General features: G+C 38.0%; 2 protein-coding genes across 4 annotated transcripts; one reads left to right on the top strand and one right to left on the bottom strand.

Annotated features, from left to right (window-relative positions):
* Positions 1-38,262: 38,262 nt before the first annotated feature.
* OLFM3 (olfactomedin 3) lies at positions 38,263-92,779 on the bottom strand. 3 transcript variants are annotated; one of them, XM_030455131.1, is made up of 6 exons: positions 92,413-92,779; positions 56,405-56,551; positions 53,718-53,873; positions 49,692-49,911; positions 42,651-42,757; positions 38,263-39,601 (listed from the first exon to the last, which is right to left on the bottom strand). In XM_030455131.1, exons 1-6 carry the CDS (start codon positions 92,479-92,481, stop codon positions 38,924-38,926), a joined length of 1,377 nt encoding a protein of 458 aa, XP_030310991.1. In that variant the 5' UTR covers positions 92,482-92,779; the 3' UTR covers positions 38,263-38,923. The 3 variants fall into 3 exon arrangements, with proteins under 3 accessions (XP_030310991.1, XP_030310992.1, XP_030310993.1); XM_030455133.1 differs by lacking the exon at positions 92,413-92,779 and adding an exon at positions 66,786-66,873 and having other exon boundaries at positions 38,510-39,601; XM_030455132.1 differs by lacking the exon at positions 53,718-53,873 and having other exon boundaries at positions 92,413-92,671.
* Positions 92,780-136,447: 43,668 nt separating this feature from the next.
* LOC115598664 lies at positions 136,448-137,676 on the top strand. The gene is given in 2 exon segments (XM_030455306.1): positions 136,448-136,784; positions 136,787-137,676. Coding segments are annotated over 2 exon segments (1,227 nt in total).
* The last annotated feature ends 6,503 nt before the right edge of the window (positions 137,677-144,179 follow it).

Here is a 144,179-nt window from a genome sequence, read left to right as displayed (position 1 = left end):
AGTATGCCTTTTTGGAGGCTGAAAGTTGCTGTGGAGAGCGAGAGTTGCTCCTGGTACGGAGAGCACCCCCACTCCTGCCTCCGCAGCCGCTTCTCGCCCCCCCGTACACACTCCTGCTGCTCAGAAAATGAGCCCTGCTGCAGACACCACAGCAGAGAAAAAAAAAGTGTGTGTGTGTGTGCTTTTGCTGTGTATAGGCTTAAAATTTTGTCTCTAAACAATTTTATTTGGCTTTTTGGGCTTCAATTTGGCAACCATGGAGGAAACTAAGACTTCACCAAGCCGTGATCCTGGAGGGGTCTGGGGACGCTTTTGGGGCCCCCTGATAAATTTTTGTCGGGTAAGCCTCCTCTACCCCCTTGGTTCTACGTGCCAGTGGACATCTGAATTTCCTCATACTAAAAAGTTATTTAAGCCCTTCCACTGTAGTGTGAAATGTGCTTTTAGTATTATGTTGTATTGATAACAGGTTTTTGTTAATGTTGTAATTCATGTGATCATTTATATGTTGATTATGGGATCTATATCTATATGTTCATTGTTGATTGTGCTATTCGGTTGCACTGCTAAGCAGATGAACTTAACTTCTGATATTTTAACACAGATGCTAAAAGATATTGATAGTGTCAGACATGCAGTTTTACAACATCGTGCTGCCACTGACTTTTTATTGTTAGCTTTTAGGTTATGCTTGTGAAGACTTGGCTAGAGTGTATTTGCATAAATTTAGCTGATCATTCAGAATCAATTCACAACCAAAAATGAATGATTAAGATAACATGAAAAAATTAACTGTTGCATATACTGGGTTAAATGAATGGTTAAATCATTTAAGGATATGGGGATAGCTTAGAGATTTAATTAGACAAGGTTTATCAATTATATTTGTTATTATTGGTTTTGATTAAAAAAAAAAAAAAAAAAAAAAAAAAAAAGGGACAGAGCACGATGTCAAGACATCGCTGGAGTGGACCCGAGACAGACCATTTTGCCCCTTATGCAAGACTATTTGGTTTGGCTACTGCGAACTTCCACAGAACTGCAAATAGCCTTTGGACAGCTTAGCGGGGAAATAACGAATTCTTACCCCTCATATTGCTTGTTACCACCTTTATCTAACATGCAGTGGGAATCATGTAGTTTTTTGTCTGACAGTCCAGTGGACGGCATAATGGTCTTTACGGTTGCTGGAAAAAAATCCCGTAAAGCTGTTGTTACCCGGGAGGAGACACCTGGGCAATGGAAAGAACATTAGAACATTTAATTCCAGGGAAGTCATTCCACTGTTTGCAAACCCTTGAACTTATCGCAGTTACTTGGATTTTTGAAACGTGGAATAATACTGCTGTAAATATAGTCTCTGATTCACTTTATGTAGTAGGTATTGTTTTGAGAATGTATCATGCCATTTTGAAGGAAATTTTGAATAAGCATTTGTATTTCTTATTGCAGAAGTTATTAAGACTCTTAGCAGAAAGAGAACATCCTTATTTTATCACTCATATCTGGAGTCATCTTAGTGACCAAGATTTGGCTATCGGTAATAACCGAGCTGACTATTTAATTGCACCAGCGTGGACTGGTCCTTCTGTTGATGTTTTTTCACAAGCTCGACAATCTCATGCATTTTTCCATCAAACTGCTAAAGTGCTAGCGAAGCAATTTCATTTACTTCTGGGGGATGCCCAAAGAATTGTGAAATCTTGTCCTGATTGCCAAAAGGTTGATTTGGTATTGGGATGGAAGTCAATCCTAAAGGTTTAAAATCCTTTGAACTGTGGCAAATGGATGTCACTCATGTACAACAGTTTGGACGCTTAAAATATGTGCCTGTTGTTATAGATACTTTTTCTATGGCCGTTTGGGCCTCTGCTCAGACTGGTGAGGCAACGAAACATGTTATCAGACATCTATATGTATCCTTTGCTGTTCTTGGAGTACCTCAGTCTATTAAGACGGACAATGGCCCCCCTTCTACTTCTGCTCGTTTTCGACAGTTTTGTGGACAATGGGGTATTCCACATGTTACTGATATTCCTCATAACCCTACGGGTCAAGCAGTAGTGGAACGTTGCCATTCGGTACTAAAGACACTCCTTGAAAGACAAAAAGGGAGGAGGAAGGGAGTCCTCCTCAGGACTGGTTAAGTAAGGCTGTGTATGTCATGAACTATTTATGCCTTACAGGAGAACGTACAGAACCTCCGATACTGATTCACCAAAAAGCTTTAGCAGACTTTGCTTCGGAACCTTCCACAAAATTTTGGTGGAATTCAAGAATTCCATCACTGGACAATGGGAAGGGCCAGCAGGGGGGTAACTGACTGGTCGAGGTTATATGTGCTTACTTACAGGTACTGGAGTGAGTTGGGTACCGAGCAGATGGGTTCGACCATGGAAACAAACGCCTTTAAATGTGGATTCACAAGTGATAATATTTCTGATACAAGTATTTGGTTTGGGAGATTGTACTGATTTATTTTATTTTAGACTGATTCCACCAGATTTTAGTAGTAATAGTGTTTTGGTTTTTAAAGTTTTTGGTAGGTGTTGTTAAATTTTTCTCATATATTGGTAAGGAGTACGATAGATTCATGAGAATGTTTTTCAGAGGCCGAGAAATGCTGCGGAGAGAAAGAAATTCCCCCCCCCCTCGACTCTTTCCCCCGCGGCTGCTTTTCAACCCCCTTTCGTGTGGCTGGCGATTGCTGCCAGCAAGGCTGTTACAGCTGCAGGTGCTGCCTCTGCCCCCGCAGATACCGTAGCTGTGAGCCCTGCTGGGAGGGGGAGGAAAGGACACCACATAGCCTCATTAAAAGGACAAAAAAAGAAAAGTTTCTCTAATGCCTTCTGAAAGGTATGAAGCAGAAGTGGGAAATATTTTTACATTGTTCTGGGCATCAAATGTCCAGGCCTGAATCTTGGTAGGTAATAACTTGAGGGTTACCTGCTACTCATGAAAGATAGTGATATTTTCTTTTCCTTGAAAGAAGATTTTCACTATCCATGAAATAGAAATAATTTGGCTTCAATTAGGTTGCATCACTACTCTGCTTTTATGCAAACTCCAGATATTTTAAAACAACTTACTTTGATGGGCACATTGATTATAATTTGATCTATTATTTAAGAGAAGAGTTTAAAAGATGCTCCAAGCTGCACTGCAAAATACTGTGCAAGGGAGTGGTGTGATAGAAAGAAATTTCTTCAAGTTTAGTTTGAAAACATTAGAATACATGATTCAATAATAAAACCTTTTTCATTTCATACAATAGAAAAAAAAAAAAAAAAAAAAGAAGGAAAGAAAAGGGAAGAGCATATACCCTCATGAGAAGAAAAAAGAGCGTGACCTCATGAGAGCACTAATGAGTTATCAATAACATTTTGATCAAACTGGTCAATGCAACAATTAGGCCTAGAAAACAAGGGAAAGTTTGAAATTTGGGTTTCTTGCTGTTTCATTTGTATCACACATAGCAAGAGGAAAAGCCTTTGGTAAGAATTGATAAAAATCATAAAATATACCAGTTAGCTTGTTGGCTTACAGATTTAATTAGGCAAGGCTTATCAGTTATATATGTTATTATTGCTTTCATATTACTAGTATATTATTATTGCTTTTGCATCAGTATATATGTTATTATTGCTTTTGCATTTTTAGTATGCTGTTTATGACAATATATCATTAGCATGTTATCTTATGTAACAAAATAAGTCAGAATTGCTCAAAAAAACAAAAAGGGGAAACAGTTCAGAAATATACAGGTTGTGAGCAATCCTGACTTACTTCAGCTTAGGCCACATTGGGTTAATGGTTATTGAGGCCTAGTTAGAGGCTTTCTGAGAATGAGCTACTGGGAAAGAGATAACTTAATTGGCAACAGAAGAGGAAAATAATTATGTGAGAAGAATCTTTCCGTGAGAATGGAATGTGTAATTGGAATACAAAGGCACCTGCATGATAAGATGGTGTAAACAAGGCTTCTCTATATAAAGTGAGTGCAAGTTGCTAATAAACGATTTCATACAATCATATTGATGTGCACATGGAATCCTTAAGCCTCCGCAGACTGTTTTCCCACATCTCTATAAATAATTTTTTCCTAATATCTAACCTAAACCTCTCCTGGCAGATCTTAAGTCCATGCCCTCTTGTCTTACTGAGAGCTGCCTGGGAGAAGAGACCGACACCCCCCCCTGGCTACAACCTCCTTTCAGGGAGTTGTAGAGAGTGATGAGGTCTCCCCTGAGCCTCCTCTTCTTCAGACTGAACACCCCCAGCTCCCTCAGCCCTTCCTCATAGGACTTGTGCTGGATCCCTTCACAGCCTCCTTGCTCTTCCATGGATCTGCTCCAGCACCTCAATCTCCTTCCTGAACTGAGGGGCCCAGAACTGGACACAGTACTGTGTGGCCTCACCAGGGTTGAGTACAAGGGAAGAACACTTGGCCGTGTTGAACCTCATCCCACTGGAATCAGCCCAACTCTCCAGTCTGTCCAGGTCCCTCTGCAGAGCCCTCCTGCCTTCCAGCTGATTGACATTACCCACCCCCAACTTAGTGTTGTCTGCGAATTTGCTAATGGTGGACTCAATCCCCTCATCTAAATCATCAATGAAGATATTGAACAGAACTGGGCCCCAACACTGATCCCCAGGGGACACCACTTGTGACCAGCCACCAACTGGATGTAGCACCATTCAGCACCACACTCTGGTGGCCTCCAGCCAGTTCCTAACCCAGCGCAGAGTGCTCCTGTCTAAGCCATGGGTTGACACCTTTTTCAGGAGACTGCTATGGGAGATGGTTTCAAAGGCTTTGCTGAAGTCCAGGTAGACTCCATCCACAGCCTTCCCCTCATTCACCAGGTGGGCCACCTGATCATAAAAGGAGATCAGGTCAGACAGGACCTGCCCTTCCTTAACCATGCTGGTTGGGTCTAATCCCTTGCTATGTGATTGCACCGAGGATAATCTGCTCCATAACCCTGGCAGGCACTGAGGTCAGGCTGACAGGCCCGGAGTTTTCTGTGTCCTCCTTCTGGCCCTTTTTGTGGATTGGCATGACATTCACCAACTTCCAATCATCTGGGACTTCCCCAGTGAGCCAGGACTGTTGGTAAATGATGGAGAGCAGCCTGGCAAGCTCTTTCGCCAGCTCCCTCATCACCCTGGGGTGGATCCCACCTGGCCCCATAGACTTGTGAGGATCCAAGTGGCTCAGCACGTCACAAACTGTTCCCTCCAGGATTAGAGGAGGGCTATTCAGCTTCTTATTTCTCTCCACAAGCTCCAGAAGCCAGCTGTCCTCAGGACAACCTGTCTTACTGTTGAAATCTGAGGTGAAGAAACTGTTAAATACCTCAACCTTTTCCTCCTCTTTGGTAACTATGTTTCGCACTATGTCCAACAAAGAATGGGGGTTTTCCTTGCCCCTGGTTTTGCTGTTGATGTTTCTGTAGAAAGACTTTTTGTTATCCTTAACAGAAGTGGCAACATTGAGTTCAAATCAAGCCTTCCTCTCTCTGATTTTCTTTCTACATGACCTATGTTCCTAAACTCTTCCTGGATAGCCAGCCCATTTTTTCATAGTCTGTAAGCTCTCTTTTTAACCTGAATTTCTTTCAATATCTCCCTGTTCAGCCAGACCTGTCATCTTCCCTTCCAGTTTACCTTTTGGCACACAGGAACAGTCTGCTCCTGTGCATTCAAGACTTGGTTCTTGAAGTACCTCCTGGACCCCTTTGTTTTAGGGGCTGTTTGCCAGGGTACACTCTGCCCTTCGGAAGTCCAATGTGGAGGTTTTATTGATGGTCCTCCTTGCATCCCTGAGTACTGGAAACTCTTACTTCATGGTCATTGTGCTCCAGATGGCCGCCCATCACTACATCTCCCACCAGCCCCTCTCTGTTTGTGAACAGAAGTTCTAGTGGGGCCCCAAACCTCGTAGGCTCATTTACAAACTGGAGCAGGAAATTATCCTCTATGCACTCTAGGAATCTCCTAGACTGCCTCTTCTCTGCTGTGTGGAGTTCCCAGCAGATGTTTGGCAGCTTAAAGTCACCCACAAGAACAAGGCCTGGAGATTTTGAGACATCTGCCAGCTCCTTGTAGAATAATTCATCACTCTCATCATCCTGGTTGAGTGGTCTGTAACAGACTCTCACCGGGATATCAGATTTATTGGCCTTCCCCCTGATTTTGACCCACAGACATTCAGCCTCCTGACCTCAAGTTTTACAAAGCCAAGAGACCCTCTAACAGCTAGAGCCATCCCTCCACCTCTCCTACTTTGTCTGCCCCTTCTGAAGAGCCTGTAGCCATCCATGGCAGCACTCCAGTCATGCAAGTCATCCCACCATATTTCCATGATGGTGACTACATCACAGCTTTCCTGCTGCATGCTGGCTTCCAGCTCCTCTTGTTTGTTCCCCTACTGTGGCATTGTCGCACATGCACTTCAGCTGGGCTGCTGATTTCACTCTTAAGAAAGGAACAGAGGATGAAAGAGGTGAAAATAAATGCTGCCTTTGCTTCAGTTTGATTCCCAGTCATACTAGAATCTGAAGGCTACAAAAGACAAAACAAATCAGATAATTTAAAATGAAGAATAGCTATCCATATACAGGTGCCGTGTCTTCTCCCAGAAACACTGCCTCTTGCTCCTCCTGTCCCGTTAAGGCAGTGGACAATAAACAGTTTTGCATCATTATCTCTTCACTCATATTTCAGTAGATCAGTAAAGACTAAAAGACTCTGCTCCCTACTTCTCAACAGCAAAACATTGATTTACAGTAATTAGAGCAGGTCTATCTATCTAGAGCATATGTCTGGTTCTATGTAGAGATATTTTTTGTAGATGAAGAAAGATTTTGTTATGTCTCATCAAATTGCATGAAAATTTTGGAAGTCTCTGTGAGAAAGCACATCATTAAGCATGGATTAAAAGTAAATATGTCTACTTTTTTCTGGGAACTGGAATTATATTTGCATTTTATAGTTGTGGCTCTAAAGCGTGAATATACTTACTGACTTTTGGGATATACTACACAGATCATTTTTCATTTACAGAAACAGGCCTGTGGAAATAGATAAACTTTGTTTTAACTGTATACTTCTTATAAACATTTTCTTGCAGGAGATGAGAATTACTAAAGTTAAATCCCACAATAAGTCAATGGAAATTCTTCCCGAGTGGACTGTGGGAAAAACAGTCTGTCAGTTTCCTAAGAAAATAAATAACTGAACATCTGATCTTATGATTCCCTAATTGAAAATGGAAAATAGACTTAATTTTTACTAGCAATTTACCTGTTGCATTTCATAGGCTTGTATTTCAAATTCACTTACTAAATGATGACATCTCAAACTTAAATTGCAAATCTGTGTTTTTTGGTTTGTACATGTGCTTATTAAGATATAGATTAAAATTAATACCCAGGTTTTCCAAACAAAGTGATTTAGTATTTGGGAAGCTCAATAGCAATTTGGTTCAGGTTTCAAAGACAGCAAAAAACCAATTCATGCAGATTTATCAAAAGTTTCAATTCTGTTCCCTCCCCACCAACATTTAGAAGAAAAGGGAAAAATATATTATTTGGACAGAATGTCCAATGCATCTGAAGTGTTTTGAAAATTCAAAGCCTTTAAGACTAATACTAGCAAGTCTGTTGACAGACTTGAAAATGAGATCTTTAGTAAAGGATCCTTCTCTGCATGGTTGTATCACCTCAGGTCCTTGAGGACTTCCACATTTTCCTTTCTGGCAGCACTGCACATTATTTGTTGCAGCGTTTGAATATTAACTAAAGCATAATTTCAAGAGAATCATATCTTCTGTTATGCAACAGCAGTAGACAATAAGGTTTTTTTCAATTAGACCACAAACTTTATGCTCGGATGTATGCTCAAGTTACAGAATTATGAGAGTGGTTTGAGATACACTGGAAAAAGAACCCTACAGCACACAGAAGAGCAGACATGCTTGGAGAGAAGCACTCCGTATGAAAGCTCTTAAATCTCTCACCTTGTTTGCACTGGAATCAGAGGGATTTTTTCAGATGGCAAACCTTTTATTTCTGGATCTCAAATACTGTACACCAGAATTTTTTTCCCACAAATAAAAAAGTTATAGTTACATATATCTTCATGAAATAATTTTCAGATACATAAACAAGGAACTGATTTCTTAGGCTGGCATTGTGTCATGGTTTAACACTGGCCCGGCAATTAAACCTAATGACAGATGCTCTCTATTAATCCCCCTCTCCTCCCTGATAAAGAAAGGAGAGAAATAAGGGAGAGAGACTTACGGGCTAAACTACACAAATTTAATGAAACAGTAATGATAAAAAGTTAAAAATTACTAAATATATACAAATATACATGAAAATTGATGCCACGTTCCCAAGTAACGCTCACATAACCACCAAGGCTGTAAGGCAGCCCTGGGAAAGTCCAGGCTGGAGTCCTGGAGTCAGCAGCAGTCGGGAGCTGGAGGCAGGAACACACAGATTCAGGCTGGCACGGATCAGGACCACAGGCATACAAACAGATGGAGTCCTCCCAGGATACTGAAGCAAACAGGGACAGGAGAAGAAGAGGAAGCAGGAAGAAGGTTTGACCCTCGTGATCCCTCAAATTTATACTGAGTATGACATATATGGGATGGAATACTCTGTTTGGTCAATTTTGGCCATTTATCTTGTCCTTTCCTCCCCAAGGGAGGGCTGCAGGTGTGACCTCTTTACTCCTTTTCTCCTTCCAGAGAGCAAAATGTTCCTCAGAACTGAGCAGTGTCCTTGGTTCTGCATAGCAGTCCCTAGCTGTAACTATAAACATCAAGTGTTATCAGTCCCAGAAGAAGACACTGACTGCTGTTAATTTCAGCAAGTGCAGCTACTTACAAGAGACTTAGCTGAAAGCAAATTAACAAGACAGAAAATTACCTTTATCCTGGCCCAAACCAGGACACATCGTTATTCTGCAAAGGAACTATATACATAATAAACAGCTACATAGAAAGCACTGCCTTGGTGCCTCAGGAAAAGCACCTCTGTGCACATATCTGTGCATAATCATGCTCTTCTAATTGTTCAAATATAAGAGCAAGCAAAACCATTAATACTCTTACAACAGATGTACAAGTTTTTGTAGAGAAAAAGCACCATATGTAAATATTTGCTTTTGAATGACACTGAGAAGAAACACAGTAACAATTCTGGAAGGAGTCTGAATGTTCTCTGGCTGTTCTCTCATGGCTGAACATATTTATCTTAATGGTTGTCTAGGAGGTATTGACTTCCTTACAGGTTAAAGAATAAATTGCACTTCATCAGGAGCTAAATCTCAACTAGCACATCAAACAAAGCTTTCAGATGTTGAAATTTTCAAATCTGACTTCTGGAAACTGCATCCAGTGTTACATCTAATTTTTTGTGATAGTTCATGGAACAAAAAACAAACAAAAAAACAAACAAAAAACCAAACCAAACCAAACAAAAAAACCCACCAAAACACACAAAAAAGGTTTCTAGATATATGCTTCCAAAATAGAAATCCTAACAAAAAATACTACCCCCATAAGACAAAAACATTTACATTTCTATAATAATCTTTTCAATTTAATTCCTCTGTAGATTAAAAGATCACATTCTAGTATTCAGCTGGTTCACCAATTACCCAAGAGTTCAGTCTGTGAGGGATAACTACCAAGGATTCCAGTTCAGTCAATTTAACCAGGCCAGAGGAGCTTACAAATCTTCAAAAATATCTAACAAATAGCAATTTGGCAGAGAGAACAAAGGCATCTGAGGAAAGCGTTGTTATTTTATAAGAATAACATATAAAGAATAACGCAGAAACAAAACAGCCTGATGGTGTCATCAACTTAAACAGTTTTTAGCTTTTCCATGGAAAAAAAATCCATTAGCATTAAGAACGTAAAAACATTTCTAAAGGGTGAGGGTGAGAGTGAGAGAGACATCTGCAGCCACAGTCAGCAAACAGCAGAAATCTCTAAGTTTAAGCTTTCTCAATTTCTCCCATTTTTGCCATAAATATGCATATATACCAACATTAATTATTTTAGCAACAGTGTTTCCTCTGTGCCTGACAGATCACAAAATTCTCATCTTAGTCAATGTTTATTCATTTCCTCTCAGATTGCATAGCCAAATGAAATGTTAGATCCAAACATAACAACAATTGTTCCAAATCTCCAAATATGCTGTGTTAAGTTAAAGGAGAATCTTTTACAAGGCATTTCATAAACACCTCACCTCCACTGTATTGTCCATGGAATTATTATTCTTCTTAAATCTGCTCTTTGACCGCATATGCATATTGACACATATGTATATTTCATTGTTCATATTCTTTACTCATCAAACAGGTATCAAACATTAAGAAGCCAAAACTGTGGATGTTGTCTATCCTGACTTTAGTAAGCCATTTGACAAAATTTCCCACAACCTTGTCCTAGAGACAGTGGCTGCCTTTGACTTGGATGTGAATTTGATTTGCTGTGTTAAAAGCTGATTGGATGGCTGGGCCCAGAAGGTCAATTAAGTTAAATGAAGTTGGTGGCCAGACACAAGTGGTGTTGCCCAGGTCTGGGCACTGGGACCACTCCTGTTTAACATCTTTATCAATGATCTATCTGGACAAGTAAAGCTGTGTGACATTTACCCTTCATAAATTTGCAAACTGCAAGTGAAGCCAGAAAAGGGCCAAAAAACTGTTTAGAGACAAAGTTTTGTGCCTTTAAACAGCAAAGGTATTTATTGTCGGATCTGGGGAACCCCCAGCTCACGCTGGACAAAGAGTTCCTAGGGTTAAGGGAAAGGGCTAGGGTATTTATACATTAAAAGGGGAGGTTACACCATCCTGACATACATATTCATAATAGGCGGAGTCTGGGCGGAGTCGTCTTTCGGGGATATGTCTCAGGGTCTTTCGGGGGTCTTCAGACTCCTGATGACTTCATCCTCTTGTTATCGAGGATAGTTGGACCCTTGGACCCTTGCAATTGTCTTCCCCTTATCTGCTGATTATGGCAGCCTCAGCCTCATCCTGCCTTCCGTGCAGGTGTTTGCACTCCCCCCAGTGTCTCCTACTTATCTCGAGACAGAAGTTAATCATTGTCTCAGCTGTTTTGTTCATTTCTTTACACAAACTGCTTGGCTTGATCTACTCTCCTTACAGGGGTTAATCCTGTCAGGATATTTTCTCTTTTTCACAAGCATACCAGTGTAAGATTTCAAAAATAAAGAAAGCTTTCTTTTGTTCTCCATTTTGAAGACTTCCATTTGTCTGGCAGATTTTCTATGCAGTTAAAAAGAACAGTTCAATGTGAATAAATGGTATTCTCTCAATGCCTAGCCAATATTTATTTGCCTACAGAAAGCTAGGTAAAAAAACCCTAAAGATTTGTTAAATTTTTTACTATTGTTTATAGCACTGCCAATCTAAAAATGGCTGGCATACTATTGGTACGTGTAAGGCTTTCTTCTAGTGAAACTACTTCTGATGAACGAGAATACTTGGGAAAAAAAATTCTGAAGTATAGGCAGTAGGTGTGCAGTAGGTATGAGTATAAAGTGCTATTTTCAATCTACTATGAAAATACAAGGCAACAATTACAGTTATACTGGATTATTCTTGACCTCCAGCTGAAACCAAAATTGAATCTTTCCTGCTACAAAATAAAAAAAAAATCAACTGTACTACTATGCATGTTGGTACATCTCACATACAAGTGGAGGCACTGGACATAAATACATTAAATAAATCTTACAGGCTCCAGATATGTCACATAGGCTACAGGCATAGGTTGATCTACAACATCCAGTTCAAGAAAAATGAGAAACAATTGCACAAAGCCCAGAAAAGATCATAAAATCATCTGAAATGTAGAAAACATGACTTCTGCTTAAAAGAGTTAGGTGTCTTCACAATATGAAAGAACAAAAATGAGGAATATGAAGAAAAAATGTGAAGAAAACAGAACTGAATTATACTCTATGTTCACTGTGGGAAGGACAAGTAACAAACTTAAATTGCAGAAACATATTTAAGTTAGATGTTAGATAAAATATTCTAAATAAATAGATATGCATCTCAAACTACTGCCTCAATTTATTTTTCTGACAATTGAATGTATTTAATTTGTAGTCAACCTTTATATATTGTGAAGTGTGTGAAGCACACTTAATTAAATAAATTATATTAATATTATTAATAATATATATTAATATCACCATATATTAATATATATTAATTATAATTAAATAAATTAATTATAAATTAAATAAAAAGAAAAAATATCAGGCATGAAAACAGTTCCTAGTTCATTCAAGACAGCTGCAAAAAATCCCATCAACTTTTTTAGGGTCAGGATTTTTTCCCATGAGGAGATGCAATGCTGATATGGCTTCATATGCAATTTCTTTCCTAGCTAGGTATGTATAAAAAGAGATGGAGTAATAAATATTTTACTGAGTGCATATCTCCACAGCAGAAACTATTGTTACTAGAGGTAGTAATTTTTTACCCGTGGTGCATCAAGAGGGATTCTGTCAGTGGAAGTAGTGGGATTAATTTTATCCTAAAATTATAACCACAGCTGTATTTTTGAACAGGTAAAAGGCAATTGCAATGCTGCTTAATAGATTTCCTGTTTATAGTGCTAACCTTTTTAGTTTCCTGATAAAGTTAAAAAAAAAATTATTGGAACATCAAGTGTTAAATTGACAATTTAATTTTAAATTTCATTTGATTTGACAATGACCATGTGCAGGTGGTGTGTTTTTTTTTCCTTTACAGTTCATCTTGCATAAAACCTAATCTTATTCAGTTCTCTTAACTCTCTGTCAAACAATATCTTGGGAAGAACATTGTTGAAAGCAGTAAGTGAGTGAATCAGCCATGATTCACAAACCCTGTGCTTGTCTAGCAAATACATGGCATTACAGAATAATTGCCTTCACTTTGAAGTTAAACCAAGACCAATATTTTACAGAGAGAGGCAAAAAAGCATTGTGGAAAAAACCTCCACTATTTTTCAGCATTTCTTGGACAAGACCTCAAACCACGCTCTGTGAGCCTTTAATGATTTAGCCACCAATTTCGTACACTTACTACCAGGCAATTTCAATCCTATCTGGATGAAAGTTTGTACCTGAGCAATCAGTTCAAAACTAATGAGATTGTTGTTACAAAAGGCTTTCAAGTATTTGTCTTACTAAATTTATAAGGAGAGAAAAAAATGCAGTCAATCTAGATGCAATTGCCAAGAATGGTACAGTGTACTGATATTGAAAAACCTTAGAGTGAGAGCATCTAAAAAATAATAACAAAGGGTACTTAGATATTAAGATTAGTTATTTAGGATAGAATAATTCACAGCTAAACATCTGATCAAGCACTGGAAAAAGTTAGCAACATGCTGAAACCTTGTGACTGCATAATGAACCTTGATTAGCAAAGCAATGGTTGCCATTTTATACTTATTTCATTGTATAAGTTTGAATTGAAATTGTATGGATCCACTCCACAATGTCGTGGTGAATGCTGAAACAGCAACCTCTTCTGAAGGGTGAGCTGCATGGTGATGGACTCCAAGATTCACTTGAGGGAAGGGATGCCATCCAGAGGGACTTTAACAGGCCTGAAAAATGGGCCAGTGCAAGGTTTAAAAAGTCCAAGGGCAAGATGACAAAATGCTTTCACACAACATCAGCAGAAACATGCAAATAACTAGAGTTTCTAATGTGACATTGAGCACCCTTATACTGGTATAGATTACAGAAAATTTCAAAACCTGCTGAAGAAAGTGTGGTCCTGGCAGACATGGGAACCACTCAGTATGAAATTCTGCAAGATATTTATAGCAATAATATTTTAAAAACAAAATAGGGATTGCAGATATATATATATATATCCTGTCTGATGGGGTTTTCCCCTTTCACCTCTTCTCTTGCTGGAACAAAGAATCACACAGCTGTCCACATGCTATATCGTACAGTCCATCCAAAATTTAATAAATTAATGACTACAATAATGACTCAGCCACCCCTCTCTATTACTAAATCTTCTCTTATTCAAGTGTACTGAAAATCAGAAAGTCTTGAGGATACAAACAAAACCAGAAAATATAAATTCATTGTCATTTGCATAACAAAGTACAATAGTTCAGGGAACAGTTTAATCGCTTTTCTGAGGCTTGTAATCACATAACACAATTTGATCAATCCAAGCTATAATTTCATTCCCTCTCTGATGCTTATAAAAACACATACCAGAATCACAACTGTAAAACCAAAAACTGGGCTGGTACCAGTAAGATTGAACATGGTAATATATTGGTTTCCCTGCTGCTCTTCAAACTACACCATTCCTGCAGAAACTTTGCAGTATTTTGTTTTGAAGAATGGAAGTCAAAGAATGTGACTTTTATTTTTGTAAGGAATTTTACGTTTCTGGGGCAGATTCATTTTGACCAAGCCAAAAGGATTCAAATTATGGTATTTTTAAAAGAGTTTTCCCCAAGGGCAGAAAAAATGGATTATTTTGACCCACTAACAAAAAGCCTTTCAGACACACGCTAAACATACTTATTCTCTGACGTAAATTAAAGCAGCTTCAAAGCCACTCTAAATTCCACTTTGACTGCAAAAGTCAGGGAAATTATGCCTGCCAGAGGCTGCTGCAATACAGTTAGTCTGAAAATGAAAAATAGAGCAGACAGCTAACCTGCTGCTTTTTTTTTCTGCACAGGGATTTAGTTTATCAGTAAGCAAAACCTTAGCTGCCTAATAAGAATAACTTTTATAATCTTGTTTTTAATATATTTATTATATGTAATTTAGTAGCTCTGTACATGCAAATTTGTTTTTGAAAACAGCTTACTGAAAGGCTGCATGATGAGTGTTTTCTTATACTGATCTGTAGAACCCAGGTTGTTTAAAAGATGCCAGATCAGTGAGAAAAGGAATCACTTCTCCTCAGTCTCAACTGCACAGATTTTTTTATAAAATCCTGGCTTAGCATTTGTGGCTAGGATTCAGTGGTCCATAGTTCATTTCAGATTCATGAAGAGAGACTGCAGTAAGTGAGAAGAAATGTTTCAAAAATATTCCTGGGTGGAAAAGCACCTGTTCAGCAATTGTCACATACATTTTGTTACACAGGTTTGGACTTCTTCTTCAGTGTTTCAAAACAATGCCAGAAGTAAAAATTTATCTTGATAATCGTTTGCAGAGGATTAGGTTATCTTTTGAGAAGACTGCAGTCTACACTTCCAGTTTATCCTGGAGTAAAGGGTATGTTGCACCTGCTACTACTGGGTATCACTGTCTATACGTATTTCCTGCTGGGAAATTAAATCCTTCAAAGTTGTCAAAGGACAGAAGTTATTGCCAATGTTTTGACAGTTTTCTGAATTTATAATCACTAGATGTCACATAGCCCTTGCTGCTTGTTTTCAAACTACAATCAGTGGCAAAACACAGACTACTATCCATACTTAACACAGATTTTTCACTAGAAAGGGAGGGGACAAGCCTAGTATTTGTCTTTGCCTTCAGAACAATGGCATAAGTTAAATTCAGTGGACTGCTGGTACACAGTATGAAATATGTGCTGTTGCAGTCTTACCACTCCCCAGGATCACATTTTCTCCTACACACTGTTTGACTTTTATTTCTCCACCTTCAGCTCCTGGTGGTTATTTCCTGGTATTTTTAATTTTTTTTTCAATAATAATGAAGAAATAACGCGGTAGCCTTGGAGAAGAATCCAGAGTGGCAATCAGAGAAAGCAAGATGCTTAACCACTACTTGCTCATTTTTATCTACATTGTCCTATGTGTTATGTGTGGCTTCCCATGATGCACAGTAACACGAAAAGCATTCACACAATTACCTTTAAAGGACTGTATACACATGAGTTATCTCTAAAATAATAAATTATGAAAGCTTTTATGAAGGTCACCTGATATGGCAGTAACACAGAATTTGACAGTACCAGCTGCCACCTTTTACTAAAGTAGAGTGGAACTGAAACTAATGAAATTTATAATTCTTGGATAAGCTCTCACCCAGCAGATGTATTTCTATGCACATCATGTTTTCACTACTAAATGGACTCACACCTGACCATATATCAACACAAACCTCTAAGGACTACCTTTGAGGGAAAGAACAGAAATCACAAAAGAGAATCTTCAAACGGCTTGTTTTAAAAAACTGCCTGCAAAAACAGGCAGCAATGGGAAATCCCATGTGCTGACATTTCATCTTTCATATGATAACCATTGTAAAGTAACCATGAAAGTATCAGGTCTGGTTTGGAAAAATTGGCCCAAGCTGGGAATAAGCAGAAACTAAAATAGAATTTAAGAATCTTCTTTAAGAATCTGAACTTGAAATATTAATTAAAATTTCAGAAATCAAAAGCTTTTAAAAACGTGTCATTGCTTTTAGGAATCAGCACTTGGAAAAATTTTCTCTGAATTGTTTTGAAATATATTTCTCATTTGATTTTATTTGTGGAAAAGAGTCGATTTTGTCTGAAATCGTCAAATAAAATAAAATTTTAAAAAACAAAAACAAAAAAAGCATTCATGGGCTCAGTGGAATCTTCTGTTTTTAAATGGATTATCTGACAATTCATACGGCAATAAAGACTACATCACAGGAGACCATTTTATGTTTAGTGATGTCTACTGCAGTCTTAACATTTTCAGGGAAAAAAATTTGAGATGTTATTCAGAATACTGTAATAATGTGATGTTAAGACAGAAATTTTAATCCACACAGCTCAGGGAACTTCCTAACCTAAGGCAGGTTCCCATAGTAACTACAATTACACTACCTTCACATATGCATTATTGCCTTTTCCTACAATGGAAATTTAGGAAAATTTTCCTACAATGTAACTGAAAAGACAGTCTGGCATTCTAAAACTCTACTGGAACACTGGTTTTGCTACATTTTTTACTCTCATCTACAGTATGCTACTATACTTTGAACTTTTGAAGTTATTTTTGTACTCAGTTACAGTTCATCTTGAAAATCAATAAGCCTGATTCTCACTAATTCCAGTACAAATAAAGACTGAAATAGTAAAACCATGGCAGTTCAAATCTCAGTGTAACACGTAACACAGAGTAACACATAAAGCTTGCTACATACAGCTTTTTGTGAGACTAAGCTGTTGCAGCCTGGTGATAAACAAAATACTTCTCTTTTAATACCTATTATTTCAAGAGTTACTGTTCTGGAAACGTTAAAGACAGAAGAAAAAAGTATATTTATATCTCTAGATGTCTTTTGGTAAAGAAAATTCTTAATAATGGAGTGAGCTGAACACAAGAGAAAATATTTTACTTTAAACCCTTAAATAAATGCAAAACACTCTGTGTATTACAGATTACTACAGAAACCTTCACTAAATCCCCTTTGGTCATTTTTTCAAATTTATTCTGAAATAACACACTTTCTTCTGATTTCAAAAATGAGTGGAATAAGTCTGCACACAATTCTACTGTGTCTCCTTTAAATTTAGTAAGACAATGTAATCCTGAACTAGTAGTTTGGCTAAGAAAATATGTTAGGATAGACTAAACATCAAAAAAAATGTTTTTAAGCAATTTAAGCATATCTATTATAGTAAAGTTTATATTCTGCCTTACTAAAAAAAAATAAAACCCACACTGAAACATATTAGGGGTAGGAGCTTTGAAGATACATAAAGGTAAGCAGCTCCCACTGAAACAAGCATGTATTAGAAATCTGAACATCTTTGATAAATTCGGTTTACTGACTGTAAGCAAGGTCATTGGTGCTCATATACTACCAAAAGTCAGTATAAGAAGAATACTTGATACAACAAAACAGAAGTTTTTTTCTTATTATGCAGACACTTATCTGAAAAAAGCTCAAGTATTTTGGACAGCAGCAAGCTAGGAGAACTTTGACTAGTATACCTGGAAACTGAAAACTGGCTAAGAGAAACTGAAAGGCTGGGCATTCCTAGAGTAAATGGAGCAAATTGTTTCCACATTCATGTCAGAGATGCAGAGGCTATCCTCCAAATCCAAAGACGATATTTACAATGAAAACTATGTTATGAACCATGTTTCCGATGACACAATTAAACTCTAAACAGGTCATGATGATGACTATGGTACAAAAAACTTTATTATTGCATGGAAGTCACATTTTACCCAAAAAGAGAAACATCAAATTCAAGTTGACTTATGTACTTCAGATCCCCTAACTGTAAATGAAAAAAAAAAATTACTGAATTACCTTGCTAGGGTACTGTGCATGTGAGCTCACCAGTGTCTACAGCTTTCAGAGGGGCTGGCTCAGAGCACTCTTCTGCAGACTGCTCTGTATGCCAGCACAACTCTCACATGTAATGCAGTGCAGTTCTGACAACCTTGCCTTTCTGTATCAAGCACTCAGATAACATCCTCAGGGTATCAGTCTTTGCTCTGCAGAGGTCTTTTCTAAACCTCAGCTCACCTCCATCATGATAAAACACTCCCTAAACAAAGCAGGTAGGGTACAGTTTCAGGTGGATTTTGCATTTAATTTTGTTTTGGTTTAGTTTTAGTTGATTGTTGGGTTGATTTCTTTGATTGTTTGGTTGGTTTTTTTATTAGTATGAAAAAAAATATTTGAGATCTAATCAGTTGTCTGTCATTTTAAGGAATATAATGGAAAAATATCAGGCTATCACTAAGCTATATGACATAGTCTACTGTCTTGTACTTTCCAAGATATTTGCTGATTACAGAAATATCCACTCTCCCTTTCTCAGTTCTTCTCTTTGTGCATATGCCAAATGCTGGCACGCAGACCTGCCCAAAGGGAATAATATATCATCTCTGGAAAGCTGTTAACATAAGGCTGAGCATGTACCATGCCATTATTATGACAGCCTGCTCTAAAACAGAGGAGACAAGCAAAGGGGGGGAAGGGGGGGAGTGCACAGCTCTTGTTTCTACTACATATGTCTACTGTTCATTCCTAAATATTAAACTATGATCCAGAATGCAGACAAATTATAAGGTACAGAGTACTTGAACAATTTACTTTGCCTATTATCACTGACAACTAGCAACAATTTTCTGCACAGGCTTCTGAACTATTAACTTCAGTAAAAATACACATCACAGTAACATTCTGCATGACACAAGACTCTCTCTGCTCTTCCCCTCCACTGTACTGTGGGATCATTTGAATACATCTTGCAGAAAAATTCTGTATTGTAAGGAGAAATAACCTACAGCAAGTATCCATTCATTTTATGCTGCTTAAAGTGGCCAGTCTAGGTCAAACACAATCGGGAAACTTTGCCATCTCATTTAGATACACTCTTTCTCTCTTATTCCTCTGGTTCATTATATTCTCACTTCACAGAATTAGACTGGAAAGATTCTAAAACACATGACTTTCCTAAATATTTTAAATAAAATATTAATGAATTATTGTTTCTACTTTTCCCCCAGTGTGCCAACTGCAGTCTTGGAATACTTAATCACTCTTTTCACTCTCCTGTTACTCAGTGATTCAGTGAAACCAACAATGACAAAAGTACAATGTTTCTTTCCTGTCAATACTCACATTTTTCTTCTATCTTTTGGTATTGATAGCTTTTTAAACTGGGTTGATACATACATTTAGTATGAGATTGATCTCTCATTTCTCTACCATTTGCCAAAAAACAAAATTTGATTAAAACTCTTATAAAACATCTCAAAGCAAGGAGAGCCTTGTCAAAAGAGTAGAGCAAGTCAAAGGTAGGGCAGCCAAATGCCCTTTGTGCTCTCCTTAAGACACCTGTCTGTAGTGAGAGAGATTGCCAGGTTCTATTACTTAGTAATTAACTTCCCCTGACTTGACAGGTAAACAAAGTGAACTGAAAAATCTTGTAACAGATCAGTATTTTTTGCAGCAGAAATGTCATGGAGAATGCCCACAATACAAAATCCTATAGGAAGGCATTGGTACCAATGTGCTGATAGACTCATGCCCCCTAACATGAAACCATAAACTTGATTAGCTCATGCTAAATTTCAGTTTTTCGTTTGGTTTGAGCCATTCCTAAGTGAAATATTGTATGCAAGTAAAACCAAGTACTTCTTATCCTTATTTTGACCTTGTGATTACCTTGAACTTCTCAGAAGACAATTTGTGCTCTAACAGAAAATTATCTGAAAGACTACTGAAGGATTCTCTACCATCCTGAGTAGAAAAAACAGGCAATTTTGTAACTTTGATATTAGCTAAATTGAAAAACAAAAAGCAAAAAAAAAAAAGTAAAAAAAGAGAAAACACAGTTTTGCACTCGAAAAGAACGGCAATGTTTTGTAAAAAAAACAATATTTAAAAATTGGACAAATTAGGCATACATTTGTTTCTTCTTCCCTTGGAGATTATAAATACCCTGAGGCATTTGCACAGTTTGCTGCCAAGCAATGAAGTGCAAATAAGAGCCAACTGAACTTAGGAATTTTTTTACCCAGGAAGGCACAGCTGGAAAAAAGTGCAGCATTTTAATAACTAGCCAGCTACACTAGATAAGGAACAAACTGGTATATGACCTAGCATTATAACAAGGAGACTTCCTTTAGGGCATTATAGAGAAACAGTAATTATCTTTCTTGAAGATCAAGAAATTTACTTCACCATATCTGAGGGTGTTAGAAGCTATTAACAGCCCAAGATATCACTCCTGGTCTCTTTTTTCCCAAACTTACAAGCAGCACAAACTTCAGGTTTTTATGTCAAAGTTCAGATACTATTTTGGTGCATCCACTAGACTCTATTTTCCCCAGAAGCTAAGCTTCAAAAAACAAAAATTGTTTCATGGTTAGTTATTATGTAAAAATTAAAATTAACATTATCAAGTATGTATTGCTTTGACACCTTCTAAATTATCACTTGGGAATTCTTAAGTTCAAATAAATCCTTACTAATAGGCAACAAGTAATTTACCCAAATAGAAATAGCAATGAATTGCAACAGCTCTGGTTTTTGCTACTTTGTGGTACATACAAAGGACAGAAAAAATTTATTTCTTCATATAAAAATCCAATACAATGTGCTTAATCTAAAACCTGCTACAGCAAATAGAAAGCTTCCTGGAGCCGTCACTGGCTTTCTAATCAGACTCTGTTGTGCAGAACAACAACTTGAATTCCTCTCATAAGCAGCTCAGTAAGTTTTTATGTTCAGTGAGTCCAACTGAAATTGGTTCTACAACATGTTGTACTTTTGACTGAAGTGACAAATTTTCTTGATATGCAATGAGAAAAAAAAAAAAATCAGAACTAAAGGCACAGACCTGAAAAGCATAGGAGAGAGGACTGTAGAAGTTACTAGAGAAAAAACATTCTGAAGAAAATAATTGTTTCTTATCCATACATAACAACATTCTTTCTACTGATTTATCTGAATAACAGTGACTTACCATTTTGGGACAAATCAGAAAATGACCATCAGTTTTATTTGGGGTCTATCCTTTATTCTTCAAATTTCTAGCCACTGGATTTCTGTACAATTTCCTATTTTTTCAGGGTTATAGAAGAGAAATAGACCTAATAATACACTGCAGTGCATTAGGACAACGTCACTGCTATGAAAATTTGGATAGCATCGAAATCAGTGTTTTCTCAGCTGTTCCATCTCCCCAGCTGTCAGAGTGTTCTCCAGTTCCAAGGAAACCCCACAAAAATTAGCTGAAAATCACAATAGAAAGAGCAGCAAAAATTACTGTTTCCAAGCTTGGAAACTCCCATCTAGTCACATCTTTGTTGAACTAACAAGTGCCAGTCCATTCTGCTTTCTTCTAATACACAGTTACAGTGTTCCTTAATATTACTGTTGTTGCATCTTCAAAAGGAACACAGTTACCAACACTGGTTTTTATGTGAAGATCCAGTCCTAAGTGTCTGACAAACGGTAGAGACACATGAGGCATCTCTGAGCAAAATTGCCTATTTTGCCAGCACTGCAGTTGTCTATCTGGGGGCTAAAACTTAAGCAATTTTGTGTTTATAGAAAAGAAGCCAAAGAAATTACATGACTGCCGTATTTGGGAAGAAGTTGACAAGTGCATAATAACAAATTATTGCATAATTGACAAATGCATAAAATCTTGTATTACATAGTAGAAGCTGTAGTTAATAGTTACCTGTTAAACCACAGTCTCTACAGTTTCATTTATACAGCACATGGACAACAAGGCCTTATGACATTTACAGTTAAACAAATTACAGCATTTTTTCAAGAAATATGCCTCTGATTTATATGTTTCATGACACAATAAAATCATAATTTTCTCCATGTTTTTCATAGCCAGTTTTTAAAAATACGTCTTACAAAAAACAATGCAACCTTTTACTGCTGGTAAATCAGTTTCATACTTAAAACTAAGTCATATTTTTATAAAAAAGCCAATCAAAGACCAACATCTAACCTGAAGTCTACATCAAAAAGCTTCCTGCACAGCCTGGAATTCTCACCAACTATGTTCTTTTTGTGACTATTTTCTCTGAGTAAATTGAAAAAAGGCACAGGAGCAACTTCAACAATGAATTGTAAATAAACAAATGCAGTATGCTTTTAAAAGTTTATTTTCAATGTGCTATTAAACAATTTGTACTAAAATTCCGCTTTCATGAAGTGACCTCTGATTCCATAAATGTTACTAATATCAGATATGCTATTAGAAATGTAAAAACACTGAATCCTCATCTTGCTGCAGATTAAGAATTGTTTATTAAATAATAAATATACCTATGAAATAATTAAAAATACAAATAAACTAACCTGTTCATGGTAATGTGTAAGCTAAAAAGTGGAAAAATGCCTTAAATACATTGTATTGACCATAAAACATCCCCATCTTTAGATATAAGCCTATATTTCATGACCAGAAAAAAATAATAACTTCAACATCAAATGTTAAAGCCAAATATAGCCTCCTGTCCTAAAAAAAAAAAATCTGCGACAAAGTGTTTCTAGTAAAGAAAACAGGAAAAAAAAATCAAAAGGCATCAAACTAAGTTTAACAAGACCTCTATTCCAGAATTTCTAGAATTTAACATATTCAGAGATTCATTCTGCAGATGTGTAAATACCATTTTTCACCTCATTAGGACCAATTAAACTATGCTTTCATACTGACAAAAGCACTGAGCCAACTTCAAAGAAAAACAACTGTGTGAAAGACTTTTTTCTTTTAAGTTTGTGTAATTGAGAAGTCCTTAAATGCAAGAAAAATTCTACATAGAAATACTATTTATGGTGACTGTTTCTCCAGCTACATAACAGCTGGATTGAAAGGCATATATGGAAAATAAAAGTAAAACACAACAACAAATAAAACACAACAACATTTCAAGTTTGACCAAGATCTTGCAGCAACCTGTGCATTAAGAGAATGTTACAATTTGTCTGCATTTTGAAGCAGCAGCAAGTGGATGTAGTCAACATGTTGCTTTAACTCTTTAAATATAGGTAATCTTTCTAATAACATATATCCCTATTTGAAAACCTTGGTCACAAGCTCAAAAAAAACAGGGACAATGTCAAACTAGCTTAATAAACTTCTAAGTCAGAAGTACAGCTTTGGCCTTATATCATGGCTTTCAATAATAAAGCTCATAAGCAGACATTTAAATTTTCCAGAAAATACTGGCAAGTTTTAATTTCGTTTTGCTTTGACTTAGAGTTTTTAAAACAGATTTCAATACAAATTGGCTTTTACTTCATATTGGCATATTCAATTAGCATATTACTTCAAAAGCATTGAAAAAATATTGAACTTCCTATATAGGTTGTATAGGACAAATATGCATAAGGTGAAATGGGTGCTATATTAATTTTTAAAATGTTAGAAAAAAAATAATCAAAAAGGATGTCACAGTTTAGGTGCAGCTGGTACCAACCAAGCCTCTGGCTCACTCATCCCCTGCCCCCACTGTGGAAAAGGGAGGAGAAAATCCACCTAAAGTCTCCTTAATACAGACAAGGACAGGAAGGTTTGCATTTCCCAATTGCAGTTAACAGGCAAAAACCAGACAGGTTCAACTTTGGGAAAGAAAGGACAACCTAACGTAATTTACCAAGAGAAAGAGAAAGCGTGGTGAGATCTTAGTGCCTTCCTCCCCACACACTTCTTCCCAGACCCACGTTGCTTCACTGCTGCCTCCCCCTCAGGGCAAAGGAGAATAGGGGCTTAGGGTCAGTTCACCACACGGTGTTTCTGCCGCTCCTTCCTCCTCAGGGAGAGGACTCCTCACATTCTTCCCCTGCTCCAATGCGGGGTCTCTCTCACAGAAGAGAGTCCTTCGGGAACCCCTCCGACATGAATCCCTCCCACAGATGCAGTCGCTCAGGAACTGCTCCAGCCTGGGCTGCACACAGAGTCATGGCTGCTGCAGGAATAGTCACCTCTTCTGGTCCTTCACAGGATCCACATCTGCACACTTGTGACATTCCCAAGTAACAGCTCCATGCCTGCCCACTATGATTCCTCCAGGGGCTACCACCACTCTGCTTCTTCAGTGCTCCTTCCTCACTAATGGTGTTTTTACTTTGGCATTATTCTCACCTCCTCCTCTCCACTGCAGATAGATTGGTTTTGTTTTGGGTTGGTGTTGTTTTGCAGTTTCATTTTCCTTTTCTTGAATATGCTACTCGCAGACGTGCATCCAGATTCCCATAGCCGCTCAGCCTTGGGAGGGACCTGGAATTAGACAAGAGGTAGCTTCCAGCAGCTTCCTCTGCTTCCTAAACACCTCTGCACTAACCCAAGAAAGAGGTCAAGATGGAAAAATATTTAAATATTTCAACGTTATCAAAATTTTTAAAGTTTGCAACATCTACCTGTGACTGTAACTAGTAACTAGTAACTGTAACTGTAACTAGTTCTAATTTAATAAAAGTATAATATCTGAAGATTCTGCTTAAGCCAATCCAGCACAGAAAGCAAACTTTGGCATTAAACATCTTTGAGAACTACATGGTGGCTTCTGTCAGACACTGTGTAAGGAAGTGTGGTCCCAATATACATGCTGTGGACCCAGTGACAGTTGGAGAATATCAGTATTCCAGAAGAATCATAAAAAAGGAATATTTGGAACCGAATTCCAGGAATATATGCAAGCCAAATCAATTGCTGTATTAAAATATAGCCATTGACAAGGCTCTCTACAAATAGTTCAGAGAAGTAGTACATAGAAGTCATACTCAAAGTCAGAGATTATTAAAATGTTCCCTGCAAGCAACCTGCAAGCAAGTACTCATTTCATAAAATTTCTACTGACACTGACTTTCTAAAAAAAATTACTGTCACATATTAAATTACTATTTAGAGAATCAAAATAATTTGGAATCAATATTTATTGGAAACCAGTAAGACATCGACATAGGAGTGCTTGTGATCATTAAAAGAATTCCTGTGTAACAGCCAAACAAAGCTCAAAAAAATATCTGCTAGGGCAACATGACGTAGCTGCAATTTTGTGAAAGACATCAGTAGTATTTAATAGCAAGAAAGAAGAAAATCTCACTTTTTTACTGTATTCTGAAGCTGAGTCAAGATACCTGCACAACTGAAAAAAATTGTTCATATGCAAGTCAAAGAATAAAAATTAAAATAACTGTCAAATGACAGTGAAATGAAGAACACAGGGAAGATAGGAGAAGGATGCAGAAGAAAATAGAAGTGAACATTGTAGAATGCTACAACTAAATGACAAAAGCCTCAAACAAGCCACTGCAAAGAAAAATGAAAGTTCTCCAGTGTGATGAAGAATCATTAAAAGACAAAATTTTACACCAGAAAAAAATCACACACTACATACTGAAAGTGCTAATTCGAGTAATGAATGTAAATCCAAATAGGTCTGCAATATATGACATTGGATCAGCAATTTCTTTTGCTACTAGAACATGCCTTTTCATGTTGAAAGCTGTACCCCATCCAAATGGAAGGGGATGGTTTTCCTTCTATTTATAATTAACTAACTGCAGTTCCTAGAGTTAGACAAATCACACACAAATATCAATGATAGATGGATATGGATAGATACAAGTTGATAGTATGACTCATACTGCATGCATAATGTTTTATTCTTTCCCTGAAGAGTTTAATCTCAGGATCTTTCAAATATGAAGGAAAAAAAAATATCATTGTGCAGTGTTTTTATTGATGTCCTCATTTACTTCCTCACTGGCATTTATCACCAGTCCCTGTAAATATAAAGGAACTAATAAAAATTATACAAAATTGTTGAAGAAATAAGGATGTTATTAAATACAACACAATTGATTTTCTGTGCTATTAATTCTTCTTTTTTTTTTCATGTTTATAGGGTCCTGTAATCAGCATCATTAAAGAAAGAAGGGCTTTTAAATACACAGCAGTAGAAGAAACGTAGAGAAGGATAGCTAAGCTTGCCTATCAGCTTAACTTTTAACCACTGTAGAGTAATGCTGGAACTGGAAAGAAGCTCTAGTGCTTAGGTCATTCAGAGCCTATTAACTTCTCAGAAAAAGTGAATGACGCTTTCCCTAGTTCTGCTTTGCATCAGTGTACAGCTAAATGTACCACATATCATAAATTACTGTTTTTTCTGTAAGCTACTATAGTCAACCACATATATACATTTGTTTATTCCTAAACATTTGCTTACGATTATCAGCTTTTTCCTTTCAGTATATTTTACTGCGCTTATCACAGTAGACCATGCCATCTCTGAATAGTGTCAGGACAAAAAACATCTATTACTCATTTTCTTATGCTCTCAGACACCTTGATTATTTCTGTCTAGACTGATAATTAAATAATGATAATATTTATTTGTAAAGAAATTAATGTCTTTAGAAGAAAATAATTGCAATTAATACCATTTCTAAACATTATCCCCAATCTACAGTACTAATTGTTTACCAATAGCAATTCGATTCTGTGTATTATTGCAGATCTTTAACATTCTGACTTGACTACAAATAAATTGTTTATAATTAAAAACTAGGATTGCAGATCAAACAAAAGAGTGTTAACACTTTTGAAAGGGAATTTTCCTGGGGTGAAGAGAAGGTAATTAGCCTCAGCCCACCCAGGGTATTCACCCTTACAGCACCATGAGAAAGCTCCAGATGATTACTCATGATTAGATACCTAATTTATATACTAAGTGGGACAAACCCTACTATTCCTGCACATAAAAGCAGTATCTTCCATTTGTGGCCATGTCCTGGTTTGGGCCAGGATAAAGGTGGTTTTCTGTTTCTGTACTTTTGCTTTTAGCTAAGTCCCTTGTAAGTAGTTGCATTTGCTGAAATTAACAGCAAGTTTCTCATGCAGTGTGTGTGCTTTTAGGACTGATAACACTTGATGTTTATAGTTACTGCTAGAGACTGGTATGCAGAGCCAAGGACACAGAGGCCCCACCTGAACCCTCCTTTAGGGAGGAACGGACAAGATAGATGCCAGAATTGACCAAACAGAGTATTCCATCCCATATACGTCACACTCAGTATAAATTTGAGGCATCACGTGGGCCGAGCCAGATCTTTTCCTGCTTCCCTTCCTTCACCCGGCATCCTGGAAGGATCCTGTCTGTTCATCTGCCTGTGGTCCTGATCCGTGCCAGCCCATATCTGTGTGTTCCTGCCTCCAGTTCCCGACTGCTGCCGACTCCAGGAGTCCAGCCTGGACTTTCCCAGGGCTGCCCTACAGCCTCGGTGGTGACGTGAGAGTTATTGGGGGAAAGGGGGGAGGAATGTGGTTTCCATTTTCCTGTATATTTGTATATATTCAGTAATTTTACCTATTTATCACTACTGTTTCATTAAAGTTGTGTAGTTTAGTTTCCAACCCATAAGTCTCTCTCCCTTATTCTCTCTCCTTTCTTTATCAGGGAGGAGAGAGAGATTAATAGAGAGCGTCTGTTACTCGGTTTAATTGCCGGGCCAGTGTTAAACCGTGACAGATTTATTGGCGCCCAACGTGGGGCCCGAGCTAATTGGCTCGAGTCCAGTTTAAAATTTGACTAAATTGCCTGAACAGTTTGAATTCCAACTACAGTGAAAGAATGGCTTTCCTGAGCTGGAATCAGACCTTGTTCTTTGGAATTTTCAGAGGGTTGGAGATTAAACCAATCGTGCCGTACCTTTGGTATTTAGGGTATGTGATGTGTATTTTTGCAGCTGGAATTGCTGTTACTTTGTGGTTTGTCTTTCGTAAGAGCTGCTTAAGAACCATCGTTGCAATATGGTCCTCAATATTGGTGTATATCATGGTGCATGGTGCAGTAGTGTTTCATACAGAGATAAAAAACTTGGTTGGTAATTACACTCTCAGTTTTAATTTGGGAATTTATACCATGCCTTATTATTTCGGGCTGACTCCACCAGATTTTAGTAACAATAGCATTTCATTTCTCAATCTTCTGGTGGGTGTTGTTAATTTCTCTCATATATTGGTGAGGAGTAACACAAAAACCCCAGTATTGAGATTGAGTATGCCTTTTCGGAGGCCGAGAGTTGCTGTTCGGAGAGTGAGAGCTGCTCCTCGTACAGAGAGCACCCCCACTCCTGCCTCCCCAGCCGCTTCTCGCCCCCCCTCACGCAAGGGCACAACTCAGATAAGGCCGGCCAGCATCGCCAGTGTTTCTGCTTCAGCTCCAGTTGCTGTGTCTACTCCCACAGACACTGCTGCTGCTCAGAAAACAAGCCCTGCTGCTGCCACTGCTGCAGATGCCTCAGCCTCTCCCCCTCAGCCCACACAGTTACTTGTTAACCCTGTAACTAGGAGAAAAGGAAAACAAGGGAAATCAGAAACGAGCCGTAACCCTTCCAAGTCTGAACAAGATGACCAGGTGATAGAGGAAATAGAGGATAATGGCTCTCCTCCCAGACCAGGTAGAGCAGCTAGTGCAGAGTCAGATGAGGACTCAGACTCAGAATCTGCTCAGCTCTATTCCATGAGAGACTTGCGTACTCTGAGAAAAGATTTCAGCCGTTTTCCAGGTGAACCACTTCTCTCTTGGTTACTCCGATGCTGGAATGAGGGGGCTGCTACCATAACATTAACTCAGAAGGAAGCCAGGCAGTTGGGATCCCTGGCCAAAGATGCAGGTATTGATCGGGCATTTGGGGAAAAGGCTGGAACTACCAGCCTGTGGAAACGACTCTTGTCAGCTGTAAAGGAGAGATATCCCTATAAAGAGGAAATAGACTGCCCACAGATCAAAGCACGCAACCTTGGAAAAGCTATCAGGTATCTCGAAGAATTGGCTGTGCGAGACGTGATCTATAATAATGATGACATTGAAGATCCCTATCATGTACCATGCCCTAAACCTATGATGCAAAGGTTTGTGCATGCTGCACCACCACCTTTTAATCATACACTATCAGTAATGCTATGGGTTCCTGCAGAGATAGATACAACTGTGGGTGATGTGATTAAAACTGTACGAGAGTGTGAAGATGCTGTCATAGCCCCTTGTCGGGCCTGGGTCTCAGCTATTAAGAGAGCATCTGAGGAATGGCATTCACCCCCTTCTCCTCAGACAGACGGAGGACGCCGCATTGCAGCCATTAAGAGGAGACGCCCTCCTATGAGACAGAATCGAGAGAAACAGAAATCAGCAAGAGGGACCCTATGGGTAATCCTGTGTGAGTGTGGGGAGGACATGAAAAAGTGGGACAAAAAACCTACTGCTGCCCTACAGGACCGAGTGATTGAGTTGATAAGTAAGCCAAAGGCAAAAGGAGGTCCTTCTAAAAAGATGGCTGCTCAAGTCTCCAGTGTAGAGTTACCCAATCCAAAAATGCTGGAGACTCCAGATCACTGCACATCAGGTGTGAGTACTGGAGATAGAAACCCCAGTAATGCACATACTGACAATGCTGTATGTGCTCAAGCTTAGAGGTGCCCTGCCTCCAGCCAGGTGGAGGAGAGGGACAACCGAATCTATTGGATTGTGTGGATTCGATGGCCTGGCACATTAGAGCCACAAAAGTATAAAGCCTTGGTGGACACTGGTGCACAGTGCACCCTAATGCCATCGAATCAGAAAGGCACAGACTCCGTCACTATTTCTGGAGTGACGGGGGGATCTAAAGAACTGACTATTGTGAAGGCTGATGTGAGCCTCACTGGAATAAAGTGGCATAAACACCCAATAGTGACTGGTCCAGATGCTCCGTGCATCCTTGGCATAGACTACCTCAAGGGAGGTGATTTTGAGGACCCGAAAGGGTACCGCTGGTCCTTTGGTACTGCAGCTATTAAGACTGAGAATGCAGAATGGCTGCATACTTTGTTTGGCCTTTCAGATAAATCCTTTGTAGTGGGATTGCTGAGGACTACAAACCAGCGTCTGCCAACTGCTACTTCAGTAGTGCATCGTAGACAATATCATGTCAACAGAGATGCTGTGGTCCCCATTCACAAGCTGATCCGGCAATTAGAGAGCCAAGGAGTGATCAGCAAGACTCATTCACCCTTCAACAGTCCTGTATGGCCAGTGAAAAAGCCAAATGGAGAGTGGAGGCTGACAGTGGACTATCGTGCCCTGAATGAGGTTACACCACCACTAAGTGCTGCTGTGCCGGACATACTAGAACTTCAGTACGAGCTGGAGTCAAAGGCAGCCAGGTGGTATGCTACTATTGATATTGCTAATGCATTTTTTGCTATTCCTATAGCACCAGAATGCAGAGCACAGTTTGCCTTCACCTGGAGAGGTGTCCAGTACACTTGGAATCGACTGCCCCAGGGGTGGAAACACAGTCCTACCATCTGCCATGGACTGATCCATGATACCTTGGAAAAGGGTGGAGCTCCAGAACATCTACAGTACATCGATGACATCATTGTATGGGGTGACTCAGCAAAGGAAGTCTACGAGAAAGGTAAGAAGATAATTGAAATCCTCCTAGAGGCTGGTTTTGCTATTAAAAGGAGCAAGGTCAAGGGACCTGCACAAGAGATACAGTTTCTGGGAGTTAAGTGGCAAGATGGACGTCGCCACATCCCAATGGACGTGATTAACAAAATAACTGCTATGGCCCCACCAACTACCAAAAAGGAAACTCAGTCCTTTTTAGGAACTGTTGGTTTCTGGAGAATGCATATTCCTCTTTATAATCAGATTGTGAAACCTCTCTATGAGGTTACCCGGAAGAAGAAAGACTTTAAATGGGGCTCAGAACAACAAGCTGCTTTTGAGAATATTAAACAGGAGATTGTGCAGGCAATGGCCCTTGGACCAATTCGAACAGGGCCAGACATCAAAAATATTCTTTACACCGGAGATGGAGGTGATGGTCCTTCATGGAGCCTCTGGCAGAAAGCTCCAGGAGACTCGAGGCCGACCTCTAGGATTTTGGGGTCGAAACTACAAAGGCTCCGAAGCCAACTACACAGCTGCTGAAAAAGAGATACTGGCCGCATACGAAGGAGTTAGAGCTGCTTCAGAAGTGATTGGTACTGAAGCACAGCTCCTCCTAGTGCCACGATTACCTGTACTAGGTTTTATGTACACAGGTAGAGAATCTTCCCATCATGCTACCGATGCTACCTGGAGTAAATGGATTGCTTTACTCTCACAGAGAGCTAGGATAGGAAGACTTAATCGTCCAGGAATTGTAGAAGCAATAACACATTGGCCAGAGGGCAAACACTTTGGAATGCCACCAGGAAAAGTGGTAAAACGGGCTGAAGAAGCCCCACCATACGACCAGCTACCAGAGAATGAAAAACAATATGCTCTTTTCACTGATGGATCCTGTCGTCTGGTAGGAGGCCATCGAAGGTGGAAAGCTGCTGTATGGAATCCTACACGACTAGTTGCAAAAACAGATGAAGGAGATGGTGAATCAAGTCAATTTGCAGAGGTAAAAGCCATCCAATTGGCTTTGGACATTGCTGAACAAGAAAAGTGGCCGAGACTTTATCTCTATATTGACTCATAGATGATAGCAAATGCCTTATGGGGTTGGTTAAAGCAGTGGAAGCAAAACAACTGGCAACGTAGAGATAAACCTATCTGGGTGGTCAGGTGGCAAACATGGAAAAAATGCTTGCTTCATGAATCTGTGCCACTAGGTAGACTTGCTAAGCAGTGCAGTGAAACATTGGCAGACAAGTTATTCAGTGAGACCAAAGCTCTTTACAATGATTTTTTCCTTTCAAGGCTTGTTACACTGTACACTGCTTGACTTTATTAGAAAGGTTCCTTTGACTATTCTGGTGAGCAAATGAGGAGCATTATGACTTCTTTCAGGTGCAACTGCAGGGTTTTACAGTTTCCATAGGATGAAGATATTGCTGTTTGCACTTCACAATGATAACTTCCTGGGCACTGGATTCCACAGCTGTCTCACACATTTTGGCAGGCTGCATCCCCTGTGTGGTATGACAAACTTTGTTGCAGGTAGGAGTATCTCAGTTTAAGGGAGTCTGACTAACAAAGGGCAATTTTTTTAAGTGGTGTGTTGTTGGATTATTTTTCTGATTGTTCTTGCTTCAGTCAGTGTGTACGTGATTGCCCAGAAATGCTATATTTGCTCCAGGCATGGTCATAAATAACATCCACTTCAGTTACAGTCATGCATCTCCATTTATATCTGCATCAATGTCTATATTATCTATAAGATCAAGCCTGTGCATGAACTGAATTTAATGAAGCTCTTTCATCTAGATGTATGTGATGCACTACATGTAATGATTTCTTATTTATATATTTAATATAAGTACCATTGTATGCTGTGGTATAAAATATTTCTATTACCATATGTTTTCTTACTCTGTTTTAATATGGCAAATAAGCAGTGTTCCACGCACATAATTATAGGCTTTTCTGTGAGCCAGGCTAATGACATAAATACCCATATTCATATGGTACATAAATATCCAGTTCCATAATTATCTAGTCATGTCATGTTTATTGACATTCAGTAAATGCTAACAAAATCAACTGAGTTGGTATGTATTTAATATAGTCTATTGAATATTATAACTATAACTCTTAAGCTAGAGGATGCACTGTGTAACAGTCTAATGGGATAATTTTTTTACTGTCTTTCAAATTAGGGACGCTGCTGTATATGGCGCCATTTTTCTGGTCTGTGTCATGATCATGCCATAATATTAGAATTGCAGCATGTTAACATGAGTTAACCATCCACCTCTGCAATAAATACCCCTGAGACTGAAACTCTTGAGTTAAAAATAACGTTGTACCAATGAGGAAAAGCCTTCTTACTAGGCTGGAAACACAACAGGAAACACCATTAAAAAATTGATGTAGGAGTGCGGGAACAAAACTTCTGGGCACAGATATTTGTTTTAGTAAAAGACCTGATGAACGAAACACTGACTTGAGATTATGGAAATCTAACATCAGCTCCTATGAGCCAAGGGAACTGTGTTAGGCTGAAGCTAAACTCTTCTCTGTCCAAACTGCTCAGCCTGAATATATCTGTAAAAATGTCCTTTCTCTCCTGGTGGAGTGTGAAACTGTATTAATTAGTGTCTGTATATTGCCTTGCATTCCTGAGGAGGTGGCTGCTGCAGAAATGTCATGTAGTGCGTGCTCTTTCTCCACGAATGAGCTGTTAGAGCTGTAGTAATGAGTTAAAGGACTTCTGTGTACTCAAAAGGCACTTGTCTCTTGAAGTGCTGCACTGACAGTGATGGCTCAGAGTAATTATTAATCTGTAATGTCCTTCAAAGTGACAGTTAACCCAGTTTACCCAGATGAGGGAAACATAAATAAATGGCTTGTCTGCATGGTGCAACACAGACTTGGAGCTTAACTCAAAAAGCGTAAACACCTTTGACAGAATGTGCATTCAATTACTGTGATGCCTGATTTCTTGCAGATAGAAATGTTGCTGACCATCTTGAGGGAGTGATCCAGAAAGGGAAAATGGATGTCTAAACCTGCTCTGGTGAAATATGGTGCTAATTTAATTTCTTACCTTTGCAGATATGAAACAAAATTTTTCCTTAGAAATGAATAAATAAAAGGGAAGAAAGTTGGAAGGCTAGAGGTTGACTTGAAATGCTCACTAGATGCACTGACAGACAGCAACTGAAAGTACACAAATTTTAAGAGTGGTAATTAATTATGATCAATACTCTAATACTAGAGTAAGCAGATAAATGATTTGGAGAAAACCCTGCACATCTCAGTTTTGTGAATTTGTAGTCATGGCTATCACATTGATGTAGTATGTCTGTTTTCTAGAGCCCAGCAAAAGCCATACAGAATAATTTTTGTGTAGTCTTCCCGACTAGGTGCTGGTTAACTCTGTGTCTCCTCAGTTTCCCAGCAAATAAATCTAGGAACCCCAGTAAAAATGGACTTTGCTTAATCTAAGGGGTCTGCTTTCTGACAGAGAAACAACTTTGTCTATACTTACAGGATTGTTTTATAGCTATTTTTTTTGCTTGCGTATTGATATGCATGTATATGGTCATACGTGGGAGAATTACTGAGGAAAACAGTTTAGAAAATATTTGTTTTTTTGTTTTGGGGTTTTTTTGGGTGGTTTTTTTATTTGTTTCATTTGTTTGGTTTTTTGTTTTGTTTTGTTTTTTGTTTTTCCCCCAGTAAGATGATCTGTACTCTTGATGAGGAAGTGAGATCCAGGACTTGTCTCTAAGACCTGTGAAATTTAGTCTTTGCATGCTTGAATCCTTGGTCTCCTCAGAATTAGTGCATTTGGAACCTTGTCAGCATGATGGGCTGAGCTGCAGCTTTCTCAAAGATCTGCAGCTTCACCCCTTTTCAGCTTCTTGTGGAAAAAACGTCTAAATGCTCAGCATTGCTGAGCGTGTGTAAAATAAGAATTGTGGCAGGGAATGCAATGGTGTTTCATTGGAAAATACATACCTAACCAATTGCCAAAAATATTTTGCTAGTATAAAAAATCAGTATGAATCAAGACTGTTCCCTGGCAATTCATGAACTGGAAATGGATAAAATTTACTGGATGAATTATTAGGTGTAAATGGTTTGTTGATCTCTACTGTCTTCTAAGCAATTGTTTATTATGACAAGTTGCCAGGTAACTGTTTCTTCGGCCTGTGCTTTGATACAAAGAACCTGTCTTACTTTGCTGAGGCTCCAGCCTGCTGAGCTGAATGACAGCTGGAGCCCCTAAGCTTGTCTGGAAATGAATATTCTAAGATACAAACAACCTGTGATTAAAACACTGTATCACTCTGTCTCCTTCAACTGTTCTCTTTGCATTTTTTCAAACTGAATACAATTAGCAGTGGTTACAGTGCCTAGCAGGCTCTACAGAGACAACCTGCCAGTGGTTTACTTAGCACCTCGTGACAGACAGGGCAGACTGAACAGCCTGGGTGCATAATGGTAGACTTAGTAGTTACTGGAAAAAACTGCCAGAGGGAAATACAGGAGATGGTTAGTGATCAGGAAGTTTTCTCTAAGGAGGTTTGTTCTGCCTCTTTTGTTATGCGGAGTGGCTAGCCTGTTTGAAGGAGAGAGCTGTGGAATTTGCAATTCACATTCCTTTCTCTCTGGAGAGAGACATCCCTGGTGGATTGGCAGGCTTGTGTTCCTAGATTTGTGGTTGTGTGCATCCCTCTCTGCTGGCAGTACAGCTTTGTGAAATTTAAGAACTCTGTTTTAGTCCTGGGATGACATGGTCGTCTTACATGTGTTTATCTCTTGAAGCAAGTAGTCACTAAGATATTAAAATAGGCTTTTTGATTAATTTCCTCGTGATTAAGAAGAGATGGACCTTTTGCCCTATAGTATGGGAACCTCCTTATAACAGCCTATGCTGCAAGTATAACAATAAAACTTTACTTGCTGATAGATAGATAGGTTGCTGCTATATTATGAAGATTTACTGCTTGTACTGCTCAATTATGAAGGCTAAACTTGTGATGCAAATTTGCCTACATTGAGGCATGGATTTTTCAGCCTCTCGGGAATATGACTTTTGAATGTCCAATTTCGAAAAGACAGATGATCAACTCTGACTCTCAGGAAAATGAGAGTCTCCTCATTTGTGGGAAGTTTTATAGTTTTAAACTTCTCCTTTGTGGGAAGCAGTGCCACTTGATAATGTCTCACCAGGTTATTCGTGCTGTGCAAGCTGTAATATCATGTATAAAGTCATGTATAATATTAATAAGTCATAAATATCATGTATACAACCCATTGTTACCAATTTAGAAGGTCAGGATTTATCTAGGTATGACTTGTGTGACATCAGTAAGACAAATTACCCTTCAAAAGTACCTTTCCTCCTCCTTTTATCCACCTACCTCTAGCACTTTGTAGTAGTGTCTCTGTTTCTTTAACTACTGGGATTTTGTACTCTTTGAATGGCTAACTAAATGACATTGAAATTAGGTGAGATTAATCTTACTGTAAGAACTGTTATCAATTTGTACTAATGTATGAATACAAATTACACATCATGACATTCTTATAAAGAAACATGGTAGCAACCATTTTTCCAGATAAAGCGATCCTCATGTCATAACTATTAGTCTAGTTTATGATGATAAAGTAGAAAGAAATTAAATTTCTCAGTCCAATTATTGAGACTTTTTTATTTAAGATTGCTGGATTTTTGAAAAAGTTCTTTTCTGCTGAATTTACTCTGTGTGGAGGAAAGGTGAGGGTTTTTTTTAGGGCTTTTGATAAAAATTTGAACAGACTTGATTGTCATAAAACATTTTTATATGACACAAATTATCTTTAAACTCAGTAGTTGTACACACTTTCTTGTGTCACAGGGAAGGTTTGATTGTCAGTACAGAAAGCTGGTTACAGGACTAGTTTAAACCTGGTGTCTAAATCCTCTCTAGCTGATTGAAAGGGATAAGAGACATGTTTTCAGCTAGGCAGGAGGGATGAAATGGAGGCAGGAGAGTAATTTTTCTCTGGTCATACTGTAATGTAATTTTTTTTTCCTCTTTATCAGTTCTTGAAACCTAGCAAGTAGTTTTATGTTTTGCAACTAGTACGAAAAATAAGGCAAGTTGTACATCTCTGTGGGCATATATTGTAAACCAGACTTGTAAATGTATAAAGACATGTGTATTTGTAATAATGAAAAATTTCATGAGACTTAAGGTATTCTCAGCTGGTAAGTTGGAAGAATCAGCAAATCAAATGTCTTTAAAACATATCTTGCAAAATTAGTGCGTTTAATTTTTTTTTTGTATTCTTAAAGGGAAACAGTTTCATAAATGCTCTTACTTTTCTATAAGCCCAGTTTCAAAGGGTATAAAGAGAAGAATCTCGTATTTTGCAAGGAAAGCAGCTTTAACACAATTTTTCAGATGTCATAGTTGTGTTGAGCTTTATATAAAGTCTTATGTTCATTCTTAATGTTTTTTTATTTCTGTTTATGTTCAAACAAATAAATAGCACCTCATTCCTTTTTCTCAACAGTATATACTCCCCTCCCCATTTGTAATGAGGATAGTGCAGCAAACCACATAGCTTTCAGAAATATTCGTTTCCTAAAGGCAACAGTTTTAACCATAAGTAATGATGCTACTGTTAGCAAAACCCAGAGCTCTTTGCAAGAGGCTGGCTTTAGTGTTGTCACTAGGATGACACGAGGATCTGAGGAGTCTCGAGCCGGGGGCCTCGGCATTGCGGTACTGCCTGCTAGCTGGCTGCTCCACTCACGCCTCACCCCCCTGGCAAGGAGCTCTAGTGGAGCAATAAAGGTATGCACTGCTGAAAGCAGCAGTAAAGCCAAGCATGCCCAAGTGTGAGCTGCCCTGCGAGTTTGAGCATGAGCAAGAACAGGGGGCCAATAAAAGGTGAGGCTCACACCCACAGACTAGCTCACTCTTGGGCTAGTCAAGAGAGAGGCCGGTAGCTCTTCGAGCAACAGACCGATCTAGACTAGTTCCACTTCATGAGTGATAGACTTAGAGCACAGCTCACAAGTCTCTATTGCGACACCTAGTTAGACCTTGAGGCGCCGATCCCTAAAGAAAGGTTCGTCTCGCAACAGCAAACAGTTATAAAGCTGGGACTGGTATGAGGCTTAAAAGTTGCAAATTTGCCAGCAAGCACCAATGGTGAATAAGAAGGGGTCTATCAAGCAAAGCTGAGAATAGGGATTACATCTCAGAACCAACTGATCTTTCTCAGAAGTAAGTCTTGTTTCAGGTTTTTACCACTTTCAATTGACCCATAGCCAGAAGTGCAATTAAGCTTCAATATATTTTATAAAAAATAGTACTTAGTTTACTTTCACATGTGAAGAGATACAATTGCACAATGGTGGTTACAATGGTAGGAATACAGACTGTCGATAAAATGCTTGCAAGAGATTTAAAAACATACTGTACAGCACCACATCTGAAATTGGATGATGGTAAACTGAATTGTACTCCTTCTCCAGGGAAATTAAATTCCTAAATCTTTCTTTTGGAATAAATAAAAAAATACAATGTGCAATATGATCTGACACAACCAAAATATTTCCTGAAGTTGAGCAATAGATTAGAAACAAAAATGAGGTAAAAAAAGACATTCATGCATTTAAGCCATTAGTCTCTGACTCTAAAATAAGGCAGATCATAACCTTTTAAAAACTGTCTTTAGCCAGTTAAATACTCTTTAGTGCTTTTCAAGACAAGGTCTTCACAGACCTTATAAAATCGTGACTCAAGATGCTTTTATTTCCAACAGGTCATTTTTGACAGGCTGAGCCATATTTAAAATACATAATATAGTAGAAAATGTTGCTTTTCCTTAATGAAAAAAGAAACATGAATTAAAAGGAACTGAGAGAGATGGATGCTTTTAGAGCTGATCAATGACACTGCTTTGAGGGAGGGAGTTGAGGGAAAGGGAAGGGAAATAAAATTATGTGTCATCTTCAGTTTTAATGACATGGAAAAGGGTGACATTAAACAGGACTTGATGACCATTATTCCAGGCATAGAGAGCTCTATCTCTTGCATTGTAGTCAAGCATGGAGATATGAAAATACTGATTATGGAAAGGAATGTCTGTATACTCATAAGTGGAGGTTTTTGTGGAATAAGAGTAGTAGACCTTGGCTCCTGTTAAGTGAGAGTTAGTAACATACAAGGTGCCACAGATCATGAAAGACTCTCCAGCACTTCTCTTTGGGTAGCCTGTGCTCCAGCTCTTCAGCACCTCCAGTGTATCCTGGTTTAGCTGGCTGATGACAATGTTGCCTGCATTCTGGTTGGTGGCATACACAGCCCATAGCCCAATTTCATCTGCCATCAGGTCAATATCAGAAAAGCCACCCCATGTGTAAGGGTAGACATTGTGAAAGCCAGCATACTCAAGGCTACGCTGTGCAAGAACCCGCCCAGTGTCAAAGCTGTATTTGATGATGATGTTGCTCTGATACTTGTTGAAATAGAGTGACCCATTGTAGACAACATGGTTGGTTCCTGCCCATTTGAATGGCAGGTTGTATGTCCTTGATTCAGCTCCACTGACAAAGTCTGCGATTGATTTGTATTCACGGACAATTTTGTTGTTTGTGTAACTATCCATGTACCAGACCTGGAAAGAAAACAAAGATTGGGAGTAAACACCTGGAACACATTTTGTGGTACATAAGCATGATATGGCATGATGGATACATTGCATATAAAGAAGGAAAAATGCTCTAGGAGTGCAGAAGCCTAAGTACAATATAGTCCATATTGCTGTTACAAAAGCATGATTTCTGAATCAAAACTTACTTATACATATGAATTCTCAGTAAGACTGTTACTAACTATAGTGTATGCATTTTCAAACACATTTTTTATTATTATTATTCAGTGTTTGGGTCTCTGCTATATGAGGCTTGCTTTTAAAGATATTCCCAGAGACTCAAAATCAAAAACAGAGATACAGCTGATTGAAGCTTGGATTAAAGTTTAGGAATAAATTCCTTTAAATTTTCTTTGGCTGAACTTGTAATTGGTGAAAAACAGTGTATCCTTTGTAAAGAAAGCAAATAAAATAGCAATAATCCAGTAAGTTTTAGGAACCATTTTTCCCCATTACAACAAAAGGTGGACACCTGAGACTTAGCGATCGTGAAACAATAAAGTTTTCAATATTCAGGGATACAAGGAGGGTTGTCAATAAAACCTCTACATTGGACTTCTGGAGGGCAGATTTTGGCCTATTCAGAAGACTTGTTCAGAGTATACCCTGGGAAAGAGCCCTTGAAAACAGAGGGGTTCAGGAGGGATGGTCGTACTTCAAGGAGCAAGTTTTGAAAGCACAGGAGCAGGCTGTCCCTGTGTGCCGAAAGGCGAGCCAGCGGGGAAGACTACCGGCCTGGCTGAATTGGGAGACTCTGAAAGAGATTAGGGTTAAGAAGAGGGCCTACCAATTATGGAAAAAAGGGCTAACTACTCAGGAGGAATTTAGGAATATAGTTAAGTCATGTAGAAAGAAAATCAGAGAGACAAAGGCACAATGAGAACAGAATCTCGCCACCTCTGTGAAGGATAACAAAAAGTCCTTCTACAGATACATCAGCAGCAAAAGAAGGGGCAAGGAAAACATCCATTTTTTACTGGACACGGGTGGGAATATAGTTGTCAAAGATGAAGAAAAGGCTGAGATATTTAACACCTTCTTTACCTCAGTTTTCAACATAAAGACAGGTTACCCTGAAGACAGATGGCTTCTGGAGCTTATAGAATGGGACAAGAATCTAAACAGCCCCCCTGTAATCCTGAAGGACACAGTCAGTGACCTACTGAGATGCTTGGATCCCCACAAGTCTATGGGACCGAATGTAATCCATCCAAGAGTGATGAGGGAGCTGGCAGAAGAGCTCGCTAAGCCTCTCTCTATCATCTACCAACAGTCCTGGCTCACTGGGGACATCCCAGATGATTGGAAGTTGGTGAATGTCACACCAATCCACAAAAAGGGCCAGAAAGAGGACCCAGGAAACTACAGGCCCGTCAGCCTGACCTCAGTGCCTGGCAGGGTCATGGAACAGATCATCCTCAGTGCAATCACACATCACCTGCAGGATGGGCAAGGGATTAGACCCAGCCAGCAGGGGTTTAGGAAGGGCAGGTCATGCCTGACCAACCTGATCTCCTTTTATGATCAGGAGACCTGACTGGTGGATGAGGGGAAGGCTGTGGATGTGGTCTACCTGGACTTCAGCAAAGCGTTTGACACTGTCTCCCACAGCATCCTCCTGAAAAAGCTGGCAGCCTGCAGCTTCGACAGGAGCACCCTGTGCTGGGTTAGGAACTGGCGGGAGGGTCGGGCCCAGAGAGTGGTGCTGAACGGGGCTGTATCCAGTTGGCAGCCGGTCACTAGTGGTATCCCCCAGGGATCAGTGTTGGGCCCAGTTCTGTTCAATATCTTCATAGATGATTTAGATGAGGGGATTGAGTCCATCATCAGCAAATTCGCAGACGACACTAAGCTGGGGGGAAGTGTCAATCAGCTGGAAGGCAGGAGGGCTCTGCAGAGGGACCTGGACAGACTGGATAGTTGGGCTGATTCCAACGGGATGAGGTTCAACACGGCCAAGTGCTGGGTCCTGCACTTTGGCCACAACAATCCCATGCAGCGCTACAGGCTGGGGACAGAGTGGCTAGAGAGCAGCCAGGCAGAAAGGGACCTGGGAGCCTGGATTGACAGGAAGCTGAACATGAGCCAGCAGTGTGCCCAGGTGGCCAAGAAGGCCAATGGCATCCTGGCCTGTATCAGGAACAGCGCCGCCAGCAGGTCCTAGGAAGTGATTCTGCCCCTCTACTCAGCGCTGGTGAGGCCACACCTCTAGTACTGTGTCCAGTTCTGGGCCCCTCAGTTCAGGAAGGATATTGAGGTCCTGGAGCAGGTCCAAAGGAGGGCAACTAGGCTGGTGAAGGGACTCGAGCACAGACCCTATGAGGAGAGGCTGAGGGAGCTGGGGCTGTTCAGCCTAAAGAAGAGGTGGCTCAGGGGACTTTGCCAGACGACTTTCAACAAGACAAAAGGGCATGGTCTTAAGTTGTGCCAGGGGAAGTTTAGGCTAGATATTAGAAAGAATTTCTTTACAGAGAGGGTGATCAAGCATTGGAATGGGCTGCCCACTGAAGTAGTGGATTCTACGTCCCTGGAGATATTTAAAAAGAGACTGGATGTGGCACTCAGTGCCATAGTCTAGCAACTGCAACGGTGGTTCAAGGGTTGGACTCGATGATCTCTGAGGTCCCTTCCAACCCAGCCAATTCTATGATTCTATGATTCTATGAAAATCAATTATTATTTTTTTAATGTTCTGTATGCCAGCTTCCATTCCCTCAGTTCCTTCCTTCATGCGTTTTGCCTTTTCTCCTTTCAATTTGTTGGGGAACAAATCAAATCCAGCCTAACAAAAGAACATAGTCATTTCTGAAGATTTTTTTTTGGGGGGGGGTCAAATCTGACATTTACGAAGTATTTTTATAAATAAATAAAATAAATTTTATAAATAAATAAATAAATGCCAGTTAAGCTTTACATCTTCCTTTAAGATGAGATACTGTGAAGGGTCTGGTTTATTCTGATTTGCAAGCACATGAGTAGTCTTTGTGTTGTTTTTTAAGTAGTCTTAACGTACTCTATTATTTTTCTCTGATGCTAATGGATCTGTCATCCAGGCTCCAAATCGGGTTCCAGATATCTTGACTGTAATGGGGCCTGTAATTTTCATCAATTTGCCACATGCTGAAATTAGAAAAACAAATTCATTAATGCAAATAATTACACAGCCGTCCTTGATGCCAGTCAAAGCACAAGACTAAGTGCTCTAAACTACATAGTGGCTCCAGGGGATTCAGGGTTGTGTTGAAGATAGATTGTCGTCTTCACTGTATGAATTTTCCATATCAAGTAGTAATATTAACATGTAAAAATATACAAATGAAAGTTTATTTTTGTAAATGTTTGGGTTTATATTTTATAAATCAAAGTCACATTTTCTAGGCATAAACAAAACTATAACCTAGTAAAATATCTTCTGAGCTGAAGTGGATAGCACTTAAAAATAAATGAAAAGATGACGTAAACTCCCCTCAACTCTTGTCTTCAGAAAGTTCAGTGCAAGGCTAGGATTGTTTGATGTTTCAGTTTCCCATTGACCAGAATACCAAAGAGGTATATAACATATATACCTATAATATATACATAATATATATACCTATAAAACCACAGACAGGGAAAAATAAGCTTGGAGAAAAAAAGTATAGCAGCACACAAATTCTTGTGTCAGTTGTCCCTCCCATTCCACACACACATAGCTGTTTCAGTATGAGGAGCCTGTCTGTAGTTAATGAAGTGAGTATGAGAATTATTCAGCAACCTTGGCTGTAACCATTAGGCTGTTACCTATTAGATTGTCTGGGAGGAAATGAGAGTTGATATGGTCTTGAATGCTGGCTTTCCTAAAGAATCCATAAATATATATTTTAGGAGACTTCAGTAACATGCCTATTAGAAACAAGCCCCTGGTGGTTTCATGTTTACCAAGAGGCCTAATATCACACAGTGCTGTAGAGGTGACTAGATGAAATAACATGTTTTTGAAAAACAAGACGTTCCATAGGAATGTAAAAAATGACACATTTAATTTATTTCTTTAAATTAAAGATAAGTGCCTTTCCATGATACTTGGTTATGGTATATTGTATAAACCCATCTATCTTGGACATGTGGAAAGCAAACTATATGTGGTGTTGTGAGTGAATTTATTTAGGTCAAAAGAGAAGGTCACATCAAGCCTGGATTTTCTGCTTTGTGTAACTGGCAAGGAATGTATTGTGTAAGTCTGTTCCCATCCATTAGAAGGGCATAATGCTGTGCTGACGACTCAGGGGAAGCTCATGGGGATTTTGTCAACAGCCAGGGAAGCTGAGTGTAATAGAAATGAAGATAATCAAATACATGCTGAGACTTCAATGAGCAGGGTAGGCTGTGTCTGCTTTCCGTGTCAGTTAAAAAGGCATTATTATTCACGTATCTAAATCTATATGACTTACAATCTTCTGAAGATATTTTGGGAATTTCCATTTTAAATAATCTTACAGGTTTTCTGCAGTGGGTTAACTCATCAGCAGTTTGAGTAAGGATATATTTATATGATCAGATTTTTATTCCCAGGTAGCATGTAGTAATATGAAGAAAGGAAGACTGTTAGGAGGCTTGTGCTATAGCTGATTAGCAGCTGACTGAAAAAGTGACAAAGCTTTTCTTGTCAGCATAACAAAACAGAGAATGGTGTAAGAAGCATGAGGAATTTTTTTCCCCTTGCCCTATCGTATATCACATCTTTTCTTTTTCTTTGTTCATTAAACAGAAACGCATAAATATGCCTATTTGTGATATAACTTGATGGAACTGGTGTTTAAGATTAACAAGTAATAAATACCACAAGTATTTTTGCCACACATAGTAAACTCTTCCGATTGTAGTGATAATCATATCTCATCAGCAGGTTTCTGCTCTAAACCTCAGCAGTGCTTAAGGTCTGTTGTCCTACATGCTAACAATGTAGACTTTAAGAAGGAAGCATCAGAACTGTCAGTGCCCACCTGTCTTATTAACATAACCTCCTTATAGCTGGGAGGTTCTTAAGCACAGAAACTTAATATATGAAGTGTCTGCCAAAAAATTGTAGTCATGTAAGTCTAATGCCCTCCTATTGAAGACTGCCATTTTATACAATTAACACGATTTTAAAATGAGGAAATATTATTTGCATTTGACTACCCTTACTCCAGTTGAAGACTTTCAGGACCTCACTCTTCTGTTAATTTGAAAAATTAACAGGGCCAAGTACATGGGTGTCATCTACGTTGTCTTTTGTGTAGTCAGAACTCAAAATCATTCTTTCCAGAGACATGTAGACAGGAACATGTAAGACCATTCTCTGAACTCAGAAAGAACTGCTTGAAAGAAGAGAACAAGGCCTCAAAGCATGTATTGGTTACATGGTCAAATTGAAAAATCGATTCATGCTGTTTTAAATTGTTTATGGTTACATATCAACTGACTTGCTAAATACTGGTCTTGTGAATACAGAGAGCCTATTGCTGACTTATGATGCAGGCAAATGTGAGACTAGGAAAGAGTAATAAGGCCTCACCTTCTCATTGAAATCCCCCTGAAATTCAGTTCACACTTTACTCTGTTAAACAGTAAGTCCTCTAATGCAGTGTTGCTTTTAATATTTAACAGGAATTTAAGAGAATCCAGTGAATACAATTAAGAAACAAGTAAAACTATTTTCTCAGTCTTCAAGAGAAAGGCATCATTGTCTTCTCCCGTTCTGTCTCTTGGAGACCTATCTTCAAATGTGTTTACCTACTAACTACAGCAGACCTATAAAACCTAGCAGAATCAGGACCATTTATGGATTTTTTTGTTATCAAGTAGCAAGTGTACAATCTGGGCTGAAGTATTACTGACCTACTAATAAAATCAAATAATTTATTCCAGGTGAATGTCACAGTATTTTGATGACATTGTACTACAGTTCATCAGTCTGTTTAACACTCAAATCATTAGCAATACTGAGTTTATAGAGTTAATTGCCTTGTAGCTTGCCCACAACTGATCTTGCATTTGTTACAGAATTTAAATGAATGACAGCCTTTTCAAGGGTAAAGCTCAATGAAATGTTCACTAGTTCACTGCCAAAGCAATGTGAATTTTCTGTGTAGTTCTAAGTACTTCTAATTTTGCAGTCAGAGCAAGAAATTTTCCTTACTCTTGCATCGGGATTGGATTTACCTTTTTGTTCTCTATTTAGGTGCAAATGATATTGATCTAAGCCCAGCCTATATTCTTGGCTGCAGAACGAATCTTAAAACTGTTCATGTGGCTCTGGTAAAATTGATCTTGAATGCTGACGTTTCTTCCAAGAAAAAATTTTGTGGTTGAAAAGTTTTGTTTTGGAGCAATCCTCTGTTCTTTTTCACCTTACAGGAGAAGGGCAAGATGCTAGTGAGAAGGTAAGTAAACGTATTTATCTCTACTAGCAAATGTAAGAAGTTCAACGAAACACTACGATAAAAGAAAAATATATATATTTCTTGGCATCTTTTTCTACCACCAAGATGGTCAGAAAAAGAGTGGGATTTCTAGAAACACTCAGTATTAGTCTCCTTCTCTTTGAAAAGAAGGTCTGCCTATATTAGAAAGTCCCACCAAAACTGATTGTAATAACTGGAAAATCAAACCTCTGAGTGTTTATCCATCCGAAATTGAACTGTGGTAGAAACATCATATTATGCACCATCTGGTTGTTTATGGCTTGATTCATGTCTTGTAACAGTTCTGTACCACCCACTCTGGTAAATCCATTTGTGATTTCCTGTATTATTTATTGTAAGGAAGAAGTCTAGCATGAAGTACAGGCAAGGTAGGTTTTTGGGGCAGAATGCATTACAATGCTACTCAAAGTGAGCAAATACTGAGAGAAGGTTGTGATAGACCAATTGGACAGGAGCTGTTTTGAAGATACCTAGGAATAGGTAGTTGATAATCCCAGTCCTGTGGTACAAATATATATACTGGTAGCTGCTAAACAAACAAAATGAGTGTATGGCTTATAGGAAGACTTGCAAGGGAAATAAAATAAAAACACTCCGATGGAGTGATCATAAGCATTATTTTTCTATTTATTGTAGGTAATAAATAGGGGAAAAAGAAGTGAGTATTTTTTTAACTGGTTACAAATTACTTCCAAGTTTTTACTACTTACACTCTTCTGCTTGTGATCAAATTTATTATGACATTACTTTGTAATGTGCAGTAATGAAGAATTAGTTCTTAATGCGTGTACATCAGTTGTCCTACACAATGGAAATCCAGGAACACTGTAGCATAGTTATGAAGTTTGCGGAGAGGAAGACTCTGGATTCTTCTGCATATATGCAATGAGTTGCTGTGTAAACTTTGGGAAAGTCATTTACCCTCCTGGTCTACTTGTTCCTTTATCTACAAAATTGGGATAACCATATATATCTTTATTTCATGGTTTTGTACTAAGTGATGTTTATAATGCTCTTCAAATCCCAAAAGGAAGGTTGCCCTGGATGTATAAGTACCACTGCAATCAATAAAGTAATCTCATGCCTGGAATAAAACCCTCTTCTGCTGCTGATTTAACAGGATTTCTTTGGATACATACAATATTCTACTTTTGAATTTTTAACAAAAAATTTTACTATAAAATATTGTTTAGATCTTTCATTATAATAATGTGTAGTTATAGATTAATCCAGTGTGCAACCTCCATTCTCTTATAAATGCACATGCCTTACATGACTGCTAGCAAAGGACCATATTTGTATGTGAATTTGTGGTTTGTGCAGCCATATGCACTTTATTGCTACATGTTTAATTGCTTGCTGTCTTTAAAAGTTTTATAGACAAATTTCTCAGAAGTAACAGCCTGAATTTTCTCTTATTCCAAAGAGAAGGAGCAAGTTTCAGTCATTGCATCTGCTAGAGTAATCATTAAATCTCAGTGGAAGTAAGACAGCTGCTTACTGTATGCTAACGAGTGTTGAAAGTGTCACCAGTGCAAATGGAAGATGCCTTTCAAAGTGGACAGGGCAGTATAAATAATGCATTATATTGCTGAAACAAACCCGCTAGGGAGAATAATGGAAAATAGCTATTATACATGCTGGTTAGGTAGTTATATTGTGAAATGCAGCTAAATCTGTAAAGATTCAAGCCAGATCCCATGGCATATAGGGGCCAGTCTGGCTTATGCTGCTACAGGCTTCTGGCCATCAGATTGGCACAGACAGTGACAGCTGGATCATCTCCAGCTGGGGAGAAGGTGTAGGCATGAAAGCTGTTTTTCTTTTCTGCTTGCTGATCTGAACACACAGTACCAGCTTTGAGGAGTTGCTCACAGTAAGCCTAACTGAAGCTGTTTTTACTTTAAAAGGCACACAGGGATAGGGCAGAAATACAGACAGTGTGTTAGTATATGAGCATAAACGTAATTTAAGCATCTAAGACTAGGGAATAATATCAATAAGGATGAACAAGTCTGTATTAGAGCTTGAGGGGGCCAAACTCCTTTTGATAATGAATGTGCTTAATCAGTCTATTTCATACTTTTTTTTTCTCTGTTAACATACATAATTTTAATAGGTTTGGGAGGGGTTGGTGGTTTTTTTTGGTTTTGGTTTTTTTACATTAGCACATCAAGAGAAATAGAATGTGTTGCAGGAATTCAGGCTAGATAGGGAGAGATAGGAGGAGAATTGTGTATGAAAAATAAAGGAAATAATAAATAACTTCTGAGAAGAGAGCCCCATGTAAATATACCTAGTCATTCCAATGTATAAAATGTATTACACAGTAGTCAAACCACCAATCAATGTTACAAGAAGACGCTGTAAAAACAAATAAAACCCAAGCTACTCAGTAGCTTGGAGTCTAATAAACTTACTGGAACAGTCGATATTTATGTAAGTTTTCTTGCTTGCTGCAGTATTGCAATGCAGTCCTTTCTCCTGACTGCTTACTGTCAGTGATATGCTAGTATGTCTTTGTACTAAGAAGAAAATAGGATCATAAGGAAATTTTTTTGAAGAAGTCTTTCATGTATTCTATCATCACAGCGTTATTTCTTGTATAAAAAGCAAAAAAATACCAACCACAGGACAGGACTGAACGTTACAATTTCTAGATTATTCATGTTCAGTGTTAATTTACAAAGAGTTTATTTCTTACAGCAGGGCTGGACTGTTTGCTGCAGCAATCCACATTGCAATAGTGATGTATTCAGGAGTCTCAGCATGCACGTAGAGGAAGTGGGGACAGGGAAGACTTTGTACTGTGATTGTAAAACAGGTAGGTACTAATTATTCCTCTTGGGTAATGGCAGTTAAGGTTGACACTTGATAATGATGTGTCAGACTTTTAGTTTTGGTAGCTGAAACTTACCTAGCAGTAATGCCCAAATGCCCAAACATTTGACTTTTTGTCCCTGAAGCCCGCATGTGGGCAAACAAAATGGAGGCTGCCTGATGTAAATCTACTGCAGTGCTTCAAACAAAAATTCATGACTTTCACTTAAATTAGGTATAATGCTTAATTGTGTTGTGTTGTGAACTGGAGAATGGCACATCTGTCCTAATGCTAATATTACAGGTGTAAAGACAGTACAGTCAGATTGGCCTCTTGGGTGTCACAGCAAGATGATAAGGTTATGATGTTGTCCTCTCAAAATTAATTCCAGTCTAAATAACACTAATTTATTTTTAACACTGACCTTCCTAAGACTACCTAACTAGTAGTGCCTGTCTGACTTTTTTTTTTAATGAATACTTGTAGCTCTCCGACCATTGTAAGTTTCTTAGATTTTAAAGTTGCTGTCTCTTACGATTTTGCATCTTAATTCCTTCTGTATACAGTAGGGCAGATCATTGTACATTGGTTACACCAAGTTACACTGGTGAAAACTCAGAATGATTTGTCTGATCTTCGGTTGAGTTACTCGTCTTTTATTAGGGTAGCACAGATCAGAATACAATGCACTCTTTCATCAAACAAGAAAAAAACCTTCATCTTTCTAGAGAGACAACTAAAAATATGCAACTGAGGAATCAAATCTGCCACAGAATTGTTTACTTACTGAGCTTTTTCATGCAGTCTCGAAGCCTGTTTTCTAAACTGAGGACACGCTGGTGTAGTTCATCATAGTCATATGCACCAATTTCTTCCTGAATCCCAGTGAGGACCGTAGACAGATTCCTAATTTCTTCCTTGAACTGGATGATTAATTTGGCATCAGTTTTGTATTGTTCCAGAACTGGGATCAGTGGCAGAAGCTCATCCATCTTTTCTTTCAACTCCTGTTAAAGGCAATAAAATTTGCATTAGAGTAGTTTGAAAGATTTCAATCCTCTAATTCCCTTTAATGCAATATTTATGTCTGATTATTGAAATAACTTGAAAATTAGTATTTACTTGAGTTATGGATCTGTTATTAGAGTTCTGTGAAAGTATTTGAAACCTCAGAATTAATGGTAGCAAGTAGTAGAAAAAATGCAAGAGAGAACAGTACTACTGAAAGTAAATACCTTCAAGCAATCTAAACCAAACCTGCTGAAGGTCTGAATTTCCAACCAGAGCATATAAATCCCCACTAAGTGTATCTTTCTTGAAAGAAAGTAATAAGACCTGCACACACAGTGGCATTCAAGGAGGTCATACCTGTTTTACAGTGCTGTCATAGTTGGTGAGTTGGTATTTATTTCTGTTTCACTCCTTGGAAATACTGAATTATTTTTTTTCCAAATGGCCGTTGAACATTTTTTAGTTGTGTTACAGCCACAGTGCTATACACCTCTGTCTTCTGAAGTAAAAAATACATGCTGCTTAACTACAGTTTGTATTTGTCATCCTGCTACATCACTGCCTGCCTTTGAACATGCATTTGATCTCTCTTCTGGACTATCATGGATCATTTATGTGCCTGTGCAGCTGTTGTGTTGTCTGTCCTCTTCTTAAACATAGATTAAATAATTTAAGGCTCCACTTGGGATATTGGGTTGCCCCTTTCTCACACATTTGCTGAGTCATATACTTTGAGAATTTGTTTCAGTTTGTAACTGAGTTTGTATATACTAACTAGCTGCTCATCTTTCAATTCCGGATTGCTCTTTTACATGTAGTCATCATAAGGACCTTACTAAGTTTAAACTACTTGTTTCAGGCTTTTTTTTTTTTTTTTTTTTTTTTGGTTGGTTTTTATTCTGTAGATAAACTCAGTGCTCACAGTCAAAAGGTTTTGCTTTATTGAAAGTGGACAGCTTTGTCCCTGATGTATCGTCTATGTATAGAGATTTGCATATCTTTTCATAATTTGAGGAAACAGTAGGACTTCCATGAGTAAATGCCAGAGAGACATGAGAAAATGCAAGCCTGGACAAAACAAGGCAAAGGATGGAAATGAAGTTTTGATAGGTACTAGCATTAGGTGGTGACAGCAGCTGAGAACAGATGAGGACACACAGGGGGAGACTATTGAAGGCATTAAAAAATCAAGCTGTGAAGAATAGCTGAAGTAGTTAAAAGGGAAAGCAGAAGAGAACTAAATGGAAGCCCGAGCACAAGAAAAAGGTTGCAGGAGCAAGTGTGGTTAGAAGTTAGGGTAGTCACTGAGGTGTGCCAACACATGCATGTAGTTTGTTAATCACTTGTATTAAAGGATGCAATAAACAGCATAGCATATTTCCAAAATAAATAACTTGATGATGCCAAATGCATTTTTGCTAAGGAGATGTGAAAGAAACTGATAGACAGGGTCAACATTTGAGCTACCCGAAGATCTACTTCTAAATTTTTTGCCTTTCAAACGTGTTCTAAGACAGCTTAAGAGTTCTGCAGTATCTGTTTCTCACTTAATACACTAACATTGTTTTAACAATTGCTTTCATATTGGAATTATTTTTTAGTCAAAATAAAGACTTATGTGTTGTTAGGAAGCATATTTTGCACACAGGTCGTAGCTAGAAAAATGCATTTTAAATCTTAAGTAGATACATCATAAGCAGATTTGAGAATATTAAGAGTTCTGTTGGTTCTCTTCTCAAGGGATCTTCCAGTAACATTGTAGTAACAGAATGACTGAAGTGGACAGTCTTTTTGTCTACAGTTTAAAACCTTTTATCTGACTGTTTTTATTAAAACGTAACTTGAGCCTACTTTGTGCCTGTTGAACAGTTACTTTTTTCTTGATGACAAGGAGAGCAGGCTTTGTGAAATATAAAGATGAGCTCCAGAAGCCATTTTGAAATTATGAGCTTAGATTCTGCAGGACATGAAAATACCAAATATCCTGAATAATATCCTGCAGGGGGATGGGGGGGAGGGGGGGGAATGAAAAAAGGAAAGATTGCAAAAACTTGGGGAAGGTAAAATGACTCAAGGAAAATTAGTGAAGGTAACTTGTTCCTGATAGGATTTATGCCAGATGAAGTATCCTTTGAGCAAACTGTTGTAACCGTTTTGTGGCACTCAGGTATCTCCTATCTACCATAAATGCTGATTTGACTGAAGTATGACTGTCTGGCAAAAAGTGATCTGGATCAAGATTGTGCTCTTTTGTTCTTGTCAGTTCCAGTAAAAGATGTCAAGATAGGCTTAGTATTTTCATGATGAAGAAAATATTTTTTCCCTGACACTCCTAGCTTGCTGCTACCATGAGTAGCAAAAGAATTACCACAGATATGTGGTAGACATTTTCTGGTATTTTGGGCCTACTGATATGAGGTGTTATGCTATATCCAGAATAAGTTTTTTCTTAGCAAAGATAAACCACAGGAATTTTAGTAGATCAAATTTCAGAGACCCAGCAGCATATTGCATTATGTTGACCTTTTAAATTACATTATAATTTGATTGGCTGGAAATCTGTTTTACATTCCTGGTAAAGTGTCAAACTCAAGTTAAATGACTGGCCAGTACAAATATTGAATATTTTAAAGGTTAGAGTACTGCAGAAGTCTGCTGCTTTTGACATTGTGTATCAGACATTAAAAATTTTAATCTTTTGTTCTGAAGGTAAACCATGTGAGAATACAGAAAATCACGGATTATACAAACTTGTTGTTATTGTAGCAATGATTGATGAAGAGGAAAAAAAGTGGAGACTTTTCTTACTACCTGAAAGTAATTGGAAGTACATGCTCAAACTCTAAATCTAAAGTAAGAATGATGACACAAAGAATAAATTTTGGTAATCAGATCATTACTGTACTCAATTCCTGATATTATTAAAACTCATTGGATATTCAGGGCCTCTTAAAAATAAATTAACTATGTAATTGCTTAGGTATCTAGCTTTACTATCCATTAGAAAATTATGTGAACTTTCATAAACACTTGAAAATACACAGAATTGGTTAACATAAATCTCATAATGCATTTTCTAAATTCTATCTTGCTGTCTTGAAATATCAATTAATCTGATGATATGTAAAGAACTTAAATATGTTCCTGTAGCACAGGTTCCTTAAAAGCACTTCAGATAGCATTTTTGGAATACATGATGCTGTTTTGTAATCTCTGCAACTCTCCTTCCTCACAAAAAGTTTGTCTTGTGATTATTGTTGCCATAAAAATTCCCTGTAAATCCTTTTTTAATCACACAAATGTGACCGAGTATGATTGCACTCATCCCCTATTCCAAATTCAAAATAGCAAACCTTCTGACATGAAATTAGGTCTTAATTGTACTGGATAAAAACTATAATAACCTGATTTATTATAGACTTTTTTTCTCCTTCAACTGCAGTAAATGTTGGGCAACAGTAGAAGACAGAACACTCTATCTGTTTGCTATTAATTCCATTGGATCTCCCCATTTATCACTGAAGGTTGAATGAATATAAATTTATCCTTATGACATGCACATTGATACAGAAAAAAGAACCTGTTTATAGTGGCATTGCTCTAATGCCTTAATGATTACTCCCTGTTACAATTAATTGAATAGAGCAAAAGATTATCATCATAAAGGAAGATTTATTACACTTTTCTTTTTAATGCTGCTCTTTTATGAGCACTTCAAGCTGAGATTTTAGCAGTCCATGCATTGCTGCTTAGTACATTGCTTCCAGAGGGCTTTCAAAGTGAGTGTTAAAATAAAACCTACTTGAAAATGCTTTGTCATTAATGTCTTCCGATCATCTTCAATTTGCCGAAACTTGGCCTTCAGCCCTTTCATTTGTGTTTCCATTTTTAATACATACTGGAAATCCCTCTGAGTCCGTAGATTTAAAACTTCAATAGACTGGGACATATTCTGAACCTGTTAAAGAAGAACACTCTCTAAATGCACTTTTTGTTGCTTCACCTTTTTTCCTGGTTAGGTAGTTAAATGTCAAGCAATAAAATGTTCTTAAGTCAATGCTTTACTTGTGAGTCATTTATACCACAGTATAGATTTTAATTCCATAACTGCTGACAGTACAGAAATTATGGTACAGGACTAACAAAGGACCATCAGGAACAAGACCTTAAAGCCATAAATTATTTGGACAAGTTTTTTTGAGTGAGAGATCCCTTCAAAAAGGATCAAAAAAAGTTGTTAGGCAGTGGAGACTTTGTCACTTGTAGAAGGTGCTGACTGGTCTTCAGGATGTGCTGTACAGCACATTTCCTTCCAAGCACTTTTTGAGGACTGAGATTTGGAGATTTTGGGTAGTATGAAACTTAACCAGAGATAAGATGAGGTGTGCCCATTATAAAATAGGATCTTGCTCATGTATTTGTAAGTAGATAAAAAATTAGAAATTTTATGCAATTGTCTCATTGGTAGAAGCCCCCTTTTTTTTTACAGATGAGAAGTTGTGGATGTTCAGGTAACATTTGCAGAGCAAGTAACTTTGTAGCTATAGGGGGCATTTTTATCACAATGAGATAAGAGTAACTCTCATATATATTTTTAACTCTATGTATTATAAAGTATTGCTTGTGCCAGTCATAAAAAATGAGATATTTTGCAAGCACAGTTCAATAATTCTCATTTTCCCTAAACATGAAAAAGTAGATTTCTGTAAATATACTGAAGTTTTGGCTCAAGAAAAAAACCCAATCAACAACTCAACCTTTCTAAAAACAGACAAAGCCCATAGTGTTCCAGTTGGCAAGAGTGGAACTGAGTTTGCAATTTTGGAATTGGTATTCATGTTTGCAACTCAGATATTGTGACCCACATAATGTATGGAGTCAGGAAATACTCTTAAATACTCGTCAAAATAGTATACGTTCATTATTGTGCATCTCTTTACAGAGAGAGTGATCAAGCATTGGAATGGGCTGCCCACTGAAGTAGTGGATTCTCCATCCCTGGAGATATTTAAAAAGAGACTGGATGTGGCACTCAGTGCCATAGTCTAGCAACCGCAACGGTGGTTCAAGGGTTGGACTCGATGATCTCTGAGGTCCCTTCCAACCCAGCCAATTCTATGATTCTATGATTGTAGGTGCCATTAGCAGTTCTTAGAGAGTATTTTTCATGAAAAAAAGTAATGTTTCTTTTTTCTTTGCTATCTAATTGTTCAAAGCAGGAAAATAAAGTCCTTCAGGTCCTGGAAGAACTTCATGTGTTTCCACTTGGCAGAAGATCCATTCACATAGAGGCTCTAATTAAATTATCCTGTGTGTGTTTAGTGAACCGATAATATGACTTTACATACCAGCAATTACTACAGTTCTAATAATAAGAAATGAGATTTTTGAGACCAATGATTTTCATTCTTTCCTGTGGCAGCTCAAAATCTTGTTGAGATCCCTACTATTCCCACCCCAAAAGAAAGTAACATATTTTACATTAGTATTTTAGTGTTTGGGAAATACGCTAGAGAAAGAAGTCTTCCTTTGCTAAGTAAAAAAGACAGCATGAGGGGAGGTAGCTCCTCCTCTGTGTTCTGGTTCATCCGTGTCTTGTGCTGAGCTCTATCGTAACCTCAGACTAAGTCCCTGCTGAAGTTCATGAAGGTTTAGGGAAGGGGAATCTGTGAGGATCTGGTTTATATAAGCACTGGAGTGATTTTTCTTTAGCTAGAAAAAACCTTATCATTGTATGCTAAAAAATGTATTTTTAAGTCTATGTTTTATGTTGGTTTCTGCTGCCACTGAAATACGCTCTTAGGCCTCAGGTTCTGTACTACTACCTGTGATACAACTACAACTTTGGTTATTCATACAGGGAGTGCAGAACAATAGTTTGTGTTTTCAAGGTTACAGAATTTTTTCAGATATGCAGTAGTGACTGATACTGGAAATAAGAATCAGGTTGTTTAGGCAAAATTTATACCACTAGAGAATGAATAAATAATATTATTTGAGGAAGGAAAAAATGAGAAGAAATTAGAACTGCTTCTCCTCTATACAGTTTTCTTTGCAGGTGCTGTCACATCTGTATCTTATTTGTTGATAAGTGCCAAGGAATGACCTTCAACAGCCTCTTATAATTGAAGCAGAAGATGCTGTTTAAATCCCACAGTAACTAGCTAGTTTGAAGTGGGATTTGTAATGGTTTTTACACAGAAAAATTAGTCCTATCTGTGTGTAAGGAACAAATCTGGTAGGAGTCAGTAAGAGAGAAGATGCAAATTCAGTTTGCTAGGTGAGTGGACTGGGTTGGAGAGGGTGGGATATAAGGAAAACAGACAAATAATAATCAGGGGTGAGAAAACAGGTAGGGTATAGACACTGCAGAAATATTTTTATTAGATAACTGTTCAGCACTCCATTGTGGGTGGTGCTTAAAAGAAAAGGAGTAGATTTCCATGGGAAGTTTAGTGATCAAAAAGACTAATTTGTTGTGAAACTTACCTTCTCTAGGAGTTGTCTGAGTTGTCTGCTTTTGGCATCTCTTGAGCATAGGTTTTGTTCAGGTGCAACAACAGTACAAATGCAACGGCCATCAGGATCTTGGGCTGAACTATAAACTTGCCACCCTTCCTTGGGGCTAATCTGAGTCTGCAACAACAGAATAATAAAAATGAGAGAAACTGAGATTTTTTTTTTTTTCTTTGAATAACCACTACCTGAGAATATGTTTATTTTTGCAGAATATGTTTGCATTGACGTTGCTCCTATTCTACACTTATTACTTTAAAGGTTTTGCAAACCTTTGTCATATCTCATTCCTTTGGAATAGTTCTCTACAAGTGCCTAGCACACACTGTTTCCGGGGTAGATGAGAACAGTTTACTGCCTGGGATTCAGCACAAGCCCATTGATTTATTTCCTTGCAAAGGGATATTACAGTTTTTCATCAGCAGAGAATGAACATGTCCTTTCAGCTTGAATGACTTTTACTTTAGACTAATGGAAACAATAAAGACTGAAAAGAACAAATATAAAACCCCAAAGAGAGAGCACAGTCTATGTGACTCATGTATTGGGAACTGTCTTGGTTGTGGGTTAGCAGGTTTGCTCTTAAAGATGCAGCACACAGAAAACTGTTTTAGATTGACTTTTACTGCATCCACACAAAAGGGAAGAGAAGCTTGCTGCATGGTAGTATTGGAAAATGTCTAGTTAGTTTAAGTAAATGGTGGTAATGGCAATCATGGCACAGTGCAGTTAATACGCTGCACATCCTTCACTGGGGCAGAAGAGTTCTGGAAATTTCTAACCTGTTCCTTTTTTGCAGCAACCACCACCGCTACTGAGAAAGAAAGGCAAAAATTCTTGCACAGCATTTGAAGTTTGTGTGATACCATGTGAGACTCGTTCTCTCTCCATTTCACGGGATGTATAGAAATACTCAGCATGAGAGAAAACAGTATCATTAGATGAGTGAAAATACTCAGGTGATGGAATTAAAACTAATAAGCACAAGAAAGAGTATTTTTTACTTTTTAAATCTTTAAATTAAAGTTATTATACATTATTCTTTCCTAATATTATAGTACTGAGTACTGAATTTCAAAGTACAGATACTAATGGATGCCACTGAAGTAATTTTGGTCTGGACACAATTGGAATCAAATACTAGTTATAATATAAAATTGTACTCAGTGTCAGCACAGTGAGTGATTATTTAAAACTGGCAAACTTTGATATTGATTTTTTACTGGCATCTTGGTGCAGGGCAAGTTGCAGAGCTCCTCACCTCAGAAGAGGTGCAATATCTCTGTAGACTGAGATTCTGATACATTTTGACTGGTAGCAACTGATTTTAATGCATTCTAGTAAGTTTTCTACAGTGCATAAATAAGTTCTCACCAAGTACTCCTACAATTTAGATTACAGTTCTTTGTGGTATTCTGTTGTTCCCTGTATTTGGGCCATTAGGGTACTCACATGAGTAATGTGAATGATCTGGAGAAAAACAAGCACATGGGTAGAGGTGCACTTTGCTTTCCCTCCTCTGCCCCTTCCCGCCCCCTCCCCCACCCCATTATTTTTTAGTTAGACATTTTATCACTACCTCAAGCAGAAACTGCTGTGCTGTGCAGGGAAGAAGCCAGAAGGCATCAAAACCAAATGCAGACTTACTCCTGACAGGCCATAGTAAACAAACATGAAAAGAAATAAAGAGTGGAGAACAGCAAAGATAATGAATTATGCTAGTTCGTGAAAATCTGGGGAAAAAAAGAGGAGTCCCTATAAAGACCAGTATTAATCATTGCCTTGGCAGGCTGTTGTGCTACAGACTCCCTTCACTTACCTCCAAAACATTTTTTTTTTACTTGAACTTTTATATATTCTGATAAAACAGTTACCTCCATTGTTACTAGTGACAAGGTAAATTACAGTACATAAATATATGCTTAAATAGCAACAGTATTTTTCAGTTTGTCTTGTGATTTCAGTTCTGGGACTGAACTAAAAAGAGGTAGCCCCTACCCCAGCCACACCTCCTTGTACAATCCTTCCAGCGGAAGAGAGCAAACTGGGAGGATTTGTCCTTTTTTTTTTTTGGTACAACATACAAAATTTATGATTTCTGTATGTGCCAGGAGAGAACTTTTGGAGAAGTACCTGTGCTGTGCTGTTCACTGGACAAGCTGCTAGTGGGTAACTCTTGATGGCTGTTAAAAACCAGTCAGTGATGACCTCAGTATTACTGAACACCTGGGGCATCAAGTCTTTGAGCCAACATCTAAAGTTTAGGAAAAGGTAGCAGATTTGGGGTGCTTGGGTTTATGCAAAAAAGTTTGGGTTTGTTTTTTTTTTTTTCTTTGAGGGGGCGGACGTGACCGAACTGGGTGGCATTTGGGGTTTCTTTGTTTAGTTTTAGATACCTCAGATCATGAGGTATGATAGGAAACTTTATTGTTTGTTATATATTGCCACATGAACTAGAATATATACTGTAGTTCAATGAGCACAAGTTACATCTAAGGAAAATAAAAAGAGCTTTTTCTTGTCTTTTCACCTTATTGCTGATCAAAACCACAACATAATTCTTTCTTAAATAATTTCATTAATTTCAAAGTAGTAATATTTAAACTTAATGCAGTGGTTTCCTGCTGTAATTTTTCCTGCATGCATGTACTCAATTAATTAGAAGCTGATTAATAAATGTATTCTTTTTATTTACAACTAAAAACCTAAGTTCTGAGCATAGTGAACTGCTATACAAACAAATTCACATTTTACATAACATACTATTATGTAAACATCGGTTTGCTGTTACACAGAAAGATAGTGTTTTACTAAACTTTTAGGAAAATTGTGTTCTAGTTTAATTTATGAATACAAGTACAGTGTTTTATTTTATTAAATTCAAGTACTATTTCATTATTTAGTTAATAATGACATTATTAATGTAATGAGTAATCACAGCTTTTCTGTAGGTCTTCATTAACATACTGCTGTACAAGATCATCAACCATTCAAAATGATTCTTGTGTCATTTGTATTATTCTCATGTCAGTCTTATTAAAATTCTCTTATTTAACCTCCAATTTTTTAATTTCAATTTTTTTAACAGCTAATTGTTCTCTTAAGTGTACTCCAATAAAGAAATAAAGAAAAATAGAAAATAACCAGATGCCTTGCATATTGTAGAGAATAGCTAATGTATAACACTATTCAGACAAGAAGAGACCTACTGCCAGATACTTTCTGTCTTAATAATGTATATTTGCTGCAGCAGTAAACACAGGAAAAAAGGTCTAGACAAATGAAATGACACTGCTGTACTATTTTTAGTATTTCATGCTCATGATGAAGGCATTTATTCTTAAATATTTAAGGATGCTGTTTTAACATATTTCCTTTTATAGTACGACCACAACATGCTCACCAATGTGCAGTTTTATGATGCCCAAAGAGAAGCATGCATTAAGTGACGATAGGAAGATCAGTAGCTTAAAAAGAGATTCACGAAGAGGCAACAAACTAAAGCTTTTGCTGGCATTTAAATACTACTTCAGCATTAAGAAGGCTTGCAACACATCACAGCTACTTACTAGAGTATCTGAAGTGGTTATTCTGGTGGTATTTAGTCCTACCAGAGATGGGAGAGTTTGGGACATCCAGTTAGAGATCATTGCCATGGTACCAAGCACAGCACCAAGCTTCAGCAGTGCAGGACTCATTGCTGTGGAGCTAATGAGTTCTCCTAGTGACTGATTATCATCTCAGTGCAGGCTGGCAGTGAGAGGTGTGACTGCAGCACACAACACCCACAGAGTGAAAGGAGATCAAGATACCCAGATTTAATCATCTGTTAGAAACACTCATATCCTTATTTACCCTCTGTCTTTCTGCTCTTACTAACAAATACTCCAGACTATCTTATGCTGAGCACTAAAGAAGCAGTCCTTTCTACACTAATAGTCATTGCATTGTCCAAGGGGAGCTGGTGTGGCTGAATTACCTCTTTGTAGGTGCTAGAGAGTCAATTAGCACTTATTTAGTGCCATCATTGCAAAGCGGTCTGTGTTTCTGTCTGAAATGCAAAAGCCCAATTACAAACTCAACACAAGTAACCCCTCACTCGCATCACTGCTTTGGTAGAAATATGCTCAGGTCTGTCTCTAAACATGACGTTTATTTTGTTGGACATTTGTTCAAGTGGATGGGGGAAAGGGGAACAAATGGAGCCTGCTCAGGAAAGCACCAGAAACTTCTTTGAATCTTCCTTGGTCTCATATAAATTAAAAACATCACTGACTTTATAATTGGCACAGCTTGTTATTAAGACATTTGTTGTTTATAAAAGAACATTAAAGCAGAAAAGATTCACATTTCTCAGTGCTATTTTTGTTTTACAAGTTTTTTATTCTGAGAGTTATTGCACTACATCTGGGTCTGGCAGGCTCAGTACACCTTCATTGTGGTTTGTAGGGGAGGAGAAGACAAGTTGTTAGTTGTTCATATAGCATTTAGAGGCTTCTGTTGACTCTAATCTGCTGTTAAATCTACTGTTCTCTAGTGCTGTAAAATGCCAGGTTCAGTAACAATTTATCCTTCTAAAAGTAAGAAATACTGAGCATGGATATCTAACAGCAACTATTTTAGAGAGAACTTAGGAGTTTGCAGACATAGACTACTATATTTTTCCTGGAGTCAGTTACAGCCTTCCAATTTGATTCCAAGAGACTATATTTTTCTTAAGGAATTTTGGTAGTTTCTCTGAAGGAAACCTTTGGGGAAAATGAAGGAATGTATTTTGTAAGATGGTGATCATGTGTGTATTTATTAAAGTTACTAAAACCCTGAAAACAGATTTTCAGAGCTTGTACACCAAATTCAGATTAGAATTTCCCCAAATGCATTGAGAATTATTTCAATAAATCTTTGTAGTTTAATGAAGACACATGGAAAATTATTTTTAAAATAGAAATTGGAAAACACATTGAGATCTATTATATAATATTATAAGGAGAGTGCCAGCAAGACAATGCAGAGCGAAATTCTGCGCAATAGAATGTTAAATGTTTTCTTGATGTTGCACAGGAAGGTGAGCTGTAAGATGTTTCAGATACTGGACAAACATAATCCACCAAAGAGATGTATTTCAAAACAGCATTGTTCTATTGACTCCAAAGGACTCAGTAGCAGGATTAGGTTTCATTAATCAACTTCTATAGTGGTGTTTGGGCTTAGCCTCAGCCTCTGTGTGTTGTGGGGCCTTGGGCCTTCTGCTTCTCTGCTGCAATACACTGTCCCTAGGCATCCAGGTTTCCTTACTGTGAAAGGTGCCTGGTGTGTGCCATGTTTCAGGGCACCATGGGCGAGGGATGCAGTGCTGGATCTGGAGCTTTGGAAGCATTGCTGTGTTTTCCAATTCTGTGAAGGCAGCTGTTTTATTATGTATGCTTTTTCTATTTCAGAAGGAAAATTAGGTAAATTTCATAATAGCTTGGACTCTGTGATGGTGAACATTGTTTATTTCTCTGAAGACAAGAGAGGCTGTGCAAGACACCCTTAACAAGGTACCTTGAGGCTGAGAGGTCAGTCAAGCATTACCTCAGCATAGCCCGTGGATATTGCTTGAGTCTTTGAAAGAGAATTGGTATTTTTGTGGAGATAGGCTCAAAGTTGTTAATTGAACAGATGTGCATCCAAAATGGCATCACAAGTCAGGTTTTTTGCTGAAGTGTTGCATTTCATTGTCAATTTATCCATTTTTCAAGTAACTCCATTGATTACTTCTAATATGGATTAGGTAACATTTGGCAATGTTGCACAGTTCTCTAGTTTTATTGAGTTCTTCTGAAGTACCTAAGCATCCTCTCTGGACTTAACAAAAAAAAGATTATAATTTGCCAGTTTTATTGCCTTTTTTATTCCTATCTTCTTTCAGAACTTTAATAGGCACATTTATTCCTTCAGTTTTACACATTTCCTTGAAGACAGGTTTGTTTTGTTTTTGAACAAATTGAACTCTTAACAGTTTTTGTTTTCTGCTCTTAAACATTTACTGTTCCAGAAAAGAACATAATATGTCTTCTTCTGATTGTTTTAAGCTTAGACAAAGTACATTCTGAAGGCAGTAAAAAGCTATTCTGACGTCTGGATGAATAATTACTTTTGATTATCCTTAATCCATTGTACTGTCAAGTTTTAAAAAAAAACAAACCTATTTTATTATTACGATTACTCATAACAGATTACATCCTGCTTTGTTCTTGTGACAGAGTATTCATTAACATAGTTTAAAATAAACCTGCTGATGTGTGAATTATGGTACTGCTGCTGCTCTTTAAAGTCCATGGCAGGAGATGATACTCTGATACTCCTGGCTGGTTACATAATTTAAAATGATCATATACTTGGCATCTGATTCCCCAAAGTGCTGAAGTTAGATCCTCTATAAATGCAGATGGGCTTTAAAGCACATTTGCACTGCAGTGCAGGGATGATGCCAGACTCTAGAGGTATATGCAAGTCTGCTAATGCAGACTTTGACTTTTTTCAGACCGTTCACTTTACTTTCACTTGTTGCAATAATTAAATAAAATCTAACATAAATAAGAGTATAGCCCAATGTATGGTATGATAACCTATGTACTATAAAGAAAAATGAGTATTGAGAATATCAATAAGGAAAATGTTATGAGAGACAGTAATACGTGGATACACACATAAATGCATGAAAAATGAGTAATTACCTCCTGACTGGAGGAAAAGCAACAGTAATTGTAAGAAAGGAAATGGTGACGTTCAGCAGCAGTCACTTAGCCCTGATGTCAGCTTATTTATTATATGTAACAAAAAAGTTCTCTCATTTCCAAATATTTCTCAAAATTCAGAATCCTATTCATGGATAAACGCTATAAAGGCTTTGCCTAAAACCTTACATTTTATGCAGGCAGAGATCAAAGAGATTGCATACTCATGGTTTAGAGGTCTTAAATATCTTCCTTTGAAGTACAGCAAAGTCAGAAAGCTTAAATCTCAGTAAATTTGTGCTTTGACAGATTAGGTTTAGAAAGTAAGCACATGCTTAAAGTCAAAGCTTCCCTTGTTATAATGTTATTCTATAGTGTATAGAGTTCTTTTTCTTCATATGATATATTCCATTGGTCACCCAACAGTACATAGATTTTTCATAAAACATATGCCAGTACATTAGTCATGTTTCTGAACATTCCTGTTTAATCACATGAGGTTAATGAATGTATAAAGCAAAGTTCTCAGAATTTATATAGCAATTAAAGTTCATAGAGCTTAGGTGGACCAAGCAAGTACATCTTTGCCCTTTCAGTTAAATTCCAATTCTCTGAATTTAGAAACACTGAGAAAAGATTAGCTTCTCTATCTAACTCTGGTTTTGTTTGGTAAAACTCTGGCTTTGCAATGTTACTTGTGAGTAGTAATATCCAGATTCTTCATAAGAACTATCGAGAGGTTCGGGCTCTTTCTAGAGAATATCCTTTCACCAACTCATCTGTGCATACAGTGACATTTTTCAGTCAGGCATCTTCAATGATAGTAAAAATACTGAGCAAGGGACTTTAGAAATCTGTTGTCCATTACCTGCTTCCACCAATGAGGTGACATTGTTTCTGAAGTGTTTTTAGCTATCTGTGTGTTCATTTTTCAGGCTTCAGGGAGCTTTGAGTGAAGTAAAACATTGTTCTTAGTATTTTCATGTTTGGATTTTTTTCCCCCACCTATTCTCCTGTGTTGTGCTGTTAGCCATTCCCAAGTGTACAGTGGAACAAAGTAGAGTGTCTACAATGGGCTTAGTCCATGAAGAGAATTGCCTGAAAGTAGGAGCAGGCAGGGCTTAAGGAAAGTTTGCAGTGAAATGAAACTGGTGGGAAAAAAATTAAAAAATAGGCAGGAAAGGATTAACTGAAAATGAAAACTTCAGTTATTTCTTGACAATTTAATTTTCAATAACATTGAAATCAAATAGTAAAATTTCATAAGCTTTTCCTTTCAAATGTTTCATAAGGCAATGGGTCTAACGGTAGAAAAAGAGTTTAGTGAAATCACCCTTTTCTGTTCTGTTCTCTTTATGTATCTCCAAGGTCATTCACAATTTCTCAGAAAGCTAATTTTCTGAAATACAAAGACATATCTCTTTAGCAGCGAATGACTAAAGGACAGAGAGTCCTTTTTCCTTCAGCAGAGTCTGGGAATCTATGTTTTTGGAGGATCCCGGGATCTGTCCTCTAGCTCTGAACATCCACAGAATGGCAAGGTGCAATGTTGTGTAGTTCTGTGGTGCAGTTTCAGTGCTCTTATGAAAGCTGTAGGAATTGGATATAAGGACTTATTCCTCCTCGAATAATCCTCAGTCTTAAGTTTTTTGTCTTTTTTCCATCTTCAAATATGTATTATTCTGCTGAGGGTGAGTGTGGCAGGTGAGCCGAGTACAAATTTTAAAATAAACTTGGTTCTCCTAAGAAGCTGAAATTCATCAAGTTCGATCATATATTTTCCTGGAGTAGACTTTAAGCCATGAAAATCAGTTAATTTTAATATAATTTAATAAAATATGTGTTTTCAGCTGGCTCTGACTGCAACTAGATATCAGAAAACAGAGACAAAAGATATTTAGAACAGTTGCCCCTTTAGAGCCTGTGAGTGGACCTTGTTCTGGTTAATATATGTTTACAGCTTTTGGCAGTCATAGGTTACAGATCCCTAAAGTGGAGGTGAATTGTCATATTTAATAGCCCCAGGTAAACTTGTTCAGTCCCTCTTTAAAATCCCCTTGAACCTTTGTGAGTGTGATGAAGACAGAACTGAACAGTAAGTAGAAAAGGTTTGTAGAATGAAATTCCCCATAAAAGGAGAATTTTGACTTTGGAAAGAGACTTATGGGCTGTGTCTGTACTTATAAATACAACAGGCCTGGGACATGCGGTACAGCAAACAATACTGTTAACAAACTCCTTGCTTACATTTTCCTTTTAAGCCTGGGCAAGACTCAGGGCTGAATGGTTTGGATGTGGATGCAGCATTTCAGGAGAGGAAGAGTAGTTTTGCTGTGTGAAAAGGAACCGTGCTTTATGGTCAAGAGAACAGCTCATCTTTTTATTTAGTAGGATTTGGCTAAGCACTGTCTTTGGAACTGAGAGCAAAGAAACCATCTACTGTTGATTTCTACTGTGTTTTGGCAGGTCCTGTTCTTTGTAAAATAACAGCTTTGCATCACAGACGCACTTGGTTTTATCCTTTTATTTCTCAATGTGGTTTGTTGTCAAGACTATATAAACTGACTAATGAATATGTGAAATGGGGAGGGGGTTATCCTGTTGCTTTGCTCTTCACCATACCATATGTCATGTCACACAGATTTTCTCTGCTAACATACCTGTCATATCCTCTCTAAGGATGAAATAAGGAAAATTCCTCAGAAATATAAACTAGTACATACTTGCACCCCAAAGGTGCATACATCTGGCACCCCAAAGGTTGAAGTACACTTAGATACTAGCCAAAAATTCATAGGTTTAGCCAGCATGGCACTGATAATGGTGTTTAAAGTCCATAGCTTACTGCTGTTAGATTTTCTAGCATTCAATTTGTAGTAACAATGGCCATAGCAACATTTCCCTTCTGAGACATAAAGCTCTTTTTTAGTAGGCAGAAAGACGAAGAATAAAAAAATGTGGATGTTCAGAAAGCAACAAAATCCTCAAAACCAAGATTTTGTGAATGTCTCATAGAAAGTGATCCCATTTTTAATGTGTTTCTTAGTGCCATTTTGGGAGGACTAGTTTACTTTTCCACAGAATGAAAGCATACATGAGTATAAGTGAATACTGAGAAAATTCCATGTCTGAGATTTCCTACAAGACAGAATGCTACATCCAAATTCCAGTAGTTAGCTATGTTCTGTCCAGCTAAATGATTCCTGCAGTTTTGTTTGGATACTATAATATGTTCTAAATGCTGTCTAGTGCTTTGAATACAATTAAACAGGTGTTCTGTTTCAGCTCTGAACTGGCTGCACTTCAGTGGTGGGTAAATTAATCTATGTATAAGCCAAAAAGCATGCTCTGAGATCAAAGATACTATAAAATAAATTTATGTTTAAATAAGGCTGCACAATCTATATAGTTTCTTATTTGAATAATACTGAGAAGAAAAAAAAAATTATCTGCAGATGTATGAAAATGATGTTACTTGTAGAAAAATAATACCATGTATCTTACTGACCTCATTAAAATTATGACATCATCCCTCTAACCATATTTTTTATTTTCTATTTTACAAAACAGAATTTTTACAAGATATTTCACTTTGAAGGATTCAATAACTCCTTTTTACATAGCATGCCCTTTACCCTGTTTATGTCTATTTCGGTCTTTTTTTTTCCCCCCTCACTGAAATTATCCTCTGAGGCATGGGTGCTGCCATCTGCAGGGCTTCTGGGGACCGAATGCTAATAGGAACCGAAGCTTTTCATGGATGAGGAATTTGGGTGTCACTTTTGAAGGTTCAGTGCTCTGCTCCCAGCCCCTAATGAATGAAAAGAGAAATTTTTTGAATTGGTGCTGTTGTCTGAAGCAACTGTGCACTGTGAGCAATGCACTTCTTTAATGCACAGCAGCAAACAAACCCAGAGGTAAATATGAAAAACCACAGATGCGTCCCAGATACTGTGAAGTTCAGTGCTCTTCCTGAAGTATTAAAATGCCAGTTCTGTAAGTTTTACATGCATGATTGAAATTTCTGCATATATGTGAGAAATAAGATTAGGAAAGCTAGTTTGAACATGAGAAGTTTATCATAGTTTTGTAAAACTAGTCAGAGAAAGGAAAAGAAAGCTTCAGGGAGGGAGAGAGGGGGGAAAATGGATTTATAAGCACTGATACATACTTAGTAGTGAGATATTAGAGATTGTTGCCTCTTTGCTCCTCTCTTGTCACTTAAATATAACAAAAAAACCCAACCAACCAACCAACCAACCAAAAAAAAAAACCAAACCCAAAACCAAACACCTAGAAGACTGACAATCCAGAGCACCTTTTTATAAATTTATGATTTATGCATGGGACAGTGGCAGTCACACTTGTGTGCCCATCCTCAGCATGTGAATTCTGCCACCTTGGGAATACTGCTTATTGTGTGAGAGCTGATATCCTTGAGAATTAACAAAATCCTAAACTGGTAATATTTTTAGTACTGGAAGCTGCCTCTTTTGGGGGACAAATAAGGCTACCGTATTGAGACATCTTATGATTTTCCAGAATCCTAGGCTCAGCAATTGTGTTGAACCACCACAGATATTCACATTGTTTTGAAGGAAGTATTTTGTGTTCAGACTTTTATTTTTCCACTTCTACCAGGAATTTGACTTATTTATGATTGATATACCACTTGGCAGAGTCTTAGTATTAGCAAAATGCTTAGACAAATCCATAAATGCCAATAGTTAGCAGTTCAGGAGAGGCCATGTTCCTTTTTGATGAGAAAAAGAGTCGTGTACGTTGAAAGTCCTCATAGAAATTGGTGCAGAAAATTGTGACCCAATGTAAACACTGAGATAAATGTAGAATATTTCTTGAAATTTGTAGAAAATAAAAGCTGGAGAGTCTAAATTTGTTCATATTCTAGCTGTGTGGCTTGCATGATACTTCAGGGTTGATTTCAATGCTTATGATTTTTCACCCTGGAATCAGTTATTCTTTACTCAGGTTTTCCTGTTTCTCTAAAATAGGCATTGAATTCTGTCCTCTGAGTTAGAAAGCTACCGTCTTGGACTAATACCAACTGATTTTTCAATTATTCTAGAATGTGATTGCAGCAGTTTGTGTTGCTTTGCAGTCATTTGACGGAATGTCTGATACTACAGATTATGGCAGTGAAAGAGAACAAAGCTTTTTACAGCACAGTAAGTTCTGACATCAAACTGATCAATGACTTATCCCTGCAAAGGCTCACATTTCAGCATTTTCAAATGCAAAGAGTTCTAAAAATATAATGGAACACATCATGTAGCATTCCACTCATTCTTTTATAGCTGCATTTTATGACCAAAGGAGGCAAGGTCATTCCCAATTTATCAGATGAATGAAATTTTGTAGTTTTATGGGGTTTGGTGAGATGACAAGAGAAGTATAAATGATGAAGACTCAGGCGATATCACATCAGAAGCCTTCTGTTTACGGAATCTCTCCATACAGTTTGTAACCTATATTTTAAAAATTACTTTTCACCAGTTTAAAGTTATTTTTTGTCATCTCCAGCACTTAATCCTTGTGTTCAGTCATAATACTCTGTATAAAATATTGATATTAAAAATGTAGAGATTCCTATTATCTCACTGGAGAAGAATATGAAATGTGAGAATTGGGCATCAACGAATAGCTTAGAAGTGAATATTTCCTTTCCAGAGTACAAAGTTTCTGTTCACAAGAAGTTCAGTGCAGGGATTTTCCTTTCTAGCTTGAATTAGAAGAAAATCACCAATTAAGACTCACAAAGTCAGTGAGTCTGTAAAGGACTGCTTAGCAATGTGATTGTGAAGAATAAAAAACACAGGCAAAGCTGGTGAAGTTTTAGATAATCTTTTTATCTAATTGATAAAAAAGAACCAAGTTTTTGGTTAATGAAAGCATTTACATAGCTTTGAGGATTTGATACTAATTTTACGGAATGATGTAACTAACTCTTGTTAGCATTTGACAGCATAACTTAGTAAAAAATTTCTACTAAATCATGTAATTCATTTCTGTAGCTAGCAGTGATGCAAGAAGTGACACAACTATTTCCATCAGGCCAAATAATATCTTCAGACACACAACTTGTGCTGGAGCTCCAGAAAAGTGTTTTCAGTCCCAAAAGATCATTTAAAAAAATATGCATGAGCTCATCTCAAAGGATCACAAAACAAGAAAAGGCAATTTCAATCCAGACTATTGTAAAGCATGAGAGTAAGACCTCCACCTCATATTGAATAGTACATAGCATTATCAGTATATTCCTCAGTCCTGTTGAGAGCTGAATATCTGCAGAGGAAAAGTTTTAATTAATTTCTTTGATATCACCGTATCTTTAAACTGAAATGACCGAACTACAGCCAGTTACATAGTTCATCTAAGATGCTTATTTGTATTTAATGAAAGCTTAAGTTCCAGGCTGTCTGGTGTGCCCTCTTCTGTAATTTAAAAGGAGAAAAAAAATAATAAAAATCAGTCATGTAGCATAGTATTAAATGCAGTATTCAAGAGCCAGGTACATAAATATAGTCCTCTTGCACACAAACTATTCATATATCATATAAAAGTGTTGAAATCACATTGTCAGTATTACTGGAGCTAAAAGTGAACTTCTTTAATCATGGGGAAATACTTTACTGTATGATTTCTATGAATCATCATTCAGCATAATGAATCATATGAATGTCTTTCATAAACAAACAAAGACATCATAACTTTGGTCTTCATAGTGGCCAGAAACACTTAAATTTTTACCTGGAAACCCAGTATGCCTTTGTTAATAAAAACATTAGGGATGCAGTGTGTGTTTAAAGGAACGAAACGGTCTTTTTCTGCATCTTGAGAGCAAGAAAGAGGTAAAAAATGCTTTAAATAAGCAGAGATTCCATTTTAAAATGTAGCTTGGGATGAGAAAATTAGGGATTATTTAATATTACTAGGAAAATCCTTGTGTAAAAAATCTGGCTCTCCTCTGAAAATTTTAATCCATGTTGAGAACATTGGAGATAGTGCCTTAGAACAGAACCGTCTTTTGCAAAGACCTGACCTATCCATATCTGGAATTTTATTTCCTACCTTTTGTCCTGATCTGGGTAAAGAACATTAGGATTATATTTATTAAATACTGTTTGAATCACTCAGTACTTTAAGAATAGAGAAGTTATTCAAGAACTCTATCAAATGCAGATTCTATTCAGGCACTTCTAAATATAAGGAGGTTGGTGATTGCTAGTGTATTTAAAAATATGTAGTATTTGAAATATAAAAAAAGTTAGCATAGCTTTTCTTTCATTATTTGAAAAAAATTACCTACAAGTTGTGAGCAAGGTGCTTGTCCCATTAAGGGATGTGGTTTTCTGTTGTGCTGCTTAAGTGTAATGCAGAAAAAATTAGAACTATACAGTTCTTTTTTGTATTTTACAGCTGTCTGTCCCAACCAAGTGAAAATTCTGTTCTAAATTTTTTTAGGTTCAGATCTCTGGTGCTGAACATACCTGAATTTTTAAAAGCAACAAGAGAGTAAAAACTATTAACATGAAACAGCAAAAAATGGATATATCTTAGCTAATTTATTAAAGCACTGGTGGTTTTAAGGCAATTGAATAACAATAAGAAATGACTAAGATCCACCACTCTTAGCCTTGGAAATTAGTTTAAATTTGTAACTAGAATTAAATGATATAATATTATTTAAAGATCTGTGGTTTGGCAGAAATAGGATACTGAAGAAAATATCACTGAGGTCAAAAATGGGTAGCTAAAGAACCTGCATTCCACATATACTACTTTTTAATTGATTTTTCACTTTCGATGGAATAGGAAATTATAATTTATTTGTTCACTTACGAATATAACACCTAGACAACCTGTCACAAATAAGGCGGAAAGTGATTCCAGATGTAACCCACCTCAGGCAGTGCTTAGGGAAAATATTTGCCTATTCTTTTTCTTTGGCAGAAGAGGTGCCATAGGGCTATTCTCATGAACTAGGTGTTTTTTTATTTAATGTAGCATATAATGTGGGAAAAAAAAAAAAAGAAAATAAATTCTCTAGCTTGAACATGTGGTCACTGTAGTTAGATTCTTGCTGCTTGTGTTCTTATGTCTCATAAGCTTTCTTCCAGTCAAAGGGAAAGGAAAGATTCAAAGGAGTAAGGAAATTAAAACAGTTAGTGCACTACTTCAGCAGCGTGCAGTCACTTATAACAAGAAAGCTTGTTTAGTGGATAGACAGTAACAAATAATTTTGTTGATAAAAGCAAAACCTAATAAACTCATAATTAGCTTGTTGCACCTTCTCTCCTATTTTAGACTGTTTAGCAGAGCTCTGCAAGTGTTAAATCTGGTGCATGGGATGACTACTTGAGGCTGAAGACAACTAAAAATACTTTTCTATATTATCACCATTGGAAGCTCTTTTTCTTTTACTATCCCATGAATGTTTAAAGCTAATACAAATAATTTCCTGGAGGGCACTTCAGCAAAGCCCAATGTGAATTTATACCAATTTTTCAGGAAGAATTTGAGTGAAGTATTAAAAAAAATTGCTAAATACTTAATTAATAATGAAATAATAATAAACAGCTAAGTAACTTAATTAAATGACAGCCACTTTGCAAATAGTTTTTTTTTTTGCTCATTATAGTAAAAAAATCAAAATCAGTTTATAAGCAAAGTGTGACTTGCATGATTTCCACAAGAATATCACAATTCTTTTGTTTTGAATAGATTACCTTTGCTCACATTATTAATTTAAAATCTTCTCAGGACTGTGGGATTTTTGATTTATTTTTCAGTGTAGTAATGATGTAGATGAGTTATTTAATGAGTTAAAGGGAAGGTTAGTAGAGAAAGTTAGGGCCACACATGTTTTATCATTTCAAGTAAAATGAGTTAAAAATATTCCAGTGAAATAAAATTAAACTTACCATGGGAGATTCTGTTAAATGACTTGGACACAAAATCAAATATTAATGTGTTAAAGGGACTATTTCCTAGGCTGCAAACAACTTCTTGATCCACAGAAAGCTCATCAGTTTAGTCACTTTACATAAATTCGGTGGTTTATTAGTAATATGAATGGATTAATTTGAGTTGAATAATGAATTCTCATCTCAAAGGGCTTAGAATAAATACCAGCTTAGACACTTTAATTCTTTTGAAAAACTAATACATTTGAAAAATACTTTGTTGTTTAACATCATGCTGAATATAGCCATACTCTAAAAGCAAAACACCCTACAGGAATGATCCAGAGCCTTAACTGGAGACATTCAACACACAACTAGAGACATTCAAGAACTCTTCTTTTATCCTGAAATCTAACTAAATGTTTTGCTGTTGGCAGTCTTTCATGTTTGTTCATTGTCAATATTCAAGTCTGAGCTGCACAGAGGCTGACTGCAGTTCTTCTATGGTTTTGATTCTTCAGAAATCATGGTTATGGTTTCTTAAGCGGTATAAATTGCCAAATTTTTCCCTTAGCAAATGGCTTTTTCTGACACTATCAGCTTGATGCCGAATTTTGCCCCAAAAGGCGAGAATAAACTGCCTCAAAGACTTGGTTTGAGTCAAATAGGCAGGAGGCATTTTATTAACGACGCGCGCCGGAGAAATCGCAAGGGGATTTCTGGATTCCCGTGACAAATGCAAGCCTTTTTATACATTTTGATTACAGAATTACATCATAGTACATACATAATCATGCATATGTATATAGAGGCGTGGTATAGGCGGGGTGTAGGGTGGAGCCTTTCTTTTGAGGAGCATCTTGGTGGTCGTTCCGGTTGCCTTCATCATTGGCAGGGGGCGTCCCGTGAGTCTTCCTCCTTTAAACTTTTGAACTTCTTCCTAATTTGGGCAATCTCCGATGTACTTGGCTTGGCCCCCATGGCTTGGCAGAGGCCTTTGGGTCAAGCCGACCTCGTTGGTTCTGGAATGCGCTGAGCTCTATCACTACCTGTTCCTATCTCTCTTCCCTGCCACTGTGTTCCATTCCTTAACTAATTTATTGCTCTATGTGGTTTTCCTAAATGCTGAGTTTTCTCCAGATGCTCTATATCCTATGCTTTAACCCATTATCTCTTGAAAGTAACTGTTTTAGGGGCTTCAAGCTGGTAGCATGGGGTAACCTGTACTGAGATACCTGTCTGTAGACAGATTTGCTGAAGTCTAAGCCTTCCTAGTCAGCACTCTCCTAGTGATTCCTTAATAGTATGATTATAAAGAAATTTTGGACTGTGTAGTGTGTTTAAAACAGATATCAAAACATAAAGCAGTTTCCCAAGCAGTGTTCCTTGATGACTTTAATTTCTGCTATGAATTCCCAGACGTATGGGAAGTGTCATGGCTATAAATTCCTTGAGCTAATTAGTAGCCCCAGAGACAAAAAGAATATCTTATTTGTAAATAAGTCTTTCCAAATGTAACATGGTATAATATATATATATATATATATATATATAAATGAGCTTATCTGTGTGATGCTATCCTTTCTCAATGTATTTTATAAACTTGAAACATACAGGAAGTTAAATGGAGGTAAAGAAAAGGCCAAGAACAATTGCTTTGGCTGGTTTAAAATAACAATGGCTTGATCATGAGTACAGAGTATGGTATGTCTGACTTCTGAAGCCTTTACTGGAGTGCTTCCAGTAAGCCTGAAAGGTGGAATCATAGTCCTACCCTAAACACAGCAGAGCAAGGAGGCAGAGTGGAGGAGAGAGAAAAAGACTGGTTTACACAGAAGACCAGCTTTTACTTCAGCTGCACTGTGCTTTAGAGATACAGATGGAAAGATTAAGGTTGAATGTATAAAGGTTACAAATGCTATTTAGATATAAATGCTATTTATTATTTTTACTCTTCCCATTTGTACTTTGGGTCTTGGAAGAATTAGTGTTTAACTCAGAAGATGTTCCTCTGTTGCTGTACGTTTACATTTTCCTGATTTGGCAGGGGTGTTAGGAGTATGGGAGTGAGGGTTAGGAATCAGGAGGTGTGAGAGATTCCCAACAGGAATGGTAGAATCTCTTGCTTTGACTTAAAATTGAGGTAAATCAGATGCATTAAGGAGGGAACAAATGGACTCTGTAGTTTAACTTGCTTGGCAGTCAAACGAATGTATTTATAATAGCTTTTTAGTGGCATGAAAATATCAAAGACCAGTTTGGCTTAGCAATGCAGACAGACTTTTTGACTTCATATTCTAATGCTTACTTCATGAGATGCTTCATTTCTCTTTAGGTAATGAATTGGAAACAACATTGGCTCAGACCACAAAATACAAGTACTGTTCCATTAGACAGAACAATTCTCCAGGAACCTACCAACTAGAAAAGGAGATAACAGGCCCTACAGCCTGTGAAAAAATTAAAAAAATTTGAATATTAGAGATCTGTAGAGAAAATAAATGCATGACCATTACCGAGACTCTTTAAAAATGAAACAGAAACTGAAAAGGTTTACAATTGGAAAGAAAAGCACCACTAAAGCACAATGTGGCTTATTACATATTGAAGGACAGACAATAAATTCCGTGTTATTTAAACTCATTACTTGTGCCAAAGGCACATGAACTGCTGTGTAGCTATAACATAGCCCACTGTTCTGTGCATTATGAATGTAACCACTGGGGCTAAAAGCCTTCCAGCATTCTATACAGATGGTTATGTTACTGCATGAAGTCAGGCCTTCGTAATTATGAAGAATTTAAGGCTGTTCTCAAACTATAATTACACTGTAGTTTAAGCCTTCTGAGTTGGGCTTACTGCAGTTTGGAACATTATTGTGGAAAGCTGAATCAGTTAATATTCTTTATTCCTTATTCTATGATGGCCCTTTCAATAAAATTTTCCCTCATTCTAGCATGGTGTTCCTACTAGATAATATGCTAACAATGTACCAGACCTGTAGTTGTAAACTGAGCTTTTTCACAGGGAGAGTAAGAAAAGAAGATCAAGAACTGAGGCTGACATAATTCAAGTAACAGAGACTTTCTATTAGTATGCTCTGGAACTCTCTAGTTGTCCTGTGCTGGCTGAGAAAGGGTGTCTCAGCATAAAGAGATCTCTGGGTTATACGACTGTCTTGCTCACTGTCTTCCTGGACCTCTGAGACAATCCCTTTTTGGCATCCCAGGCATCAGTCAGCTCTGATTTACATTATAGTGAGCAGGTTCTCCTAGCAACTCCAAGACTGCAATGCTGCAACTGATGATCATGTTAGCTCCTCTTCTCTGGTCTTTGGCTGGCTACGTGTCAGCTGTTCCTGAAAGGCGAACCTGTAGTCTGTAGGAAACTGCAGTAGAAATGCAATGCGTTAGCACCAAGATACAGTTTTAAAGGAAAAGGACTGGTGTGTTACTTTTTCTCCTGAGTTCCTTATCAATAGTAAAAGAGTGTGCACGTATCACTAAAAAATCTTTTACACACTGATACTTTTTTTATGATTTAGATCCATGCATGAATTAATCATGCTACCTAAGTCATATTTAGTTATACCAGAACACAAAGGCATGCATGTGAACAAAAATTCCTATGATTAGCACCCAGTGAAATGTCTTTCATTTCAATCAACCACTAGGGAGAATTTCCAGCTACAAGTTGATGATTTAATCACTGAAATTAGAAAATATTTCACTTTATGGAAACACTAATTGTTATTTCAGCACTGATTTTTTCCTGCTGTTGATACAGATCTGTAAGTACAGGAATATGCACAAGAAAGTGAAGATGCGTTCTGTCACTGCTCTTGAAGTAAGTTACTGGTTACTCACAGGAATTGAAAAGAACACTTAAAATTGAGGAAACTATACTACAACTTTTTTAGGGAGCACAAGATTTGTTTCTGGGTCAAGGGAGTGAACTGTAAAGAATTTCAGAAGTACCTGAGAGTATTCTTTTCATATGAGACAAATGAGAGAAGAAAACCCCTCAAAAGACTGTTAAACTGAGCTATGTTCTTAGAGTGCAGCAGAGTGACAGAAAGCAATCTCTTCTGACCCAGCTGACAAGAAACCAAGACACAAAATTAAGTCAGAAACTATAGACTAGGCTCTGGAATACTAGAACCAGTCAAATAGAACAACTGTGCTGTCTTAGTACAGCTAAGCTAGCTGTCCCTCTAAGCCTCTCTTTAAATCAGTAGTTTGATAAATTTTTCACCTGTTCATAGAATCATAGAAGGGTCTGGGTTGGAGGGGACCTTAAAAAACATCTAGTTCCAACCCCCCTGCATGGACAGGAACACTTCCCACTAGATACGGTTGCTTAAAGCTCCATCCAGCCTGGCCCTGAACACTTCCAGGGAAAGGGGCCTCCACAGTTTATCCATTCCAGTCTCTCACCACTCTCATAGTAAAGAGTTTTCTCCTAATGTCTAATCTCAGTTGGCTTTCTGGGCTGCAAGAGCACACTGCTAGCTCATGTTGAGCTTCTCATCAATCATGAACCCTGAGTCCTTTTCCTCAGAACAGTTTTCAGTCCTTTATCCTCCCAACCTGTATTTGTATTTCAGATTGCCTAGGCCCTGGTGAAGAACCTTGCACTTGGCCTTGTTGCACTTCAAGCAATTTGCACAAGCCCAGCTCTCAAGCCTATCAAGGTCCCTCTGGATGGCACCCCTTGCCTCCAGCATGTCAACCTCACCATACAGTTTGGTATCATCAGCAAACTTACTGAGGGTGCACTCATTTCTACTGTCTGTGTTGCTGACAAAGATGTTAAACAGTGTCTTTAAGACAATGTTTCTCAGTTGTCTTCTCTCTGTGTTTGGATGTGAACTCAAACTATGAACTGCAGATGGCATAAGGAAGGTTAATGTAGCTTTCAAGTTCATGTTACTCATATGGATTAGAAATAACTTAGCAAAACAAAGGAGTCTTAACAATAAAACCTAAACCAAAATCATAGTTCATAACAGACTAATGTACAGCTGCAGTGTACTTCTGCCAAACTGAAATTATATAAATGCCAAGCAAGTGTCAGAGGAAACAAAGGAAGGGTCCCTCCCGTGTCCCTTTACAAATATTTTTTCTACATTATTTCTTTAGTAAACAGGGGTGGAATAAGAATGGAATACTTATCCAGTTGATACAAAGGCATATGTTTCTGAAATCTAATAATTTGAAGTCAGACATACAAACAGCATTCTCTTACCTATTTTGGTAAATGCTGGAAGCACTATCAACTTAGCATTATATTGTGAAATCAGCTGTGTGACTGCTGAGGAAACTAAGGAAGAATGAGTCATGTTCTTTTGTTCTTCCCCCATAGTTACACAGAATTTCTGGGCAGAGAGTAGTATAAAAATGGATGGAGGCTTGCCTTCTCTCTTCCCACAGTATCTGCCACTGCAAACGAGGCACTGTGACAAGAATAGTAAATACTTTCTTGTATTAATAGCAATAGTTAACATCTTTGGGAGGAAAGAGGGAAAAAATTCTTTGGATGTGCTGTTCATGTAACAGTAAAATAATCTAAAGCTCATTAAGAAATGCATCCTCAGGGCATAATTTGGAGGTAGACAACCTATATAGTTTCCAAAGGCTTAATCATATTAAGAGAGGAAAAATGGTCTTAAATCATCTGGAAATGAATTGTAGTTTACACAGTAGAAAAGCTGGGTTTGGAAGATAATTTGAATTAAGGACAGGGGATCAATTTGTGTCACTTCATAAGTAATTCTACTGCACTTTCATCTTTTCAGGTTTGGTCAGTAAAGAGCAGACTAATTTTACAGTGAGGGTTTCTTGTGGTTGAAACTCCATGGAGGTGGAGGCTGTTCCAGCAGTGCATTTGGTCAGCCATCTGCCAAGTGCAACTGGAGTTTCTCAGGGTGACTCCAAAAAACTTTATATGTGTTAATTGCAGGCTATCCAAGCTTAGGTCCTTCATTCAACCAAATTTTACTTCACAGAAATACATTAAGTGTTTAAGTCCAAAACAAATCTGACCGAACTGTTTTTTTCAAATCTCACTGAACTGACAACATTTTGTCGTCATTCAACATGCTCCTTAATTTTATTTTGGTAATAATAACAATTTTTAATTCAGACAGACTTCAATCTACAGTTGCCATGGGATTTTAAGATAGCTGGTCCAGTCAAGAAAAAAAAATTTCTAAAATCCTTATACCTCCCGTACCATATAAATAGTGTGTATTCTTGTCATGGATACAAAACAACTCCTGCAATGAAAGTAAGCCCCTAAGACATAGGTTTGGTATAAAAAAGATATACTGTATATGTAAGTATACCTTCTGTATGACTCTCAGTAACATATCTATGCACTACTTCACAAGGCAAGGATAACACGAGCATGTGTGAGGCAACACCTCATAAATGCACTTCTGGGTTATGAGAAGAAATATTGAACACTAGGTAACAACATACCATCTCACCATTAAACATGGTAAAGATGATCACAGATATGAAACAATCAATATGTAGAGCTAAATCCCTAAATTCTTACTCAGGGTAAAGATTAAGGATTTTGCTCCATATTGTCTGCTCAGCAAATGTAATTACTTGGTTGCAAGTGCACATGGTAGAAGAAATTGTGTGTCACTGTGTAAAAGAATCATAGAATCATAGAATTAGCCGGGTTGGAAGGGACCTCAGAGATCATCTAGTCCAACCCTTGACCCACCGGAGCAGTTGCTAGACCATGGCACTGAGTGCCACATCCAGTCTTTTTTTAAATGTCTCCAGGGACGGAGAATCTACCACCTCACCGGGCAGTCCATTCCATAGCCTAATCACCCTCTCCGTGAAGAAATTCTTTCTAATATCTAACCTAAACCTCCCCTGGCACAACTTAAGACTGTGTCCTCTTGTCTTGTTGAAGGTCGTCTGTGAAAAGAGTCCAGTTCCCACCTCGCTACAGCCTCCTTTCAGGTAGTTGTAGACAGCAATGAGGTCTCCCCTGAGCCTCCTCTTCTTCAGGCTGAACAGCCCCAGCTCTCTCAGCCTCTCCTCATAGGGCCTGTGCTCAAGTCCCTTCACCAGACTGGTTGCCCTCCTTTGGACCTGTTCCAGGACCTCTACATCCTTCTTAAACTGAGGGGCCCAGAACTGGACACAGTAAAAAATAGAAATAATAGTACCACTCTGTTTTTCACACTCTGATACTACACTGTTCTCAAAATAGTCTCTGAAAATTGAGCTACAAAAGACATTAATTCAAAACTATCGTATTCATGTTTTGTAGATTTCCAGTCCTGGTGTTAGCAAATAATGAAACAGCATCTTCATGACAGCCAATAGAAAAATGATGAGCAGAATCCTACCAAGTACAATTATTAGCTCCATAGGCCTTTCATGTATGAAATGTAACTCTGAGCTTATCTAAAGGTGCTATTATGCTAGTTTAGCTGTCTTCTCCAAAAGTACTGAGCTCCCAATATGTCTTTTCATATAGAGGAGTAAACCTGAAATTACTGTCTTCAGAACACTACCTTGTTTACCCTAGTTTAAGGGATGTTTAAGAATTTTGTTATCTGGACATTGCTTTTGCTCATTGCTTCTCCAAATAAATAGAATGAAAACACCCAGGGTAAGCTATTCTTTCCAAAGCAAAAGAATCCTGTTTACTGTCTGGAGGAAAACAGAAATCTTTATACATGCTTGGTCAACTCAGAGCAACCTGTAAAAAAGTGACGTAAGTGTATGTTCATTTATCTGACTATTAAGATCTTACAAGAATAAAATATTTATGCAGCACTTTCACTTAGCAAATGATGAAAATGGAGCCAATAGCAGCATGACTTTGTTAAAGAAAATCTTTCAAGCAGAGGAGAAAGTGCAATTGACAATTCCCTTGCAGAGTCTTCTCTTTAGTGTTAGCATGGGTCCAGCTCCTGACTAAGCCTCACCCATCTGAGAACCTCTCCTTAATTCTGTTAAAAATTTTGTAAATTTTTAACCTCTAGTTAATTTTTTTGTAAGACTCTATAAAACTAGAAGGAAAGAGCTTTATTCTTTGTTGAAAACTACTTGGGTCTGATGGCTAGCTAAAGAGTGATAAAACCCAGGAGCAGCTGTAAATCATGTTGTGTGGGATTCTATTTATACTTACAGTACCTTAGTCCTTGCTTTGTTTGCTGACACATTTCTCAGACACATGTAGAAGGAAAATCAATCATCTCTTAGTCCTTTACTGTTACCTGCTATTGAATTGTACTTAATATTCTTCTGTAAGGCTTCAGTGACAGATCTCATTCTTTCCCTTCCTGTCCTTGGGTCTATACAATGAATCAGACATCCCTTGCCCATTTTCACCAATTTTTCATAACTGTATGGATTTACTTTTTAGAAAGTACAACAGAAGTAAATATTTCTCCTCTCCAGTAATCAGGAAAACAGATATTTCCTTTGCAAGCATTACATAATTCTGTGTGGTTTTATAACAGTAAGCACTGAATCTGAGTAAGAAGAACTGGGGAAAAAAATTGCAGCAACATAATGTGCTAGGCTGTATCATGCTCTTCTGGGAAGTGCTGAAAGCCCCATCTCATAGTTAAAAATAGACTGCACTGTATATGCAGCAATAAGGCTGGGCAGATAATTTGATCTGAACAGTTTTAAAAAATTAGCTGCTTCTTTTACTAGGATCAGTCTGCAGACGGAGTACTATTTTCAGCAACATTTCTATAAATAGTTCTTGCTGTGTATAATACTTTTGTGAATAATTCACAAAATTGAATGCTAAAATTTGAGCTACTTTGCATTTATCAATAAAATATATGGTTTTTTTCTCAAATGAGGAGGCAAAATTTGTTATCCTGTACAAATGCAAGTACAAATTATAAACTCATGCTCAAAAATATATTAAAATATTCACCTAACATTCTTCTGTGCCATCAATTTTGCTCCCTAGGAACAAAAATTTATAACGTAAGCTTCTTTAAAAATTGGAATTACTATTTGCGGAAGACTTTATTTCTATTCTCTTTTCTATCTTCCGAGAACAGCACATTAAGACAGACAAATATTGAATCATTTAATCTTTTTCATCCTCACTTTCTTCATTGGCATCATACATTGCTGTGCTTACTCAGTAAGAGATGCTCTTTGATGGGCATAAGCATGTTGACCTATATATATACAAATATGCAGTTGTTCTTATGCCTGTATGGCTCGCTCTGTGCTACACCTGAACTGACCGGTTATGGAGATGTCCATATGAACTACAACTGAGTGTACCTGATGGTACAATGGTTTTCTGGAAAGGTTTTCCTCTGGCATGCCTCAAGTTAAACAGTGCAGATGGTCTAGAATGTAGTTTTGAATTGCAGATGGAAGTAATGTTTTAAAGGCAGCATAGCATAGCCTGTATCCACTGTTAGGCATTTAAGGGTTTCTTCTGAATCACAGAATCACAGAAATTTAAGAATTGGAAGGGACATTGAAAGATCATTGAGTCTCCCCCGCCACTTCCCTGCCCTAGGCAGCCTCTTCCAGTGCTCTGTCACCCTCACAGTGAAAAAGTTTTTCCTTATCTTTATGTGGAACTTCCTATGCTGAAGCTTGTACTCATTGCCCCTTGACCTGTCATTGGGCATAACTTAAAACAGCCTGGCTCCATCCTCCTGGAACTTGCCCTTTACATATTTATAAACATTAATGAGATCACCTGTCGTTCTCCTCTAAGCTGAAGAGACTCTGCTCCCTCAGCCTTGCTTCATAAGGGAGATGTTCCACTCCCTTAATCATCTGGGGGGCTCTTTGCTGGAATCTTTCAAGCAGTTCCTGGTCCTTCTGGAACTGAGAGATCCAGAACTGGACACAATATTCCAGATGTGGCCTCACTAGGGCAGAGTAGAAGGGGAAGAGAATGTTTCTTGACTTCTAATGCATCCCAGGATGCCATTGGCATTCTTGGCCACAAGGGCACATTGTTGGCTCATGGTCAGCCTTCCATCCACTAGCACCCCCAAGTCCCTTTCCCAACAGCTCAGTCCCCAACCTATACTGGTACCTGGGGTGTTCTTTCCCAGATTCAAGACTTTACACTTGCCCTTGCTGTATGTCATTAAATTTCTCCCTGTCCAACTCTCCAGTCTATCTAGGTGTCTCTGAATGGCAGCACAGCCTTCTGGGGTATCAGCCACTACACCCAGTTTTGTGTCATCAGCAAGCCTGCTGCAACACTTTGTCTGATCATCAAGCTCATTGATAAAGATGTTGAACAGAACTGGACGTTCCCATTACCTCCAGTATTATCTTTGGTCTTTTAGCCAATTAGTTAATCTTCAGGTAGATTTGTAACACCATGCACTCACTTACACTCACTTACACTTGTCATTTTATCAGGCAAAATGCAAAGCCTTACTGCCTGGAAATTGGGAGGATGTGTTTAATGTGATGATGTCTCTAACAAGGTGTGGCTGATTTGAAAATGCTCTGAATTAAATAGTCCAGAGGAAGAAGCAAAGACTCTAACGTAAAAGACCTGATTTCCAAATGTGAATTTTCTGACTGGGTAATTTTTAAAAGAAAATTCAAGTAACCAAATAGATCAATTAAGAAATGCCAACCTAGTGTTTAAATTGATTGTAGTAGATGTGCTGATCATTACTTTCTCCTACAGTGAATTCTTTGTCCAAAAAAACTCCTGTTAAAAAATGGCCTCTTGATAACAACCAATATATAAAAATAGGGTACCCTGAGGCAGTGGTGTGTTTGTTTTGTTTTGTTTTCCTCTCTCTTTTTTATTTCTCCCCCCCCCCCCAAATGCCTGTCATGAAGCATTTTAGTTGAACGGATACTATTTGCAGTAACTGTTCTAGAATTTGCATATATACTCTTGGAAGAATAGCTGAAAGTCTTTTCAGTCCAATGAACTTCCTAGATCTGTCCGTTATGGACTTTTTAGTAAACGTGAATATATATGATGCAGAGAAACACAATCTTGTGAATTCTTGTAATGGGACACTTTCCTTAGGTTAACAGTGCATTCAGCTTGAAATACACTTAATTTTAGCACGGAGGATTTGGTTTAAATTATTATTAAAAGCAATAATAGAAATAACAAAATTCAGCATATGAAGTGCTATGGGGGAGATTGGAGGAATCTGTCAAAACTTAACAAATCTCTTATTGAAAAGATTCCTGGAAAAAGCCATCCTCTAAAGACAGCTAAATATGGCAACAGCAAATGCCTAGCAGTTTAAGGGGATCAGTAAGGAACATGGCTAGTCAGACACCATTCCAAGACTACAAACAAGGAGTGTTCAAGTACAGAATAACAACTAGCATTTTGAAAGGAGAAGAAAAGAGATGACTTTGGTAGGAAATTAGCTAACAATACCATATTTTCTGCAAAGGATGCAAAAAGAGAAGAAAGATACCACATTTACTAGTTTATGCAATGCAAATGTTTGGGAAGCTAATGATGACATGATACAGTTAAGTCTCTAGAACTGCAGTTGAAATTTATTGCAATGCATAAAAAAAGTGTTAGAAGCTATTAAAACTGAAAAAAAATCATAAAATGCAAATAGTACGTGTCCAAGAATACTAATGAGAAGAGGAAAGTAATATTAGGCAGTATTTAGTTGCAAGTGGTTTGGGAAAAATCTCAAAAGAGAAAAAACAACCTTGTTTCTGTTTAACTGGAGTTTATGAGGAATTTTTTTTCCAATTTTTTACCCATCATTATTACTATCTGTATAGAACATGATTTGTGGAACCATATTAGAAAACATGAACTAGTTAGGTCACAGAATCACAGAATCACAGAATCACAGAATCCTAGGGGTTGGAAGGGACCTCGAGAGATCATCTAGTCCAACCCCCCCTGCCAGAGCAGGGCCACCTGCATCACATAGGAACGTGTCCAGACGGGTTTTGAATGTCTCCAGTGAAGGAGATTCCACAACCTCCCTGGGTAGCCTGTTCCAGGGCTCTGTCACCCTTACAGTAAAAAAATTTTTTCGAATATTCAACTTGAACCTCCTATGCTCCAATTTACATCCATTACCCCTTGTCCTATCACTGGTCACTACTGAGAAGAGCCTAACTCCATCTCCCTGACACTCACCCCTTACATATTTGAAAACATTGATGAGGTCACCCCTCAGTCTCCTTTTCTCCAAACTAAAGAGACCCAGCTCCCTCAGCCTTTCCTCATAAGGGAGATGTTCCACTCCCTTAATCATCTTAGTAGCTCTGCGCTGGACTCTTTCAAGCACTTCCCTGTCCTTCTTGAACTGAGGGGCCCAGAACTGGACACAATACTCCAGGTGCGGCCTCACCAATGCAGAATAGAGGGGGAGGAGAACCTCTCTTGACCTACTAACCACACCCTTTCTAATGCACCCCAGGATGCCATTGGCCTTCTTGGCCACAAGGGCACATTGCTGGCTCATGGTCATCTTTTTGTCAACCAGGACCCCCAGGTCTCTTTCACCTACACTGCTCTGTCCCTTGCATGGAGGTGGACTCCATGATGTAACCAGCCTTAACCTATATATATAGTTTTAATTTTTTTCTGGATGATGAAATTCGCCTTAAAAGTACATTTTCTGAAACATTATGAACAGTTTATGATCAAAATTATGCAGTGGTTCTCTGTGTTTTCTAATACTTAGTACATATGATTCAAATGCATTGGACACAGTTGCAGTACTAACCAAAATGCAAAGAGACACCTGAATGAATGTCCTAGCTGTGGTGCTGGGAAATATTTAAAAGCTGTTTAAACTGAAAGAAACTCTAAACATCTCAAAGAACTGTAACAGCAACATTTACTCTAGGTAAGGACAACAGCAATCCTTTAATGCCATTAGGGCATGGCATGTAAATGTAAGGCCACTATCTCAAGCTTTGGATACAGTGATTTAACTCTTTCACTGCAGTGAAGACACAGTTGCTGACTTCAACAGAATATGTAAGCAATTTTATGAGCAAGCAAGTCCAGAGGACAAAGATCAGCGAAGATGATAACTACAGCATAGAAATTTGAACTTCCTGAATTGTGCTGCAGAGATTTCTGATCATAACAGAAGCTATGGAAGGAAAACAAAGTAGACACCTAATGCTGTACCATCTGCTAATACAGAACTATTTATTTTAGTTGTGTCTGCAGGACTAGTGTAGCAGAAGGTCATTAAAAATAATTTTTAAAAACATCTTATTAAAAAGGATTAGAATGCAAACTAGCTATTCGATCTTTTACCAGTCACAAATGACAGGTTTAAATAAGTAAACCGGTAATATCACAGAATGTAGAAATACATGGCATCTGGAAGTTTTATGTGAATAATTCAGTAGAGGGATAAAGATATGTCCAATCTCACTATTTACAGGCCTTCCTACCTTAGAGGAACTCCTCTTATTCTTTGTTCCTGGTTTCAGTTGTTTTATGGGTCATGAGGGACTTTTGTAAGGCTAGAAACTTTAATTTTTTGTGTGATGTAGTGTAAAATACAGCTTCAGGTTTGCACAAATGCCTTTCAGGTACATTTTGCATATCTAGTTTAATTGCATGTGTTATGAATGTACTATTGATTTTGTTAAATGTGTATGTCCATATAATTTTCCTATCATCATATCAATTACAAGGCGATAGAAAAGTAAGAGTGCTTGGAAAATTTGTGTTGGGGTCCAAGGAGGTGTCTAGAAGTCTGTAAATTCCTGCCTGTTCTGTGGTAGTCAGAGGCTGAAGCAGGATGAGGCTTTAGGTTATAGTCAGAACAGGACTTGAGGCTTTGAAAAGACAAAAATGCAGGAGACCATACTCCTTGCTTGTGGTTAAAGCTGGTCCTCATGGGGGATTGATAACATATTTTTATGAAACCATGAAATTTTAAGCAAGCAAATTGCTGCGTATACTCCTGTATCCACTAATGCAGTTACCTCCTCAGTGTTAACTGCTTGTATCACTCTCATTTTGTGTTCTGTGTTTCCTAAACACACATATTTTGTGGTGTTCGTAGTCCTCTAAGATAATAAGTTATTAGGAAACTGTTTTGGGAAGATGGCCAGTAAAGATGAAGACTAATCATTTAGTTTTAGCCAACACAGAGCTAGCTATCATTTAGAGCCATTTATCAATGGTACTAACTTTTGTTTGTCTTACGCACAAGTTATTTTCCTTTTTATTAAAAGAAACTTTTAATACTATTCCCAATTAGATGGCTTTACAAATGGGTATAAAATAATCCATGTAGAGGGCCTTGTTAGTTAGCATTCTGGTGTCTTGGTGTCTCTTTGAGATAGAAATATAGACTCTCCAATTCCCAAAAAAACCAAGACTTGACTTACAAACCTTTGATGGCAGGAATAAAACCATGACAATAAAAATAGCAGTGTTTTTGAAATAGTTTCAAGCATTCTAATAAATGATGATATCTTTATGACTTGAGTCCCTGGTCAAAAATACTTCCAGTAAAGTATCACTGATTCCGGGAAATAATGCTGTTGGGTTTTTTATTTTTTTTTTTAGGACACAGTCCTTTACACTGCACTGTGAATATCGTTAAGAAATAATACATAATAAATAATCCCAGCATTGTCTTTGCTTAGGCTTCACGAGCACCTAGTTATTGTAATATGAATCTTAAGTTAATGAACAAATGTTCTCTTGAATGAACAACTGTTTTGATTAATGCATCTTGAAATGAGGGAATCTCCTTTATTTCTGACAGTGAGAGGTATCAAGTGGCCATCAGTGGTGGATGGGTGTCCTGCAGATAATGACATAATAATGTGACATAATCAGAATTGTTAAAACTGCAATATTTTATTAATTTCTAAATTGGAATTCTATGCAGCTGTCACTACAAAAGAGACACCTTTTCAATTCTGCTTCACTTGCTTGTCAGATAACATGCACTATCCTTTCTGGTCAATAATCAACATGATCCAGTACAAATATGATAAATAAAAGAATCAACTTTCATAAATGGTGGTAAAGATAACCAGAGCACTGAAGTAAGAAGGGTTTTTTCTAGTGTTAGTGGAATTTCCCAGCTGACTGAAGAAAGGAATGGCTAAGATATTCATCACCTGTTTTTTCTTTTTAGCAAACTCAAAACAAACATCATTAATGCCAGCACAAAGTACATGAAGATTGATGCTATGTACTTCGAGAGTTCTTCAGAGATCTCCCTGTGAAAGCATCAAGGTAATTTCCTCTTAGGAAAAACAACAACAACAAAAAAAGTGAGTAAAAACAAAAGAAGAGCTTTTGGAGAGATTTGCAGCTCTTTTCTCATATGAAAACTCCTTTAAAAAAAATGAAGTTAGATCAGGTGAACAGTGAATTGCTGTGTTCTGCAATTGCACCAAGTGCACTAGCTGACCATGTGGGAAGTAGTGCACACTGAATCTTTATATTAAATGAGTGCAATTTTAGCTCTTCTTCTTTCAGAATTCTTGAAATAAAAATGTTTAACTCCTGTAAAATTAAAATGTTTAAGTCCTGAGTATTTTCCTGTACAGTATTTTAAGAAGTAATGCATACTGCTACCGTATTTCTGTTTTTTACTGTCTTGGAAGACTAAGAATTTTACTGGTTCTTAGATGGAATGAGTATGGTATGATGATCACACATTTTGGTTTAAAAACACATTAATAATATATCTGGTCTAGAATTGTGGGGTATTTTCTTTCTGGTTTTACGCCACTTAGGGTTAAGTGAAAGAATTTGTGAATTTTTCAGTTAATTTCTATAAGCTTCTACAAGAAATTTTCCACTTGTTCCTGCAGCAGGAGAGATTGCTGTTCTTGTGCAAGACGTCTTTGAGAGGACTCCTCCTAGACTACTACTGCAAAGGTTTATGAAAGGCTTTTGAATTTTTACCTGGCTTTCAGTCAAGAGCCAGTAAGAATGCCTAAGTGATATCCTGAAGCATTTTCATACTTCAGTATTGAAAATGAGGACTTCAGTGCCTAAAATAGACTGGAGCCTCTCTGAGGACTCCTTTTCTTAATAGCTCCCTTACCAACTTCATGGATTTCAACCTGAAATTTATAACTGTTAAATCTATAGCCAACTGGAATCATCATTTTGAGAGTTATAGCTGGATATTTTAATAGCTGTTATACTGTACTTCCTCTTCCTGACAATCACCTTCTCTTTTTCAGCTTTTTCTTCTTTGCTAATTTTGTGCATTTGTCTCCCTTTATTGGCTTATGACTTGACCAAATACAGAAGAAAGGGGGAAGCCCTGCTCCCTAAAGGCAATATGTATCTAATTCTTTCCTGTGAGAATTACTTGGTGTATGTATACACATATATATGCATGTATATATATATATATAATTTTTTTTCAGATTCTATATAATGTATCTCATCAGTGTATGAGTCCATTCAAAGGAGTATTCAGATTGCTAGTGAACAACAGAGGAATATGGTTTCAGCTAGAATAATAAAAAAGGTCTCTTTACATAGCATCCACTATTTTGAAAAGCTCCTGAAGACCACATGATGCCTAATAATACCAGAAGTTAGCTGTCACACAAATACATGTTTTTTTCATGGTCTCTTCTAGTATCTTCACATATGTTGCTTAAAATGATGCAGTGAACACTTTTCTGTGATTTTATATAACATATGGTGGATGTCATGCCATTGAGTGTGGACGAGTAGGAAATACATGAACCATTGTTTTTTCCAGGCCTGGAAGGTTGGAAGGCATTGCAGGAAGAACCAGTTAACAGCACTCTTTGGTCTTTACTCATTGATTGAAGTTACTAGAGAGAGAGAGTAACGTAACCAGAATAACACCTGGAAGAGGGCACAGGATGTATTCACAGCAATTGGATGTTCTCCAGTGGCTGTTAAAGTGCATAGCTTAGAAATGGAAGAGTGCACACCAAGCAAGAGTTGACCGCATTCAGCAATTAATCATTCAGAGAATTCTTAAATCATGTAGGCTAAATAGTATTATACATTTTTCATATTAACCACTAATATTGTAGGAAACAGGGTAAATTAATTTCCAAGCAGTTAATAAGATTCCGGTTTAATTTTGCAGTGTATTGTATTACTGTGAGTCATATTTCCAACAAAAATAGTGTATTTTGGTAACTCCTGTTTCTAAATAGCATTTTTGTTATAAAATCTCACAGTAGGGGTGAATTAATTTACACTGCAAAGCAGCATTAAAGCAGCATACTCGTCCTACAGACAAGTTCTTGAAATCTGGGGAAAAAAAAGAAAGATATTAGTGTCTCCTTGTATACTCTATGTAAGGAAATTCTAGATTTTGAAATCTAGAAACACAGCTCAAAGATCAAAATGTAAAGTTTAATTAAGCTTTTTTAAATATATGAATGGTTCCAATTTTGCTTTTTTTCTTTAATGTTAATGTTCCCAAACATCCTGCTATCCCAAGCAATGAATACAGCTCAGCTGTGTCTGTATTCATGTATAATGACACCCAACAGATACAGGACATAGAACCATTACAAAAGCCAAAAGCATAAAATCCATTACGTGCACAGAAAAATCACATATTCTTTAGTTCTAACCACAATTTCAAAATTAAATTAAAAAAAAAAGTCACTAGACTTTGAAACCGTGTGAGCTTAATTCCTGTGTAGAGCAGCATTACATCACTCTAAAATGTTTACTTGGTTATACTACTGTGATTATCAGTGATGGCCAGCAAAACCAACTCTTACGAAAAAAGCCCACTTCACATATTATGAAGGTCATTAGAAAAAAACTTTCAGCTTCTAGAAAAGCAGCACAGAGATGCCATCTAACAGTAACTCTTAGAATTTTCCTAGTATTTAATAGTACCTTCTTTCAAGATACTGCGCTTGAGTGCAGGAGAATGAAAAGATTTTATATTCCCAGTCCTTTCCCTAAAGGTAGCTTCTAGTCATGCTGATGGTAATGTAACTTTGCTGAAATACAGTATCATGAATAATTGTACTTTATTATTTTTTTTAATTATAGTGTAAACACTGAGAAAAAATAGAATTAGCAGATATAACATCTAATAATTATTTCAAAAATTGATATTCTGTAATTAGTACTATTTAAAATTAAGCAGTAGTGACCTGTCTTCCATTTGTTAATGAAGAATTTCCAGAGCCAGTCAATATTCCATATTTAGCAGAAAAAAATTAAATAAATAAATGCAAAAGCATGGGCAATAAATTACCATGTTTGAAATAAAATCGTAACGTTCTAGGGATTTAAGAATATACTATATATTTATTTTAGTTACATATTTAACCATAAGATGGCGTTGCTTAGACACTTTACAGTAATATCAGTAAATAACCTACGTTCAGCATATTACCCCTGTCATAATTGACACTGTACACTGTGCCAGTGTACAGCCTTAAGTCAGTGATGGCTTTGTACTAAATTGAAGCTTTCTTCCCCACAAGTAGTTGATCAGTAAAATAAGTTATTACTTGAATATTAATTATTTAGGACATAATATGGAATGTATTGTATAAATATTGAAATATGAATTAGTGTGATTTATTTTCATAAGCCGAATAGTTTGTGAGTGTCAAGGGCATGTAAAAAGTTGTCTGTCTAGTCATAACTGTACTATACATTTTTTTTGGAAATTAAAGAATTCAGCATCCCCTGGTTTCCTACAATTAATTTCATATGATATATACTCCCCAAAGTGCAAGGCAAAAAATGTTTATTTCATTTCAATTTAGCAAAAGCTAGATAAATAACTGAGTACTACTTCCATTTCTACAGTGAGATTTCAATCACAAGATGTACTGATTTGCTAAAACAAAAGACCTGAAAACATTTTTACATGTATTGTTTTTCAAAGGCATATGAAATCTTTGTGTTAAAAACTAAATTATTATGTGCCATCTTTTTTATGCTCAACCTGGTGTAGTATCATCACCAAGGATCTGAGTAGCCATTGGATCTCATGTTTATATTCTGAAAACCCAGTTTTAGCTCTGCCTGATCAGTTTCTTTACAGACATAGCAATAGCTGATACTTTCAGATATCTCCTATTGCATAGCATTCATACAATTAATTATTTAGCTAATGTTATTAATTCTACATCACTTTCTGCTTTTTAGTTTTTACTGTATGTTACTGATTAAAAAGCAGCCAGACTATTGGATCCGTAAGTCAGATTTCCACTTAATTTCTTGTTAAGTTCTATTTTTATGTTTAGGAAGATTATCTTTTCATTATTGATGGAAATTCAGTACATATTTCTATGTGATTAATTTATGTTATTAATTCCTTTATTTTAAGGTAAAAAACCTGCCATAACGGTTGAAGAGTGCCCCATACAGTTGTCTGGTAACTAAAAGGTATCATTAAAATTACATTAACTGACATACAATATGAATTGTGACTACTGCTGGTAATGGACTGCGATACCATAAGAATGTTTTCTCTCATTACTTTTTTATAATGCTTACAGTTACCAGATTGCATGTCACGAAAGGACAAATAAAACAAGGTCTACATCTACAAGATGCAGCACTACGAACGTCAGTAGGCCTAGGAGTTTTCAGTCATTATTGCTCTTAAGTGGTACAGTGCAATTCTGATTTTTGTAATGAATCTAAATCACCTTCACAAGCCAGGCTGCATAGCTAAAATATATTGTTGACTTTCACTATTAGTTCACTGTCAGATGTGATCTTTTGGCGACCCGAAAACATATGAAATTAACGAAACTCTGCAGCAGCCTGGAGCGTGCCTGTAGTACTAAAATCCGTGTCTTCACGTGATGCCTGCCCTGGTTCCACTCTAAACAAACGTATTTTCAGCCGGCGGCTGTCGATCCCTGCGCCCAGCTGCTCGCCCAGAACCGGTGCGGTCACGGCGCTACCAGCACCTGCAGCCGGACGAACGAACCGCCGGGTCCTTTCGGTAGCTGTCCAGCAGCTACCGCCGCGCTGCCCCCGCCGCCCCCCGCCCGCCTTTTCCTCCGCGCACCTGATGGAACCTAAGCGTGGGGAGGTGCCTGGGGGACTCGGGGGTGCAGGGTATGTGGGGTGCCGGTGTGCGCGGGCTCTGCGCGCCGCTGCCGTGGGCCCCGCAGCTCCTCTGACGGTTCGCACCGCGCTTCTCCGCCTAGCACCGCGCAGCCCCGGGACCGGTTACAGCCGCGTACGGAACTCTCCCGCCTGGCCGGTCGGACAACCAAGGACACGCAACCGCTCCACCGCGCAGCTATCCGACCGCCCCGCCCCGCAGAGCCGCATTGCCCGCTGCTGCATACGCCGTGTGCGGACCGGTATCGCCTGCCTCGCTGTGCCGCTGCGGGACCGGTCCGGCTCCTACCTTGGACCGATCGAGGCCGGCCAGCAAGGAGAGCAGCAGGAGGTTGAAGATGCTGGCGGGCGCCCCCATCCTGATCCCAGGGCTGCCTCTTCGCGCCGCTCCTCTCGGTCATTCACTCCGCTCCCGGTGGAGCGACCGCGCCGGCAGCCGCGCTCTCCTCTCGCCCGCCGGAGCCCGAGTGGCGGCGGCAGCGGCAGCCGCCCGGGGGACGCTCATTCCGCGGGAAGCCTCGGCGCAGGGCGGGCGGGCGAGGAGGACGCTGCCCCTACTGCCCGAGCGGCTCCGGCGGCCCCGTCCCACCCCCGTCCCTCCCCCGGACTGCCCACCGACAGACCTGGGGCCCGCGAGGCGGAGACCGCACGGGCGCGGGAAGCGGATGTGACATCACCGCCTACGCGAGAGGGCACTTGGTGGGCGCTGAGCGGGGTGGCTGGGAGTTGGGTGGTGCAGTGCGCAGTGTCCCGTCTCACAGGGCAGCTCTCCGTTGCCCCTTCTCCCAGACTTGGCGTTATTCCCGCCGGGGGAGGCTCTTTCCTCCAGCCGGGCTCCGCTCTCCCCTTGGCTGCTGGCGGGTATGGGCAGCTGACCTCAAAGGAGCATCTGGCACCGTGGCACCGGGAATGGGGCAAGGGCAGCGGCAGTAAGGGCCTGCGGGAGCCACAGAGGGGAGAAGGCAGTCAGAGGAGAGTACTATTGTCTGGGGTTGCCACCCTTTCACTCTCTTACTTGGGCTTAGCTGAGCCCTGAGGTGGGGAAAGCCACCCCGGCTTTCCAGGTGGACCACGGACCAGCAAGAAGGGTCTGTTGTGTCTCTGTGCTTTGCCTGGATCTGGCAGTGGGGAGGCCTGCGTGAAGGGTGGTGGAGGTCACTGGTTGAGGAGTCCTTTGGGAGCCCTTCCTATAATGTTATGTAGCATGCAATCAAAAGTTTTTTCTCTGTTTCAACCAGTGTGTTCCTTAACAAACAACACTGGTTTGGCAGCCAAGGCTCTGTGGGGACTCCTGTCTGCTTATGACAGCTCATGGTCTCTCTTCAACAGCTGTGGGTCAGGAGGTAGAGGCAGGAATGTTCTGGCTTCTTCAGAGTTGAATATTCAGCACAGCCCCAAATGGAAACCTCGGGAACACTGTCCCAGCAGCACGGGCAAATTATGTTAAGGTGTCAGTTATTTTCCCTTACGAGATCCCAGCTAATAATCTACGATCAGGGTAACCTTATGTCCTACTGATCACTTCTGGCCTGTCTGGTTGACAGATCAGCTTGTCAATGGGGATCACAGCATCGCTGTTGGTGTGGTATTATTGTAGATGCACTACTGAAGTAGCAATTGGCACCTGCTTGTTTGAAGTTTTCAGCAACCCTACTACAAAGGATTTATCTGAAAGGCCAAACAAAGCATGCAGCCATCCTGCATTCTCAGTCTTTATAGCTGCAATACCAAAGGGCCACTGGTACTCTTTTGTGTCCTTGAAGTCACCTCCCTTGAGGTAGTCTATGCCAATGATGCACGGAGCATCTGGACCAGTCACTGGAGCATGTTTATGCCACTTTGTTCCAGTGAGGCTCACTCAGCCTTCACAATACTCAGTTCTTTAGATCCCCCGTCACTGCAGAAATAGTGACAGATTCTGTCCCTTTCTGATTCGATGGCATTAGGGTGCACTGTGCACCAGTGTCCACCAAGGCTTTACACCTTTGTGGCTCTAATGTGCAGGCCATCAAATTCACACAGTCCAATAAGTTTGGTTGTCCCTCTTCTCCACCTGTCTGGAGGCAGGGCACCTCTAAGCTTGAGCACTTACAACATTGTCAGTACATGCATTACTGGGGTTTCTATCTCCAGTACTCACACCTGAAGTACAGGGATCTTGGGTCACCAGCATATTTGGATTGGGTCACTCTACACTGGAGACTTGAGCAGCTTTCCTTTTAGAAGGACCTCCTTTTGCCTTTGCCTTACTCATCAACTTACATACGCATTCCTGTAGGACAGCAGTAGGTTTCTGATCCTACTCAGCAAAGCCATATTGGTATCCTCCCACTGGAGTTGGAATTCAAACTATTCAGGCAAATTAGTCAAAATTTGAACTGAGCTTGACCTAATTAGCATGTGCCCCATGTTGGGTGCCAAAAAAATCTTCACAGTTTAACACTGGCCTGGCAATTAAACCAAGTGACAGATGCTCTCTATTAATCCCCCTCCCCTCTCAGATAAAAGGAGAGAATGAGGGAGAGAGACTTATGGTTTGGAAATTAAACTACACAACTTTAATGAAACGGTAATGATAAATAGGAAAAATTACTAAGTATATACAAATATACAGGAAAATTGATACCATGTTCCTCCCCCATTCCCCCAGTAACTCTCACATCACCACCGAGGCTGCAGGGCAGCCCTGGGAAAGTCCAGGTTGGATTCCTGGAGTCAGCATCAGTCAGGAGCTGGAGGAGGAACACACAGATTCAGGCTGGCATGGATCAGGACCACAGGCAGAGGAACGGACAGAATCCTCCCAGGATGCCGAAGCAAACAGCAGGCAAAGAAGAGGAGGAAGGGAAGGGTTTTGACACTCTTGTGATCCCTCAAATTTATACTGAGTATGATGTGTATGGGATGGAATATTCTGCTTGGTCAATTTTGGCCTTTCCTCTCTAAAGGAGGGCTGCAGATGTGACCTCTTTACTCTTCCTCTCCTTCCGGAGGGCAAAATGTTCCTCAAAACTAAGCAGTATCCTTGGCTCTGCATACCAGTCTCTAGCAGTAACTATAAACATCGAGTGTTATCAGTCCCAGAAGCAGACACTGTCTGAGGAGCTTGCTGTTAATTTCAGAAAGTGCAGCTACTTACAAGAGACTTAGCTGAAAGCAAAATTACAAGATAGAAAATTACCTTTATCCTGGCCCAAACCAGGACACCTTATTTGTAAGATGGTTATGAATGGCTCTTTCAGATTTGCATGGTAAAAATGTATTAACTTTATAATTGGCTTCCCCCCCCCCCCCCCGGGTTATCTGGAATCTAGCTAGCACAAGAATACCAACACTTGTGGATTTTTACGTGCTATGTAATCTTAAAAAGAAAAATAGGATAAAAATATCCATAATGAAGCACACCTTCAGTGTAAAAAAACCCGAACAAATGCCAAGTAACCCCCAAAAATCCAAGCTTGAGAGGGTGTTCTGCTTGTGTCTATTAGGCTAACTAGGAACAGTGCTTGGTTTTCTAACTTACTCTCTACAAGTATACAAGGTTGATGTCTTTTGTCTTTAGGAGTTAGGACGACCACTAAGAGACAAATGGACTAGAAACTTTCCTGCCCATGTGCTATCTGAAAAGATTGCATATTCCTGGAATATGTTTCCAGATAAAAATATGCCAATTCTTCCTGCAGTGGTTTACTTTATTTGTGAGTTCTGGATTTCTTCTCAGATTAAAATAACCAGATTTTATTTTACGAATTAATAAAAAATTATGTTTCAAGGTAGAATCACTTTTGGTCAGCAATATCTTTTATGAAGATAAAATCTCTCATTTCTATGGAAGGTAGACCTACTGAGTGTAGTTCCTTATGACAAAAAAAGGAAATTATATAATTTATGAATGAGCTTCCATTGGGATTCCTTCGTCTGCAGTGGCAAGAGAACCTATTGAATTTCCTTCTACAAGGGAAATATAAAAAAGTTACAGAAAGGAGACTAGTTATTTTTATCTTTCTGTACAAGAGATATAAAAGGTCTATTCTTTATGAAATAATAAAAAAAAAATCTAAAAAGGAACAGTCACAAATGTTAATGTACATTCAGTAATAAGTACAGCCTTGATACCAAACACTAAAAATCTGAGGTTCTTCAAAGGACAAAGTGATGAAACAATTTCTTATGAAAAAAGAACAGACTAAAGCCACAAGGGCACATATTTTCAGGTATTTAGATCTTTCCTGGAACATCTCAGTGACTAGTTCTCTTGTTTTCTCTACCTTTATTTCCCTACACTTTTCTCTCCCTCCTTTTTCAGCCTATTGTAGGGAAAATTTGTATCTTTGAACTATTAAATTAATCATAAAATGCAAATTTTAGGAACTTAAGTCATGTAGTGTGTTCGTCCACTTCCTGCTGCTGCTTGTGCTGTCTGTCTTTGAAATCAGTGAAATATTGAAGAGTACCAGTTAAAAAATAAAACAAATGGTTCTCCAGGCTCCTAAAAAAAGGGAAACTTCTTATCTGAACTTCTGATATTTTTATGTGTTGCAAACTAATAATTTGTTTGATATATGAAATGTTACCAAACATGTTCCAAAAGGATGACATAAATTGTTCCAATTCTTCTTGGATTTAACATTTCATTAAAAAGAAAAAGAAAACATATAATAGACCTTTTCCTCCACCCTCTAATAACCCAACAAATAATTTTTTTTAAAATACCCGACAAGTAAAAGACTCTCTGAAGGGTGGTGAGATTAGTACTTGAGATAATTTGGTTTGTTAAAATGTATCTGAAAAATTAAATAAAATCAGGTCCATTTGAGATTTTTATTTCTGCTATGTGTCACAAAGTGGCAAAGGAGTGCCTGATTCTGAAGCTCTCTGCAACAAAGGTTTTAATAATTCATTAAACCCCTGACATTGTTTCATTCTGTTTCTTCTTGACTTCTTTGCATGGAGATGGCTGTAATCAGAGTAAAATACTCAGTATTGAGAGGGGAGAAAAGAGATATCAAAAGCTTTCCTGCAGGCATCAGTGACAGAGCATTAATGAAATGGAGGCACACTGAATACAGCTTGTCTAGATACAAAAGGATACTCTCAGTATGTGGCTGAAATGATATTTTTTTTCACACCATATTGCAAAATATATTGCTAGCAGTTGGACTAAGCCATATACTAGGTCACTCAGTTACTCTGGAAACTGAAGCTGATGAACTGGATGTAGGTACTGAATTTTATATAAAGAAGTTACAAGGTCTGCAGTCTGAGTTCAATAGCTCAAAAGTCCTGACAAGAGTTATGATAAAAGACAACATACATATAGATCTGTAGGAAGGGCTCTTTAAATTGGTTATAGCAGATCATGTATTTTTAATTGCAGAGATAGAAAATATTTTTTTCTAGACAAGAAAAATTTTCATTACAGCATTCTTATACTTCCACTGAATATTTCATGGATATTGAATTTTACACCAAGCTAGGAAGGTGGTTCAGACTTGGAATTTTAAGCATTCTCCTTATTACTATAGGAATTAAAAGCTTAGGGAATTGTGAAGAGGGGTTGTGTACTGACCCTTGTTGACTTTAATGAAGCTGAAATGTCCTTGGAGAGCATAAGCGTGCCTTTCATTACAGAAGAGATTTTGATATCTCAATGAGTCTGAAGACAAAGATAAAAACAAAATTAAGCTATCAATGATATAAAGATAAAATTTTATGATAGATGTTAAATTTGATTACATTTATAAGGCAAGTGAGAGGAACAGTGCCTGAAAGTGTTACAATATCAGATGAACAGAAAAATTAGTAAAATGCCAATTCTTTTTATTTAGCCAGTGAAGAGTATGTATGTGTGGAATAAAAAACTAGAGATATTGCAGATATGGGACAACATTTAAGAATGCTGTAAATTATTAAATTTGCTTATATTTTGATAGATTTTGCCATCTGAATGAAAGATAGTGTATAGTGATTTAATTGAAGGAAATTAATCTCTTTTTGGAATCTGTCAATTCTACAATTTCACTTTGTAAACCACATTGCTGCATTAATTAGTTACAATATTGAAATGAAGTTTTAGAGGAATGATTTGCTAGTGTAACCATCCTAGTTATGATTACTCTAGTAAAGAGAATTGTACAATTAAGTCAACCCTGCCTGTTTCTTAAAATTATAATAATACCTGGAAAATGTATTAGGTTTCTCTATGCATTATCAAAATTGAAAGATGAGCAAATAATTATTGAAAATAAGCTTGGCTATTGATTTTCCTACTCCTTGCACTCTTAAAGTGAATCCTTTAAAAGAATTTTTCTCTCTTTTTAGGAGAGAAAAGGAGAAAAAGAGAAAGTTTTTTTAGGAACTTTTTTTGGTGAAAATTACCTTCCCATTTATATATCTCCATAACAGTGCACAGTTAAAATTCAAGTTTCTGAAGAACTACAATAGTAATGCTGTTTCCTGATGAGCTCACTGTCAATGCCAGTGTGAAGTAGATGCAAATGCTGTTAATCAGCACAATTGTTACTGTCTTCTATGAAGTATACAAAGTTGCACAGGCAAAAGTACAGGAAATATTTGGGTACTGGATGAAGTGCACAGTTTTAATAGGGAACCAACAATTCAGCTATCTTTTTCGAGCACCTGACCATGTTTAGAATTTACTTTTGTTGGAGTGACCTTGATTGTAATTGGTGAAGAGACTTTTTCTTTCAGATATCATAATCAGTTCATAATCAGAGTTTCATACTCAGTTTAAAATGCAGAAATGGCATTTTTCTCATGAAAGTGAAAGCATGTATGAAGAATGCCTACCTACCAGAAATGCCATATAAGTCTAGAAGTGCCTAGAAGATCATGAAGCTCTGCTCACAAGCAGTCTTATATTTTCCCTCCTAATATGGACAATTGCAATAGAACATATCCCATCACATTGGCCTTTTAGGTATATTATCGGTTATTGTGTGTATTTTATAATTTTAAATATTGTGAAACTTAAGGGTTAAGACCTGCTTTTAAAAGATCACAAGGAGTGTATATATATTCTTGGTGAATCCTCATGTTTTTAAAATTGCACAATCATACATAATAAGTGAAACTTGAAGAACTAAAGTTGAAATGTTTTATTTCAGAATTCTACTGCAGTCTAGTGAAGTCTAGTTGAGTTCTATAAGAGAAATTTGGATTGGCTGACAGATAAAGTTACAATTACTCAATAAAAATAGGAATAATATAGTTTTCAAACAGTATTCATTTGGCATAATCTAAATTGAATATTACATCCTAACACAGTTTGCAACCTGCCAAGTCACAGTTAAAGCTGAGGTAAGTAGCTGATGATCTGAAAATTAATTCCTTACCTAAGTCATAGAATCTGGGAAATGGTTTTAGTATTAAATACTTACTCTAAGTCATTACTTAGGGTACATTGCAAATATATACTGCAAAAGTAACAGCATTATGCTCTATGATGATACATTTATGAATTGATCTTTGTAGTAATTTTAACTCTCCAAACATTTATATTCAAGAAAAAATGGTTTGTGTATGAATATTTATTGTCATAGTAAAGAGGCTGCTTGCAGCATTCCTGTGTAGCCAAATTACGTTTGTGGGAATTTAAAAGATCCTAGAAACTTTAGTTATTGATTACTTGGGAGTTCTTGGGGCTCAGAATCCCACAGTACTGGCTCACAATAAAAATAGATATGTGGCATCACTACTAAAAGTTCAGTAGCAATACAAATTTTTATCACTTTTAAGGACACAAGTAAATAGTAGAAAGATTAAGTCATGATTGTAAACTATGGTGCAAACAATCTCATGGATCTTATGTTCTGTTCTACGTTGAGGTGAAAGTTACCTTGATGCCTGATATTTTTACCCAAATGAGGAACCAATGTATCAAGTATCTCACATCTGTCTTATGTGCAGAAATTTCTACCGGAATTAAGAAAGAAAAATTTATGTAAGAATGTGCCACAAAGACAAGATTTTCTGTAATACAGTAGTTAATTTCTTTGGTTTTTACTCAGTTTCAGTTTTTAACAGAACATGGTAGTATGGTGCTATTTGTGGGACTATTTTAATATTCATGGTTCTGTTTGATATAGCTAAGAATGATGCTTGCTATAGCTGGTAACTATAACTTGCTATACTGATATATATATATATATATATATGTATATTGATATATAACTTGCTAACTGATAACTTGCTATAGCTGATAACTCAGATGCTGTTATGACAGTTTTTTGTTTGTTGACACATATTTGATATTTTAATTCCAGATGGATGCTAGAATATAATTAATCTGAAAAAAAGTAATTGTCTGAGCTGATACTTACTGGCATTTCCCTAGTGTTTCCACAGGATTAGGGTTTGAATACTGATGTAGGGGTGTGTCTGTGAAAGGTATGTGTTGATACTGTCTCTGACATCAGTTTAAGCAGGGAGATGTTTTTTTAAAAGGCAGATGTTAGGAAGAAAAATATTTAAATAAGGTATTTTGATTTACTTTATACAACAGCTGTTAGGCTCTAACGGAAATCTTTCTAAAAAAGAAGTTGGTGTGTCTCTTGGCAGTTATCAAATGATATCTTCTTTTCTTAACCTGTGAGGAGTTTATCCAGATTATACACTAACTGTTATGAGTGAAGAGATGTCCAATCTAACTCAATCCAAGTCTCAAAGCAGTATCAGTGTGCTCACTAAGAATTGCACTAGGTAGACTTCATAGCTCAGTAAGCTCTGTATTCCACAATGTACAGTGTAATTTCTATTTTCTCATCACAATATACAATTTCAAATACTCTATGCATATGGGATGTATTTGTGCCACTTGGAGCTTGGTCTAGTTTTGTTTTTATTTTACTCCTGTCCTGTTGCACATCATCAACAGAGGGAAAGAGAAAATGGTTCTGTTCATTTCAGTTCCACTCATACCTTTGGCTGTGGTACTTAGTCAGATGCTTGGTAGACACAGTATCTATTCTTTAGAGAAGAAAATTTAAAAAGATTTTTTTCAGTTTTCTGTAGGATATCAGCCCAGGCTTTCTAGTGGGAAACTGTAGGTAACCAGGTCTGACTTCACAGCTAACCTTACTTAGAGCAGCAGTTTGGACTGGAGACCTCCTGAGGTCTCTTCCAGCATTTTTTTTTTTTTTTAAGAAGGTAGCAGTAATCTTTTAAGAATGGTATGAAGCTTTCTCACAGTTAATTTTTTTTAAAAAGTCACTCCTCTTTGCAGACCTCTGACCATTTTTTTTGCAGGGACTTTAGTTTATAACTTATTGCCACTCTTTTATCTCAAGCCAGAGGAGAGATCTTTAAGTCAGGGTAACACTAAGTTTTCACAGTGAGGTACATAAACTATGAACTTGCATCTGTGCTGCATGACTGTTCATATGAATCACATGATCTTTTGGAATATACCCTAACTGCAGCTATTAAGCAGTGGGCTCAAAATCAAAGCTTTAGGGAATTGTCTGGGTCTCCTGTTTTCATTTTAAATCTGTGGGTCAAAGAAACTTAAGATACTACCAATTCTCATGCAGAACCTGAACAGTATTTATTTGACTTGTATAATCTATGAATGAGGGGTTTGGAAACACATTTATTGGAACCCTATATACATATTTCATCTTTTCATCTTTTCTTTCAGCAAGGTACAAATTCCTTGCTGTCATATTCAGCAAATGGCAGCATGCATGTTAATTGCCTGGATATTTGCTCAAATCTTTAACCTGCCATGCCATATTGACTACCAAAGTAATTAATTCGTCAGTGTCTTTAAGGTCAATCACAGTGGATGCTTTCAATGCGTTAATGTAAAAAATCATCTTTACCCTAAGGGGGCACTGGTAGGAATTAATTGTAGTATTATATTGCTGTCTTTCTACAATATAACTCTGTTGGAAGAAGGAAAATATGTAAAACCCAAAGAATGCCGTTTAGGACCCTAGTTTCTGAAACATTAAAGCATAGATTTAACACTTCCATGCATGTATATCTTAGTGGCACCAGGATCAGGGCAAAAAAATCCCCAAAACAACAAACCAAAACCAACCAACCAACAACAAAAAAATTAAAATGGCATGACCAGATAAATGTTTATGTGTGACTTTTCAGTAGCAATACACATGTCCTTTGAATTTGGACAGCTTTTTGTATCAAGTGCAGTGTAGATGTCATAATATTAGACCCCTGAATATGAGCAATGAAGGCATCTGGTAAATGTGTAAAATAAATAGTCATGCTAGGCAGAAAAAAACCCAGCCCTGTTTTCTGATCTACACAGGAGGTTACGAGGCTGGTGTTTTCCACAGTAGTGCGTTCATCAGACTTGCAGAAGCAGAAATGTTGTATCCTACCTCAATATTTGCAATTGCTACTGAAAATGCAGCTTTGAAATGGGAGACATAATGATGTTTTTGTAATCCATGAATTTTTGATCTGCCTGTGACATCATAGTGAAGAAAAGAAAATGGAGAATACTATGAAAATTTCTGTTACTCCACTGCCACTATCACTATAAATATTGACATCTACATTAAAACTACATTTCAGCAAGTGGGTACAATTGAATACAATGGTATACAGTTTATATTATAATTGATATGAGAATTTTTTGAGATGTTTAATGAATAGCTTTCATGTAATTTGTATCATTAGGCAATTTTAATTCCTTACTTTTCCTGTGGTGTTTTTCAGTTAAGTAATGCTTCTCAGATAATGAAAAGATGAAGAACAGCTGAAATAGTTCTTCTCTGTAATGATTAAAAGAACAGCTATTATATCATGCTATGCCTTTTATTTCTGAATTTGGAAGGAAGAGGACACAAAAAAATAATTTGAGGCTAATTTAACAGCATGAGTAAAAGTAACGATGCACACTGTATTTTAAAAGTCTTCATTGGTGTTTTGAGAAATATATATGTTAAGCTTGAGTGAAACAGCAGCTTATCGATAAATGAGCACATAGTGCTGTAATCTGAAAATGTTACAAAGGCTAACTCTGCTTGTGGTGTTAGTTTTGCAGCCCTAGAATGTAATTTCTGATGAATTCATATTCCATCCTCAGATAGCATTACTATCTGTTTATTAAATGATTTGGAAACAGAAATACAGAATTTCAAATCCACTGGTTCCCAGAGGAGAAAAAGCAAAAAAACCCCACTCATGATAAACCACACACCAGGAATGGGAGCATTCTGCAATTCCCCTTTTAAGCCTATGTGCTAGACACATTCAACAGCTAAGTGGCAAGGCGTCTGGCATCCTCTTTTTTAATACCTTACTGGAAGTGTTAGTTATAATTGAAGTCTTCATCCTGAATCCAAAGAAAGCCTGATGTTACTGTCAGACTCTTATAACAGGGCCTCAGCTCTCTTGCCATCCTCCAGTAAAACAGTAGTCATACTACTACAATAAAGCAATTACACTGTGTTTCCATGCTGGGTTTCATATTGTAGAGACTTCTCTACACCTATCTTTTGTGAACTTAACTCTTGTACAGAATGGTGGTTTTTTTGCCCACGAATTGATTTCTTCAGTCACTATGTAGTGTGAGTTCAGGTGGATCTTCTGTACAAGTCAAGAACAACTATTATGATATATTTGACAGAATTTAGGTAGTGCAATGCACTAATCAATGCTTCTGTCTTTGTACAAGTGTATTGGTTTCTTAACTGGTTAAAGAAGATTGGAGAGAAATGGAATGCACATAACTTCTCTTTTTCCTTTATTTGTGTTTAAAGGGAAATACATGCTTTCTCATGTTTGAGGTTGCTACAAATAAGTGCCAATGTAGAACTACAGCTCAGAATATTAACATGACATTAGGAGGATGATTTGAAGAAAGGAGAAAAACTACCTTTAAACTAGAAAGTCATAAAATCTTTTCACAGACAAATGTTAAACATTAGCTTTTGTTAATTCAGCCAAAAAACCCAACAGTTTGGACCACTGTAAGCTTTCAATTTTATGCCATTATAGCTGTTACTCAGTTGTGCTGAGATGCATACAGTCCAATTAAAGGGTACTGGCACTGCCAAGGGCACTACTACTGAGTCTTCTGCATATAAAATAATTTCAGCAGAAATTCTGTTTGCCTTACAGAAATGGTCAAAACTGTCCATAACCCTAACCCTAACTCTAACCCTAACCCTAACCCTAACCCTAACCCTAATCTGTTTTTGGATAAAGATTTCATACTTAAATGCAGTTAGACATAGTATGAAAAAAAAGGAAAATTTCTGATTGGGCAGAATTGTGAGGTTGACCAGGAAGAGAATGATAAAAGCTTATAAATCTATAATGGCTTACAAATTCTGTATGTGAATTAGGTATTTTTAAAGTTACTGAAATCCTACTGTATTACTGTATTAACAAATTAATTGCTGTGGGCAACTGTTTATATAATTCAATAACTGGATTCTAGAAACCACAGAAAAGGCACACAGTATCTCCAGACAGACTTCTGACAGTGGTTAGGATAAAACCCCAGAGAAGCTATGGATGCGTCCTCCCTGGAAGTGTTCAAGGCCAGGTTCGATAGGACTCCAAGCAACCTGGTCTGCTGGGAGGTGTCCCTACTTATGCAGGGGGGTTGGAACTAGATGATCTTTAAAGTTCCTTCCAACCCAACCCATTCTATGATTCTATTGTGCAATTGCTTCAAAGATGCTGTTTCCGTCTGCCTAGAAGCACACATTGGACTTAGTTGCTGAAGTATGAGGCCTAACTTCAACAGAACATTAAATAGTTGAAAATAATTGTCCAAGAAAAAAAAGTGATGCTTTTTGGAGAACTGCTTTGACAGTAACAGACTCAAGATATGAACTATGTTGAAAAATCTTTGTATTGCCTAGCTAGTTGTTTGTTTTGATTCTGTTGTCTATAGGGGAAAAAAGCAATTACATTGCTTGTTTGCTCCTTCATTCATCTCCTATTATATTTTTGATATTAGATGCTGGCTAATTTTATGCAAATTTCAGAGGGACAGAAGTTTCAAAGAAATTAATTTCATACTGGCACATTAGCAATGCCCTCTGAGAAAAGGTCTTATATGTTACCATTTTGCTTGGCTTGCTAGCTAGCTGATTAGCATATCTTTACTTCTGATCAGTCATGGGCCAAAGAAATCTCTTAAACATCTGATACTGAAAAGTCTTTGGACAAAATGAGCATAGTTTTTAAGAGATGAGTTCTTAATCTTCTATTATGCTGCTTCCAGAAAGAAAAATCTTCAGTTAGAGTTAACACCAGTTTGATAGTTCTTTCCAATTTCCATGTACAAATGCTTGGAAAAAGATTATCTGGAATTTGTGAATTTTCAAATAGATGCCTGTATGTATACAGTGTACATCTATGACAAAACATTTTAGAATATAGTACTAAGCAATACTAGTACTATACAGATCATAGCTATCACTTGTGTTCAAGCACTTTAGAGTGATGCTTCAGATAAAAATAGCATCAGCTTTAAAACAGAAGCTTGACTGGGCTAGCATATGGTCATTGGTATCTTATTCAGTTAAATGCTGTAGGGATGTGGTTAGCTGTGTTCTAAAATTTGTTTTCACAATGAATTGTCTTCATGTACATAAAATTAACAGTCATTGTGCATATTTTGTTTATTTGAAAACACTGAACTAGTGGCTTTTCAGCCTTTTCAGCCTTTTAAACTGAGAAAATGTTTTGCATACATGAATTTAGGAAATTAATTCTCTGAAATATATTGACATTGCTCTAAAAATGAAAAAAACTACCTCTTTGAATCAAAGCTCTACAGAAATCTTACTAAAAGTCTTTTGACATTCTCACTTTTTTCCAGAGTATTTAATGGTGTTTTTTAAAAACATGGTAAAGATTTTATTGTGTCCAAGTCTCTCAATTTTCTATCTTGTAATTTTGCTTGTGTTTTAAGAATATTTTTTTTGCTTCTTGTTTTAAGAATCTGCTACCAAACATGAACATCTGCAACCATAGACTAAATTACTTGGTACGTTTTAGTGGAGAGAGATAGTAATAATTTGTGTATAGGTGCATTTAGGGATAAGCGATGGTAATGACTGGAGAATGACGCAAATGGTATGGAATAAGGGCTGGAATGTCCAGCTTTGGTCCAGGATAAAGTTAATTTTCTATCTTGTAATTTTGCTTTAAGCTAAGTCTCTTGTGAATAGCTGCACTTGCTGAAATTAACAGCAAGTTTCTCAGTTAGTGTCTGTTTCTAGAACTGATAAGACTTGATGTTTAGTTACTGCTAGAGACTGGACCAAGGACACTGCTCAGTTCTGAGGAACATTTTACCCTCTGGAAGGAGAAAAGGAGTAAAGAGGTTACACATGCAAGTCTCCTTTAGGGAGGAATGGACAAGATAAATGTCCAAAATTGACCAGAGTATTCCATCCCATACACGTCATAGTATAAATTTGAGGGAGAATGAGGGTCAAACCTCTTCCTGCTTCCCCTTCTACACCTGTTGCTGTTTGCTTCAGCATCCTGGGAGGATTCCATCTGTTTGTATGCCTGTGGTCCTGATCCATGCCAGCCTGAATCTGTGTGTTCCTGCCTCCAGCTCTTGACTGCTGCTGACTCCAGGAGTCCAGCCTGGACTTTCCCAGTGCTGCCCTGCAGCCTTGGTGGTGATGATGTGAGATTTACTGGGGGAGTGGGGGAAGAAGGTGGTATCAATTTTCCTGTATATAGTTTTCCTTTTTATCATTACTGTTTCATTAAAGCTGTGTAGTTTAATTTCCAACCCATAAGTCTCTCTTCCTTATTCTCTCTCCTTTCTTTATCTGGGAGGAGGGGGGGATTAATAGAGAGCATCTGTTATTCAGTTTAATTGCTGGGCCAGTGTTAAACTGTGACAGAGACTGACTGAAACAAAACGATCAAAGCAGGATCATAGGAATTCATAAGACAAACATCAGATATAAGCAGTAGGTGCTTTCTCAAGAAGCTTTGCATAAGACAACAAAGATTTGTAAGATGGCAGAGCTATCTAGGCTAGTAAAGAAGATAGTAGCAGAACTTATGTAAAATGCTGTTGTTTATATTTCAGAGCTTCAAACCATTGGCTTTTCAACCAACGTGACTGTATAAATTAGGTATGTGTAAGCTTAAGTATTTAACATTAGGGCCTTTGCATTAGCAAATATGTGAAAATCCATGTAATTTTCCACTCTCTTGTAGATGTTTAATGTGGTCTCTAGGGAAGCCAAGGTTTAGCTCATGAATCACTTAAAACTCTGAAGAAGTTCCCATTTCTTTCCTTTTCTGTGCTGTATATGAAACAATGCAGGGCTATGCTAGTGTGTGATCTGCTGATGTAGTATTCATTTCTGTGGGAAAAAATGGGTCAGGAAAAGTGGTGAATCCTGTGTCACCTGGTTGTTTTACACCCAACTGTAGACCCTGTCAATTCTTGTCCTTTGTGTTCATGTGGGAGGATTCCAAGGTCTTTTGGAAGCCCTGAAGAGGGCTTATGGCTTACTGTCCTTCATGGAGAAATGTGAATTTTAATGAAATATGAAAAAAAATTAATTTTAGGATGTAACCTTCATAATCATATCCGTCCTGAGAGTCTAGAATAGAAAATTGTTCTAGCCCCTCTAGCCACAAACTTGATCTCAACTGCTGATACTGGGGTGAGGTATTTCCAGATAAATCTGGGGTTTGCGTTCTGTGGATACTCCTTGGAAAAGAAGATACAAGAGAGAGAGAGAGAAAAAGAAGTGGAGAAAAAGGGTAAGAAGGTGGGAAGAAAACATCAAAGAGAGAAAGCGAGTCACCATCAGGGGTGCAGCTGTCCAGCGAGTTTCTTCAAGATGGCACTGATCCTGGACAGGGTTTGATGCGAGATGGTGGTGGGTCAAGAGATGCCAAAACAGTCACAGCATGGACAGCCCTATATGTACCCTTCAGTTCTGCTTCTGCCAGGCCAGGTCCATTAGCATCAGAGCCATTGAAAACAGGCTCACCTGGAGGGGGGGAGCTTCCACAGAGGGGTGTCAGTTTTCATCTCCTTCCAGGTGCCACTCCCCACTCCATTACAGCCACTTTAGCCAGGTACATCAGCAAAAGTACAATCAAGGTGGCTTCCTCCACTCTGGCCAGGGTAATTGTGCCTGAGGGATGTCCCGAAGGCCCTCAGAAAAGGGGAGTAGTCTCCACTCAGCCATTAGTATTAGTTCTTATCTCTTTCTGGGTGTCACCCCCTGCTCAGCTCTGGCCATGCTAGGTACATTAGCATCTTCCTCCACCCTAGCCAGGACTATTCACTTTAAAATCCTCTTTGAGACAAATTCCAATCAGTGAGATCAGACTCTCACAACAGGTTTGTCCTTATAGGGAAATAGACCCTTATTCAAAGATTGTTTCTGATATCTAATTCACCCTATCATTCTGCCATATCATTTGGTAGCTGTTCCAAGCGATGCATTTGCCTATATTTGAATTCAATGTGAATTCAATAAATTACTGTGTCTAAAGGTTTAATTATTATACATAAAAATGTTACTTTTTTCTTTCCGCTGTCTCTTATTTTTTGCTTTCTTTCTTCCTTCATTAACAAAGACTGAAAATCTATGGTGCTCAGAGATAGTTCTAAATTTCTTCTGCTTTCATTCTGAATACATTCCATTTGCTTATGAAATTAATTTTACATAAAGAAAGGAGAAAAATTCCCCTCAATTGTATTCATAGGTTTATACTAGAATAGCAGTGGTTTTCTTTATCAATCACAAAAGCTCTATAAAACTTTATTATTGTAATACCTTGTGTATTCATGGGTGTAATATTAATTTCAAACCACCTCTTCAATTTTCAAAACAGTTTCTCATTTTAAGCATTAGTTCCTTTTTCTTCTCCACACAAGATTTAAAAAAACTTACCAAGTATCATTTATAGATGAAGGTCATTCTCTTTAATTGGAGCTATTTATCTCCTAAATACGCAGACCTGAATGAAGCAGGACAAAAATGGGTTCTACACCAAAGGAGCCAAAGCTATACTAAAAGAATAGGGGAGCTAATGACTGGTTGTTGAAGCTGAGTGTTGAGTATTCTGGGGATTTAGGTTGGATTCTATCTGATGAGTAGACTTCCCCAATCTATTATTAGCTTAGTTTGCTCCTTGCATCTTCTTTTTGTTTCCTGAGTATAGCGTGAATAGGTCAACATCCCACTAGTCAGCATGACATACTGCGCTGGATATTTTTATGTGTTCAAGATCAGGATCAAGTTCTATTAATGTTGTCACAGGATTCAGTGAGTAACGGGCTTTGTTCTTATATTTGTCACAAGTTTCTTATTTTGATGCTGACCACATGCAGACCAAGGCATTTTAGTTGAATGTGTTTTACTACAAGCAACTTCAGTAAAACCATTTTATAACATAGCTCCCCCTCAAAAGTTTGTTTGTTTTTTGTTTGTTTTTTAAGCATCTTGATAATTATTTTCTCAGAGTGTTTTTGAGGAATAGAAGGAAGCAGTGTCACACAAAGTAGCAAAGCAGTTCAGGAATGCATGCATTTATTGAAGTGCTCCTCACCAAATCTGTATCACTATATGTGATGATTTCTTTACAGTATTCAATACACAAAATAGATTTAACACTTCATGTAGTTCTGCATTTTAAGCCACACCATGAACAAAATTTAGTTTATAATTATTAAAACAAAAAAATGGAGATCTTTGAAATGAATCAAAAGGCTCACTTTCTTACCCTTGACCTTTGAACTGAACTCCACTGAAAATGCCTGGAACATGAAATATAGAGTATCATACAATTATTTCTGAAGAGTCAGAAGTACTTTCTTTCTTCTGAAATCCTGTGATTTCTTATTGAAGAAAAAAAAGTATTTTAAGTTCTTGTGACTGAATGTACTGATTGATCATAAATGTGCCACTGGACAGCATATCACAAAGTAAGCAAACCCCAGAATGCTAGGACAGGGAGTTACAACGTGGTTAAAACATCGTCATCCTATTGTATTTGTTAATGAAATATGGAATGCAGTGTGTGTATATGTATACATACACATAAAACCACTTGAAAAGACAGCTTGTCATCCTTTGGGATGTATTTGAGAAAATAACACATTGCAGTGAAATGCCAGGGAAGATTAAGAAATTCGTTATGTATAAGCTAACCTCCTATATCCTTGGGCTCTCAGTGCTCTCTCACTCTCTCTCTCAATGCCACTCTGATGCAATTTTAATTGGAGCCAGAGCTCCTTGTGCCCGTTTGAGTTTGGGTTTTGTTGTTTTATAGCTGCTGTTTTGCATGGGGAGAACTACATCTAAAAGCAGGAAACACGCCTTCTCATTAACAGTTTTTCCTCAGCTTCAAATAGAAAACCTAATTCTAAAGGAGTAGAGAGTGCAGAAGCTGCTGAACTCTGATGGGGTATCAGGATTAAACAGAATTTCTTTGCAGATTTATCAGAAAAAACCCAATAGCTTTCTGTAAATGGCATTGAGTACATTGCATGCAAGAGACATTTTAGAGAAGAGCAGGTGCAAGAAATATGATCTGTTCAACTAGACCACTATGCTTGCAGTGTAAAGTTTTTCTATATTTTATTCATTGTTTTGAGGGCCACTTGAAAATCAATCAGGTCATGTACCAACTCCCTGCATCAGGAAAACATCAGTAAGCAAAGCTCTGCTTTTTCACTATGTTCCCACAGTTGCACATGCATTTTCCCTTTCCCTCATGGTAAATGCTTTATTACAAGTTCAGTAGCAAAGTAAGCTGGTGTAGGGCAGCAGATAACCCATATCCTGCAGCTTTAACCTGACTCCTAGAGAGTAAATTAACACACTTATATCAGTAATAATCTTTTTCCCCTTTTTACATTCCTGGGACTGCCTTGTAAAAAAATCTGTTCCCACATTGTTCCCACAATGTTATTACTTTCTTGAAACAAGATGGACTGCTACAAAAAATTTTCATTTATTCCAAGCCATAAGGCAACACCTGTGGTGAATAGCAGCACAAGCTGGTATTGGGGAACACTGGATATTGTGAATTGCATGCTTGAGACTCTTGAGTTTTAGGCAGAGGTGTGAATGGAGATGGAGGTGCCCTAGAGTGTAACCTGAGGAAGGAGATAGTCTTGATGAGAAAGAGGAATGCTTTCCAGTGTCTTCTGGGCACAATCTTAGTGGGATGCATGGTACTGTGGCTCTTGGTCGCTATGTTGTTCTAATTTCTAGCATTGTTTGGGCTTTTTTCCTTGTTCTTGTCTTTATTGCAACAAATGTATTTTTGAATAAGTTATAAATAATGTGTAGATTTTGCCACAGATCTTTGAACATAGGTGGATCTTACCCTCTGGAAACAGGAAAATAAAAAGGATGGCTGAGTGTGTGTTTATACAAAAATGAAGAATTAAATTGTGTAAACATATAGGAGAGAAATCTGTGAAGTCTTTCAAGAATCAAAATCCATTCAGAAATAATTGCCAGTTCTCTAAAAAACGCTAGAAAACAATCTGATGGAAAATTCTGTCATGATACCAGGCTTGTAATCAAAGCTTTGTTTTAAAACTTAAAATATTTTTTAAAAAAAGTTCAGAATAGTGTTAGGTCACAAAAAGCTTAATGCTCCAAAGTGTGAAGTGTCTCATTTCTTTTGTATTCTTCTTACAAATTACAAGTCTCTAAATCAGTCGTGGAGGAATTCATATAGTAAAATGTTCTGTAAAATTACATTTACCAGAAAATCACCCTGAGGAAAAAGACATGACACATCTTAAATGGAGGAAGTTTATTTTTCTTTCCTGTCTCTATTGTCATGCTAACTGTACTAAACTTATTCTCTCATGCAATATAAAACTTTTCTTATCAGTTAAGAGACAGCTCGTGATAATCGCCAAAACCTCTGAATAAAAATCTGCAGAACACCTTTGTAGTACTTCTGGCTCACTCCAGCCTTCCATTGAAATCTCAAATAAGCTCAACTGGCTTATTCAAGGGTGACACAGAGTCTGTACTAAACATGCTGGATATGCCACATAAAAGTCTCTGTCCTCCTATGCTATGTAATTTCTTAAACAAAATGTGTTAATTTTAGAAGTGAGGGAATACAAATGTTTCTTGTTCCATCTGTTGTCATGGTTTAACACTGGCCTGGCAATTAAACCGAGTAACAGAGGCTCTCTATTAATCTCTCTCTTTCCTCCTTGATAAAGAAAGAAGAGAGAGTAAGGGAGAGAGACTTATGGGTTGGAAACTAAACTACACAACTTTAATGAAACAGTAATGATAAATAGGAAAAATTACTAAATTTATACAAATATACAGGAAAATTGATACCACGTTCCTTCCTCCCCCCTCTTTCCCCCAATAACTCTCACGTAACCACCGAGGCTGCAGAGCAGCCCTGGAAAAGTCCAGGCTGGACTCCTGGAGTCGGCAGCAGTCAGGAACTGGAGTCAGGAACACACAGATATGGGCTGGCACAGATCAGGACCACAGGCAGGCGAATGGACGGAATCTTCCCAGGATGCCCGGTGAAACAGGGAACGGGTGAAGGAAAGCAGGAAAGGCAGGAAGGGCCGGAAGCTGGAAGCTCTTGTGATCCCTCAAATGTATACTGAATATGACGTGTATGGGACGGAATACTCTGTTTGGTCAGTTCTGGCATCTATCTTGTCTGTTCCTCCCCAGAGGAGGGCTGCAGGTGGGACCTCTTTATCCCTCTTGGAGGGTAAAATGTTCCTCAGAGCTGAGCAGTGTCCTTGGCTCTGCACACCAGTCTCTAGCAGTAACTATAAACATTGAGTGTTATCAGTCCTAGAAGCAGACACTGTCTGAGAAACTTGCTGTTAATTTCAGGAAGTGCCACTACTTACAAGAGACTTAGCTAAAAGCAAAAGTACAAGACAGAAAATCACCTTTATCCTGGCCCAACCCAGGAAACAGGTGTTACGTAATATATGTGTTATAACACAGATGTTATGTAATTGGTCATTTATGTAGCAGCTCTCTTCCTCGTAATTTCTCATCACAAAGAAGTGATAGTAGAAAATTATGGTAATTGGTTCCTTTTGTAGCAGAATCCTCACTCTGAAACTGCCAGTGGGACCAGGTTATCCTTTAACTGCTAAAGTTTTTCTATCTAAAGTTGAGATGTGATGACAGATAAAGAAAAATGTATTCCTCTTAGCTACGGCAGAAAGTAAAACTTGGAAGAAACTGGGAGAAGCAGATCAGAATACTTTTGAACTTGGAAAGGCAATAGAAAATGCTTTGGTGAACCCAGGGGACATGCATAAATCTGGACTGACAGGAGAATCTAAGGGAAGAGTCCTTAAGGTTGGAATAAGCCCTACAATAGCCAAAGACATTGGAGAGGGAAATCAGATAAAAGTGGACTAAAGTATAAATGTATAGCATGTTGTGAAGTTATAGCCTGATATGTAAGTGGATTGTGATTTATAATGGGTATATTTGGTTATTGTTGTTGTTAACTGCCTGAAGCTGGTGGGGGGTACATAGGGTAACACCCAGCAGTCAGATCAAGCCACTAAATCCACCTGTCACTTGTGGGTTGTTATTGAATATCTATTCTAACTAAAAACGGAACCAGGCTGCAAAAACAACTTGGGGCTTTGAAACTAATGCAGAGAACAGCTCATGTTTTGTATTGTCTTCTTCTTTAAATATGCAATTTTTTTCCATTAGGGATATGTACTGACATTGCTGAATGACTGCTTCAAGTAATGAATAACGTATGAAATAAAAAGCTCCTGCCCAGTGCACAAAGAATAGTGTTGGGCTATCAGGGCTGTTCTGAACTGTGTTCTTATGCTCACAGTGTTCAGCACTATCCTAAAAGCTGACCTAGGGCAAGGCCAAAATACATTAGAAAGTAAAATTATTTTGAAATTGAAGTGCTTATAATTATTTCCCTTTTTTCCTGTAATTTTGAAACTTGAGAGTTATGATATGCCCATAGGCATAGCTAGACAGAGATTTAATCTGGCAAGACAGTACATAGGAATATATGAAGGCTAATAAACTAATTTTTCTGTGTTCATGAAAAAGGGGTAACTAGTGTCGAGATCAGGAGTAAGTTTATGCATCTGTGTATTATTTATGTGCAATTTTTCTTGGCTATAGGACTGCCTTTGTTTCTCTGTTACTTTTGCATCCATCTACTTGCTTATTCTGTTTGTTGTAATTTTATTAATTTTTTTTTGATACATATTATGAGTACTGGGTTCTGTACTTCACCAAAGGCTTTTGCTGAACACTTAGGGTTTAAGATAACTTTTCTTAAGACAGGTAGTTATGAGTGAGTGATGTTTTTGCATTTCTTGGAGCATCCCAGAAGTACAGCAAAGGAAAATTTTTAAACTACACAAAATCCTAACAGCAACATTTCATACTGCTGTCTGAAGCCAAGAGAATTTAGCTGTTGTAGAGAGAGTGCAAAAGAATTGGTACTTTTTCCCAACTTCTAGGAGAATATTTTTCCATCTTCAGTTTCTCAGATCTTGTTAACATATAGGAAATATGAGGTTCTTTGATGTAAGTTATGCTCATCATATGATTTATATTTATTTGTATGAACAATAGGAAATGGACACAGACTTGATCATATAAATCATGAGATTGTCTTACGTGTTTTCAGCAGTTGAATAAGATATTCTTTCCAGACCTGCCAAATCACTTTAGGTATGCAAGAAGAGTGTTGTCTTTGTAACATTAGCTTTTTGGCTATCGTCACACCCATTAGCAGCCATTGTTCATCACCATGGTTACCACAGATACTTTTCCTAGGATAAATAGATACAGGTTGTACAGAAAAGTAAATCCTAATGCTAAGTAGGTTGTTTCAATTTTCTTTTCCCAGAAATACGAAGTCTTGTCAGATGTCCAGAATAGATGGTTGACATATTACATCTCCAACGTATGTTGTCTGTTAAATATAAGTGTTTTCCTACCTACATATGTTCAGCTTGTCCTATGAAACCTATACTATATGTGCTTGGTGAAACAGGAACCTTTGTAACTAGTGAGTCTTTTCATGGCTCTCTACATACATTTATCTCTGACTAAGAATGGAAGAGGGTTGGAGGAGGAAATGGAACAGGAAGGAAAGGTGACCACACAATTTTTTACCTTGTTTTCCTATTTAAATTAAAAAGTTGCAATTAGCTAAAACTGTCACTGAAATCAAATAGACATCTGGTGTTAAATCCTAAGCAGTGAAATACAAAAGAAAAAAAAAAAAAAGCCTTTTTGGCCCTAGTATCAGAGCTGAAAAAAACCCCCAATTTTTGAGTGTTTAAATTTTGTTTGGGTCACTGATAATTGGGAGCTAGGTTGAAATTCTTCACTGTGAAGGTGGTGAAGGGATGCCCAGGGATGTTGTGGATGTCCCCTCCCTGTAAGCATTCAAAGACAGGATGGGGCTTTGAGCAACCTGGTCTAGTGGGAGGTAGGTGTCCCTGCCTATGCCGAAGGTTTGGAACAAGATGACCTTTTAGAACCCTTCCTATCCAAACCATTCTGTGAACCCATGGTTCTATGACTAGAAGTTGAGAGTTACACTAGGAATAAAGTAGTACTAAGTACTAAGCTTCTATAGTAGCATACAGTGATTGTTAACTCATGAGTCAGTCATCAGATGGAGTTATACAAGGACTTTTTAGTTTGTATAGTAGGATTAGTATTGTTAATGTTTGGATAGCAGGGTAAATATGTTATGCCTCTGGTAAGTGTTCCATGACTAGCATCTTGTTGATATCAACTATTTTAGCTGAGTTAGCTACTACAGCAAACAGACAAATACTGTTGAATTATTTTGTATTTTTTTTGAGACAGCAGCTGTGATGCATGTTGCAAGTATCACGTCCAGACTTAGCACTTGCCTGTGGTATGAGTGAGATGAATAGATGTGCTCTAGTTATAAACAGAGGAAGTAAAGATTTGCAATTGAGGAGATTATCTATTAAAAAAAAAAAAAAAAAAAATCTGTGTCCCTGCTATTATTATTAGACTTTTACACCCTACTTTAGTGCCTATGAGACATTAAGGCACTCACTGACCATTACTAGTTTCATACACATACATCTTTCCAGGGGCTTAAAAGTGTCAACATCTTGATTGTATTAAAAAAAATAATCCTTTTTTTTTTTTTTTTTTTTTTTTTTTTTTTTTTTTTTTTCATGTGAAGCCAGTGATATGCTTTATAGTTTATCCTAAAGCATATGCCTAGGTGCTTTTCTCTCTGAGAGCCTGTGATCATGAGAGCAGAATTTTCATTTTCAGGAACTGATTAAGCAAAAACATTATGCATGCCACTTCTTGGGTTTATGATAATTTTCTACACAGAAATATTCTGACAGTTGGAAAAATGAACATTTGATTCTCAATCATTCCAGGATAATTGCAATGAAAGAGGAAGTTATTTTTGTTTATGAATCTCCAAATCAGTATAGGAGTTACCATTGGCATGCAATAGTATATAATTCATAAGTGCTTTGTTAGGTTTCATGGATTAAGCAGAAATGCTTGTCAGTGTTCCTTTTTTAAAAGATTTTTTTCTGATTAACATTTTGACAAATTTGGAGCTGAGAGGCACAATTTCTTTTAGGTCAGCATCTCCATCCTCACAGAGACTGAAATATTGAGTCTTGAAGTAACAAATATTCTAGTCAGCATGTTTGGACAAAGTTCTGACAAGGCGTGATTTGCTTGTACAACCTCTTATCCAGGCCAAGGAAAGGAAAGCATGTGGAATAATACTTGTGGCACCTAATGGGATGAAAGTCATTTTTTCTTTAGTGGGACTCCAGTGCTACCTCTGAATATCAGTTGCTTTTGCCATGAGGAAACTGTTGAGTAGCCTCTTGGCGGAGGTTGGAGCATATGTGTCTAGTCCCCATGCTGTTACACACTAAGTATAAGGGTCCCTTTAATTGCTGCGACAGTGTTGTAAGCTGGATCAGTGGGAGCTTAGGAGAGGAGAGAATTAAAGGATCTGTAACAACATGTATGTCACCTTTAGAACATGTTAAATTACATTTCTACACGTATGATAGCTGCTATCCTAGGGTGACAGTGGAGTGACACCAACAGGCCAGCCAAGTGCTCCTCGTGCAGAACATAGCTCCTATATGACTAGGTACAACACTAATCGTAATTCCTCTAAAGTATCACACAAAACTGAGAATCTTTATTTCTCACATTTAAAGCAAGTACCTTTTGTACACTATTTCTTTGTAGTCATTGAGTGGAATATCTGAAATTCTAGGTAATGTGAGCAGGTTTCTATGCAATTTTGTTTCTAAATCACTTGGCTGATTAGGATGACAAAGATGTTGTCAAAGTAACTCTGGGTTGAGCATCGTAATATCTTTCATAAAATTAAATACAAAATGAAATAGGAATTCTATATATTGTCTTTTTTTTTACTGGGAATGTCCCCTAGGGATATATAAATATGCTTTTCCAGCTAACCACAATAGAATAGTAATACTTAAAAAAACCACACTGGAAGCACAGTGGAGATATAGATGTAAAAATATTTTAAAAGATACTCAAGGATTGCCTGGACATAGACCCTATTTTTAATACATTGACAGTTCGAACTTGGAAGACCTGAGCTCTGAAAATCTTGTAGTATTTGAAGAATCAGCACATGATCACACAATCTTTCGGCATGATTGGTATACTCTTTCAGCCCAAGCCAAGATACCCTTCAAGACAGATAGGTCCATGTATGGAAGGCATCTCATGTGCAGACCAAGATGATGTGCATTTGCAGATGTTAATAGAAGGTTGTACTACTTCATGCTAGATGCTGTATGCAAATGCAATGATTTTGTCTCGTTAGCTTACATTCTGACATTACTTTTGTAAAGTTTAACTATGCAATGTATACTTTTGCAATTTTTATTATTACAAATATTGCAGTAACATATCTGCTACATTTGCCTATTCAAACATCTAAAATTTTAGTGTTCCATCAAGAAATTATTTAATAGACCTCACAGTGTAGTTTTGTCTATTTTTTTATATTGACAGACATTCAGCATTTTTAAAGAAAACTGGTATTGTAATCCAATATTGAAATACGGAAAATACTGATCAGGTTTTACCTTATTGCCTTTATATGTAACATACTGTGAATTTAGCACAAAATATATAAAGTGGTATCACTTCAGGCTAATCACTTGTAGAGGTATTTGTCAAGATTTTGTATTCTGGTATTAAAGTTTTATAAAAGATAAATGGAGTAACTTAGTAGAAAAATAGATCTATAAGTAATTTACATTCTTATTTATTTTAGTAAATCCATCTGGGACTAGCAGATTCATGCTAGAATATTTAGAAAGCAAGCTGGATGAAAAATACTGGTTTCAGACTACTAACAGTACAACTGAAAATACTGTGCATCATACAGAACTTTATTAACAGAAAAAAATGATTGCAGAAACAGAAAATTGTGGGTTTGTGTGTGAGACCATTTATCCCCTCACTTTATAAAATTCAATTTTACTCTTATTCCAAATGATAGCTCACCTGCCTTTTCTGCCAGGAGAGCTGAAGTGGACCTTGCCCTTGCTTCCAGGTTGGTGACCGTACCAGCAATGCTGATGTCGGTTTATGCTACCAAAGGTTTTGCTTTGACTGGAGAATTGGGGACTATTATATACTGAGGTAAACACTTTGAAAATACAAAATATGTCTCTCGAATCAGTATTTTTTCTGCTCTTTTTAAAATACACCAAACATTCTCAATTAACAGATTTTTTCCCCATCTTAACTAGCTTCTGTTTTGTATCATGCTTGATAGGCACCTAAAGATAAGACTGCTTATCAGGTCGCCTCCTGGTACACGGTCCAGACAAAGATAATGAATCTAGCAAGGTAACGAGGACTGAAAAATAATAATAAATAAAAGAGAAGTTCTTGGGATGGCAAAATCTGTTATCTTTAGCAAGTCTGTGTGCCAGTGATTTATGAAAAGACAGAACCCCTTCTGCTGTATAAAAACTCCAAGAGAAAAAGGAGAAGGCGCAGCTCTTCTTCCCCCCCCTTCTCTCTCGCCACTTCAGCTTCAGCTACGGGAGAGCAACAGCAGAGGAAAGGGAAAGCGGAGAACATCCACCCCCCCAACTCCAGCCAGAGACCAGGATTGGGGATGAGACAGTGATAAAATCTTAATTGCTCCTTTGTTTTCTTTTCTTAACAACTCTTCTCTCTAAAGTAACCCTTTATTAACAGTGATATTTTGTTTCCCCTTTCCTAAAATAAATTCTTGTAACTTGCTTAATTTTCAAAATGCGTTAGTGTGTAATTTCCATGCGTTTTCTCTGAGTATCAGCTGCATTTTCCTCATAATCAAAATATTAAAATAATAACTCGGATCACGACATATACCCAGGTTGCTCTGAAATGGTTAACTAGTGTACTGATTATTTAGAAAATGTGCTGATGAAATCCAGCACAATGACCAGTAAAAATCATATAGAAAACAAGTTACTGAATCGTAAATAAAGCCAAGGATTTATATAGTTTGCTTTTCCTCAGAGATATAAGTTAGGATTTTGCAAATGTAATTTTTTTCCCTGCATTTATAAACTTTCTTTAGGTGAGGTTATAAATACACCAAATGTGCTTTAACTCTTACAGTGTTTTACACAGGCATGGAAAAAGATATATATGAAATATTTAGAATGGTCAATTCAAGTAAAGCATTTGATAAAGCAAATGCAAACATATATGGCTGTCAATGGGAAGCAGAACTCTTGATCTACAAAAAGTGGCTAAATTTTTTACTAAGATAGGGAAGGTCAAAAATGAACAAGGAGTGTAGGTAAGAAATTTTAATGTAAGAAAACATTTTTCAGGAAAACTTCTGGTTGTGCAGGCTGATTCAGATGACCAACAGAGAGAGCAGAAGGTACTATTTCTAATCAGAACTGCACAGTAACATATTTCTGTCTAACTGTAGAGAGAGTGGAATATTGTTAAAGGAACCTAGCTCTTAAAAGGTATCTCAGAGGGCTTTGGGTATCATTAGTAAATAATTGCATCTAATCTGTGTTTGGATTTTTCACACTAGTAATGCCTAGACTTTTGCTAAATAGCCACTATATTTTAATGAAAATCTTCTAGGTAATGACTAGTTAAAATTTCTGCCAAAGGTTTGTTTTAAATAACGCAAGTATGGGGCACTTTCAATTTGCTGCTCTAAGGCCAATATTTTTGCTAAAGTGCTGATTTTAGTCATCAGTCATCAGCTTAATGTATGTGATCCAAAGTGATCATAGAATCATAGAATCGGCTGGGTTGGAAGGGACGTCAGAGATCATCAAGTCCAACCCTTGATCCACTACCGCTGCAGTTACTAGACCATGGCACTGAGTGCCACATCCAGTCTCTTTTTAAATATCTCCAGGGATGGAGAACCCACTACTTCCCAGGGCAGCCCATTGCAATGCTTGATCACCCTCTCTATAAAGAAATTCTTTCTAATGTCCAACCTAAACCTCCCCTGGCACAACTTGAGACCGTGCACTCTTGTCTTGCTGAGAGTTGCCTGGGAAAAGAGACCAACCCCCACCTGGCTACAACCTCCTTTCAGGTAGTTGTAGAGAGTGATGAGGTCTCCTCTGAGCCTCCTCTTCTCCAGGCTGAACAGCCCCAGCTCCCTCAGCCTCTCCTCATAGGGTCTGTGCTCGAGTCCTTTCACCAGGCTAGCTGCCCTCCTTTGGACCTGCTCCAGGACCTCAATATCCTTCCTGAACTGAGGGGCCCAGAACTGGACACAGGACTCAAGCTGTGGCCTTACCAGCGCTGAGTACAGGGGCAGAATCACTTCCTGGGACCTGATGGCTATGCTGTTCCTGATACAGGCCAGGATGCCATTGGCCTTTTTGGCTACCTGGGCACACTGTTGGCTCATGTCCAGCTTCCTGTCAATCCAAACTCCAAGGTCTCTCTCTGTCTGGCTGCTCTCCAACCACTCTGTGCCCAGCCTGTAGCTCCACATGGGGTTGTTGTGGCCAAAGTGCAGGACCCGGCACTTGGCCTTGTTGAACCTCATCCCACTGGAATCAGCCCAACTCTCCCAGTCTGTCCAGGTCCCTCTGCAGAGCCCTCCTGCCTTCCAGCTGATAGACACTTCCCCCCACTTAGTGTCATCTGCAAATTTGCTGATGATGGACTCAATCCCCTCATCTAGATCATCAGTAAAGATACTAAACAGAACTGGGCCCAACACTTCCCGGGGGGACACCGCTTGTAACGGACCACCAACTGGATGCAGCACCGTTCACCACCACTCTCTGGGCACGGCCGTCCAGCCAGTTCCTAACCCAGCGTAGAGTGCTCCTGTCCAAGCTGTGGGCTGACAGCTTTTTCAGGAGAATGCTATGGGAGATGGTTTCAAAGGCCTTGCTGAAGTCCAGGTAGACCACATCCACAGCCTTCCCCTCATCCACCAGGTGGGTCTCCTGATCATAAAAGGAGATCAGGTTGGTCAGGCAGGACCTGCCCTTCCTAAACCCGTGCTGGCTGGGTCTGATCCCTTGCCCATCCTGCAGGTGCTGTGTGATTGCACTGAGGATGATCTGTTCCATGACCCTGCCAGGCACTGAGGTCAGGCTGACGGGCCTGTAGTTTCCTGGGTCCTCTTTCCGGCCCTTTTTGTGGATTGGCATGAAATTTGCCAACTTCCAATTATCTGGGATGTCCCCAGTGAGCCAGGACTTTTGGTAGATGACAGAGAGAGGCTTGGCGAGCTCTTCTGCCAGCTCTCTCATCACCCTTGGGTGGATCCCATCCGGTCCCATAGACTTGTGGGGATCCAAGCAGTTCAATAGGTCACTGACTGATGGTTCAGTAGGTCACTGATGCTGGAGAAGAAGCAAACATATGCAAAGAGCATTTTCAGGTAAAGGAAATTCGTTTTCATTCACAAATCTGTTGCCTACATTATATGAAAATTCCTACCTTTCTGTTATATGTTTCTGTGATATGATGATTATGATCTGGGGATCATCTTCATTTGGAATACTGGCCTGTTTTTCATGCTAAGTATTTCCTAGTACTCGTTCCTATCACATGTGCCTCATAGGCACAGTTCCAAAAGTTATTAATACTCCAGAGATAGATATAGATGCTGGATTTTGTATCTGCAGTGTTTCTGGTAAGAAACATTTCAATCTAACATTTACATTTTTTTGGCTACAAATCTTTAACTTCAGGAACTTTTGATCCTTTCCCAGTAAAATGCCTTGAACACACAGCATTTTTATCACAAGAAAAAACTTACCTCCTATATGGAGTAGATCCTGTACAAAAATGATGACACAAAGATTTCATATTAAATCCTTTATTTTTTTTTTTTTAGCCAAGTCCTTTTACCTCTTTCTTATGGATTCTTTCTAAGTATCCAGTTGTTTCTTTCAGGTGTTTTTTAGGTGTAAGCTCCTGATAATTACTTGAATTTTCATACTTTCCTCAGCCAACATTTTAGGGTTTGAGGTTTCCTTTCACTGTAGATTATCATCCAGAAAAGAAGAAGCCTCTCCAACAGCCTGGGTGATGCCAGACCACTAGCTCCCCTCTTGGTAAATAACTCAAGCCAATGTTACTTTAGCTACTTTGAAGCTATCTGCTACAAAGACAATTTCTTTCATTGTGTTCTTTGCTATTGATTTTCACCTTGCCAGCCTTACTTGATTTAACTCCAGTCCAAACTGACAACCTGAACAGCATATGCCATTTATAAAAACAACACATAGCTAACTAATTCTCCATAGAAGACTTCTGTGATACTTTGGTGTAAGAAGAAATTTAGCAATTTGAGAGGTAAACATGTTTTTTATATACTAATAGTGTTCAGTAATATAAAAAAATGTAACTCTGAAATTGTACTGGTTTTGCATTAAATGGCTTCTTATGACATGGTGTTATTAAACTAAGCACATAGCACATTATTGACAGTATTTTAATACTGTAGCCTAAGTAATACGTGTAGAGGGTGCTTTTTTTTTTAATAAGGAAGCATTTAAATGCAAATGCAGTTCTTTATAGAAGTGTCCTTTCTTGTGTTTGGACAATGAAACAAAGCAGTTCTTGTTACTGACTTACTGCAAGGGTTTAATTTTGCACAGTGCAGTCTGCATGACATAAAACTAAAGAACAAAATCAAGTAAGTGTATTAATAATTATAGAAAGGAACCAAACTTAGCAGTGTAACCTGCAGTGCCTGTAACAAAGTGGGATATAGCTGTGTCACATGTGATATTAAGCTCAGTAGGAAGACAAGCACTAGCAGGCCATATGATCAGGACACACATCAATCTTTGATTTGAATGCATTGAGCTATTTCCACTTATTTTGCTGTTCACTAGATATCTCTTTTCCTTGTCTGATACATATTTGTATTACTGCATCTTATTCTATATTTATACATAGCCTCCATTGCTAGGATAGAGGCTTGAATAGAAATTCCTCTGTATTCATGTAAATAGTAGTGCCAATTTTGTGGACATTACATTTCTCTATTTTCTAGTCCTTTTCTTCTGCATTTAGAGTCACTCTGATAACTTCAGTTTCATGCTTAGTCCTCCATTAAATATAAACTATAAAAATTATCTGGAGACTAATCATGCATTAATTCTTCAATGGGGAGCAATTGCTTGAGTTGGATCTGGGCCATTCATAGTGCTTCCATTCTTCATTGCTTTCAGCAGTCCTTTTTTTCATATAATAGTTGTGATCCCACACTAAAGTAGCACGTGCCCAATCATGGTAATTTGACTACAGACTCTGACAATGGTTCACATAGCTAGACAGGAGAGCAACTGCTTTGGCTGAATTACAAGCATATGAGAATAATTATATATGTGGTATGATTATGGATAATTTGCCTGAGAAGCACAACATATGCTTGTATCATGGTGCTCACAAGCAAGCAACGTAATATTGCATTCTATATCTGGTGTTCCACAGCCAGTGGCTTTCTTCTCCGCCAGTGTGTATTTCAACTGCTGTGACGTTTCAGTCTAGATCTCTGTAATCATTTTCATTTGCCATAGGCCAGCAGGACCTTCCCTCTCAGCAATCTTTTGCATCTGTCAAGACAAATCATAAGTTACTATTCCAGAAGTAAACACAGTAAAATAAGCATATGATGAATATGCTTTTTTTTTCCTAAAAAAAAAAAAAAAAAAAAAAAAATTATCAGATCAGGACAAATTTATTCTTACATCCTCAGAATATTTGTTTTGTTCAATACCATGCCTCTAAGTTATCTGGAATACAGGTAATAAAAACTGAGGAATGTCAGCCACTGTCATGTCACTGTCACTGTCACTGTCACTGTCACTGTCACTGTCACGTACTCTTGACCTGGTTCTTTTTCTCTCCCACAGGGTTCAGTTGAGACTGCACTGAGAAAATGAGCTCTTTCCTTCAGGAAGCTGATGCTCCTTCTCTGTAAAACACTGCTTTTGATATGAAAAATACTTTTTCTTTTCTTTTTTTTTTTTTTTTCTTCTCTTCTTTTTTTTTTTTAATTTAATTTTTTTTTATTTTGTTTTTCTCTCTTCCATGTAACAATCCTTCTCTGCTGACTCATAGTTTTAAAGCATGTTTTTTCATGCATGTTGGAATTAATTATCTTCTTTTCCTTAGTTTGTCTATCTGTGCAGAAAACCTTTTCCTTCTGAGAATGGTCCTAAATCAATTTTAACTAGACTATTAGAATATAGATTGTGGTAACCTTATTTCTGTCTGATTTTTGTCCAGGTTTGTCAACTAAATTTCTGTCTAGGTGGGAAAGGGAACATGTTTCTAAGGGATTCTACTTGTTGTTCTTTCTGCCATTCCCCATATTTTTGCAATTCCATGGTCCTAAGAAAGTTTGATATTACAGTCTTAGTGTTCAGCAGTTGCTTTGCCCTTTCTTATTCATATGCTCTTCAGTTTAAATAGCACAAGTATGATCAGTCTGAGAGAGGAAAAACTGTATTTATTAAATTTGACTGAATGACAAAAAAGAATAGGCTGGACGTGTTTTCAGTTTTTTAAAAGATAACCAAGGAAATCTGTCTCCCTGCTTTCAGATTTTCAGAAACTTCAACAATTTATAGGAACAGATTGCTTATTTCTTCGTTCTTTTTCTAGTTTTAGGTCAGGATTTATACAGGCAATTTAAATGTGATTACATATCAGACTAAGTGAATCTGTGTTAAAAAATAATTTGTCATATACATGGTGTTGCAAATCCTTTCATTTGCATCCTTTTACAACAACAGTTGATTTTTTTTCCAAAATAATGTGAAGGCTTGAGTTTTAGGAGTATACAGTCTGTTTCCATATTTACTGAAGGTAAACCTTTTGGGAAACTTTGGCTCTTCTAAAGGCTTTTTCTAAGCATACATGAGAGCTGTGACCCTGGTCTTGCCACAGAAAAGGTCTTAGCTATCAGTGACACTTTATTACTTTTTAAAATAAGCTTTTCAGTGCTTTTCAGTGTAGTATTGTAGTAAGTATCAAGTCAATTTGTCAAGTTACATATGTTTTTAAGTATGTATTTAATTTAATTTAATTTTTTCCTCTTATGTACACTTAGGCTAGCAGGTCTCTGAGTTGATAAAACCTCTACCCTGAAAAGCTGCTATCAGAATAAGAAAAATGAAGCCTTTGAATTCAGTTACAGAGTGACAATATCATGGACTCACAGCACAGTTGGGGTTGGAAGAGACCTTTAAATGTCATCTAATCCAATGTCCCTGCTGGGAGCAGGGAGATCTTCAACTATAATAGGCTGCTTAGAGCCCAATCCATCCTGACCTTGAATGTTTCCAGGGGTGGGCCATTTACCATCTCTCTGGGCAACCTGTTTCAGTGTCTTGCCACACACACACACTACAAAATTTCTTCCTTACATCTAATCCAAATCTACCCTCATTCATCTTAAAACTGTTACCCCTCACTCTATCAATACATGCAAAAAGTCCCTCTCCAGCTTTCCCGTAGACCTCCTTCCTATAGGTACTGGAAAGTTGATATAAGGTTTCTCTGGAGCCTTCTCTTCTCCAGGCTAAACAACCCCAACTCTCTCAGCCTTTTTTCATAAGAAAGATGTTCCATCCCTTTGATCATTTTTCTGACTGTCCTCTGGACTTGCTCCATCAGGCCCATGTCTTTCCTGTGCTGAGGACTGCAAAGCTTGATGCAGTACTCCAGGTGAGGTCACTTTATTCAGTTCCAGTACTTGTTTTCCAAATGTTCCAAAAAACAGTTTTTGATACTCTCAGGGGGAAGACAGGAAATTTATTTATTTTTTCAGCTCTGGCATAAATCATAACCCTGTTGAACTTGATGTTGTACAATCAGAATTAATAAACTATACTTGCCCCACGTGCTTAGGCATTAATTCTGAGACATAAGATAGGTATGGCAAATAGAAGAGTAAGGGAACCAAATAAATAATGCTGGTTAGAAGGATAAATTACTTCCTGGCATATCAGAATAAAAGGATCTGCATTTGTGCCAGAAACACAAGGTTTTTATAAAGGATCTAAAGAGAGACAAAAAGTGTCTCTACAGTATTAATATGAAAATCTTTGCAAACATGAGGGGGAAATGAGAAGAAAGGCTGGAGTTGCTTGTATAGAAGATAAACAGTCAAATTACCAAACAGTTTTGGTGCATAAATTTTCACTTGTGACTGAGGATGAGCTACTTTATTATTATTTTCTTCTAGCTTTAGGACAGTAGGACAGATGTTAGTAGGTGGTGTTAACTTAGATGCTCTGAAATTACTGAGGAAGATCTCTAAGACTGCTTACTGGTTTTTACTGGAGATATTCCCTTCTTATTTTCATTGATAACATTAAAGTCTCAGTGTAAGAAGACTCCTGATTTTACTTCCAATGTTTCACTTCATATTTCATGAACAAAGAATGGTGTGCTTGGGTTTTCTTCATTTTGATATCAACATGAGTCTGATGAATTACTTTAATGAGTAAACAGATATATATGTGTATATATAGAGTGGCATATATATAAAAAGAGAGAGAGGGAGAAAGAGAAGAGACAGAGAAGAAGCTGACTATCCCATAACAGTGCAATAAATTATTAACAGAAAAAAGGAAGCTAGCAGAGCATAAATAAATACGGAAGTAAAAATTACTAGTTCATCATTCAGACAAAAATGTCTATTGAGAAGTCTGGTAGACTGCCAGTGCCTCAGCCTTCATACTCATATTCATAGGAAAAAATAAAGACGCAGTCAATGAAAAGATTTAATTAATTATTTTTCTTTGTCTGATGCAAAGATTTTTAATGGTTCTATTACAACTGTAATTATTTAGAAACAGTACTAATTCTGAACAGAAGTTTGGTTACACAGAATGATAGAATCATCATAGTTGGAAAGGGCTTTCCAAGGTCATCAAATACAACTGTCAGTCCTACACCACTGTAACCACTACATCATCTCCTGAAGTGCCATGTCTACCTGTTTTTGAACACTCCCAGGGACAGTGACTCCACCACCACTCTTTTGGTGCAGAAATTTGACCTAGTATTTAATCTGAATCCCCTGGTGCAGCTTGAATCCATTACATCTTCTCCTATCACTGGTCACTAGGGAGAAAAGGCCATCACCTAACTCCTTTCAGCTACAACCTCCTTTCAGGTAGTTGAGGAGAGCAATAAGGTCTCCCCTCAACCTCTTCTCTTCCATGCTGAACAACCCCAGCTTCTTCAGCTTCTCCTCATAATACCTGTTCTCCAGAACCCCAGTCAGCCTAGTTGCCCTGCTCTCCACCCTCTCCACTACTTGAAGAGTAGCCTCACCAAGGCTGAGTACAAGAGTAAATAATTTCCTTGGTCCTGCTGCTCACACTGTTCCCGATGCGGGCCAGGATGGTGTTTGCCTTCTTGGCCACCTGGGCACACAGTTGGTTCATGTTCAGCTGGCTGTCAATCAGCACCCCTAAGTCCCTCTCTGCAGGGCAGCTCTCCAGCCACTCTTCCCCAAGCCTGTAGTGCTGCTGGGAGTTGTTGTGGCTGAAGTGCAGGACCTGACATTTGGCTTTGTTGAAACTCATTCTTTTGGCTTTGGCCCATCAATTAAGCCTGTCTAGATCCCACTGCAGAACTTCCCTACCCTCAGGTAGATTGACACTTCCACCCAGTTTAGTGTCTGCAAACTTACTGAGGGTGCACTCTATCCCCTTATCCAAATCAATACAGATGTTAAACAGGAGTATCTCCAGCACTGAGCCTTGGGGGACACCATTCATGACTGGTCACTAGCTGGATGTAACACAACTCTTTGGGCTCAGCCATCCAACCAGTATATCCACTGAAGGGTGTGAACATCCAAGCCATGAGCAGCCAGCTTCTAACAGTGCTGTAGGAGACTGTGTCAAAGGCCTTGCTAAAGTCAAGGTAGACCACATCCACAGCCCTTCCCTCCTCCAATAAATGGGCCACCCTGTCATAGAAGATCAGGTGAGTCAAACAGGACCTTCTATTAATGAAGCCATGCTGACTGGGCATGATTACCTGATTGTTCTGCATATACCCCATAATGGTATTCAGGATGATCTGCTCCATCAGCTTCCCCCTTACCCAAGTCTAACTATCAGGCTTTTAATTTCCTGGATCCTTCTTCTTATAGATGAGAGTTGTGTTGGCTGATTTCCAATCTTTTAGTACCTCTCCAGTCAGCCAGAACTGCTGGTAAATGTTGGCAAGTGGCTTGGTGAGAATCACCATCAGTTCTTTCAGCACTCTTGGGTGCATCCCATCTGTCTCCATAGATTAGTGGACATCCTGAGAGCATTTTTGGAATGATGCTCCATGTTAGAATTTTGTAGGCTGGAGGTATGACATTTGAACCTGACTTTCTTTTATGTTCTGAGAATTGCACTTACCAGAAAACTGCCCTTTTCTAAAAGCTTCTCCTTTAGTTAGAGCGTTTTTTTAAAGATAGTTTAATTGGAATGTTGCCTATAACTGGTGAGATTACAGGATCTTTGGATTCATGTGAAGTTTTGCCAAGAGGTTGTGGAGTCTCCATCCTTGGAGATCCTTAGTAGCAATATAGACATGGCCCTGGGCAACTGGCTGTAAATGGCCCTGCTTGAACAGGAAGGGTGGATCAGATGCCCCTTCCAACCTCAATCATACTGTGTTTCTGTGCATTCCTCCAATCATTTTGACAGTATTGATGCCATTCTTCATAGATAGCAATGAATTAGAAAACATAGTTTTTTTCCTGCCCTGCAGAAGACGGTAATGCTCTTGTAGCTTTGTGGGGTTTCCTTGAAAACATCTAGTGGGGGATTTTCTATTCTTTGCATTATATTGAAATGAATTGAACATGCTGAAGTAAATGTCATTTCAGTACTGTGGTTCTGCGATGGAACATACAGTGTAATAATCATACCAGTTTTTTTATATAATTATAAATTACAGGTGTCTGAGGCTCAGAGTAATTTTTGCCTGACATTTTCAATTATTACAAGAGTATTGATGGAAGAGGACTAAAAGAGCTTGCAGACACCAAACCCCATTATTTCAACTTTATGTAGAGCTGTCAAGTCCTAATAATTCCACAGGGATTTAGCCACCACAGTGTAAAAAGTCATACAAAAGTTCTTCATTGCAATCTTAAAACTACTGTGGGCAGTCAAAATGTAAATTATAGTAATTTAATTACTGTCTAATTTTATGACTTTTACTTAATAATTTTAAAGTTATGTCCTATTCTTTAAGTGATGCAATATTCAACAGTTAATAATATCCTTTAAATAAGTCTTTAAAATGTCTAATTGTTTATCATGACAGCTTAGAATTGTGACTCATAGAGAGCCTAGCCCAATGAAAATATTTCCTGCTTTATTTTTAAGACACTGCATTATTGTTAAGACACTTCAATGAAAGATGAGACATATTCAGTACATTGCCAACATCTTTTATATTATTGTAGGATGCTTTAAAATAAAATTATTCCATGAAGAATTGATTCCAGCCTTTACCCTCTTCTTTTAGAGATTCTGATTTGCAGGAGATACCTGTAAATTTTTCTTCCTTCAGCCTTAGTGTGTTCAGGAAGCTAACTCCAACCTTTAAAATCTCTGAAGAAAGAAAACGTCTTCTTTGTACTTGGACATAGACAGCTTTCTTTAATGACATTTTTTCTTTACTTTTATGTGGCCTCAATTATTTCACAACTTCTGCAAAAAGCAGATACTGGATTGTGCATCAGAGATGACCACTCATATCTGTTGGCAGACCTCTTAACCTGAAGACTTTTCCCTACTGAAGGTTCTTTAGTTGCTTAAAGTTTTACAAGTCTACATGAAATTTAGTTCCTTGATCAACACAGTTATTCCATCTCCATGGATTAAAGAATCTGGTGTTTATAAAGATAATGAATGGGCACTTAAAAAGCCTCCAGAGACAATGTAGGCTCTTATGGAATACCGATGTGACCCACTCAGTCATATTTATCTGTTAAGAACTGGATTGACTGTATTGTGTTTTTAAATAGATTCAGAGGTGCTGCTTCCCTTCATCATTTGTAACAATGAATTATAGTAGTCTAACAGGGGATGTAAAAATATGGTATGTGCAGTGTGAGAGACTTCAGTTTTATGTTTGAGTAAAATGGGCAAAGCTTTAACTACTGTGATGATGTGTTTGTTGAAGAACAGTAGCAGTCTAATAGGATTTCCAGTTTGCTCAGAACTCCTCTAAAGAGAAAATTTCCATAAAGAAGACTTTATGTTCAGTTTCTCCAGGTGTTTTTCTAGCCACAACTGGTAACAGTGTCATAATCTGATAAATATGCTGCAATAAAGTTTCCAGTTTATCTACTGGTAGTACTTCCAACAACCTCTTATGATGTCTTTGGCTGTGTAAAGGTAGAAGGTGCTGGTTATTCATGACTTTGCTTTTCTTGTTCTTTTTGCATTGCAGTTAAGCATAGATGAGACCACAGTAAATGCCCTTTTGAACATCATCCTTCTACACTGATTAATTCTAATGATTATTCAGTTGTTCCAAGGCAGGTGCTGCTGGTATCCAGTGACTTTTGACACTAGGTTACTTTTGGATTAAACCCTTTTTCTCAGCGATAAGGTAGATGCCCACTTTGTGAGCAAGAGACCTGAACAGAAAACAACAGAAATGTAGAGTATCTTGAGTTGAAAGGGACCCATTGATCATTGAGTCGAACTGCATACCACCTAAAACTACACCATATGACCAAGCATATCATCCAAAGGCTTCTTGATCTCTGACAAGAGCTAAGTCCTTGGGAGCCTGTTCTGCCAAGTTATTTTTTTCTTAGAATGTTGTCAGCGAGAGGGTATGGAGAGATGGCAAAACAATTAATATGACTGAAAGCAAATCCCATTTATTTACCTCCACGACTGTGCTTATATACAAACAAGTGTGTCTTTACTAAGTACATGGCATTTAGTGATTGGTAATTATGTGATGACCACACTCTTAACTTTAAAGCTAATTGGTTAATTAATAGCAATGACCACATACAGATTACGTAATGCTAATTCAGTCCACAGTTTAGCTGCAACAGCTTTTCTCCACACTTCCTTATCTTCTGCATGTAGCTCATCTTTTTTTAGTAACTTTTCAGTTGCTTCAAGATCTTTAGCTCAGCACAATTTACAAGACCACATTGTCTTTTATAAAACAGCATTGCCTAAACTTGTAACATTTTCTGACACTACCAGCATTGTCTATTCATAACTCTCATGGCACATTGTTTAACACTTCCAGTATTTCTCATGGCTCATTCACAATATGGCCTATATGGCTGTTCATTTCACAAAACCCCCACAGAATGTGTAAAAATTGTGTTAAAGAAAGCTAATGCTTGTATTTCAAGTACAGCCAAAAGCCTGAGACTGGTGATTTACAGCACTTGTAACTCCTACCTATTACTTTTTGCATTATGAGAAAAATGTAGGGGCAGAAATCCAACCTGACTCAAAACAGAGGTCAAATTCCTCCTCATAATGTCATAGGATCATGAGAGTAGAACATTATATCCATAATTTATTTAACGTATTTAACACCTGATTTACCTCCATTTTCAACATCAAGACAGGTTGTCCTGAGGACAGCTGGCTTCTGGAGCTTGTAGAGAGAAATAAGAAGCTGAATAGCCCTCCCCTAATCCTGGAGGTTAGCAACCTGCTAGAGCATGTTAGGAGAAGGTTAGCAGTTTGCTGAGCCACTTGGATCCTCGCAAGTCTGTGGGACCAGACGGGATCCACCCAAGGGTGATAAGAGAGCTAGTGGAAGAGCTCGCCAAGCCTCTCTCTGTCATCTACCAAAAGTCCTGGCTCACTGGGGACATCCCAGATAATTGGAAGTTGGCAAATTTCATGCCAATCCACAAAAAGAGCCAGAAAGAGGACCCAGGAAACTACAGGCCTGTCAGCCTGACCTCAGTGCCTGGCAGGGTCATGGAACAGATCATCCTCGGTGCAATCACACAGCACCTACAGGATGGACAAGGGATCAGACCCAGCCAGCATGGGTTTAGGAAGGGCAGGTCCTGTCTGACCAACCTGATCTCCTTTTATGATCAGGAGACCTGACTGGTGGATGAGGGGAAGGTTGTGGATGGAGTCTACCTGGACTTCAGCAAAGCCTTTGAAACCATCTCCCATAGCATTCTCCTGAAAAAGCTGTCAGCCCATAGCTTGGACAGGAGCACTCTACGCTGGGTTAGGAACTGGCGGGAGGGTCGGGCCCAGAGAGTGGTGCTGAATGGGGCTGCATCCAGTTGGCGGCCTGTTACAAGTGGTGTCCCCCCGGGAACAGTGTTGGGCCCAGTTCTGTTTAATATCTTCATAGATGATTTAGATGAGGGGATTGAGTCCATCATCAGCAAATTTGCAGATGACACTAAGCTGGGGGGGGGAGTGTGGATCAGCTGGAAGGCAGGAGGGTTCTGCAGAGGGACCTGGACAGACTGGAGAGTTGGGCTGATTCCAGTGGGATGAGGTTCAACAAGGCCAAGTGCCGGGTCCTGCACTTTGGCCACAACAACCCCATGTGGAGCTCCAGGCTGGGCACAGAGTGGTTGGAGAGCAGCCAGACAGAGAGGGACCTTGGAGTTTGGATTGACAGGAAGCTGAACATGAGCCAGCAGTGTGCCAAGAAGGCCAATGGCATCCTGGCCTGTATCAGGAACAATGTAGCCAGCAGGTCCCGGGAAGGGATTCTTCCCCTGTGCTCAGCACTGGTGAGGCCACAGCTTGAGTCCTGTGTCCAGTTCTGGGCCCCTCAATTCAGGAAGGAGATTGATGTCATGGAGCGGGTCCAGAGAAGAGCAAGGAGGCTGTGAAGGAATTCAGCACAAGTCCTGTGAGGAAGGGCTGAGGGAGCTGGGGTTGTTCAGCCTGGAGAAGAGGAGGCTCAGTGGATACCTCATCACTCTCTACAACTACCTGAAAGGAGGTTGTAGCCAGGTGGGGATTGGTCTCTTCTCCCAGGCAGCTCTCAGTGAGACAAGAGGGCATGGACTTAAGCTCTGTCAAGGGAGGTTTAGGTTAGATATTAGGAAGAACTTCTTTACAGAGAGGGTGATCAGACATTGGAATGGGCTGCCCAGGGAGGTGGTGGATTCTCTGTCCTTGGAGGTTTTTAAGAAGAGACTGATGTGGCACTCAGTGTCATGGTCTGGTAACCACAGTGGTAGTGGATTAAGGGTTGGAATTGATGATCTCAGAGGTCCTTCCCAACCCAGCTAATTCTATGATTCTATGATTCTATGATTCTATGATTCTAATCCCAGAAGAATCCTTTGTGAAATGCAAGACTCAGAAAGAGAAGGCAAGTTGCAGAAACAAACCAAACCAACCAACCAAGCAGAAAACAAAAACCAAAACAAAACAGAACCAAAAGTGGATTTGTAATTAAGGCAAAACTGATAGAAAAATATGACTGCGGAGCCCAAATCACTCTGTTATGGTAATGTATATATTGTGTAATTCCACTGAACACTGATAACTTAACAGAAAACAAGATCTGTAGAGGTGCATACAACTCTTTTAAAGTGTCAGAAGTGCATTAGGCATGCTTGAGGGGAGTAAGTACAAGGCACCACTGACACAGAATTGTTTTATAGAAATATGTTTTCTAGTTATATGAAGCCCTCCTTGTCAAGAATTCTAATCAAATCCCTGGATGCAATACTTGTCTAATGAATGTATTTTTGTCTAATTTTGAATAACAATAGTTTTCTCACATGTTGGTTACTGAGGTATGGTAGCATGTTATATTCATTCTCGACAGTTCAAAGACCATGAAGAAATCAGGGTGGCTGTTTGACTTTTGGGTTTGCCACGAATAATTGCTATAAGTCTTTTGCTCCCCCCTCAATTTGCAATTAGCTAGTTTTCTGGATCCCAGTAATTTGTTGCTATGACTGTTGGATGCTACCCCTTGCTTTGCGTGTTCTAATGAGCTCAATAGTTCATTTTGAGCTTTTGCATCTGGTAAAGATAATAACCATGACATCTCTGTTAGTCACAGCTGTTCCTGCAGTCCAGGGCACACTGGTTTTGGATTTCAAATAGATTTTTATTCTATAGTCTTTGTGCTGAAGCCCACAGTAGTTACTGAACAAAATGTTCTTAGACATTTGCCTGAATAGCATCAATCAATGGCACTGCTTATGAAGGAGAAAGCTATTTTTGAGACATAAAGAGGCTATGCATATAAGATGGCATTTACTTTGCTGTGCTACCTAAGTCTAGACTTGACATTTTTGTTTTCATTTTCATTTAATCCATAGGTACACTTTAATTAGAATGCTAAATGTCTGTGCTCCTTTGTACAAAAAAAAAAAAAAAAAAAAGGAAGAACCTCTCCTTTTTTTCTTGTAATGATGACACCCTTCAGTAATTCAAGGCAAGCTATGCAGTGTTACATCATAAGCCACACTGGGGTGGTTTTAAGGAAGCCTCACAAAGTTCAGCTATGCAACAGGAAACTGATAGAAGCAGGACTAAAATCCAGGCAGCACCTTCACCTACTGACTGTAGTGAAGAGGTATGATTTATTTATCATGAGAAAAGAGATAGTCTTCACTTATGAAAAAGAGCTATATTTCTCATTTTGTAGAATTTCTTGACGACCAAGGTCTCCAAGTTATTTCTTAGGAATCCTCTGTTGCTTGACAAACCTCTTTTAGGGCACGGCGCTTCAAGGTCCAACCAGGTGTTCCAGCAGAGACTCACGAAAAGTGCTCTGAGCCTATAGCCCTAAGGGTTGACTAGCCTGGATCAGTGCTGTTGCTGCAAGAGCAACCAGCCTCTCTGCTGGCTAGCTCAGGACTGAGCTGAGCCTGTGACTCAGGCCTCACCTTTTATTGGCCACCTAATCCTGCTCATGCGCAGTGGGGGCCCACCCTAATTAGGCACAGGTGGGCTTAACACAAACTCATGCCACTCCCTGGCAATTAGTGGCACCTGGTTGCCTCATTTCACTACAATCCTCCTTTGTAAGAGGTAGAGTGTAAGATAAGGCAGCTTCTATGGAGTTTCATATGTTAGCCTCTTTGGTAAAATGATATGTTAAGAATATATCTTTTAGGAACAGCTGATGTCTCTTTTGCACCTTTAGTAGCCACAGGAGGAATTGGAAGAATATTTCTTTTGAAATACTGTAAAATGATCTTAAGTGCTGTAGCAGATGTAGCATCTGAAATCTGGCTATGCTCCATAGAACAACAAAGCACAAAACCATTTGGTCATCTGAACAGAAAAGATCAGTAATTAGAGCATAATCACACAAATAAGCTGCTTTGGAGTGACAGGTTAGGACTGTTTGCTGATCTGAAAGACCTGCTATAAGGCATGCTCTTGGTCAGTTGCAAATGCAATTATCAAGAGCATAGTCCTGCTGCACTCTGAGTTTTCCAGGTGTGTACGCCATTACTTAGCAAAGTATTGTTCCTGATATGCAAGTTATTTAATAAAAACAAGGGAGTATCTTTATTTTGGCCACAGGGTACGATTGGCTTTTTTTTGAAATGGCAGACTTTGGAGGAAACAGCAGCACTATCCCTGAAATAAGATATACAATTTAAGCATCTGTTTTGTAAGATATTCAGTTCTCTGATTGTGAGAGTCTGATGTCACTGATTTGAAATTGTCTCAAAAGAGGAATTTTAAAGTGAATTGCACTGGCTTGGGTGGAGGGTCTCCGGATTACTGAAATTATACCGAGAGATGTTTTTTGTGCAGTGAGGAGGTCATTGTTCTCTGCAAGGAGATGGAGGCTGGCAAGGTTGCACAGCAAGAGGCTGTAGCTCTCCATGAGGAACTGGCAGCCCTTAAACACAAGTTAGAGGAAGGCCACAATATGTCTGAGACTGTCATTACAGTCGGGGAGGCATCAGATCATGCCCCTTTAAAAGTAAAAGGTGATGTTGATGATACATACCCATTGGAAAAATTAAAAGAATTAAAACAACGAATGGGTAAATTAGAACTATCTCAACTCTCCAGACTTTGTCCTCTTGCTAAAACCAAATATACTTACGAGAATGAAGAGGATAACCATGCAGGTGTCTTAACAAAGGAGCTTTCTGCAGTTGAGCTGACTAAACTCGTAGGGAATTAGGCAGGATGCAGAAAGAATCTGAGATGGAGTATATGTGGCGTGTGTCCTTGTCAGGAAGAGATGATATTCTCCTTACCAAACAAGAAGCTGGAGGCTTCTGGGGGCCTAGTGTCTTTCTAAACACAAGAGATAAGTGTGCTTCTTGGTCCTTGACTCAGTGGGTTGCCTATTGGGCCAGTGGGCTCAGCCCATTAGGGTGGGGAGACCCATTGGCCATTAAGGGAGGAGTGGATCAGTTGGTAGAAAGTGTGCCAAAGGCCACTTACCTACAAATGATGAATGACTGTAAGGTGGATTTCAGATACTCATCCCCCATGTTGCTGCCAGTAGGTCCATAATGGATGACCCCTTTGATACAGGGTCTGCCAAAATCACTAAAAGCCATGGGGATCCAACTGCAGGGCCAAATCAGAGCCACCACCCCCCAAGACCATTTGCTAGCTGCATTGGAGCATGTGGTTAATCCTGGCTGCAGGACTGAATGGAAGATTTGGACTTGGGGAGAAGTAGCTCAAGAGTTAATCAATTATGGCAGGAAATTTGGACCCGTGGACAAGGGAGAGGCAAGGGGTATCCTCAGAACCCAAACCCCAGACTTATCTGGGAATAGGTCCCCCCAATATCAGCAGTCGAGGTCGAGTCCGTGGCTAGAGGGGCTCCAAAAGGGAATTCCCCAGGAGATCATGGACAGGCAACCAAGGCAGTCCTTACAAAGAATTGTAGACAGCTGGCCAAGAAAGCACACAGTGAAAGATGAGTCAACAAATAAGCATTCTCCTGATGTAATCAATCCTTCTGTGCCTCCTAGTGCCCTACAGGGAAAATTGATCCCTTCACCCATCATAGTAGGTGCGTTGTTGGAGGGTGGGAATTTTTAAGGAGGCTCACTGAAAATGAAAAAGGAGACTTGATTATAACATGTTTAATAGGGCCTAGTAAAACTCCTGTGACTTTTGTTGTTGATACTGGGGCACAAATATCTGTCCTCAAGGGTTCCAATGTGAAGTACTGTCACATCTTGCCTTCAAAAAAGAAAATTTGGTCACTGGTGCTTTCAGAGATATTCAGAAACAAAAGACTGCCCGAGTGTCCCTATGGTTACAGGGAGAAGATAAGGCGCAAATGATAGATACTGTCTTGGGAAATTTTCCTACTAACCTCTTGGGCCTGGATGTTTCAAAAAGGCAGGAGTGGATTGATGATCAAGGACGTAAATGGACGTTTGGTGCTGCCTGCTCCACCCTTAATCTCCTGCAGATGGCACCCAGTCTCCCTTCATGTAAAGTTACAAATGTAAAATCTTACCCCCTCCCATTGTGGGCTAAAGAGGGAGTGACTGAGGTTCTATTAGAGCTGAAGAAACAAGGGATAGTGGTCAATACACTCTCCCTTTTTAATTCACCAGTGTGGCCTGTCCGAAAGCCTAACAGTAAATGGAGACTAACCATAGATTATAGGTGGCTTAATGCTAACACTGCATACTTAGTAGCAGCAGTACCTCATACTGCATAGATGACTGCTGATACATGGGAGAACTTTTGCACCACCGACTCTGCGCTGGTGTGGGAAAAAAAAGCCTTTTATCACTCAGAGTTTGAAAGATAATTTAGTCCTTATTTTGAAAAAGGGGTTTGCCATTGCTCTTAATGAATCTAGCATTACTGCCTGCCTGCCTTTCCCTAAGTCAGTTGGAGATCCACTTCCAATGGGAATTCCTCCCACAGACATAGGAGGTAGTTTGCTATGGCTGTGGGAAACCCATGGCATCATTAAAATAGTTGACCCCTTTTCCCCGGATAGAAGATGGATTTCTTTAAAACTCCATCAGCCATTTAATTTTTCTATGATCAAAAGCACAGCTTGTACCTACTATGAAGAAGTGACTTGACTTTACCATGCACCCATGTCATATGGGGGATAAGTGACTTGCAACCCTGGGGATGACCAACCTATATCCTGCAATATGACTAATCTATTAATACAACCTGGTGTATACAATGGGACAGAGGACAAGATTGTCCAAAAACAAATACCCCTTCTCATAATTGTGCCTGGTTTGGGCCAGGTGCATAAGGTTTTATACCATTTGAGTCTGGGTTTTCTTTTGGCAATATATCAAACCAGTCATCACTTTGGTCTTGCGAAAGGGTAATAAATTGTTCAAACTAGGGGCAGCACAATTAGGTGAAATATTATTGGCCAGTTTATATCACTTTAAAAATCTTTGTGCCAAAACCATGGTATAAACTCTATGATGGTGAGCAAAAAATTCACTCAGTTCCCAAAGACTGCTTTGTTGCATTCGCTGATGCTCCAGCTGGTTTGATATGGGCCTGTAGTGACAGGAATACGTATACCTCCTTATGGACTGGGTTACCCAATCTCCAATGTACTTTAGGCCTCCCAACACTTTGTCCCTTGTGGAGGCAGACTCCTATTCAGTCCCATTGGATAACTCATATAAAAAGGGGAAGGGTGACCCTGGATGGAACAGTGGAAGGGTGGCAAGACCCAGGGGCAGCTACCTTTATAGCCTGGAGAATGGAAGGTTCTGGGGTTTGGGGGTGCCATCACATGGACATGATTATAGTTCAGTAAATTAGCCTTTCAAATGGAAAAATGAGCTAATGCTACGGAAACAAGTATAATGTTGCTTAATCAACAATTACAGTCCACCTCAAAAATAGCCCTCCAGAACCGCATGGCACTTGATCTAATGTTGCTACACCAAAATGGTCTTTGTGGCTACCTGAACCTATGTAACAATGATTGTTGTATTTATATTCCTAATATCACGATGGAATTCAACATGCAACTGCAGATGTTCTAAGTAGCAAGGGACACATGTGAGATCTGAGAGTCAATGAATGCTAACTGGCTTTCAAAAATATTTGGCTGGTTTGGACTCGGTGTGACTGGTTGGATCCAGAGATTGCTACAGTCTGGGTTGATGCTTATTGCAACGGTAATCATGATGGGTATAGCAATAATGAGAACTGTCACCCTGCATGTGTTTTGACTGACTGGTTATACTCCCTTACGCAATAAAGAGAATCCTATTGATGTCCTTCATACCATTAGAGTGCTCTGAGCTAAGGTTGCCATGATATTAGGATAATGCAAAAGCAAAGGGTGCTAGATGGGTGCAAATACACACACAAGCCTGCACAATATTCATAATTGTAAGATTTCAGTCCTGTGTGCTTGATTGGCTATATGCACATGGGATGACAAAAAAAAAAAAAAAAAAAAAAAGACAAAAAAAAAAGACTTGGGAAGAAATTAATAGTAAACTAAACTACATCTATTCTTAACTATATTGGAGTTCTAAGTGGTGGCTACTGCTTCACCTGTATCCAAGTGATTCTTCAATCATCATAGCTGCAATAAGTGTTACTTCCTGTAACTCTTAAAGGAGTTAAAGTTAGTAAATTTAAGGTCAGTTAAACTTGATCTTATGCATTTATTTTTTGTTTACCACTTGAAAATCAAACCAAAATAAACTGTGCAAAAAGGAGAAGAGTGTGAGAGTACTGTTTTAGAATCTGCAGCACCTGGATGTCCAAGTTTATTTACAGTGGCTAAACTTTCCTTTTTACATAACAGAAGTAGATGTGGTATGTTTTTTCTACCAGCACTTTCTGAAGTCTTGCATAATAGACATGAATTATATAAAACTATGCAAATAGAAATCTAAAGAAATCCAATATGATATTAATATTATAATATTATAATAATATTAAAAGTCAAAGTAGGTAGCTTTAAAATACCATAAATTGTAAATATGTAATCTCGCTTCTAACTCTAAAGAGTAAGTGAAAAGTTCATCAGGACCTTTAAATTCTAGATTCTCTTTGGCCTTTCTTATAATTGATATCTTTGCTACTTTGGGCGTCAAGCTGGTAAAATGCAGAGCTCAAGGATTTAATATCAACAGTGTACCTTCAACTCAAGTCAGCTAGATTTTATGCCAGGCGTTTTGCAGGGAGGTGGACTTCTGAATGACACCCTGTTTTCCAAACATTTTAAAGGATATTTCTCTTAATGAGTCTAAGTACATCTCTAAGAATATAAGGATGTTAATGCTCTTAGGGACACATTTTTACAGATTAATACACCAAGAAATATAATAATATGTCAAGATATGAAGGTCATAATTCTAAAATAAAGCTATTTCAAAATAAAACTTGGTAACTTTTCCAGCTTTTCTATAGAAACCAGTGTGGTGGCATAGGAAGAAGCAATTGTAGTTTGTAGTGGTCTTTACTTTCTTTCAAGATATATACATTTTTTAAAGTTGGTGTAGACTTCAATCAAAATTCTGGCATGGAGTCCTACTAATCAGCCATAGCTGAATTTACACAAGTTGTAAAGCCAGCATGACAGGATAGCTGGAGACACAGTGCATGGTTTTAATATAGTTTGCCAGTGGGAATTCCTGGAGCTCGAAATAATGGTATCTTCTACATGAAGTGAGTGTAGCATTAATCTTCATAGAAAGTTCAGTTTTCCTGAGATTGTGGGACGATAATATAAAACATTAACAGAAGGAAGGAGCCAGGTAACATGGAGTTCCTTTAATATAATTCAAATCTAATTTTAAAAAGTCTTAGTACTTTTTCCCTCTGCAATTTTTTAGACTCAGGCATTTAGGATGACAGATGACAAGTGTGTTGATACCGTCAGCATGTGTGACCATCTTTTTTTAGTTTGAGATTTTAAGACCCAATTCATAAAAAGAATTATTTCTGAAATTACTGTAGCATCACCATTTATGCTATTGTACCTGAGAACCTGTCTATCATACCCGGCCTATTTTATGGAGGCTACGCTTCTGCTATAAAAATGTGCCTTAGGCTGTCTTAATTCATACTGTTTCCACCTGAGAATAAAGAAATGGGTTTGAATGTGTATGAGGAAAGAGATAGAAAGTTGTGTGACTTCTACCTGGGGCTGATTTGACAGTACAAAAGTGTATAAATGGAAATGTACTGCTGAGCTTTATTTTTTCCTTGTAGACAGAAAATATTTGTACTTGCAAAAGTAATCCATTGTTGTTCCTTTAGTTGAAAGAAATTTGACATTGACTTTAACTTTCTCCTTTCTTGATATTATTGTGATTAGAATGCCATCCACATGATTTTAAGCATGACTTCAGGATCAGAGGTATTTGGGGTACCAAGAAAGAGAGATGCTGGCAGCCAGTGAACTTGATCTTGCAATGGAAGATGTGTTTGTATGAGAAAGTATGCTGAACTACAAGCAGAGGATTTAATAAAGAGGTCAAAAGAAGCAGGAGGAATAGGCTGGTGATCTGGTGAAGAAGATGTGCCCTGCATTCATTATGACATTTTGTGCAGGGGCAGCAAGAGGGATTTTTCTTTTAAGATCTGTCAGAAGAAGATTTCTGTTTCCATGGTTAATCCATGTGACAGCCTCAGCTCACATTTTTGTTAAGGTCAGCTCTCCAAATATTTGGACAAAGCAGTACTCCAGGGAGGCAGGAGTAAGATGACAAAGAGACTCTAAACTGCATGTGTATTCATTGGACTGTACCTAAACCAGTATGACCTTAACATACCTTGTCTTTGCCCTACACTGTAAATATTGTCTCTGTGCGTATCAGGCATATAAGTTTTTTTGTGCTGCTGAATGCTAGGCACAGATTTCCACACCCAAGTTTTCTTACATGTCCTTTGTCATTTCACAACTACTTGCTTGATCAATTCCATTCATTTTTGTAACAGAGACAGATCTTGTGGTTCTTTGTATAACAGAAATGTAAATGACATAAAGGGACTAGGGCTATTTAATATCTCAATTTACAAATGTGAAAACACTGGAATTCTTACTAGAGTGACCAGGCAAGGCTTAATTAATGGATGTTTATGCAGCACTTGGAAATTTCTCATACCTATCACTCTGCAAGAAATACAATGCAATCTCCTTACAAGGGTGTTTTATTGTACACAGGAGCAAACCAGGCTCTTGTCAGCTATTGTAAAAGTCAGTAGAGCTGGTCAGATGAATGTAGTTTTGGTGGGTTAGTATCTTAATTATCCTGGATGACAATGCAAAATCACTTTATCACGCATACCCTACTGATTTACAGTAGGAGATTATAAAATTTTGAGATAAAACCTTGTATCCTGAAAAATGCATACATTGATTGTGCTTTTTAGCATAAATTTCATTGAAAAGCTTTGCCTAAAATAAAGAAAAAAGAGAAATAAAATAAAATAAAAATAAGAAAAATCTCTAAAATAAGAGGAAAAAAATTCTCTAAAGGTAACTTTTTGAACAAAGTTCAAAAGCTCAGCCTAGAATATTATGTGTTCTAATTTTTCTTTTTCCTTCATAGTTTTCAAGAAAATCTGTGGGGTTTTTTTCCATCAGTATCATGTCCCAGAAAAAGAAATTACTCACAGAAGTGTAACTTTTTATATGTGTATGTAAGAAGGTAATAGTGTGGTTTACATTTACATTTACATTTACATTTACACATAGATGCACAAATATTCTTGGACATATTACTACTTTGCTGATTTTTCCAAGGCATTATTCTGTGGTAATTACTGTATGTTTGTATTACTGTCTGTCTTTACTTATTTTGTTCTTCTACCAATGTTTAGAGAAGTACTGTTGCTTTGTTTCAGTGTTAAGTAGATCCGTATCTATAAGTTGTGGAAACAAGTGTCTGAATAGAGACATATTCATGTTATTGTTATGAGATTCTTTCAAGTGTCTACCTTTGGGGTTTTTTCTCAGGCATGTAAGTTCTTATAAGACTGCTTTCTTACACTATCTGCCTGATCAGGCTTATCTGCTCCAAAAAATGCTTAGACTTCCTTATTTTCTGAAGTATGAGACACAAATGGCTTTTACATATAGTAACATACTTTTAATAGAGTGAGTCTTAATGTCCAAGAACACAGAGAAAAAAATGTGCATTCTTTTGTGCTTGAAATTATGAGCTGAAAAACACTGATACAAGGACATTTCAAATTCAGTGTCATGGTGGGGAAAAATTACACCAGAAATCTTCATGTACTGTAAGTTTCATATATCAGCACTGAAGTGAAAAGGTCAGCACAAATTCACTGAGTTTTCCATACTGCCCGTGGCTCATTCTGTCAGCTGAACCTTAGACAAATTTGACAGTATTCACTGCTGAGATCCTCTCAGGGCTTTCATAATGTTCTTTTCTGAAGTAGCTAGGGACCAAGAGTACAGATTTTATGTGTTTTGTGACAATGATATAAAAAGTTCCCCTTTATGTACGTGTTCTGAGATTCAAAGGTGAAGCATCATCTTTGTGACTCTGAACAGTGTTGAGCAGGAATGTTTTGGGTGCAAAGAGTTAAACTGTCAGCAAAAAAAT

Source organism: Calypte anna, chromosome 8 (assembly GCF_003957555.1).
Source record: "Calypte anna isolate BGI_N300 chromosome 8, bCalAnn1_v1.p, whole genome shotgun sequence".
NCBI classification, from domain to species: Eukaryota; Metazoa; Chordata; class Aves; order Apodiformes; family Trochilidae; genus Calypte; species Calypte anna.
Note: the sequence above shows the minus strand (reverse complement) of the source record. Positions and strands in the feature narration are given on the sequence as shown.

Bases quoted from the DNA above. Each gene is read 5' to 3' on its own strand.
- OLFM3 (XM_030455131.1), bottom strand. From the start codon at position 92,481: ATGGGGGCGCCCGCCAGCATCTTCAACCTCCTGCTGCTCTCCTTGCTG. The intron at 56,552-92,412 runs GTAGGAGCCGGA...CTGTTGTTGCAG, and splicing joins CCGGCCTCGATCGGTCCAAG to ACTCAGATTAGCCCCAAGGA. The intron at 49,912-53,717 runs GTAGGTTTTATT...TGCCTTTAACAG, and splicing joins TAATGACAAAGCATTTTCAA to GAGTTGAAAGAAAAGATGGA.